At 46.2% G+C, this 130,988-nt stretch overlaps 1 protein-coding gene across 1 annotated transcript; it reads left to right on the forward strand.

The window, feature by feature from the left end:
- The first annotated feature begins 12,576 nt into the window (after nt 1-12,576).
- Nucleotides 12,577-108,767, forward strand: CELSR3 (cadherin EGF LAG seven-pass G-type receptor 3). Its single transcript, XM_066612974.1, has 37 exons — nt 12,577-16,450; nt 44,694-45,326; nt 59,704-59,926; nt 60,407-60,522; nt 62,479-62,567; nt 64,757-64,914; nt 67,237-67,400; nt 68,214-68,339; nt 70,057-70,226; nt 70,691-70,876; nt 72,000-72,110; nt 72,590-72,758; nt 73,555-73,696; nt 74,862-74,982; nt 75,708-75,891; nt 77,761-77,862; nt 79,291-79,305; nt 84,045-84,139; nt 85,967-86,176; nt 86,497-86,680; nt 88,853-88,985; nt 89,556-89,741; nt 90,241-90,408; nt 92,140-92,266; nt 93,003-93,209; nt 94,550-94,724; nt 95,044-95,156; nt 95,904-95,983; nt 96,454-96,580; nt 98,362-98,475; nt 100,391-100,527; nt 101,850-101,956; nt 102,495-102,662; nt 105,878-106,078; nt 106,688-107,478; nt 107,518-107,810; nt 108,740-108,767. The coding sequence occupies exons 1-37, from the start codon at nt 12,577-12,579 to the stop codon at nt 108,765-108,767; spliced, it is 10,227 nt and encodes a 3,408-aa protein (XP_066469071.1).
- The last annotated feature ends 22,221 nt before the right edge of the window (nt 108,768-130,988 follow it).

A 130,988-nucleotide genomic window follows, 5' to 3' on the forward strand; every position in this document is an offset into this window, starting at 1 on the left:
TAAAAAATAGTCCTCTCAACTGCACAAACCTCCATGGGTTTTAACATTTTAAGCCCGTAATCTAAACAATCCTTTGTTCTAAGAAGGTATAAGGAAACCATTCACACCTGTTTCTAAACCATTCCTTTAAACTCCTGTCTATATTTGCCTGATAGAGACTTCGATCCACAAACCAGCGACATATGCTAACTCTATTAATTTTAAGATTCCTTCACATCTCTCCTTAACAATCAGCTAATTAAGGGCCCAATCCTATCCAACTTTCCAATGTCAATGCAGCCCTGAGGTAAAGGGAACAAATACTCCCTTACCTTGGGGAGGCCTCCATAACTGCCCCCTCATCACCAGATGCAGTGGGCACAACTATATCAGTGCTGAACAATTAGATAAAATTGGGCTTTAAGATGTCCACTTCATAAAGCTGGGGCCATAATCCAGTAGAATGCTATTTTAGGTGTGTCCAATTGCACACTTTTAACTGGAAATGTTTAGAAGTGAAACGGAAACCTTTATGTGTGCTATCACTGATATCTAGTCATTCCCTACTGCCTAGAATGGTGGTAGCTGTCTAAAGGATGATCCTGCATGTCTAATGGATGATCAAGAGACAAAGGTGCAGGCTGGAGGTCATCTTGGGCTGATATTTTCCCCCTTACCCTGAGTAACGCCCCAGCCACCCTACCAGGCTACTTGGATCTGTGTCAGTGATTTCAATGGTAAAATCAGAGCAGCCTGTGTAAGACTGCCCAAGCTGGGAGTGGGAGTTTGGATATGGCCTGCGGTGCCCCCACCTGGGCCTGATTGACCTCCTGTTCTGCCCCACCCCGTCAGAAGCACAACCTCCAAATTCCCTCCTGACACATTCCCCCACCCTGTGCCGCCCGACTCCGCACCTCTGATCCGCCTCTGCAGGACAGGATCTGGCGCCAGGAGGCCGGCGTACATCCTTGTGCTGATGTGCTCAGCTCTCAAGTAGCCACAATTATGCTTTACAGCACAGTTGCGACAGGGGGCCTGTGCTGTACAACGACTGGTGTGGATTACTTGGCCCAAGTCTGAAACTATATTCAAAAAGGAGACTGACCCCCTTTAGAAATGTTGCACAGATCTCACAAAACCTGGAATAAACATCACATATTGGGGCATTCAGATGCTGCCCTGTTTGCCATGAATCCTTTTGACTTCTTGGCTGTGAAAGAGTGGCCCATGGAATGCAGCCTCCTTGGGGAATTGATTTTCACTGGTCGTCTTTTCCAGAGAGCTGTATTTCTGCCATATAGAAAACCAGCTACCTGTTAGCACACACTTCAAAAGAGCAATGAAATCCTATATTAGCAATAAGAGTTAACGAATGCCTCGTGCTCAGACTGTAATTTGTCTGGCAGCCCCGTTTCCAGGAAATATCTGATGTAACTGAACCCTGAGCTCAGTGTAATACATGAATTAGCCATCTCATGCAGGAGTCATTGGATCCACTGATTAACTGAGATTGACTTTTGAGCAAGGGGAGAGAGTAGGTGAAAGCTAATGTGTTTGTCACTGTGACCTGTGCCATCCATTCATGTCAATGGAATTCTGGTGCTTTCCTTTTCTGGGAGAGTCTGCAACTCACTCTTTCTCCCCAATGCGTGTGCCTGATTTTCCAAGTTTAAATCAAATTTCTGCAGAGAGCATTTGATAATTAAAGGAAAGGAAGTATTTCAAAGTGCCATATGGCCATGGGAGAATTGGGGTGGGTGAGTGGTACTTTTTCTTTTTTTCTTTTTGCTAATTGGGTGCATAGACATGACTTGTTTGATTATAAAAGGCAGTAAGGATCCAGCATCTATTTCAGTTGCCAGGAACCCAGTATTTTGGGCAGGTATGACACCTCTGACTTCATAGCTGATCAGTCCTAGATCTGTGATAATAAAGAACAGTAGAGTATTCTGTATGTGGTCAACCTAGACAAATAAGGAAAATTGGGCGAACATTTGTCACAAGAGGCAGTTTCCAAGCTGACTGCTTTTTTATTTCAATACAGCACAATACTACACAGGTCTTCTCAGAGGCAAGTCCTATTGAGCTTAATGGGACTCACTCCCAAGTAAATGTGCATAGATAAGCAACCCAAATTACTTTTCCATGATGTGACTCCAGGTGGTGTAAATGAGATTTTCGGGCATTCTCCCATCTATGATCAGATCTAGACCTGCTTTGCTTCTGTTAGGTGACTGCATTGCATGCACTCTGAGACAATGCCCTGGCTCTGAAGGGCCAAAGTTTGCATCTGAACCACTAGTCCATGTTAGTGGCCCGCTATCTCAGTCCCAATTTAAAGAATGATAGCGAATTGCGCTGGGCCCCAGATCATATCTGTCAGGTCTATGTTCTGGATAAGGCAGAAACACAGCCAACAAGGTGGTTCAGGAACAGGTGCAGATTGCTGGAGTCAGCAGGATCAGCAAACACCTGTGACTGCCTCACCCTGGGTGTGGCTTAGCCTACACTGATTGGCCACTCCAATGTTTGGTCTGTTGAGCTTCCAGTGCAGCAGTAGGAGTGTAGTAGGAGACTACTGAACTGCTGCCAGTAACTTGGGAGGCTGGATGTGAGTATATGCATGTTGATACTGACCATGGAATGAACTTTGACTGTGTATCTTGGAAAGCTGATTTGGATTTGTTGTTTATGGACGGACTGACTGCTCATCGTGCTGACTAGGACTGTTTACTGATTACTCTACGTGTGATAACCCTTGCTCTGAAATATAACCACTGCATTCAAAGAACTCTGCTGGTGTATGCTGTTTTGTGTGCCTGCTCATCCAAGGTTCCATACAACTCTTTACCAGACAAAGGGTTGCAACTCTAACAATGGTTATAGGCCCAGCAACTGCTGAATTGGTGGGCTGGTGAACAACAAGAGCTACTGTTGCTGTTAAAGCTACAGGAGGCTACAACTCGAGAGAGCATGGAGATGAGTGCAGTCACAGCCTCTGGGTTCCTGATAACCCGGTTAAATGGACATAACTGTGCCACTTGGTCTCACAAGGTCACATTGCTACTGAAGTGTGAGGCCCTGTGGAATGTGGTAGTTGCTCCACCAGATTTGGGAGCCCTTGATGAGGAAGATGATGCAGAACTTATAGAGGCCTACCACAGGGACAATGAAAAGGCTCTGTGTATTATTGGCCTGACTTTGGAGGATCAGCAGCTGGTCCATATAGATGGACTAACCTCAGCAAAAGACTGCTGGGATGCCCTTGGAGCTATTTATGTAAGGGACAGTGTCGGTGTACAGATACACCTAATGCAAAAATTGCTCAGGGCTCGCCTCCAAACAGGAGGAAACATGCTTAATCATCTGGAGTCTATGAAATGAACTCTAAGGGAACTCCAAGAACACGAGCTAATATTTACTGACCTTCAGCAAGTGTACATCATTCTGTGCTCACTAGATGAAAGCTATGACCAATTTGTAGCAAACTTGGAAGTGATACCACGAGCGGAATTGACAATACCAAGCCTCACCAGTTGACTCCTTGATGAGGAAAGGAGGAGACAAGACAACAGAGTGCTTGGAGATAACAAGCAGCATTCCTCAGCTCAGCACAAAGTGAAAGCAGCTGTGGAATGTGACCTTGACCCTGTTGAGTCTGCAAAGGCTTATGCTGTGAAAAGATGTTTTCGATGCCAAAGCACTTCTCACTTAATTAAGGACTGTCTTTCCAAGAAAGGCAAGAAACCCCTGCATTCTGGAAAAGGAGGAGGGGCGAATTTGACAGTCACCAAAGAAACAAAGGACTGTGTTGATTACTTTGTAATTGGTAGTGGGGCCACGGCAAACATTTGCAACAGCAAGGGACTGTTTAAAACATTTGAGGCAGTGAACAACCAGTGTGTCACGCTTGCTGATGGAGTCACTGCCAATGTATGTGGGAAAGGAAAGGTCTTTCTACCTATACTGAACAGAACCCTTGAAATGGTTTATGTGCCTAACCTCACTTATAAACTCCTGTCTGTTGCTGCATTGACAAGGCAAGGATACACTCTGACATTCACTGAGAAGGAGTGTGTGATAAAGAAGGATGCTAGGCATGTGGCCACTGCTGAACTGCGTGGTGAGTTGTATCTGTTAAGCTCCACTTCAAAGGCAACTGTGGGGTCTGTGTTTACTCATGAGCCAGCGCATAAAGACTGTATTTATAAGTTACATCGCCAACTTGGTCATGTGTGTTTCCCAGCCCTCAGAAAGACCGTTGAACATTCTGAAGGGATAAAATTAAAACCCTGTGGCCTATACCTGGACTGTGAGGTGTGCAAAGCTGTGAAGTCCAAGGCTGCACCCACCAGGAAGCCTGGTAATTATGAAACTAAAGAGGTCCTGGACCTAATCTTCATGGACTTAATTGGGCCATTCTCTCCCAGCATGGGGGGAGCAAGATTTGTATTGTCCATTGAGGATCATTTTTCTCGTTATGCTTTCTGTTATCTGATGCAAACAAAGGCAGAGACAAGCCAGACTGTAGAGTACTGGCTTAAGTTTGTGAAAAGAAAGACAGGCAAGCTGCCAAAAACCATCATTACTGATCGGGGAGGAGAATTTGTTAATCTGAAGTTTGAAAGGTTACTAAAAGACAATGGCATTGAACATCGCTTGACATCCCCATACCGACCGCAGCACAATGCACATTGTGAAAGGTGGGGCCAGACGTTACAGAATATGGCTTTCTGTATGATAAAGGACAGTGGGTTACCCTTTAAGTATTGGGGCAAAGCAATGATGTGCACTTCGCATACTTTAAACGCAATCTGGCATTCTGGTACTGGACAGATACCTTACAAGCTCTGGCACGGGAGGACACCCTCTCTGGACTATTTACATGTGTTTGGTGTCCCCGCATATGTCCATATCCCTAAAGCACTGAGACACAAAGGGCAACAAAAGAGCAGGAAAATGTATTTCCTTGGTTACGATGCAAACCATAAGGCTTACAGGTTTGGGTATTTGCACTCTAAGGCCATTGTGATCAGTGCGAGTGCAAAGTTCTTGGAAGATACTATGGGGTGGGAACGTTTAGGCCCCTGTGTCTCCACTTCCTACCCGATGATAGACCACAATGGAAAACAACCACAGAAAACTGTCCCTGTTAAAGGGAAATCACCTAAAAGGCAACTTCCAACGCTGAAGGAGGAGCCTATGGAAAGCAAGACATCCCTTGATATGGATGTAAGTAGACCCCAACCTGAGCTTGAGCCTGAAACACCAGCTACACAACCTGAGGAGGAGGAAAACACTATACCTCATAGATCAACTAGGGAAAGGAAGGAACCTGACCGGTTTAAACCAGGGACTGTTTGTCAGGCATTCATTGAACCTTCCTCCTACGACTCCATAAAGGACATGCCCGTAGAGGAACAGGCAGCCTGGAAAGATGCCATGAACTCTGAATTAAAATCCATGTATGAATTGGATGTATATGAAGAGACTGATCTCCCACTTGGGGAAAAGGCAATCGGGTGTAAATGGGTTTTCAAAGTAAAAAGGGATGCAAACGGTCAAACCAAGTGCAAGGCTAGGTTAGTTGCGCAAGGGTTTGGGCAAGATGCAACTGACTATGACGAACTGTTTGCACCTACCCTTCGAAACAGTTCACTGTATAGTGCTCTGGTAATAGTGGCAAAAGAGGATTATGTGATCAGACATCTTGATATAAAAACCGCTTATTTGCATGCACCTCTAAGACATACCATTTACATGAGAAAACCTACAGGAACTCCTGAAAATGATAAGAAATACTGGTTACTTAAGAAGAGTCTATATGGGCTCAAGCAATCAGGGTTTGAATGGAACCAATGCCTTTCTAAGACACTGAAAGACGAAGGTTTCCACCAAGGTATAGCTGACCCATGTGTGTTTACCGGGGTAAAGGCCAGCGAAAATGGATAGTACTATGTTTCGTGGATGATTTAGCTATACTGTGCAAAACAACAGAACAAGCAGATGAACTAGCTGAGGTATTGAAAAAAAGGTTTACATTATGGGACGTGGGTAAGATACGCAAATATGTTGGGGTGGAAATTACAGAGGTGTCTAACGGCTATAAGATCTTGCAAAGAGAAAAAATAGCCCTATTGCTAAAGAAATTCAACATGGAGCAATGTAATGGGGTGAAGACTCCTATGGTGACTGGTTTTGATAAAGATAATACACCCAGTCCCATGTTCGATACCACAATGTACAAGTCATTACTGGGGAGTCTGATGTACCTTAGCCAATGGACGAGGCCAGACATCGCTATGGCATGCAATTTGTTAGCCAGAGCATCGAACCATCCCACGGAGAGACATTGGCTAGCGGCAAAGCATATATTAAGGTACCTGAAACAGACAATAGACATGTCCTTGTACCTTGAACCTAAGGGTGATCTAAGACTCACCGCATATGTAGATGCAAGCTTTGCCACAGACACTGAAACTAGGCAATCTACCTCAGGAATGGCACTGTTTCTAGCTGGAGCCTTAATCGGGTGGAAAACTGTGAAACAAAGACATGTGTCTTTGTCAACATGTGAATCGGAATTTGCTGCACTGAGTCTAATGTGCCCCGAACTTATTTGGCACAACCAACTGCTAATGGATCTTGGCATACAAGTGCCAAAACCCATTAACGTGATGGAAGACAATCAGGCGGCCATACAGATGGCTACGACACCTGGCGTAACCTCCCCTTGATCCCCATCTACCTGTGCGTAAAAATGAAATAGGGCAGACATATAATCTAGGCCCTATCAAAAGAGCTATACCTAAAGTTTGTTTTGACTGTGGATTTTCATAAGGAGCTTCGCAACAGTAGAAATGTGGAACAAAGCAAGCAGAGATGAATGCCATGCTTTTTCTCTTCACTCCCAGAGTCTGACCTTGTCATTTTAGCAGCAATTTCCTGCTTCTCCTTTTTTTTTAATTAAAAACTGCATTTCCTGAGGAGTGTGTGTGTTTTGTGTTTTTTAATCCTGATACATTAAAAATGTATGTTTAGGGAGATGCAGTGTGGGAGGCGCTGACTAAATCAGAACGGTCATTCTGACTGTTGCAAAGGACTATTAGGAGTTTGGGGGGTTCCAGGTTGGCTGGGATTTTTCTTACTTATCAGTGGATCAGAAAATGAGGACATGATTGGGAAAAGGAAAGGAAAAAGAGAAGAGAAATGGGGAGAGAATATGCCAGGCTGTACATAAGTTGGCTGTACATAAGAAGAACCCCACTGGATCAGACCAAAGGCCCGTTGGGTCCAGCTTTCTATATTTTCTGTATCCACCAGATGCCTCTGGGAGCACACAAGACAACAAGAGACCTGCATCCTGGTGCCCTCCCTTCCATCTGGCCTTCTGAGGCTGTCCTGAATGTAGCAGCATGGTTTTGGTATTCTGTATCACAGGAAGTCTTCATAAAATACAATTGCTATCTAGCTTCAATCAAAATGGTAGTGAGACTGTTGGACTAGCATGTGTGAAGGTGGAGGAAACCTGTACAGATTTGGGATACCTACTCCTTCAGACTCTGCGTAATGCCATTTAATAGTTCAAACAGAATCAGGTTTTGTGATCTACCAGATGCTCAAGATGGAGGAAGATAGCGATGGTTGTGGGGGATGAGCAGATCAGGCCCAGGAAAGGCAGGATTGCTGGTAGCAGTATGCACTGCATCCTACCCCCTTTTCTGGGCCCAATCTGTTGACATAGGTGCACACGGACTTGTGCCAGCTATATAGCTCATTTGGGTCTGAGTAGCTCTGAGTAGTGAAGGGAACACATACCCTTTAACTTGAGGAGATCTCCAGCCTGCAAAATTTCCCTGAAAGATGCAGCACAGCCCATATTGGCCCTGCTGTACTGCTGCAAGGGAATTTGCGCTGAATTGGGTTGTTGAACTGACGGGCAGGGCCTAGGAGAGGGGGGGAAGGGGGTAATTTGTACTCGGGCCCAGGGTCAGAAAGGGGGCCCAGAAGCCAAAGGAGGGGGCCCAGAAATTTCCTAGGATGTTACATTTTCCCATCTCACCCAGACTCACTGCCCATGCAGGATGCTGGGGGCATTACTACATAAGAACAGCCCCACTGGATCAGGCCATTATGTAACATTTTCCCAAATGCAGTCACATACCATGGTAGCCTCAAGTCTAATACATTAAAAATAAAATATTGAAATGAATGGGCAACAGCCTGAAATTGGCTCGCAACCCACCTAGTGGGTCCCGACCCACAGTTTGAGAAACACTGGGGTAGAAGAGCTCAGCAACACAGCTGCAGGACTGCGGCTGCTACAGAAGTCAGTTTTGGTGTACACTGGACACTTTCCATTATAGTGTGAGCCTAAATACAATGATAGTAATTTCCTGCAATGATTTTCTGTATTTGAAAGATTTTAGAGGGACTTAGGGGTGTGTTTGGTTTTCCATTTTATGTATCCAGCTGCCAAGAATGGGCAGTTGGGAAGACAGGTAGACCTAGGCTTCAAAGACTATTCCAGCTGTTGCCACTTTCCCCCTGACTGTTTTGCCCCCATTCTGCCTGCCCCCATTGCTACCCCCCCCTCTGTTTTTGGGCCCTCCTTCTTTGGGAAGGGGCCCAAAAAAAACTTTGTACCCCCTGATAAAATTCCTCTCTGAGGCCCTGCTGATAGGGCATGTTTTACTCTCTAATTGACCAAGGCTGAAATACTAACCACACTTTCCTGAGAGTAAGCCCCATGGAACAAAATAGGACTTGCTTCTGAGAAGACCTGGTTAGGATTGTGCCTTGTCTCTAATTTAACTAAGGCTGCAACCCTAGCCACACTTTCCTGAGAGTAAGTCCCATTGAACAAAATAGGACTTACTTCTGAGTAGACCTTGGGTAGGATTGTGCCCTAAGTCAATTAGGGCACAATCCTAACCAGGTCTACTGTTTATATTTTATACTATTTTTTCTTTCTCTAATGAAGGGAAAAATTTTAAAAAATGCATAGGGTTGCACCTCAGTTAGGCAGCAATGTGCTATAGCTAGAGGTGTTTGTTTCCAGTTAGTAAGATAGGATCACAGCCAGGTTTTACTGTACACTTCTGAGTAAAATAAACAACACTGTTTTTAAACACCTCTAGCTACAGCTTTTATAGACAAATAATGTGGCTATTTTTCCGCAACTTCTTTTAATGAGGTTTGTCAACTGTTGGACTATAAGCTTCCCAGAGAATAATATAGTAGGTATCCCTTGTTTCACTGCACACAGGCTACCTGCAGAGGACAAACAGCCCAATCCTATGCATGTCTACTCAGGAGTAAGTTCCATTATAGTCAATACAGCTTACCCCCAGGCAAATGTGGATAAGATTGCAGCCCAAATCTACCAAATTAATTTGGAGAAAGTAATCATTTATTCCCCATCACTAACTCAAGCCATATACTCACCTTAAGGAGATGGGAATCATAGTTCAATGCATTGCTTTTTTATGCAACAAACTGGTTGAAGTGTGTCAGAGACTGTCACTTGAATAGTGTTTTCAAAACTGCAGGGTGGGACACGCCAGTGGGTCACGACCTGATTTTTGGTGGGTTGCGAAACTGTCAAGCTGACAAGGAAAAAGTATTGAACTCCATGTAAACCAAAATGGAGCAGCATGTGTTCGTTTACAGTGGGTGTATGTGCTTCAGTCCGCTTTGAAGGGCAGGCTGAGGAGAATGCACCACCAACAGAATGGTTCTGATCCAATGAACACTGAACTCAACAAATGCTCCAGATGGTGTTCCTCCCCCCACCACCATAGTAGAAATGATAAAAATAGAGACTTGAGCAGTTGGAAAACTGAAACTGTATTTTTATTCTCATAAAGCTAGGTGGGTCCTGAAAGAGTGCCATTTTAAAAAGTGGGTCCCAGTGCTAAGAAGTTTGGGAACTACTGAGCTAGAAGATTATGGGCAAAATCCTATCCAACTTTCCAGTACCAGGAGTTGTTGGCAACCTTCAGTCCCGGAAGACTATGGTATCGCACTCTGGATGGTGGTTCTGGTCTGGAGTACAGAAGTGTACTCAGGACACAAGCTCTGTAGACTTGGATCTTGGTATGTTCCGTCAGCTTCTTGTTGGACCAGACTCTCTTTGTGAGTCTGGAAAACGTGGTAGCTGCTTTACCGATGCATTTGTTTAGCTTGGTATCGAGAGAAAGAGTGTCGGAGATTGTTGAGCCAAGGTACACAAAGTCATGGACAACCTCCAGTTCATGCTCAGAGATTGTAATGCAGGGAGGTGAGTCCACATCCTGAACCATGACCTGTGTTTTCTTCAGGCTGATTGTCAGTCCAAAATCTTGGCAGGCCTTGCTAAAACGATCCATGAGCTGCTGGAGATCTTTGGCAGAGTGGGTAATGACAGCTGCATCGTCGGCAAAGAGGAAGTCACGCAGACATTTCAGCTGGACTTTGGATTTTGCTCTCAGTCTGGAGAGGTTGAAGAGCTTTCCGTCTGATCTGGTCCGGAGATAGATGCCTTCTGTTGCAGTTCCAAAGGCCTGCTTCAGCAGGACAGCGAAGAAAATCCCAAACAAGGTTGGTGCAAGAACACAGCCCTGCTTCACTCCGCTTCGGATGTCAGAAGGGTCTGATGTGGAGCCATCGAAGACAACAGTGCCCTTCATGTCCTTGTGGAAAGATCTGATGATGCTGAGGAGCCTGGGTGGACATCCAATCTTGGGGAGAATCTTGAAGAGGCCGTCTCTGCTGACCAGGTCGAAAGCCTTTGTGAGATCTATGAAGGCTATAAAGAGTGGCTGTCGTTGTTCCCTGCATTTCTCCTGCAGTTGTCTAAGGGAGAATACCATATCAGTGGTGGGCCTGTTGGCTCGGAATCTGCATTGCGATTCTGGATAGACGCTCTCTACAAGTACCTGAAGCCTCTTTAGTGCAACTTGGGCAAACAGCTTTCCTACTACACTAAGAAGAGAGATGCCGCGGTAGTTGTTGCAGTCACTCCTGTTGCCTTTGTTCTTGTACAGTGTGATGATGTTTGCATTCCTCATGTCTTGAGGTACTCCACCTTCTCTCCAGCAAAGACAGAGGATTTCATGCAGCTCAGTGACAATGATCTCTTTGCAGCACTTTAGGACTTCAGCAGGGATGCTGTCTTTTCCTGGTGCCTTGCCAAAGGCAAGGGAGTCCAGGGCCACGTGAAGTTCTTCTAGGGTTGGTTCACTGTCAAGCTCCTCCAACACAGGCAGGCACTCAATGTTGTTCAGTGCTTCTTCAATGCAGCCACAATTCAGCCACCAAGTTAAGGGAACAAACATCCACTGATCTTGAGGAGGCCTCTATGATTGCTTCTCCATCACAGGATGTAGTGCATGCCCCATTGACACAACTGCATCAGCACTTGAAACTTGGAAAGGATTGGGCCCTCAAACAACTTTGGGTGTATGACTGGGCACACTTTCGTTCCACCCCAGCACCAGATGAGATCCCTTCTAGACCAGTGGTTCCCAAACTGTGGGTCTGGGCCCCATCAGTGGGTTGTGACTGGATTATTGTTGGATCACAAAAATGACAGGGTAGATGATGTGTATTAGGCTATGTACATCAAGGGTTAAACAAGCTCTTGGCATTTATAAATCACACAGTAGCCTCTAGGGTAGTGGTTCTCAAACTTTGAACACTAGAACCCACTTTTTAGAATGAGAATCTGTCAGGACCCTCTGGAAGTCATGACCAAAGGTGACATTATCAAGTGGGAAAATCTTTAACAATCTTAGGCTGCAATCCTTCCCACACTTACCCAGGGATAAGTCCCATTAATATCATTGTTAAAATAGCCTGTTAAAATAGCCTTTTAACGTATAGCCTGTTAAAAGTATAGAACTGTAACATTTCCCCAAATGCAGTCACATACCATGGTAGCATCAAGTCAACTATGTTAAAAATAGAATATTGAAATGAATGGGGACCCACCTGAAATTGACCCATGACCCACCTAGTGGGTCCCAAGACACAGTTTGAGAAACACGGCTCTGGGGCCTACAAAAACTCTGGGAACCACGGCCCTAGACCCTTTCCCTGCTGATGCCCCCCACTTGAGGAGGGGCACCCCCATACTTGGGACTCCAGCATTGCCTTTTCACTTCAGCACCCTGGCCAGCTCCCGGCGTGCAAGAAGCAGTTCAGCCACGCCTGCCGCTTGGGCGCGCCCACTTGCAGCTGGAAGAAGCCCTTCCCTGACGTCCCGTCCCCTCCCCCTGCTCCCCCTGCCCACAACGAAGATGGCGGAGGCGGTGGCCTCAGCCGCCTACGCCAAACGGGTGGGCGCTACCACGGCAGGGCGGCGGGGGGAGAGTCGGAGGGAGGGCGGAGCGGACCATCAGGGCAGCCAGGAGCCATGTTGGGGCTGCGGGAGGAGGCGAGGCTGCCGCCGCGGAGCAGCCGGGCCCGCAGGGGAGGCAGCAGCCGCCTTCTCCGCCGCCCATAGATAGATGGTGGTGGCGGCGGCGCGGGCGGAGAAGGGGGCAGAGCCAGAGGCGAGGCGGAGCCGGGGGAGCGCCAGGCCCGGGCAGGGGGGCGGGGAAGGGCCGGGGGACTATGGCTGGAGCGCTGCAGCCGCCGCGGCCAGCACCCAGCCCGGGCAGTCCGGCTGGCCGCCGCCGCTGGCCGGGGGGGCAGCTGCTGCTGCTGCTGCTGCTCCCTTTGTTCCCCCGCAGCCTAGGGGGGGCGGCGGACGGAGGGGGCTGGGGCTGCGCCCGCCGGCCTGAGCCGGGGGGACTGAGCTGCGGGCGGCGGTGCTGCGCTCTCCTAGGGGGGCTGCGGGGCGCCTCCCCCGCCCCGGAGGGTGGCTGCTGCTGCTGCGCTCCCCCGGCGGCGCCGGTGCCTGCGGGCTCTGCGCCCCCGCCGTGGACCAAGGCCAGGACTCGGTGCTCCGCGGGCGCCCCCGGGGAAGGGGGCGGCCGCCGCTCCCCCGGCTGGTGGCTCCTCCGCGCCCTCGCAATTCCTCCGGATCCCCCGAGCCCCGAGCAGGGATGCCTGGCTGAGCTCGCTTCCCGCGGAGCGGACCAGGAGCAGAGCCGTCGGAAGCCCCGCAGTGGAGAAACAGCGCCCGGGCCGGACAATGGGGCGCATAGCCAGCGCGGCCGGGCAGCCCCCTCCCGAAGCCTTCCCCGCGCACCCCCGGCTGCAACCCGGAGCCCCCCGGTGAACTGCACCCACCCCCGGCAGTGCCTGGGCGCCGGAGCTCGGAGCGGGACGGGCAGCTCAGAGCCGTCGGAGGGGCCCCCGAGAATGCAACTAGCCGCCCTCGCCCGCCTCGGCGCCCACTCGCCCCTGTGCGGGTGCTTCGCCCTCTTGACCTGCCTGCAGCTCTGCGCGGGGCGCTTCGGAGCTTCCCGCCGCTGCGCCGGAGAGTGCTGCGGGGCTGGTCTGGCGCCAGTCTGCTCTTGGGGAGAGGACGACTGTGGAGGCGCCGCTTCAGCACCACCGGTGGCGGGGACAGCTCCCGGGGCCGAGCAAAGGAAGCCGGACCACTGCCTTTTCCTGCCCCCCTCGGACTCCTCCAGAGGCTGCGTACAAACTTCGCATCTGCCCTCCAGACCTGCTCGTCCAACTATGCATCCCCCATGCGCCAAGAAAAGGAGGAGGAGAGGGGGGACACCCCCACCCTTGGTAAGGACCCGGAGGGCAGCTAATCGTCACCCCCTTTTCCCCCAGTACAACTACCAGGTTCAAGTGGCTGAAAACCAGCCTCCAGGGACCCCTGTGATAACCATGGCGGCCCAAGACCCCGATTTGGGAGAAGCCGGGCGGCTCTTCTACTCCATGGACGCCCTGATGAACAGCAGATCCCTGGAGTTGTTCAGCATTGACTCCCAGAACGGCCTCATCACCACTACTGAAATTTTGGACAGGGAGAACATGGACCTGCACTACTTTCGGGTGACTGCTGTGGATCACGGGGTGCCCCGTCTTTCTGCCACCACCATGGTTGCCATAACGGTGGCAGACAGGAATGACCATAACCCTGTTTTTGAGCAGAGTGAGTACAGAGAGACCATCAGAGAAAACGTAGAGGAAGGCTACCCGATCCTACAGCTGAGGGCTACGGACGTGGACTCCCCTCCCAATGCCAACATCAGATACCGTTTTGTGAATGAACAAGCAGCTCACTCTGTCTTTGAAATTGATTCGCGGTCGGGGCTGATCACCACAAGTGGGCAAGTGGACAGGGAGAAAATGGAGAAATACTCTTTGGTGGTGGAGGCCAATGATCAAGGTAAGGAACCTAGTCCCCGATCGGCCACCGTTAGAGTCTATATTACAGTCCTTGATGAGAATGACAATGTCCCGCAGTTCAGTGAGAAGCGCTATATTGTCCAGGTGAGAGAGGATATAAGGCCCCATTCAGAAATTTTGAGAGTTACAGCCACTGACTTGGACAAAGACAATAATGCTTTAGTTCATTATAACATCATTAGTGGGAACAGCAGGGGCCAGTTTTCCATTGACAGTGTGACGGGGGAGATACAGGTGGTCACCCCTTTGGATTTTGAAGTTGAGCGAGAATATGCCCTGAGGATACGTGCCCAGGATGCAGGGCGGCCTCCTCTTTCCAACAACACTGGCATGATTAGCGTCCAAGTTGTGGACATCAATGACCATGTGCCCATCTTTGTCAGCACTCCTTTTCAAATATCGGTCCTGGAGAATGCCCCTTTTGGCCATTCAGTGATCCATATTCAAGCTGTGGATGCAGATTATGGAGAGAATGCTCGCCTGGAGTACAAACTGACCGGCATCTCATCTGACACCCCCTTTGTGGTGAACAGTGCCACTGGCTGGATTACTGTGAGTGGTCCCTTGGATCGAGAAACAGTGGAGCACTATTTCTTTGGGGTAGAGGCCCGGGACCATGGCTCACCATCCTTGTCTGCCTCTGCTAGCGTCACCATCACTGTCATGGATGTTAATGACAATCGGCCTGAATTCACCCAGAAAGAGTATTTCATCCGTCTCAATGAAGACGCTGCTGTGGGGACCAGTGTTCTCAGTGTCACAGCAATTGACAAGGATGTGAATAGTGCCATTAGCTACCAAATAACAGGTGGGAACACACGGAACCGGTTTGCTATCAGTACTCAGGGTGGAGTGGGGCTTATCACCCTCTCATTGCCCCTGGATTACAAGCAGGAGAGGCGCTATGTACTAACTGTGACAGCCTCTGACCGAACTCTGCACGACAACTGTCATGTTCATATCAACATTACTGATGCCAACACCCATAGGCCAGTATTCCAGAGCGCCCATTACTCTGTGAATGTTAATGAGGACCGCCCTGCAGGCAGCACTGTGGTAGTGATCAGTGCCACTGATGATGATGTGGGGGAAAATGCCAGGATCACGTACTACTTGGAGGACAATATTCCTCAGTTCCGTATTGATGCGGACACTGGTGCCATTACATTGCAGGCAGAACTGGACTATGAGGACCAGGTCACTTACACACTGGCCATCACAGCCAAAGATAATGGGATCCCTCAGAAAGCAGACACAACCTATGTGGAAATCATGGTCAATGACGTGAATGATAATGCACCCCAGTTTGTGAGCTCCCACTACCAAGGCATCATCTCCGAGGACAGCCCTCCCTTCACCAGTGTGCTCCAGATCTCTGCCACTGACCGGGATGCCCACGCCAATGGACGGGTGCAGTACACCTTCCAGAATGGGGAGGATGGGGATGGAGATTTCACGATAGAACCCACCTCTGGGATTATTCGTACCGTTCGTAGGCTGGACCGGGAGAGCAACCCTGTCTATGAGCTCACGGCTTATGCTGTGGATCGAGGGGTCCCTCCTCAGAGAACTCCTGTTCACATTCAGGTCACTGTGCAGGATGTGAATGACAATGCCCCTGTCTTCCCAGCTGAGGACTTTGAGGTTTTAGTGAAGGAAAACAGCGTTGTGGGCTCGGTGGTGGCCCAGATTACAGCCATCGATCCAGATGAGGGGCCCAATGCCCAGATCATGTATCAGATTGTGGAAGGCAACATCCCTGAAATCTTCCAGATGGACATCTTCTCGGGTGAGCTCACTGCCCTAATTGACTTGGATTATGAGAGCAAGTCAGAGTATGTCATTGTAGTCCAGGCCACCTCTGCCCCCCTGGTCAGCAGGGCCACTGTCCACATCAAACTCATCGACCAGAATGACAACAGCCCCATTCTCAAAAATTTCCAGATTCTGTTTAACAACTATGTCTCTAACAAGTCAAACACTTTCCCCTCCGGGGTCATAGGGAAGATCCCTGCTTATGACCCAGACGTGTCCGACAGACTCTTCTACACTTTTGAACGAGGAAATGAGCTTCACTTGTTGATTGTCAATCAGACTAGTGGGGAACTCCGGCTGAGCCGTAAGCTGGACAACAACCGTCCCTTGGTGGCCTCCATGCTAGTGACTGTCACAGGTAAAAGCCATTTCAGCTCTTTCAATGATTGTGGCAATGTTCTGTGTCCTGCAGTCACTGCAATTGGGCCAGCCTGTTAGCTTGTGGTGAATGGTGCCACGCTCTCAGTATTGGGGTCATTATGTCATTGGAAGTCTGGAAAAACGGGGAGAGAATTGGATGGTAATTACGCTGGTGGATGTTTTATTTATTTTTTTCTCCCAGCTTCCTTTAGGGCGTAATAGCTCAGTGGGCTACCAAAAGGCAAGATTTGATTGCTCGCTATTATCTCATGGCAGACTCATTTCATAATTTATTAGAGAGAGCCAGGTTCCTGCCCTGAAGAGTTTACAATCTAAATTAGATAAAGTGCACACAAAGGAAGGGAGGAAGGGTTTAAATGGGTAAGATAAAGCTGCTTGTTGCACAGAGGATTCAAAAGGTTGCCTGATTCTTTCCCCAGCCTTCCTTTCATATGGTGGTATAATAGTGCCACAAACACAGAGGTCTGTGCAGTGAGGCCCTTGGAGGGGCTTGTCTTTTGCTAAAGAGGAAGTAGATTTGGCTCAGTTGCAACAAGTGATGGAAGACGGAGAGCTTGTCTGGATGGCTGTTTTCCCTGTGGCTGTAGAACTTTACTGGGCCTGTGGGATCAGGGAGGGGGGCGAGGAAGAGAGGCAACCTGGAACAGAGGTGCAAACTATTTCAGGAAATCCATGTTTAGTGTCTCTGAGCCAAATGTGCTTTTTTGGCCTGTGCCCCCAGGCTGACGTTGCAGCTGCCAGCCTGTCACAGGTCTAGCTGAGAGCAGCTTCTAGGCTGTCACAAGCCAGAAGCTACAAGCCACATGGCTTGTGGATATCAGGCATGCTGATTTAGTATGTCCAGCACACAAAAAATATTTAAAAAACATAAAATACACCTTTGTCTGGAAGCAAGCTCAACAGGAGACGGAAAAGAATAAAGATGGGTTTTCTTCTTCGAAGTGACAACTCCCCGTGGCTATGTATCATTCTGGTCTTCTCCACAATACATGAAAAAAACAAGGCAGGGAAAGATTTGCTGCTGTTGCCGTGTTGGAGGAACTTCTTTATACATTGTCTGAGAAATGCCCTAATGACTATTTATTATCTTCAATCAGACAACAACAAGTCCTTACTTCCCATCTCCCAAGCCTCAGCTTTCCATTTGTAAACTGGGGTAAGGATGAGTTACTTCTGTAAACTGCTTTAGAATGGAAACAAGAACAATTTTTGTATCAACAAAATATACAAGATAGATAGATAGATAGATAGATAGATAGATAGATAGATAGATAGATAGATAGATAGATAACATGTATATATGTCACACACACACACGGATATGGAGATATATATATGGATATGTGTGAGGCATCCTGCAGCTATGTTCTGATGAATCCTAGCTCCAATTAACTCTCAAACAGAGAGTTTGAGAGTTAATTGGAGCTAGGATTCATCAGAATATAGTCGCAGGATGCCAAAACTTAGCCCTGAAGCATGAAGTAATAATAAAAACAATGCCTCTGAGTTTATGCAGAATGTCTTTCCGTTATCATTCTATAGCCAGAACAAACTACATATTTGGCTTGGAAGTGAGGGCTTGTAGGGCAGAGGCCATGACTTCTGGGCATACTTTCAGCACTAGTTCCTTGCCTTTTAAGAGTAAATGCTGGACATATCCGTTAAATACATCCCTAAGCTTGTGGATCAGTTATATTTCCCAAGGCGTTCGTTCTCTCTCTCTCTCTCTCCCTCCCCCCCCCCACAGCTCATGACTCAAGTGTATGTAATCTAATACTTGCAAGTTTTTCCTAAAAGAACCAGACTTTTATTTTTCTGAGCTGATTTTGCTTGGGTTGACTCTTAGGCGCTATCCCTGACCCAAGTACTGAAAACATTTCTCCCTCTCACTGTGTGGTCCTCTGGAGCCTCAGCAGGCTGGGCTGAAGGCTTTCCTGCCTCATAAACACAGTTTGGCCTCATGCTCAAATTTCAACAAAATTGCCCCTTTTCATTTAATTAATTTAATCAGTCATATTAACTTGTCTATTGTCAGCACTTCTGTCTTGGCTACAATTGCTTCTTTGTCCTCTCTGCCCTCCTAGAACACCAGGTTTATATGAACTTAATTATATGGACTTACATGAGACTTAATTCCCACTCCTAGATCTACTCCTAATTCATTTCATTCTCATTTCCATTTTCAACCCATGTGTTGCCCCAGTAGAAACCAGGGCAAGAAAAATGGCCCACTCCATTATAAAACAGATTCTCCATACTGTTTGCCTGATGGTAATATCATTTCTAGCATCACAGTGGGTGAGCTCCGCATGTATATAAATGCATGTTTCTCTACAAAACTCCCCTATGATGTAAAAGTGGATGTTATTTTAATGTTATACGTGGGAGGCAGGCGTCGAGAGGGGTTACTCCAATAGCCAAAGGCTCTCAAGGAAATTCTAGGATAGAGCCAGGAACAGAACAGCAATTGCTTGAGATCCAGCCTTGAGCTCTTACTAAAAGCTTGCCCTCCTGCCATCCCATGCAATAGGTGTACTTGAAAATGGGGCCCCAATTATGCCAAATAAGCCAAGTGTTACTTGTAGAAATGGGTGCAGAAGGTTCCTGTCTGTGGGGGCAGAAAAGGAGGGGGTGGTATCAGTGGGACTCAGGCTTAGTTATCCAGCTGTGTCTAGGGAGACTTACATTATTCATGACATCGCTATCATCAAAACACCCTCCTCCCCCTTCCCAAGACTAATTCAGGGAGTGGGCTGGGAAACGGCAGTCCTTCTTTATATCGCAAGATATGGGGCATGTTGATGTGCACCCTGCTTGGGCTCATTGCGAGATTGGAGTTCTTCGGGGGTTAATTGTAACTGCAGGGCAGGGCGATATCATATTCAGGCACACAGACCGCACAAGAGAGGCACACAGGCTGATTACTGGAGAGCTTCACTGACCTTTTCATGCCTCTGCCAGAGTGTGCGGATGTTGGCTCTGCTGCCTCACGCACTTAACCCCACACAAAGGCAGGGGGGGAAAAATAACATTTTCAGGTCTTGCATTAAACTGTCTTAGAACAACAAGGCTCTTGAAATGACGACATTTCTCCAGTGTGGAAATGAGAAAAGAAAAGGCTAAGCTTACAGAGGCGAGGAGAAGCATGGAATTAGGCAAAGAAGCTCTCCCGCAGGGGTGTGGTGGGGTTCTAGGGGGGAGTAGAATGATGCCTTTTGTTGGCTGCCATGGTTGCTGGGGATGTTTAGGCCTTTCTGTTGAAGAAAAACCACTTCTTACGACCCCTGTATTATTTTTTTTTCTTTTTGTAGTTCTATTGTTTGTTGAAATACCTTCCATGCCAATTGGATACTTTATGCACAAGTGGCAGAGCTCATGGCTGAAATCAATGCACAATTAGTCATGTCTAGAGAGAGGGAGGGGGCAATTTGTGAAATGGATCTTAATGGATGGAAATCCTAGCCTTATTACATTACTCAATAAGGCACAGGCTCTGAACAGATATCAGCCTCTGGAACTGGTCTTGGTACATCAGGTGTTTTCATTCCTATGCAAGGATTTTGCATGAATCCATAGATGGAATACTGGACGTTGGCTTCCAAAACAGGATTCCTACCCATAGTTAGGAATTGATTCAGTGGTTCACTTTGGGCAAATCCCTGGCACTGATTCAGCTCTCGTCATGTGCAGCTGGCCTTGCTCAACAGCTAGTCAGCTCCGGAAAGAGGTAGAACAGCACGTCACTATCAAAGTGAGCCCCTGTTATTCATGGTTTCCAGCATCCACTGGGGTGGGGGGGACAGAACCCCCATGGATACTGGTTCATGCCTGTATATACACAAGTAGATGAGATCATGGCTGAAGATCACTGCTGGTAAGATTGCACAGGGGTCGGGAGGGCAGCCAGGTGGAATGGGGCAAAGTGTGGGTGGAAGGGAGAGGCAACAGGGATGGGGAGGAGAACAGAAAGGCCCAGAAAGGGTGTGGATTTGGCAGTAACGACACCCTCCCTAACCCCCTTCCTGGGCCCAGTCCACCTTCACTGGTCAATGTGGACTTGCACCATTGATATCACTGGCGCAGGTCTGAGTTGACTTATGGAGGCAGCAGGGGCTTACCCTGAGCCCCCTGAGGGGACTTCAACATGCCAAAACGCCCCATGGGATACAGTGGATGCCACATTAGCACCACTGCATCTCCATTTGGGGGGGGGGTTTAGGTAGGATTGGGCTGTCTGTGTATTAAAGCAATAGTGTGAGGAAGAAAAATGAGAGGTGTAAGCCAGAGTTATCCCATAGGTACAAAAATAATCAAACCATTGATAAATCAAATAATTTGCATTATACTGGTAGAAGGTTTGGCTTAAACTTTGTTCTGCTGTGATTGAAATGATTCTTCCCAAAGGCAAGTGAACTTGAATAAGCTAACAGAGTTTCCTTCAAGTGGGAGGGTAGGATTCCTCACCAATTCTTCAATTATCTCTGCAAAAGGTCTCATGTCAAAACAACTAGAACTGAGGAGGTGGCTGATTTCATAGAGACAGGAAGTAATAGAAGATGTCTATTGCCTGGGAAACTAATTTTTTTGGAAACAAACTCAAGTAACCAGGATAGAGGTAGAATGGACTTGTGATAGGCCAAAGGCAGAATGAAATAGAGAAGGGAATAAGGGGCTTCTGCAGATAAAATAGCCCTGTGTTGAAGTTTGCCATGGTAATGTCTCAGTCGACTTCTCCTGTGTCCTGATGTTGCCATGCTGTATAGTTCCCCCCATCCCACGCCACATATATATAGATACCAGCCAATGATCGGAGGGTGGGTAAGAAATCACATAGTAGAATGGTGTCAGGATGTGGGTAATGCTCTGGCAGCACAAGGTCTTTTACGGGGGTGTGAAGTCCAGGCAACTGTTGCATGCTGCTGGGCTGTTGCCACAAACAGCAGGAGACATGGCACAGGCAGCAGTGGCTCTGGGAGTTCTGCAGGCGCCTGTAAGTTGTTGGTGGTGGTGGGTCATGAGCAGGAAGGAGGAGCATTGGGGCATGTTGGGAAGGAACCAGTGAGTGTGTCATGGAGGAGGGGGTAAATCTAGTGGCAGATTACACCTCATCCCCCTTTTTTCTGCCTGCTCCATTCTCTGCTTTCCTCAGACCTGTGCCAGATATATAGCTGGCATAGGTCCAAGGAGACCCATAGGTGATTGGGCAGATAAGTGAGAAATACCTCCTGCAGGCTATCCAATTTCCCCTCCTTCTCACCATAGCATGCAGTGCTGCCTCCGTTGGTGGCATGCTATGGTGGCATACTACATGCTAAAAAGTGGCAGGGGGTAGGATTGGGCAGTAAGTTAGTGCAGGCTGAATGTATGGTAATGCTAGATCAGATGGGCTTGGGTCTTGATAGGGTATGCCTAACTATAACTGGTTCTCATAAGATCTAGCTAGATTACTTAAAGCTGCCAAATACAACTGCCACATAAAGTGTGAAGAAGCTCAGAGATGCTTTCTTATTATGTGCCTGGCCCAGCCTCAGGGACTGAGGTTCAGAAAGCAGGAGAAGCTGCCCGAGAACCTCACAGACCACATCTCAGCCTGTCATGCCAGGACCTCTCAAGAACCTTCAAGACCTTTGCTGATGAATACGCTATGCTTTGACTACAGTTGCAAAGTGGCTGTTGGCTGGGTTCAGTCCTTTACTCTGTAGGGCTCTTCATGCAAAGGTTGGTTGGAGCTTCAGAAAAGACTCTGGGATGGTTTCTCAGAAGTTGCTGTGGACCATCGATGTAGGATCACAAGGACTAGTAGAATGCTTTAATTCTTGGAAGTTCCTTGCAGTGATTAAAAAAAAAAGTCTTTGCCTATTTCTCCATTGAAGTCAATTAGCTCACCCCAGGCTTTCACCCTCTGTTTAGTGCCAAATGTTTCTCTTGAGGGGTCCCATCTTTGGGATTTGCTCCCTTGTAGGTCTGCCAGAGCTCCAGGCTAGTCATTTTGAGGGTGTCATGCAAGCTGCATTTATTTAGGTTAGCTGTTAATTAACAGTTTTGTAGTGTCCTTGGATTGTATGTTTTAATCTCTGTACTTAAAGTTTCCCAGGCAAGAGGCACTTTAATTAAATTAGTAATAATGCATGGTGAAAGCCAAAATTGACCTGATTTGCAAAATCACTTAATTCCCTCAAATGATCATCAGGAACTTTAAAGAGCTGTGAATGCCTTGCAGAAAGAATGAATGAAAGAAAAAACCAAGCAAAGAGGCATATGCTTCAGAAACAATTGGCTATTGTTTTGGACTTCCTCTTTCTTTCACGTCTGTAATGAAACCATCACAACTTTGAAGATCACCTGTTTTCCTGAAAATCATTGTCCACTAGTTTTCATTTGTGATGTGCTCACAAAACTGTGCTCATATTTCTTTTTCCTTTTTTTCATTCAATGCTGCATGTGGAACAGAAAAAGTTCTTAGTCCCGGAGGCCTTTCACATATCCTGCTAATATTATTCTGGAGTGAGGCTAGAACATTACACAGCTACTACCACCATACACAGTTAAGTGTTCCCTGGAGTGCTTCCATACCAGAAAGCCAATATAGATGGTCCCACATTAGGGACCAATTAGTTCCATCCACTTGGGCAGAAATTCATGGCTATTGCATCTCTTTGTCATGACCACAGAGTGTGCTTTTGTCTGAAGTCCAATAGCCCTGTACAAACCAATCCACAAAGAGGTACAGTTTTCCAGCCTTCAGGGTGTTGAAGGATAAAAATATCAAGCCAATGCCAATCTCCCCCTACAAATCACTGTAGCTTGTGAGTAGCAGTGAAGTGAGCTACATACTGCAAATGTTAATCCATGATTAGATTCAGCCACATATTTCAGTTGCAATCACTCCTGAAAGTGCTCGCGCATATGATGTGAAGCAGTGGTGCATAGACGCTACCTGTCTTTGGATACTACCTATGTGCTCTCATTTAATAGGCATCCCCTTGTAAACACAACAAGCTCACACAGACACCTCACACACTGTTTTTGATGCGGCAGTGCCACTCTCAAAACACTTGTTCTGCAGGTGCTACAACCATGGCAAAAATAGGTGCCACTCCTGACTTGGAAAATGCCTTTCCCAAAGCGGAAACATGTTTCTGTGCTAGGAAAGAAATGGTACATAAGTTCTGCTTTTTCCTAGCACTGCTGCTTCCTGAGCAAAGTTGCTCCCCAATCAATGCTACCAAATCAAAAATAGTGAGTAAAATGCAACATTTCTCGTGTGGGGAAAAATGATTGAATCCCCAGACTCTGCTGTGCGCATAAGCTCAAGTTTGCTTAGAAATAATGAAGTTGTCAAGTCACGTTCAATGGGTCCAGCCTTGTAGCGTCAAATGCAACTCTATTTTCCCCCTTCCCTATTTACCACCAGCAGACATTTCACTGAACGTGACTCAGATTTTAACTTTCTCGGGCCACTTATCGGGGGGCTAGCATATGCCATGACCTCCGTTTCCCTCCAGGACCATGCTGACAATGCAGCTATGAGCACCTTAGGGGTTGAGATGAGGCTGGGCTAGTAAACAGGAAGGATCTAATCATATTTGACATATCTTAAGGGAGAACAAGAAAGGACTATGTTGTGATGCGTGTGTGTTTTGTAAGAAGAGCCTTTGAGCTTCCTTCCTGGGGGAAAATGATTGGAGGAACTGACAACTCATCCCTTTACGTCTGAATGACTGGGAGTCTCAGGAGAGTAAGTCGTGGGGGCTTGGCATGTACTCACTCTGTGTCAATGTTGTATTCCAGGAGAAGGAAGCAGCCTGCTTTGCTCCTTTGTAGCCATCTCCCACGCTGGGTGCTGGTATGGTTGGCAAAATCCACAGCTACCTGTCCATGCTACCGCTTGCTGTTTCTGGGTTGTTGCTCATAAACTTACATGTCAAGGAAACTCCTGTCTGAGGAGAACATGAATATTCACCAGTCTCTGCCACTGTGTTGGTTGCCAGGGCCTGCATTCACTCAGAGTGGCTGAGGCCCTCTGATTAAAATTATTCAAACGGGGTGGGGGGTGGTTGATGCTTCCAGCCTGCTTTGGGCTTTCTTTGTGTGTAGATTGAAAGGTGGGGAGGGGGAAGGGTCATTCTCTTAACCATCTGCTTCCTTTTCATGTAGAACAGATTGTGAATCGAGGCAAGAGGCCTGAGTTAGGGTTGCTCAGCAAGTGTTATTCATGACATTGCACAGACATGAAATATGGACCCCATGATGAGTGTATATTGTATTGAATAGACCACCCTGTCTGAGAGCTGTGGTTCTTGATGATACTCACATTGCTGCTAAGGCACCTGAATGCAGGACTTTGGGGGGATATATACAATCAGACCATAATAGCCCATGTGGTCACTGGTTAGTCTGCCATGGATGTGTGAGGAGCTTATCTTGAATGTTCCAGGGCGGCAATCAGTGCTTGTCTTTGCAGACAAATGTTGAATGCACTGAGGGCAGAGGGGTGCGTGTGCATCATTGGAAGGAGCAGGACTATGAAATACATCTGGGAGAAGCACCTCACACATTCAGTGGACAAGTGAATAGGGCTTTGTGGAAGGCTAACTAGTAAGGAGAAGTCATCACACCCCATAGCCAAAGGTTTATGTGTGGATGCATAGCAAACCAATACCCAACTTTCCCTGGGGCATTTGGTGGGCTGCTGTGAGGTACAGGAAGCTGTTCTGCCAAATATCTCAACTGCCTTCTAATGCCTGCTTTTTGGCTAATTAACACCCCCCTTTTCCAAGAAGCACAGCTGTGGTGTGCAAAGGAATAAACACCAAACTTCTTATCTATAGCAATTAACAAGAATTTATTGCTACAAACACATACTCTCCCTGCAAGTCCTCTTGCCCAAAGGCTTTCCCTCCCCAGAACTCCACTTAACTTAGTGAGTAGAGGTCTGAAGCCTCCAGTTGAAGTCCAATCCAGTCTCCAAAGCACAGTCCAGTCTTCCCAGGCCAGTATTCCCAGTCTAATCTTCTGCAGTAGAGGTCCTCCTTTCCAGCAGTGTTCTCTCCAGCAGAGTGTCTCCTCCAGCAGGGTCCTGGCAGTCCCCTTTTCCCAGTGTGGGTCCCTCTGGCTTCCTCTCTCTGGGTCAGCATCCTGCTCTTGGTTCTGGGTCAGGGTGCTCCCTTTGGTCGGCATCCTGCTCCTCGCTCTGGGTCAGGGTAGCTCTGTCTCCTCCCAAAGCTACCTTTTATCCTTGGATGTCTCATGATCCAAATGCAGCTCAGCTGTGAGCTACCTCATTAGCTCCAAATTAGGCTCAGGTGAGCCATCCCTGCAGTCCATGTCCATTCAAAGTCCCATCAAGGTCCAATGAAGCTCAGGTGTCCATCCAGGTCTCCATTGGCCTTGATTGATTACAGCTGTGGAGCCAGCCCTGCCCTTCCCAGAGCTGTCAAACAGCTGTCAAAACAGGGAATCGCTGTCAACACCACATCATCCACCTGATGATCTTCTGATCTTCCATTACAGAAGCTGGATTAGATGGGCCTAAGGCCTGATCCAGTGGGGCTGTTCTTATGTTCTTAACACCTCACAAGGTATTACAAACACAACAATATAGATGGTGGCTTCCACTCCAGTTATGTTCCCCCCCCCCCAATGGACATCATTCATTCATTCACTCACTCAGTTATTATGGGAAGTCCAGATGGCATCACTGCTAAACTGCAATCCAGTTTTTCCCCCCTGTTGTCCTCCTGTCTTTTTAAAGACCTCATTTCCAGCTATTTTTATTCAACTACACCTGTATGGTCACCTAGTGCACTGCAAAGTGGTGAAGACTACTGAAGGGTCTCCCAGCCACTGGCATTTTTATTAGTGATTTTCACAGTAGATTCCAGGCACAATGGCCCTTTCCTAGCTGTTTCTATTTGCAGCCCAAGCAATTCCACTGTTTGCTTGTTCATTTATTTTATTTTATTTGTCATTACTAGAATAGTGCAATTGCAATCATAAAAATATAAATCCTGGAAATCAACAAACAGATGGTTGGATTGCTCAGCTGCAGACAGGAAACCAAAAACTAAAGGGCCAGTCATGGCTAGGAGCTACTGAGAAATGGCTAATTATGGGATAATGCATAGTGACAAGGAACCAGGAAATAGTCAATTAAAGGGGCCAGTTGGGGGAGAACCTTTGCTAAATAATATGCTTTTCCCCAAATTTTTAAATTAATTTTTCAACTTAAACTTTATTTTAAAAAAATGTGCTGAGTGGGACAATTAATTTAGGATCTTGCCCATGGAAATGAGCATTGTAGAACTGTTAGAGGAATGTGCTACTATATTAAGTGGAGTGTAGGGGTGTCTGGTGAGCTGGAGAAGGCAGCTTCTACTTGGGGATGGTCCCTATTTGGGGCCCTTCAGGAGGCCTCAGGGGGAGGGGGTTAAGTCACCCTGGTCCTCCTCCCTGGCATAGCCCTTTAGACAGAGTCCTAGGCAGGCACTGTTGGAGACACAGCCTCCTGTCTCTCCAGTTCTGGCTTTCTGCCCTCAGCATGGGCCTCCTGTAGTTAGATAGGCTGCTTCCTCCTCCAGCCCCACCCCTTCCTTACTGGGGAAGGCATAAAAGGAACACCCCCCCCTCTTCCTGGTGTTGCCTTCTTTGTCTCTCCCTCCTCCCTGACCTCTTACTGGGTCAGGTCCTTCTGGCCTCCCACCTTCTCCCTGACAGCAGGTGCTCCAGTCAGGGAGAGGTGCTCTGTCAGCAGGTCTCTCTCCATGAGCTGGGGATGTGGGAGGTTGTCGGGTAGACTTGCCTGCGCTGGGTGACTCTCCCTCTTGCTTGGCCAAGCTGCCTTCCCCTTGTGTCTCCTTAGTCCCCTAAGGTAAGACTGGGTCTGGTGGAGAGGAGGGCACCCTGACATGGAGACATGATTTTAGGTTCTCTTCCAACTGATTGTGGAACTTTTGTGCAATTCCTCAAAAGCGCTAAGGGACTCAAGTGTAGAAGCAACCATAGTTTATGAGACAGTTGAGTGAATACTGTGGCAAGTTAACACCTGATAAATGATCATAATCTCTAATGGACATCACCCTTTACATTTTTTTGTAGCTCTTGTTCTTTTCAATGAGGCTTTTATCACTTCCCAGTGGATTGTGTCTCGTGGGTCAGATGCTTCTCCTCTTTGGCTCTACTCTACTGATATTTGTTGCATCCAAAATTCACTGTATGAGAGGGGCTGTTTCACTTTGCCTTCTCCTAGTATGCCAGCCTCTGTTCTGTAGCTTACTGTCCAAAATGGTTAATAAAATGCCTTATAGAGGGAGGGCATCTTGCACTGCATCAGAAGTATTGGCATAAGGAGATTCTGTGTAAGACTAATAGTAGTCTAACTAGTACTTTCTGCTCACCACTTTGAGGGCAGCTATACAGGGTGCTGTGTAGGTGATTTTCCCAGCCCAGCTCTCCAAAGGCCTTCAGGGTCTGAAAATTGGAGTTCCCACATGCAAAGCGATGTGTATGCTGTTTCACTGAATGACAGACCTAGCCTTCCGGCTGTAGGCCTTCCTTATTCAGACACATCACCGGGAGCAGTTTCTGGGCAGCAGCTGCTACCGTCGTGGCTCTTGGCAGGTCTTGTGACCTCCTGGGGCAAATCAATGTTTGGTATCGATAAGGCACTGCTTGTCATAGTTGTGGGCAGGCAGCCCACCTCTCCACATCCCCAGCAAATGTCAGGAACAGCAACTAGAAGAAGGGGCAGGGCTGGAAGAGGAGAAAGGGGCCAGGCCCTTGGGACAGTCGCGCTACAGAAAGACCATAGATGGGGTCAGGGGTGAGAATGGAGGGGCAATGGGTGAGATGCAGAGTGAGACCAGGGAAGAGGGGGCCAATCCATTTCTTTGTTCTTCAGGACTGATAAATATAAAGGGCTTTGAATGTCATAGTGAAAGAGGGAAGTAGACTCGCACCTGCTTTGGGGGCTTCTTTTGGTTGAATATCTCTCTTGATGGCGTACATGAGCTGTTCATCCCCAGAGAATAGTTTGAAGGCGCATTATGCTGTTCATTGTTCAAGTTGAGTAGGTCTCAGCATGGTCACTGCCTGGTTTGGGAGGCCCATGTAAGCCCCTCTGTAATTCCTGAAGGCAGTATGGGCTACAAGGTCGAGCTAGGCACTGCTTCAAGTGTTTGGGGCTACATAGATACATAGAAAACTGTCTTCCTGTGTATCTGTAAGCTGGCCATTGTGGGGGAAGGGATCCTCATAATGCTTATATAAGGGGCAAATATCTACATTTTGACTGTCAAATGGCTCCAGAGATTTGTTAAATGTGGCAGACGGGGTCACTCCTGTGTATCGTTGCCAGGGCCGCTGGGAGCTAGCATTGGGCCTAGGGCAAGATGCCTGATTGCCACCACCTTCCTAAATTTGTTTCGCACTATATAGTTTGTTTTTTTTATGGCCCAAACCTCCTGGAAGCCCCCAGGGATTTTTCCCCCCTGCCCTCTCTCTCCTTGGTCCTGATTGTTACTGGTTTTGCTTTCAGTTACCATGTTTCCATATAAGACACTGTCTTATATTTTTTTTTGGCTCAAAGAAACATACTAGGTCTTATTTTTGGGATAGGCCTTATTTTTTTAATGTCCAACAATCCACAGTCATTCATGTAAAAAAATATACCATACAAAAATATCCCCTCAGCACCCAGGAGGATGCCTGCCTGTCTACTCAGAAGTCAGTCCCTTTATAGTTAATGGGACTTACTCCCTGGAAAGTGTGGAGAGCCTTGGAGCCCAGTAGGCAGGGTTGCTTTGCTTGCTGCTTCCTGCCTCAGCTCCTTAGTGTCCTCTGCCCAAGGCAGCATAGCAGGCGTTTTCTAGTTGTCATGCGGGAGTGCAGCGTTCAGGTCACGTTGTCCACCTGCCCCACCTGGGGACCCCCGTCCTCCCTCCTGGCCCTGATCATAACTAGGTCTTATTTTTGGGGTAGGTCTTATATATCAGCAATTCTCAAAAAACACACTAGGTCTTATTTTTAGGGTAGGTCTTATGTTTGGGGAAACAGGGTATTTGCTTGAGATGAAGCTGTAAGGGGACAAATCCAGCCTTAAAGTGTAGACCAAGTAATCTCTGGGAAGAAAGCTGACAAAAAGAGATAGACAGTCTGGGTGCAACAAAGTCTCCAGTGCACCTTGTCCTTCCCATTCAAGAGCAAAATGATGCTGGGATGTCCAGTATATCGGCTGTTGGAGTTATTCAACCAAATAACTAAATTAATTTTTTGCTCACTGAAATGTGTTTGTGTCATAGTATATGTATTTCTTGCTTTTCAGCTGGTATTTGCTCCCAAAGTGACTTACAGTTAAGATGCACACATAAGGACAATTATAATATGGAAATGTGCAAGTGTTCCTGGCAGAGTCTTCTGGTGCCTGGCAGCTGATACATAGTCCAGGTTCCAGGCTCTTCCCTGCAGAGGGATGGGACAGGAAGGGGCTGCAAATGCACTCAGGGGCTGGCTCATGGTAGCGATGATAACCTACAGATGGAGCCTCTGCACTGATTTGTGGAGTGTTCTGGTCCCCATCATTTGATATCAATAGTTCAAGTTCCTGGCTTTCCCATTCAGATGGGATTTTTATCTCCTAATAGATAATCATCTACTTCTTTGTCAGTCATCTTCATCATCCATTGATATCCTCAGATTGGCTAACTGCAATGAAAAATAAGCACATTACATGATCATTCAATATAAATTGATGCAATAATAAAATAATTGTGGCAATACAAATAACCACTGCTATAATTCATAAAAATCCAAGAGATTAAAACCCAGAGCTCAAAGGTCTGGTGAAATGGTTTGTGAGTTTTCACAGCACAGGCTAGCAAGTGTGTGTTTATTGCTGTCTTAAAGAGGCCAGTGGCACAGATCTAGCCACAAGAAGGAATGCCATAAATTGGAGGCCACCACCAAAGTGACTCTTTCCAGTAGATGTTACTTTGCTTCTGTGGGTGGTGGAAGCGTCTGTAGCTGTACTTGGTCTCAACTCATGGGGGAGGGTTATACAGGAGGAAATATCCCCAGGTCCATATAATAGACCCAGTCTATTCAGACTGCTAAAATACTAGCCTGGATTTAGCCTGAACCAGACTTGAACTGGTGGAGTTCTCACAGAATTGGTGTAGCAGCTTCTGAATAGCCCCAGGTGAAGGCTGTGCTGCCACATTCCATGTGATGAATTTGCATTTACTTCAAGTACAGCCCCATTCAGATAGCATTACAGTAATGAACCAGCTCTCGGGGCCTGTGATACAGTAGTAAGGTCCTTGTTATCCAGACAGGGGTGCAGCTGTTGTAATAACTGAATTTTGCTAGTCATCCTTAGTGATGCATTTGTGTGCTCATACACATGTATCTGAACATGTGTGCCTACCAGGTTTTTGAGCTGTTGGCCACTAAAGAAATGAGAGAATAAAAGACTTGGGTATAATCTCACATGCAGTACTATTTATTAAGGGAATAATTGTGCGATGAGAGGGAATCATAGGCAAAATGGGGTAAAATAATGAAATGTGAAGCTGTTGTAACTTATATGCACACATACAAACATGCTTAATGTAAGTAGGAAAGGGGAGGGGAAAATCCAGGTGTTGGAGGGGCAGGAACATGGAGATAAAAAATGGAGGAGTGGAAGGAATGCGCACAGAAGGACAAGACAGGAGGGGGATTATCCAGGGGCAAGATGATTTGGGAGAGAGAAAAAGGAGTTTGGGATGAGCAGCAGGGAAAAGGGAGGGACTAAACCAGAGTTAGCTGGTTTAACTAACTGCACGCTGTAGCCTGGCCCTCTATAATTTGGAGAAAGGTTGAGAAGATTGACCATCTTAAACCTGGTAATTCAATCAAAAATTATTCACAGCAGGGAGCTTATTCCCTGCTGCACAACACTGTTAACGAAGGCTGCATCCCCTTTGTAAAAGAAGGGGGTTCAGGCAAAGGTTGATTTATCCAATGGTATTGTTGGTTTGCTTAAGAGGCATTGTACCACAGAGAGCCTAAAGACTCTGAACTCTTGCCCATCCTTCAGATAGATAGATAGATTAGATAGGTAGGTAGGTAGATAGATAGATAGATAAAAGAAAGACGTGGGCCTGGGCCTTTTGCTGGTGGAATCTGGCAGCACAAGGTCATTTATGGCTGTCACAAAAGGTGACACCATTTTGTGTGGCTGGGCCGCCACTGCAAGGATACAGCACATGTTCTGGTGGCCTGGCTACATTGGTGGGGGGGGGTGGGTAGATAGGATTGGGCTGCCTATCAAATCCAAACATGCCACATGCACTCAGGGGAAGAAGAGGAAAACGAACCACGAGGCATGCTGCACCATTAATGGAACAAAGGACTCAGCACATAGAAAAGCAGAATCCAATGACCAAGGTTGACCTATCAAGTCTGCTGAGACAGATACTGGAATGTTACTAGGGGAGGAGGTTGAGATTGAAAAATATCCCCAAAACAATATAGATAGAAAAATGAGAGTTGGAAGGAGGGTTGCAGGTTTGAGAGGAAAGCTCCGTGGGCATTGGGCTTCACCTTTTTGGGTCCTAGGAGGGGGATGGTGGGAAGTAGAACAGAAAGAATTAGCAGAGTTAATATATAGATGCTGCCACTGAAGCATTGGCACAAATGGAGACCTGTAAAAAACAAACAAACCCAGAAGACTAGTACTTTCGCCACCCTTTTCTCATACTCTGTAGTCTCCTGATCATGAACTCCCTTCCTCAGCAGAGTGAGCTTCTATCTCCAAGGCATTAGGATGCAGACAGGAATTTCTTAGTTCCATATGGTATTTAAAGGGGACGGTATCTGAGAGAAAGCACTTCCCTTGCCTCCCTCCCTCACCCCTTGCACCCCCTCACTCCACCTTCCAGGAGATTAGCTTCTGCCACGTGCCTCTGTTTGCTTCTTTATTCTCTCTCTCAGCCATGTTTTGTCTTATCTCCAAAGCTCCAGGGTGGCTGGTGCAAGCACCTGAGGCTTCCTCTGGAATTTTTCAGGGTTGCCAAGGAAAATATTACCCTTTAAAGGACAACAGCAACAAAAAGAGGGAGAGCTATTTTAGTCATTAAATCCTTGTGAGCTACACACATCAAACAAAGCTGGGGGAAATAAATTGGCTCCTGTCTGGGCACAGTGGCTGCAAACAGAGAAGGAGACAGTCAGACCTGGGTTGGACACTGGCAGCATGCTCTGTGGACAGACCTTGATGCTCTGGGTTCAAGAGCAGGGGACACCTTTGTTTACAGCCATGTTTCTTGATAGACAGTTCCCAGTTTAGCAGGAAGTGTGCTATGCTTTGGAGGTCTGGCCAAGACCCAGAAGTAGGCCGGTCTATCAAGCCTGCTTTGCCCCGCAGTATCTGTCATAGGTTCTTTCTGCTTCCCTCTTTCACAGGCCCTGTGATCATGACAGATTATGCTGGTTTACACAAGCACTGGTGCTGAATCCCCTACAGTGATAATCCTGGGACATGCCCAGAGCCTTGTGAAGGGCAAGCACACACTGGAAACCCCACGGGGGGGGGGGAGGGAGGATTGATCTGTAGGGCAGAAATACCTGGCAAGAAATAGGTTTAAGTCATTTCTACCCAAGGTTGCATATATGCAACAGAGACCAAATGTGTACACCTGTGGGTGGGGCAGAAATGAGTTAAGCACTCTCTTGTTGTTTCCTCCCAAAGCAACTTTTCAGGTTGTTGTTTTTTTTAATTATAAAAAAGCATGTTCGGCTGTAGTTCAATTAGTTTGCTTGCTTCAGGATTGTATTTCACCTTTCTATTAAACATAATTCAGACAGCTAACAGGACAGATTTTGTTAAAAAATAATACAAAAAATGACTAAACAGTCATTATAAGCAATTATAGTTTAAAGAGTGGGGTGATGCTGTAGTGGTGTGGCATTTCAGTGATGGGTGCTGGCTTAGAAGACCTCTATCCCCATCAGCCTTCATGTCTCTGATTCTAAGGTGTGATGGCAGAATGTGGGCAATCACTTACAGCATCTGCCAGAATTGATGGAAGGAAAAGTTGGACAGTGTGATGCACTGGTGAACACCATCATCTGCAAACATTCCCCTGCTCAAATCTCCTCTCACCCATGTACTCCCTATGTGCCCCTAGGCCAGGGGTCCGCAACCTTAGACAGGCAAAGAGCCATTTGGACCCGTTTTCCGGAAAAAAGCAAACCTCGGGAGCCACAAAACCCTTTTGACATCTAAAATGAAGATAACACTGCATATATAGTTTGCGCTCCCCTCTTATAGGTCCCAGTTATATAATACGCTCCCCTCTTAGAGGTCCCACTAAAAATCAGGTCCAGACCCACAGTTGGAGAACAACAGTTTTAGATTGTGCACAGGTGAACTGCTTGTGAAGGATACTGTCATTCTTTACTGTCATTTACTTCTGTACTTCTGTAAATGCCTTTCCACACAATACTACCTCTGAACAAGACCACTTAGTACTACTTAACACTGTTCACAAAAGTGCTCCTGAACAAACAAGCTAAGAGTTCAAAACTGCATAAAATAAAAGGCATACTAACAGTGATTACTTCACAACCATGAAATATGCTTTGGTGCTACATATACAGTATGTTACACATACAGTATACAAACATATACAGAATACCATCTGGTGCAGGGGTCTCCAAACCCCTTTCAAGTTTCCAAGTGAAGGAAATGGAGCAGTGAGAGTGTGAGTGAGTGAGGGGGGTGCTGAATGGGGAGTTTGAAGGCTGTAATCCTGTGCACACTTTCCTGGGAGCAAGCACAATGGGACTTACTTCTGAGGAGACATGCACAGGATTGTGCTCTGAGCTTGGGAGGAGGAGAGAGCAGCTGCATTCAATTGCTTGCTTTTGCCTTGGATCCCTGGGGTGAGGGCTGCTTGTGGGAAGGGGGGATCATCAGGGTGTTCAATGGGACTTACTTCTGAGGAGACACGCACAGGCTCGGGCTGCGGCTCCGGCAGGAGGGAACGTGCGGCGGCGGGGGCGGGGGCTCGCTCCGCCAGTCGTTTGCGCCCTCTCCAATGGGGCGCAGCTGCAGCCCGTGTGCTCAGGCTGTGGCTCGGGAACGTGCGGCGGTGGGGGCTTGCTCTCAGCGGAGGAGCTGCTCCGCCAGCCGTTCGCACCCTTTCCTATGGGGTGCAACCGCAGCCCGTATGCTCGGGCTGGTGAGCAGCGGCTGCGTCGCGGGAGGGGCGAGCCCCTCCCCCGGGACGGGTTGGCCCCGCACAGAGCCGCAGCCGAAGGCTCAAAGAGCCGCTTGCGGCTCCAGAATGGCAGGTTGCCGACCCCAGCCCTAGGCAAACCACCCGTCCTCAGCATCAATCTCTCATCTGTACGTTGCCTGAGGGTATGCTATGCAGCAGCCACTGCTTTGCTGAAGATGAACCCGTCTAGTTCTGGTGGGAGGTTGCTGGGATCCTCATGTGTGTCACTGTGAGTTCTGTGATGGAAGAAAGGTGGGGTGTCATTGTAATAAATCAAGGGAATAACAAGGGAATAATCAAGGGAAATCAAGGGAATTACTGACCAGTTTTTAGGTTTTCATTATGAGTGGCAGCCTGGACAAATACATTCTCGAGTTACAACTTCTAATCAATTCAGAACATTTGGAATTAGCTAAAATTGCATCCCCAATTAAATGTCCGTCCATCCGTCCAGCCAACCATCCAGCCATTAAAGCTGCAGGGGGTAGTCATACCCTTCTACTGCCTGCTGCTGTGACATGGAGCTTGTCGAGAGTGGGAGGAAAAAGAAAGTGGAGAATTGAACCTGGCTCTGTTCCAAGCAGCTGAAATGAAGTCAAATGGTTTTAGGTTTGCGGGTAGAGAAGTGGAAAGGTATCCTGCACCACCCCACCCTGCACTGAACACTGCTGAGTCAGGTATATACACAACCATAGACACATAGACATAGTACATAGACATGTATATACACAATTGTGCATGGGAAGGATAAAGTGGATGGAGAGATGCTCTTTACACTCTCACATAACACCAGAACCAGGGGACATCCACTAAAATTGAGTGTTGGGAGAGTTAGGACAGAAAAAAGAAAATATTTCTTTACCCAGCATGTGGTTGGTCTGTGGAACTCCTTGCCACAGGATGTGGTGATGGCATCTGGCCTGGACGCCTTTAAAAGGGGATTGGACAAGTTTCTGGGGGAAAAATCCATTACGGGTTACAAGCCATGATGTGTATGTGCCACCTCCTGATTTTAGAAATGGGCTATGTCAGATGCAAGGGAGGGCACCAGGATGAGGTCTCTTGTTATCTGGTGTGCTCCCTGGGGCATTTGGTGGGCCGCTGTGAGATACAGGAAGCTGGACTGGATGGGCCGATGGCCTGATCCAGTGGGGCTATTCTTATGTTCTTAACCACTTAAAAACAGCATACGTTGTTTTCCTTCAAAATGATCATTGTAACTTCATGCAGATTTCTGCAAAATTGATGAATCAAGTGACACTCATGTGATAAATGGATGAAGGTTTGTTTAATCAGGTGACAGTCCTAATCAACTCTCCATCCAAGACTAACCTGCCATACTAGGAGGATTACTGGGATGATGCCTGTGAACTGCTTTGAGCACTGAATTCTAAAGTGCTGCTTATGTGCAAAATGATCAGTCCTTCACAGCTAATATGAAATGCAGGTTGCTCTTGTGTTGAGTTTTGTTGCCCTTTCCAAGCTGGAGCATTCTCCATTCGAGCAATAACCTGAAATTTCCCAAGATTAACCTCCCTGGCAACTGCAGTGAGACCATCATCATCAGAATGCTGCTGTCCAGCATGACAAGCGAAGTGTTAACCTGCATGTGCCCATTTGTTGTGTGCTCTGTCTTGAAGTCTAAGGTTGTGTCCGCACTGCAGGAGACCCAGAATGCAATTATCTGGCATTCTGGAGAGTTGGCAGCTCATCCACAGAGAAGAGAGCCGAAAAGAGCAGCCTGCTGTACCGTCCCTGGAATATGATGCCTCCCTCTGCACAGTGTTAACAGCTCATGACCCCCGGCTGTTGCTGTCACAAGTCTACTGAGAATCAGACACAGGTGACAGAGCCCTGGGTTTCATTGTGAGCCACCTCATTGCCGAGCTTCACCCCCAGTATGCCTTAGTATTGCTTGCTCAAGAATCTCTCAGGTCCTCTATTAGCACTTTTCCAGACACCAGGTCTGTCACGCATCATCATGGATTCTTTTTAAAAGTGTCTAAAATAACTAAGCTCAGCATGATAATAAAATGAACAGGGCCCTGTCTGCGGCTTACAACCTCCTGGGGGTTCTATAGAGATATAAATACTCAAGAAGAATCTATGGAAGTGCACCATGTAAGGAAGGAAGGAAGACAGTGTCCCCAGCTGTTTGTTACTCCCCTATCTGATTATTCTTCAGGAGCACCTATATCTGCAGTCAGCTCACTAGTCCTACTCACTGATTATTGTTATATGAATTAAATGGGCAGACTCAATGTATCTTCATGATTTCCAATTGTGTGTTTGAGAGAGAGAAAGAGAGAGAGAGAGAGATGGCTTACTTACAGAGAAAGAGAGATGGGATATTACACACATACTTACAGAGAAAGAGAGATGGCATATTACAAAGTGCAAGAGGATATGACCTGTCCCAAGAAGCTGACAATCTAAAATTCAACAACAGGGAGAGAAATGGAGGCAGTGAAAACTGGGAAGCACACATTTATTTCGATCACAAGAGCTGAGCCAAGTTCTACCATAGTGGTCTATAATGTTCTTACATTGGAGCAGCTGTGAGTTTAGATTATCTAAGACTGTTCTGCCTAGAAGACCTGCTCTTTCTATTAATTCCAATCACTGGCTTGTAATACTGTGGCGTCTACAAGACTCTAATATTCATTTTAGGCTTAATTTAGACGAAGATATTACAGAGCACTTATTGGACTCCACTGTGCCTGTTTGCTAGCGAAATGATAAGCTGACTGTTGTTGGCGTGGCAAGCCTTCTAAAGCATCTGTTCTTCATATGCTGCGGGAGTGGAGCATCAAAAAATGATTTTGGCAAGATGTAGTGAGGGATGTTAATTTCATCTTAGGAACTGTTCACCTTGTGAAACCTTTGAATCTTATCCTTGGATATTTTCCAGCTTCAGGAAGCCTGAGTGAAGAACTTGGAGTGCCAAGAACTTTTTGGTTGCTTAAAAAAGAGCCCATGAACTAGATTAAAAAGGCACAACCCCTTGCTTTTTACAGGTGAATAGATAACGCACACAATTATTTTGGAAATTGTGAGGATGAATTGAGTCTGCCCATTTAATTTCTGGTTGCCTTTTTAATGGTGCCTGGCCTGTGTTAAGGCTGTTGCTGTAGGTGTAAGTAGGTAACCATCCAGAATGCTGATAGGATTCCTGTACTCATTTTCCATTTGCTTCTATCCCAAGGCCATCTAGAGAGATCCCTAGCTGAGTGGGAATTTGAACCCAGATTTCCTACCCTGCCCACCAGACTTACACATGGTCCACACCATCACCCTGGCTCTCATTCTAATTGCCTTTTGAGCTTTTATACCCAAGAATGGGAAGGCGTTCAGCAGAACCTCTTTCCTTGCACCCTCCCCCTCTGGATACCACACAACTTTACCTTCTTTCTCTTTTTTTTCTTCTTCATTCACCTTCCCCACAGCCTTCCCAATCTGAAATGGGCAGAAAGACCAGCATCTTCCTCTCAATCTATACATTTTCCAGAGAAGTAGGGGAGATAGGAAAGTAGAAGGAAATGCCCACCCCCTGCCAATCTCCACTTTCCCCAGCCTGCCATTCTGAACAAGTGCTTCAGCCAGTCTTGTAACTGGACTGCATTTCCACCGACTGTACTTCGGTTGATGGTGGGGCACCAAATGGGGCCTCCTATGACAAATGCAGGGTGCAGCATGCTGAAATGAAAGGAGACGATCCTTCAGGGATTCAGATCCCAAGGCATGGAGGACTTTGTGGGTAATAACCAGCACTTTGAACTGTGCCCAGAAACACAATGCCAATGCGATTCATGGAACATGCTGTGACTGCTGGGCTCCTGAAAGCATGGTGGCCATCTCCTTTTGAAGTAGCTACAGTTTCCAGAGAGTCACAGCTCCAAGTAGACTATTGTGCAATTGCCAAAAGTGATGTGGCCAAGCCATAAGCCTACCTTACCACAGTGGTGTAGCTGTGGCATTTTTTCCTCCCAGCAACCTGTGAAGTGGGGGGGGGGGGGAAGAGAGAGATTCTTGATATCCAATGTGCTAAATGGCACATATCCCCAGTCCAAAAACTTTAATCACCTCACCATACAGTGTTCCATTAAGGAAGAATGACTTTGAGCATGAGTCTTTCATTCCATGCTGCAAAACTTCAGGCAGCCCCCATGCGTCTAGGTTCTCCATACTTGAGCAACTCCAAGCCACACAGTCACCCAATAAGCATTCCCATGGGCCCTCTCTCCTTCTGGGTGGTGTTAGGGGCAGTGGCAGCAGTGGCCCCTCACTGCCCTGGGGCTGGCCAAGGGGTGGCTCCTTCCACCAGGCCCCACTTGTGGAGCCACCCCTGCTTTGCTAGGTGGCAGGAAGGCCGTTGCTGGAGGGGGGGGGGATTTGGAAGTTCTCTTACACAACCATTTCAGTCAGGGTCTCTGAGCTACAGTCTACATCTGCTGTACTGCATTTCAGTGCAGAATTCTGGGGGGGGAATGTATGTATGGATGTGTACACTCACACACCAATTAACCTGTGCTAATTCAACAAGCCCTCTGTGATACTTAGCACTGGCAATCAAAACAGGTCCCTACCTGTTGGCAATGGTGGAAGCCATTAGAACTGTGGACACAGTAGTGTATTTCCACTGGTTCAGAGTTCTGTTGATGCAGGGCCTGGGCTCACTGATATCCTGAGGTGCTCTGTTATAGCTGAGAGGAGCGCATGCTCCTATTATAAATAGCCCTAGCCACTTCTTTCAATTTTTCAGCTGCAGGGAAAAAAGGTATGAAATGTGTATAAATAAAAGCGCAAAGAGAGGCAAGACATATGGTCTGGAGCGTAATGGCTTGACTTCTTATTCTTCAAAAACTCTTTTCCAGGAGGGGACCATTCCATCACAGTCATGCCATCTGGGGCTGTTTTGTTTTGGTTTCTTTTTCTTCTTCTTTTTGCAGCCTCTGCTGTCATGGATGGTTAGGGACACAGAGGAGGACACTGCAGGCTGACCCAGGAAAAGACTTTGCAGAGGTCACATATTGCTAGAGTTGATATTCAGGACTGGCCTTCCCTTTGGCCTTTCACATATTAAACTGTCCCCAGGTTCATCTGTATACTCAGGTACAATAATTATTAGTTTGCATCTGGGTACTATTCAATGCAGGTACAGTCAGTGTATAGTGTGCATGGATTGGTGATCAGTAAGATGAACAGATGTAGTCTTTCACATCAAAAGGTGACCCCAGGTACCAACATTCTTAATTTCTATGTGTGATATTTAAAAACCCCTAAAGAAAAGGGGACCATTTTGACTTGATTTGCAGTAGTAAGTGTCTGGCAGCCCAGTCCTAACTAAATTCCCATGTAGCAGTGCTGGTGCAGACTATGCAGCATCCCATCCCACTGGGGAATCTTGGCTGCTAGAGGTTAAGCCCCAGCAGCCACAACAGGTCAAACTGGACCACGTTGATCTGAGATGGGGATCAGGCCTGAGAGGAGGATTAGGATATGGCATGCACCGGTGCCATCGATCCTGCCCCTTCCCAGGCCCAATCCACCCACCCCTGCCCCATCGCCACCCACCCTTACCCTGTACCAGCGCTCCCTTCCCTTCCCTCACCCCTGCACTGGACTTAAGAGGTCTAGTGGGCTTCCCTATGCCAGCTGGTGCCACCTGGAAGGCTCCAGCCTTCAGCTAGCACACCTGCTGGAAGTGCTGTCACAAAGAGCTTTCCAGCACTTCTGCAACAGTACGTGTAGTGGAACATGTCTTCCACCAGCACAGAAGAAGAATCAGATTGGGCCATAAGACTGAGAATATTATGCTATCCATAAGCACTTTATAACTAAAAACTTTTTAAAAAAAGAATTTTAAATAGAGTAAAAGTGCCTTTTGCCAGTCAAGTGTTTATTAGAGTTCCTGTTTACAAAATTGCTTCTTGAAATGCAGCTGAAACATGGCAAAGCATTTGTTAAAACGACTCATTGCATTTTATTGAATCAACTCAATATTAGAAAGTAATTCTAAACCATATTATTAAGGAACAGAGGTGTGATGTGGATGCTACATGACTTTGCAGTGGATGCTAATTCAGATATGGCTCAATGTAGGTCATCGGGCTATTTGCTTTGTTGATTGCTCTGAGACTTAAGCAGTATCTGACTTTTAGATTGGTACTGTTCAAATTCATTCACAAATCCAGGTGAGCAATGGTCTGTGCTTTTTGTTCTGAGAGTTCTGGGGGGGGGGGGGGATGAAAGGCTGGCCTTTGTATAACTATCTTGCCTTGCAACTAGAGCGGGATTCTGAGAATAGCAAATCCCCATGTTTTCCATGCTCGTCCTCAAACATGTGCTTGCGTATACTGTATAGCTCCAGTGCAGCTTGAACTTTGTCCCAAGAAGAGAGGTCTAGCTGGCAATCTTCCCAAGGAAACCAACACGATTAGCTTGAGTGCCATGTGTGTACAAGACCAAATGACAAATGTCCTGTGAGCTAATAAATCCGTAGTGTTCTGTTGGATGGTGGATGACTGTGGTTCTTTATGGTTATTATAAAACATTTCTATAGTGTTGTAAATTTCCCCAGTTGCCTGCAGAGAATAGGAAAAATGCATCCCTCCCTGAAGAGCTTACAGTTGAAAGATGTCTTACAAGGTGAATTGTTCTTGGAATTGTTCTGCTCTTGCCTCTGGTCTGAGTCTCTGGAGACTAGCTTAGGATGTCTAAGCAATTAATAGCAACAGCTTGCTAATCATTGCCTTCTTCTCTCTCCAATGCTAGTTTCATATCATGGCAAGTTTGCTTACATGGGTACAAACAAACATCCCCTCCCTTTCCACATCTATGTTTATTTGAGCTTGTCCCATTCAGCTATCGACCCCTAGCTACTGTCTGAGGCCACCGCTTCAGTTGGCCTCATGGATGGGCCAACCCTGCCCTCAGTCTCTGCTTGGTTTTCATAGTGTGAGTCTTGCTTGGGCCAAAGATGCACAAGCTGCTTCAAGAGAGATGATACGGCCTTTGTGAATCCTTCTCAACCATTCAAACCATTATTTTTGTGATATAGTCTGAAGTGAAACAAATCCAAGCTAACCATGCCAAAGAAACTCCTTCAAAATTAGGATTTTCTCCACTATGATAACTTCAAAGTTTTTCATGTGGATGTTCTTTCAAACGTACCATCACCTGAAAATAGAGCCATAAAGTTGTCATCATATATGACATACATGATAAGTTGTTTAATCATGTTGGCTGATTCCACTGAATCAAAGGCATCCTAAAGCCTAATTAAGCTTGCTTGCTCACTTGTTCTCTCTCTCTCTCTCTCTCTCTCTCTCTCTCTGTATATATTATATTCTCAGAGGAAGCAAACTGAGAACACACACACACACACAGAGGGAGGGTTAATAACTCTTTATAATGCATTTGATTCAGGGGCATGGCTGCCCATCTTCACCCAATCAGGCCAACTTGACCAGTTATGAAGCTTGAGCCCACTCACTTGTTACATGATGTATGTTTGCTGCCCGCAAATGTTGTATGATCTGTCCTACAGTTAAGAATTGTGGGAAATGGCCACTTTTTTTTTTTTTTTAAAGTTCATTACGTTGCAAGGTTTCATGTCAGATGTGGCAACTTCCATAGGCATTTGTTCCTTGGGGACTTTCTCTTGGGAGAATTTCAAGCAAACCAAAGCTTGACTCCATCCTGATCTCTCCCCTTTAATTTGGACTTCTCTTTTTCCCCCTGCACATGCCTGATCTTGTCTAATTTCGGAAGCTAAGCAGGGTCAGGCCTGGTTAGTACTTGGATACTGCCTGGGAATACCAGGTGCTGTAGGCTTGTACCATAGTCTTTCGAGACTGAAGGTTGCCAACCATTTTTTCCCTAGTCAGCACTAGCAGCTAGCAGCTTATTTGACTTAGAATCAAGCCACATATAGTGTATGTAGTAAATTCCATCTGACTGGATTTTACTTCCTAGTGAGTCAGCAGGGGTGTGATTGAGAGGGAGCTGAGGAGAGCAGAGCTCTGCGATTTCTCCTGCAGCAGAAGCAGTGACAGCAGGTGCACTCCAGGGCTGCCTTTGAAACTTTTTTCAAAGAACCTTTGCTGAGACAAAACAGGCTCAGCAGGAGGCAAACTGAGAAATTTGCCTGTGACATCTATCAAATCAGGGGTGCCCAAACCCCGGCCTGGGGGCCACTTGCAGCCCTTGGGGACTCCCAATCCGGCCCACAGGGAGCCCCCAGTCTCTGATGAGCCTGTGGCCCTCTGGAGACTTTCTGGAACCCGCACTGGCCTGACACCACTGCTCTCAGCATCAGGACTTCTCAGCATTGTTTGACTTCTCACCTGAGCTGTGGGACAAGGACTCCCCCCACTGCTTGCTTTCACGTCTGTGATGCAGCAACAGCGGCGAAGGAAAGGCCAGCCTTGCTTTGTGCAAGGTCTTGTATAGGCCTTGAGCTACTGCAAGACCTTCATTTATTCATATAAGTTCCATCTCTAATATATTCATTTATGTAAATTTATTCAAATTTGAAATATAAATTAATTCTTTTTTTTATCTCACAGTGTCAGAGAGATGATGTGGCCCTCCTGCCAAAAAGTTTGGACACCCCTGATCTAAAGCCATCATATTTTCAGAGGGCTACCTGAGAGACAGACAGTGTGTAGCTCATGTAACATTAAAGCTACAATCCTATGTAGATTTATCTGGGTGTAACTCTAGTGGCCATCTTCAGGAATCTGAAGGATTGTCACATGGAAGGAGGGGAGGATTTACAGTACTTTCTTTGGTTCCTGAGGGTGTGGCTAGAACAAATGGGTTGAAACTACAGGGTAGTGTGTTTAGGCTAGACATGAGGAAGAATTTCCTAACTGTAACTACTGTCCTACCGTGGAACAGTCTGCTTCGTACAGTTGTGGGTTCTCCCTCAATGGAGGTTTTCAAGCAGAGGCTACAACCTGCATGGTCACCTGTCAGGAATGCTGTAGTTATCTGTGCTGAGCCATCCAGGTGGACTGGATGACCAGTAAAATTCAATACTTCTATGATTCCTCTTGAACACAGGGGGACTCACTTTTGAGTAAACAAACATTAAGCTCTGATATATCTTTTATATTTATTTTGAATGTTTTTTAATTCCATTTTTCAATGCCTATACACGTGTTTCAAAGCAAGTTTGCACCAGTCAAAGAGTTTGTAGAGAAATTAGTTGGATCTTTCAATGAAGTATAATAAATTTCAAGGCTGAAAAAATGGCCGAAGAAAACATTCTGATGGACTTTTCAAGGGTATTTTTGTTTGTCACTGAATAAGCCATTTTTCTGCAGGTATCACTGTGCTTTGGGAGGTGTGATGGTGAGCTCCTCCTCTTTAAAACTTTCCACTACACCACTAGGAGGCAGTCTCCAAACCATTACTGACCACATCCTTAAAAAGAGTCCCTAAACAGTGGGAAGTATACTGGGAGGAGTATCAGGTGACTTGGGAACCTGGAGTCACACTGAAGCTATCAAAGGATTAGTTCACCACACCAAAAATAGCCTTGAACTGTCCCTTAGTTGTGTTGTAGAAGACAAGTAAGCCCTCTGCAGGAGAAACAGTGCATGGAGACTGTCTGTGAGACGCTGGCAGGGCCAAGAGACATCGCTAAGCCCCAGCCAGAGTGCCCACTAACCACCGCTCATACATACAGTATTTTTTTACACTGGACAATTTGAGATCCAGATCATGGAAGAGAAACTCCCCAGGCACAATTTGTCCATGCAGACAAATGCTGGATGTGTGGGCAGATGTAAGAGGTCTTATTGGGCATGCTCCCTCCCCCAGCATCACATGAACAGCATCCGCATGACAATTGAGTAAGGCTGCAATTTCGTTCTCTTGCTTTGTAGAGGTTCGCTAAAATGGCATTTGGGAGCCCCTGTTCTAACATCTCCCCTGTCCATTCTGCAGATGGGATTCACAGCGTGACCGCTCAGTGTGTCCTGCGGGTCATTGTCATCACCGAGGATATGTTGGCAAACAGCATCACAGTGCGCCTGGAGAACATGTGGCAGGAGCGCTTCCTCTCTCCGCTTCTCGTCAGCTTTCTGGAGGGGGTGGCTACTGTGCTGGCCACGCCCAAGGAGGATGTTTTCATCTTCAACATCCAGAATGACACTGATGTTGGGGGCCAAGTGCTTAATGTCAGTTTTTCGGCCATGGCACCCCGCAGTGGTCACTTTTTCAGCTCAGAGGAGCTTCAGGAGCAGCTGTACATGAAGCGCATGACCCTGACCTCCGTCTCCATGTTGGAGGTGCTGCCCTTTGATGACAACGTTTGCCTTCGGGAGCCATGCCAGAACTACATGAAGTGCATCTCAGTGCTCAAGTTTGACAGCTCGGCTCCTTTCATTGCCTCCCCCTCCACCCTCTTCCGGCCCATCCACCCCATCACAGGCCTGCGCTGCCGCTGCCCTCAAGGCTTCACGGGAGACTACTGCGAGATGGAGATTAATCTTTGCTACTCCAACCCCTGCCGTAACGGAGGGGTCTGCACCCGCAAGGAGGGGGGCTACACCTGCATCTGCCACCAGCACTTCACAGGTAAGGGCTTGGTCCTCAATGGAGGGGGAAGTCTGCTGGGGTTGGAGGTGTCATTATTTTCCAAATGCAAAAGAAGTTCTGGTTTCAGATTTTCCTGCATGCACACCTAAGACCAGGGAGAGTCTATGCTGAGAAAACCAGCTTCTACAACAGGAAAATTCAACACGTTTTATTTGTGTGATTTTTGATTCCGATTGCCGTGATTGATTTAAGCTTTTGCATATTTCAGATGGACTACCAGATCCTATCTAAATCTCTGCCTGGTGATGCAGAGGTGCTGGTGCACTGTATCCCTTGGGAGATTTTCATCTGCTGGGGACATTTGCCTCTTGCCTGGGGGTAAATCCCAGCAGCTGTTATGAGTCAATTTGTACCTGTGCCAGTTCAGTTGCTGGCACCAGTCTGTGTTGACCCAAGAAGGTGGGTCAGGCTGGGGAAGAGGGTCAGAATTTGGCATATGCCACCACAGCTGATCCCACCCATTCCATTCCTGCCTGATTTATCCTCCTCCCCACCCCTGTCACCGCCCCATTCCACCCACTCCCCACCTCCCTCCAACCCCCCGCACAGGCTCATCTTCATGGATCTGCCGGCACAGAGGAGGCAGCTCCGGCCTCCCAGCCAGTTGACTCACTGCACTCGGTGGAAGCTGCTCTGCGACCGCTGTAAAGCACCCTCCACCAGCACAATGTTAGTTATGCTGACAGTGGAGGGGATTAGGATTGGGGCATGGGGGTTGGAAGAGTGGAGTCACTGGCAGAGACATAGGAAGGAGCAAAGAAAATATAGAAACAAGAAATCTATCTGAAACGGATGGTTCAACCATCAAGATAAATGGATGGCAGATCCAGCATTTTATGCTTGCTGCTGGTGGTCAGATTAGATCAGAAGACCTATGACTGGTTCTCCCATCATTTCTATTGTCCCTTAAGAACTGCCTCTCATTGGACTATGGCCATGATGCTGGGGGATAGGCTCTGTGCTGTTTTCACCATCCAGATTGCACCCCCTTGAAGCTGCTGATTGCCCACCCTGGGGGAAGCAAACAGTCTGAGCCCATCTCTCCTAACACCGTGGCACCAATTCAACTTGGAGACCCCCAAAGCAGCTTTGTAGAATTAATGGAGATGCCAGGAACGGGGTGGTGTCTATTGTATGAATTTTCATTTGGCTATACTGTGTATACAGGTGGCCCTTGTTGTCCGCGGGTTCAGTACCTGTGGATTTGAATATCGGCGGGTTCTGAACCCACGGGGTGAGCCACCTGTAGCCCTCCAAACCCAGCTGGAGCTATGTTCTGGTTGGATCTGAAGGGCCTTCTGAGGGTCATGCGCAGCCTCCCCCCACCCTCAGAAGGTCTCCTGGACCTGACTGGAGCACAGTTCCAGTAGGATTTGGAGGGCTTGGGCAACCCAAAATCTGTGATTTGAAGAATTTCAGTATCTGTGGGGGTTCCAGGAGTGGGGAAGTTATAAGGGTTTGTTCAGTCCTCCCTCTTTATCCATGCCTGCCTACTTCCACCACTGGTCTAACACTAAGGATCACTTGTTTGTCCGGTTCTCTTTCCAGGGAACCCCAGCCAGCAGCTAATTTTATTATGTATTTCTCTATACACCATTCTGCAGAACCATCCGTATACAAGGCACTGATCTGACACATGCATTGCGGAGATCAATAAGCAACACGAGGCCTTAACTCGCACTGCACCAGCCCCGGCAGAGCAGCTCAGTGATTTACAGCTTGCTGTAACTCAAGCATCTCTCTTTGGGCCAGGTTTATTGTAATAAGCAGGGAGCCAGTGGAGAAAAAATTGCAGCGGTGGGCAGCATGTTCTGTAGTCAAGCAACATTGCCAGGAGCAGTGCAAAAGTTTTGCAGACAAACCATTGCTCTAAAACTCCCAGCATGCCTTTTGCTTCAGGCTGAGTAGGCAGAATAGGTTGCAGTTCAAGGAGGGCCTGTGATGACTAACTGCAGAGATAACCAGGCTGAGAAATATGCCAGCCAAATGTTTCCCAAGGGACACCCGGAAGAGTTCTACTCCTTGCCAATCTGTTCAGGATTTTGATATATAGGTATAACGGGGGGGGGGGGGGAGATAGGAGTGTGTGTGCGTGTGTGTGTGTGTTGTATGGCAATGGAAGAGATTTGGCGTCTAGCCTAGACGCCTTTAAAAGGGGATTGGACGAGTTTCTGGAGGAAAAATCCATTATGGGGTACAAGCCATGATGTGTATGCGCAACCTCCTGATTTTAGGAATGGGTTAAGTCAGAATGCCAGATGTAGGGGAGAGCACCAGGATGAGGTCTCTTGTTATCTGGTGTGCTCCCTGGGGCATTTGGTGGGCCGCTGTGAGATACAGGAAGCTGGACTAGATGGGCCTATGGCCTGATCCAGTGGGGCTGTTCTTATGTTCTTATGTTCTTATGCTGTGAGTCACAGCAAGAGCGTAGCACACCAAATTAGATATCTGGGGATCTGAATTGTGTTTCAAGGGATAAGAGGTAGAGCTACACATTATGACATCTGCAGAAAACAGGTGGAGTTTTCTGCAGCAAACACATGAAGAATTGAGGGAAACCTGATTGGTATTCCCATGTATTTGTTCCATGTATGAATTCTGACTTTGTGCTGTCATAAATCAGAGGCTATTCTAAAGGAAGGCAACCTAGGACCCAAAGCGATTTGGGGCAAGCAATTTTTCTGCCTCAATTATCCAGCTTTGGTCTTCTTACATTTTGTCAGGTAGTTTTAGTACAACAAGCACCGCTGTTAGCAATATGTTATGAGATGTGTTTAGAGCACCTACGCTTTTGTAATTAGGTCACTCTGTGGCCCCCAAGAGACAAGTGATTTAAGGCAAAGCCCTGATCGCCAATGGAACTTGCTTCATGTGACTAGACTTGGGCATTAATATCAGCATTAGTAAAAACACATTTATGGGTCACCCAGCCGTGGATCAGCCTTATATCAACCTTGTGTGTTGATGATACACAGCTGAGAGATGCAGTCTCCATGGTGCCACTGCTTGGCTGCACATTGGCTACATACTGAAGTGCAACTGAGAATCTGAATTACAGACTGGCAATTATTATTCTGTCAACATCTGCATGGGGTCAGCACAGAACATTCCTTCCTTTTTCATTCTCTCGGATGAAGAATTCCATACTGTGCAAATGCTTGTATATAACATATGCTAGTTGGATAAAAACCACGGAATTATAGTGCTGGAAAGGAACTGAAGAGGCCAATCCCCTGATTCTCCATGTATTAGTATTGGCAACCTTCAGTCTCGAAAGACTATGGTATCGCGCTCTGAAAGGTGGTTCTGGCACAGCGTCTCCATGTATTGACCCCTTATATGCAACGTACAAACCCACCCAGTAGATTAACTCAGATCCTAAGCAAGAAGCAAAGAAAAAGCTTCTATCCCAGATGTGCCTGCCCTTCAAAATAATAGACTAGTAAAGCAAGTGTAGCAAGGTTTATGCTACAGGGGAAGGAAATATCTTCCATCTGTTCTTCCAGTTACTAACTAACCTAGTGGACAATTCCTTCTCAATGATGTAACATCTGCATGTATGAGGATGGGTAGACTGGAAGTGATTGGAGGAGGGAAGGCTCCAAGGGCAACCTGGTTATTAAAAGACCGAGAATGAGCAACTGCCTTCGTAGCCCTATTTCTGCACCCCTCCCCCTGCCAAGAGAACTGTGAGGTTGTGGTTGACAGGAGTGAAAGAGGCACCACTGTGCTAGCTGGTGACAGAGATAAGCAAAGTCAATGGTAATTAACCCCAGCATGTTTGAAGTGTGAGCGAACATTAGGAGAGGGGTTAATGTGCTTGCTGCCCTGTCACTTCCTGGTATCTCCCCATTTTCTTATGCAAGTGGACAGGAACCAAGGGGGAGAGCTGTGGACCAACGACAGGAGGAACTAATGGAGAGAAAGAGCTGAATTCAGTCCACCCTCTGCCTTGGAATCATTGCCAAATATCTCCCAAAGAGTTAAGGCTGTCCCGCAGAAGAATGGGAACTGGCCGAGGGATGGTAAAGAAAGTACTTCCCATTTATTTGTCTAGCAATTTCTATAGCCAAAGGAAGACCAGATGCAATGAAAAACAGACAGGCCAGCAGCTGGGCCTATTTATCTATGTGCCCGAGTCCTAACAGTTAATGGGACATGACAACAGTTCCGATGAAGATGACAGCCACATTGATTGTGATGTGAAAATTCATGAGACAGGTTTGTTGACCTGAATGTGCCGGCTGACGATAGTAACCAAGGAGGCCCATAAATGATTACAATGTGCTCTGCACCTTCCTCCTCATGTCAGTGTAAGCCTTTGATACTTATTACAAGGTTTCTAGTATTGCAGTACAGAGTTATAAAGTAAGATTTACTGATGAAATTAAATAGATGCAATCTTTCCCTGTAGTTCTCACTGTCTCCAGAAAAGCACATTTCACAAAGACATTGCTGTAGCTCTGTTTTATCCCAAAATCTGATAGGTACAGGTTTGTGGAAATAATGGCCGAACCCTACCCCCCCTCCACACCATCTTCTACCATGCAGTCATGCTGTCAGAGCGTGTGCTGCATGCAGTGGTGGGGGTAGGGGAATCAGATGGCCAGCAAGAAGTAAAAAATTTTTTTACTTACCTCCTGGGTCTCCTCAGACTTACACCAGCTATTTTGCTAGTGTAAGTCCAAGGAGAAGAAGGAGACCAGTCCAGGTTGGGAAAGGAGAATAGGTTCCAGTGTACATGACTGCTGCCAAGATCCATCCCTCCTACCCCTGAACTTCCTCCTGGTTCAGCTTACTCCCCACCCCAATCCTCCCCCAAAACCACCCATAAAGTGTCTCCTCTGCCAACTTACCTGCTCTGGCAGAGCATCCAGGCAGTTCTGGTGCATTCATGGAGTCTCTTTGCTGTTTCCACCAGCAGCCCTGTAGCACATAACAGAGGTGCAAAGTTTGTGCCATTGCAAGGTGACTTGTGGCAGTGGATCAGTAGATCTGCTGCCATTAAGTGGCCCATAGGATTGGGCCTTAAGAGTTATAAATCTGGTATTCTACCATTTTTAAACATAAGAAATAATTGCCAGCCTTTTTGCTGAAACGCATACATAAAGGGACAGCTCCTGGACTAGAGGCTCTGATACTTTTGATAGTTGCCATCAGGGGGAGTTTAAGCAGTTACAGCTATTCTCTGTCCTGCATGACAAGGTGCACTTGCTAAAGTACGTACCTTCCGCTGTGCAGCTTCCTGAGTCCTCCTTTGCATCTGGTCACCCCGTAGCAAAACCCATTCACTGTGCGATCTTCTTTTGGGTCTTTCACTTTTTTGAGTTTCATCTTCCATTGCAAATGGACAGAAACGTGAACATCTCCTTGAATGCCAGGGCACATTCCGAAGATGCTGTGTACACCTCTGAAGTGCAGAGGCAGTGGGAGGCCTTCAGCTAAGAGATCTCCTATTCCATAACTTCCCCATTCCTGCCTGCCAGCCTTCTTCTGTTGCCTGCTCTGGAGTAAAACTGGAGTCCTGGGTGCAGCGCTAAGAGAGAGAGCAAGTTGGGCCATTGAACCAGAAGAACATGGCAAGGGAATCTGCAGGCAGGCAAACCCCCCCCCCTCAACTTTTAAGCTACACACTGGAGCTCCCACATGGGCCAGCCCTGACTCAGGCTACTGCTAACTACTGATTTGGAAGTAGTCTTGACTGAATCTCATGGATGCTGGAGCTGAGGTGAATCAAGGAGATGGAGCATTTTGGAACTAGCTGACTCTGTGAGTGTTGAGGGGAGGGTTTGGCAACTTTGGCCTTTGGCCAAGACAAAGACTCATTTATCTGATATAACAAAAACAGGGAGCAAGAGGTGGAGGGACAGCCCCAGCTGGTGCTATGAATGTTTGAAGCCTATGAATATTTTGCAAAGAAGGGAGTTTCTGTCCTTCCACTTGGAACAGATTAAATTGTGACTTCTGCTCCCATCTCCCTCCCCCCCCTCCTGCCACCATGGCATCTGGCTGGGGGGATCATTACTGATTTCATCAACAGGAAGGCCCTTTAATTTCAGAGACAATGGAATATGCCTCAGGTTCCCCTGGGGAAAAGCTACACAGAGCAACACCATCGCCTCTTCCTCCTGGCAGCTCCTTTTTTTTTGATAGCTATGCTTATCATTTTGATCTGTTCCAGCCAGGGAATGAAAAGGAAGAAAGGGATGATGAAGGAAGGCAGTCTGCAAACAAGGTGACCAGTTGTGATGGGGCACAGAGCTCATGTGCCTTTCATAATTCTGTGGAAGTGTGGCAGGTGCAAGCTTTCCCAGCCCTGTGCAGGTTTGTCAGCTGATCAGAAATAAATGGCAGTGATTGCTCCTTTAATAGCCACTTGATCTGCAGAAATGCTTTTTCATGGCATGGGGATATTTTCACCTGGTTTGTCTTCAGATTAATCTGCTGTTAAAGGCACCAGAGCAGCAACCAATAAACACATTGGCAATCGTACCCCAAAGCATCACAACACAAAAAATGGCACCTGTCCGATACAGCTCTTGAAGTTGCAAGATCCTTGCCTATAAAGAAGCTTTCTGGACACCGTTTTTGCAACACCCTTACACTGGGTCTCTACAAAGTGGCCAGGGCTCTTGTGTATTTTAATAGCAACATGGCATGCAGAAAAACCTCAGTATGGGGATACAGGTTGAGGAAAAATTTCTCTGACTTAATTTCTGCATTTCATGCAGTGGTCATAGTTATATATGTTCTACCAGGAAAAAAGTTAGCAACACTATCCCCGCTTAGCAATTTGCAAAGAAAGTAATGCACCACATTTTTTTTCTCAGCCTACAGTAATGGTACGAATGCGAAACTTTAGATATACATTATTTGAATTTTCAGGAGTGCACACACAAATTTTTGGTTTCTTCAGACAGAAAGCGTAACTGCAGCAGTGTTTCGAAATGGCTTCTGTAAGTGATGTACGTTACAAACAGCGTGTCGTCATTGAATTTCTCACTGCGGAGAAAGAAACTGTTGGGAACATTCACAAATGTTTGTGTACAGTTTATGGAGAATCTGCAGTCGACAGAAGTATGGTTAGTCGCTGGCCACAGAGGGTGAGGCCATTAGAAGGCGGTTCAGCAGAGCTCCAAGATTTGCAGCGTTCGGGGCGGCCATCCACGGCTGTCACACCTGACAAGACGCAGCTTGCTGATGTGCTCATTCGCGAGGACCGATGCATAACGACTAGGCAGTTGGCGCTGAAGCTGTCAATCAGCAAAGGAAGTGTGGATGCAATAATCCATGCTCTTGATTACTCAAAAGTGTGTGCACGATGGGTTCCGCGCTGTCTTACAGTGGACCACAAATCTCTCAGAAGAAACATTTCTTCTGAGTTGCTGAAACGTTTTGAAGATGAGGGGGAAGCGTTCTTGTCCAGGATTGTGACAGGTGATGAAACCTTGGTTCACCATTTTGAGCCCGAAACAAAACGACAGTCGATGGAATGGCGTCATCCTCAATCTCCACAGAAGAAAAAATTCAAAGCAACTGCTTCTGCCAGTAAGGTCATGATCACTGTGTTTTGGGACTGTGAGGGCGTCACACTCATTGATGTGATGCCAAGAGGCAGCACCATTAATTCTGAAGCTTATGTGAAGACATTAACCAAACTCAAGAAGCGCTTCCAGCGACTTCGACGCCATAACAACCCAGGTGAATGTTTGATTCAACATGATAACACAAGTTTGAGGACTTCGGAACACATAACTAAACAGGGTCGGACTGTGTTACTCCATCGACCCTACAGCCCTGACTTAGCTCCCTCCGACTTCCACTTGTTTGGGCCATTAAAAGATGCCATTCGCGGAAGACATTTTGAGGATGACGAAAAGGTGATTCGCACAGTGCAGAAATGGCTTTGTGACCAGAACAAGGAGTGGTACCGACAGGGCATACATGCCCTTGTGTCTCGCTGGAGGAAGGCCATAGAACTGGACGGAGATTACGTGGAAAAATAGGGAGTGTAGAAGAAACTTCATTCTTTCTTGTGTGTAAGTTTCATTGTGTTCAATAAATAATTGTTGAAGAAAAAAAATGTGGTGCATTACTTTCTGGGCGACTCTCGTAGAATGGAGGAGGACGGTTAGGAGTAGAAGGCAGTGTTAGATCTTGCATCAAAGTATATGGAATAGAGGTGGAACATGTTTTCAAAGGTCTTTAGAAAGGCAACCCTGCAGGATTAAGGATGGTGACCAATCCAGGCATATTAGGCAGGGGCTATCATCTCTAGGGTGGTTCAGGGAAATCAGGCAAACATGTTGGTGTGATCCATGGCTTTAGTTGCTGGCAAAGGTCAGCAGGAGTATTCCTGGGACTGAGGAAGTGAGTGAGGAGCCTGTGAGCTTGTTGTCCATCAACACTTGGCTCACTGTCTCCGTGGGCTATATCTCCTTCCAGGTGAATGACTTTAGGATGGATCTTTTCTAGGCTCTCATTCTGGCACTCATCACCTCCCCCTCCCAGATCATCACAAATAGTATGGATGGGGCCTTCTCGGAATAATTTTGGGTAGAATAATGAAATAACTGATTTTATTTAAAACCTCCCAGTGATAAAAAGACAACAATTTCTTGATCCCAAGGCTGTTTGGCAAAGCATTGCTGCTGCTGCTGTTAATTTCATGTTAGCCAATTTTCTGGATGGGTATTGTTATGTTACTCTGCAGCCTGCTCCAGCAACTCTGTTCAGCATATCTTAGAGATGACAATGACCCAGTGGGCAAGAGCAGCAATTTTACTTGCCATCAAGGGATTAGTCTCTCCAGAGCCAGTTTTAAGCAAGTTGGATCAATTGTTCCGAATTGGGCTCCGTGCTCACATAATCTACTCTAGTCTTGTATGCAGCTTTATATTAAAAGATACATTTGATTCATTTAGGGCGCAATTCAAACCCACGCTGGAGCAGGCAAGCCAGGAGGCTTGTGCTGCATCCAACGTGGGTTACTGGCCAGCAGCGATTCAACCAGAGGCAAGGGGAAGCTCTTCCCCTTACCCCTGGGTGAGGGCTACTGATCCCAATGGGTCTCCTGAGACCTGCGCCACCTCTGAAGGTGGTGCAAGTCTGAGGAGAGCAGAGTGGCTTGAAGCCGCTCTGTTCTCCCTGGGGATGGGGGTTGGGATCCAGCATAACCGTCAGGTCCCAGCCCCGCCCCTGGCTCTCTGTGCACCTGCCCCTGGGGCCGCCCATTGCCCACCATCCCCCTGTCCAGAAATGCCTCCTCCCGCCTCCTTCCCACCCCCCCACGCCTACCTTCACCGCTTGTGTTGGTGCGAGTGCGCCGGCGCAAGCGGCAGGGAGGAAGCTGCCACAGAGGCTTCTGCCAGCCTCCATGCATCGGCACATCTGGATGTGCCGACACAGCTTCCCTGCACGGAGGCGCAAATGGTACGTTTGTGACCCTCCCGGGGCTCCTATGCCAGCATAATTGCCGGTCAGGACTGTGCCTTTACTCACATGCACTTTTTAAGGGCACATTTTGATTGCTTTCCATTCTACCATAGAGATAGAAAGTTTATAATAAATTTTATTTTTGTCTCTAAGATTCTACAGACTTTGGCTGTGAAGCTGAGGCCCCCACTAAAAAGGTTTCCAGTTGGGCCCCGCAGCTCCAGAGGCCAGCCCTGAGTCTGTCTGTGCCTCTAAAGGTGCAGGCCTCCCAGAATTCTCTCTGGCTTCAGGGACAGCCTCTTCACAAATAGCTATTCCCCTTGGGAGAACCTCAGTGGGTGCATGAAGCATGCCTTTGGAAAGTGGTTTGTGAACAGTAGCAGCAAAGGAGTGGGTGAACCTTGAAGGCTAGTAGCTGTGGAGTATTTAGATGCTAGAACAGTATTTCTCAAAGTGTGCTCCTAGGAGCCCTGCAACTCCCTGAGACCCCTTCAGGGGCTCTATGAGAACACCATAAATGGCTGCCACCTGCTACCTGCTCAGTTTGCTCATCCACCCCCGTTTGCTGCCTCCCCTGTTCATGGCTCTCCCTCCTCATTCCCCTCCTCTTCTGGTGCTTCGCTGCTGTTCAGTGTTGTGCTTGACGCTGTGCCACTCTGCATCTGTGCCAGTGCTGAGGCTTCTTGAGATCCCATGCATGTGCTAGTGGGGATCTCCAAGACTCCTTTTAGGAGTGTAAAGGGCTCCAGAGACTGAAAGGTTTGAGAACCACTGAGCTGAAATATAGCAGGAGGTCATTAACTTGTCACACTTCCATTATTTTGTTTTTCCACGTATAGGAATGTTAGTGTCCTGATTTGTAGGGCCTCATGGCCAGCATCCATTCCAACAGGGACCTCTTTTCAAAGTCTTGGGCCTATCAGATTTGGGAGCCACAATCCAGTCTCATATCCATTTGATTAAAGAGGGTTAGAGAACCAGAAAAGTAGCTGAATTCAGGCTTGCTGTGTTTGTGCTTTACAGAGAAAGTGTTTGAGTGAATTGATTCTCAGCTGTGTGAAAAAAACACACCCATAGTCTCCTCTATGCACTACTAAGAGGGAGAGAGAATCCTTCATTCCGCAACTCTGCATTTCTAGGCAGCAAAGGAGAAGTGACAGTTCCTGTCTTGGTGAGAACAGTGAAGGTTTCAGCTTGTCAGAAGGCGAGTGCAAGTGAACCTTGATGGCTCTACAGTAATTATAATATTATAATATTAGCAGCTAATATTATAATGCCATTGTACAAATCAATGGTAAGGCCACACCTGAAGTATTGCGTCCAGTTCTGGTTGCTGCATCTCAAAAAGGATATAGTGGCAATGGAAAAGGTGCAGAAGAGAGCAACCAAAATGATTGCTGGGTTGGGGCACCTCTCTTATGAGGAAAGGCTATAGCTTTTGGGGCTCTTCAGTCTAGAAAAAAAGCACCCAAAGTGGGGACATGATTGAGACATACAAAAATATGCGGGGGATGGATAGAGTGGATAGATGGATGTTCTTTTCCCTCCCACTCAACACCAGAACCAGGGGACATCCACTAAAATTGAGTGTTGGGAGAGTTAGAACAGACAAAGGAAAATATTTATTTACCAGCATGTAATTAGTCTGTGGAACTCCTTGCCACAGGAAGTGGTGATAGTATCTAGCCTAGATACCTTTAAGAGAGTATTGGACAAATTTCTGTAGGAAACATCCATCACAGGTTACAGGTCATGATAGGTATGTGCAAGCTCCTGATTTTAGAAGTAGGCTACCTCAAAATGCCAGATGCAGGGGAGGGCACCAGGATGCAGGTTGTGTCTTGTTGTCTTGTGTGCTCCCTGAAGCATTTGGTGGGCCACCGTGAGAAGCTGAACTAGATGGGCCCTTGGCGTGATCCAGCAGGGCACTTCTTATGTTCTTAATTCTCATTTTAAAGGCACTGATTGGTAGGTAGTGACACCAGGTGGTCATTTGAGCAAACAACAATGTGACATTAGGCAGATCCCCACCTAGAAGCAGCTTTTAGAGCTAGTCCAGGGGTCGGCAACCTTAAACACTCAAAGAGCCATTTGGACCCATTTTCCAGAGGAAAAAAAACCTCAGGAACCACAAAACCCTTTTGACATCTAAAATGAAGATAATACTGCATATATAGTTTTTTTTCCACCTTTATGCTCTTATAGGTCCCATTTTTATAATGTAGCCCCCTCTTGTAGCTTTTAGTTAGTTTTGTCATACATTCTTGTCCTGTGTTTTCAGAGGCCTGGTCCTCTATGGTGTTTTGCCTGATTCCAAGGCCATTCTCTGCCTGGAGAATTAGGCCCACTTTAAGCAATTTAAGCAAATCAGCTCCCCTTCTTTCCCCCAACAAATGACCCTGGTTCTGCCCTGCACTCCTGCTGGACCCCACCTCCAGGGTAGCTCGCCTATTCAACCTGCAGAGGTCCTCTCTCCTGCCAGCAGCCTCCCACCACTACAGCAGACCCTGGGTCCTCAGCAGGTCTTGGGCACAGCAGCCACACACCAAACTCCAGTGTCTCCAGTAGTCCATTAGTCACAAAGTCAGTCAGAGCATCCAGGGCAGAGTCCAAAGTCAATAAGCCAAGTCACAGTCCAAGGTCAGATTCCAAAGTAAGTCAGTCAAATCAGTCAGAGTATCCAAGTCAAAGTCAATCAGCCAAGCCAGTCAGTCTCCTCTCCAACCTGCACTCCTTCTACAACCCACACCCCCTTCCTCAGGTGCTCCTTATATCCCTGAGGGCCCTATTGCCTTCAAGTGGCTGCAGCTGTGCAGCACACTCTGCTGGATGCCCAGGCCTTACCCTTAAAGGGGCCACTGCTGACACCACATCTACCTCCTCACCAGATCTTCCAGGATTCCAATACATATGGCGATTATGACATCTGCTTATCTTACATGGATACTAAAGAACTCCCCCCACCTTCCAGAGGCACCCTGCTGGAAGGAAAAATGACACAGACTCCAGAGGTGGGGAAGAGAAGAAGCCAGAGGTGGGGGGGCAACCACAGGCCAGCTTCTGCCCCCCCCTGCCTGCCTGCCCTCCTTCACTCAGGCTGCAACCCTCTCCACACTATCCTGGGAGTAAGCCCCATTGGCTACAATGGGACTTCTGAGCAGACAAGTTGGTTGGAGCTCTCAGGCTGCAGTCCTCTCCACACTTTCCTGGGAGAAAGCCTCACTGACTACTTGTGAGTAGACCTGCATAGGAGGGGGCTGAGGCTGCAGCCCTCCACACCTTCCTGGGAGGAAGCCCCACTGACTACAGTGGGGCTTAGTTGTGAGTAGACCTGCACAGGAGGAGGCTGAGGCTACAGCCCTCCACACCTTCCTGGGAGTAGCCCAGGGACTACATCGGGGCTTACTCTGGAACAGACCTGCGCGGGCTCCCACTCACCCATCCTTGCGCTTGGCCTTGAGCAGGCTTCAAGGCTGCCATCCCAGGCACCCTTTCCTGGGAGTAAGCTTCATCCACTGTAATGGGGCTTACAACTGAGTAGACACACATAGGAGCAGGCTCCACGGCTGCAATCCCAGGCACCCTTTCCTGGGAGCAAGCTTCATCCGCTGTAATGGGGCTTACAACTGAGTAGACACACAGGATGTTTCCTCTGCTGTGGAGGAAAAGCCTCTCCTTGCACTGAGTGGGGACCTGCTCAGGGAAAGGCGGGCTGCAAGGGCTCGCAATGGCTGAGGAGGAGGGCGGCTCAGGATTGGCTGGTGGTCAGCCAGTGAAGGGCCCTGAGCCATTCCAACAGAAAAAGCCAGGAGCCTGCTGGATGCTGATTGGCTGAGCCTGCTGGAGAGTTGAAGAAGGGAAAAACAGGGACCTTAAGCCTGCAGAGCGGGCAAAATTAAAAAGGGGAACCAATGCGGGGCAGGTGGGGGTGAAGGGAGAGGAGGGCAGTGAGCTCAGGGGGTGGAGGGAAGCAGCCTGCCCTCCCAGCACAGGTGCCTCCTGTCACACTCTTTGCCACTTTCACCTGGAGGAGCCGCAGCAGACAGCTGAAAGAGCCACATGCGGCTCTAGAACAGCAGGTTGCCGACCCCTGAGCTAGTCCATACCATTGGAGTCAGCACAAGGGAGCTGTTTGAGGGAGCCTCTGCCTGGCGTCTGCTTCATCTGACACTTGTGATGCACAGAGAGGCTCACCACTGCTAGGAATGTCTGCTGTTGGCAACCTATGCAGCTAGCAACTATGACTGTGTACCACAGGGCACAGCTGCCCTGAAAAGTCTTTTATTACAGCCTCCATGTAGCAGTCACTCCTAACCTGTTAACTGGTCCTGTCCCTCTTTCACATTTGATGCTGGAGTTATGATGGTGATGGAAACAAATCAACCTGTGATATTTGACGTGGCATCACTCATTTATGTATTGTTGACACAGGGGTCATCCAGGTTGGGTCCTGTCCAATAACCCATACCTATCGGAGGGCCTAACCAGCTGGGCCAATCCCTGAACCCTCAATACCAGTGGCAGAAATAGCTCCAAATAAGCCATCACAGGATGGGAGGGGGGTGCCATAGGGGGGCAATGTATAGCTTTGCCCCAGCAAGCTGGCACCAACACTGATTGTAGATGTTCAATATAGCACTGTGATCTTGTCCAAGTTGTGATGAACCGAGTGCCAAAGATGTTCTGTTCATTTTATTTAAGTGATTCTGATCTTCTGAAAAAATAATCCAAATTGCCTTTCTAGAAAATAAAAATAGATATTAAAAGCATCAGCATTAAAAAGCAGTCAACAACACAACCTATCAGTCATAACAAAGCAATCAACAGAACTAAAACTGGATATGTGAATACCCAGAGTTGCAGTCTTTGCCTCTTCCGCTCTCAGAATTCCTCATTCTTTTCTTTGTTCTCTCCCCGATAGGTGACAACTGTGAGGTGGACAGTCGGGCAGGACGCTGTGTCCCTGGTGTATGTAGGAATGGAGGCACCTGCACCAATTCTGCTGACGGGGGCTTCCAGTGTCATTGCCCACCTGGGAGCTTTGAAAAACCTTACTGCGAAGTCTCAACACGCTCCTTCCCCCCCAAATCTTTTGTCATGTTCCGGGGACTGCGCCAGAGGTTTCACCTCACCCTCTCCCTCTCGTAAGTTTCTGGACCAGCAGCCAGCAAGCCCTAGCAAAGTCACCATCTTTAGGTACCATTGGTGACATCAGTCCTGTCACTGCCCTGCCTTTCCTCTGTCATCCTGGTTGGGCTACCTGAGAAATGAAGTCTGTTCAGATATCATCTCCTTCTTAGATATGACCTTTTAATTCAACTGGGAGAAACAGGCACTTCCTTTTTTTTTTGTTAATGCTGCCAGGCACTGTTTTTCCTGACAGGCTTTGACTTAAAAAAACAAACAAACAAACAAACAAACAAAAACTCCTATGCATAACAAATAGAAATTCAGTAAGTGCAGCTTTATCCAGCATGAGGATGCAGTAATGGGTTTAAGATTTGCCAGTCCTATAATCTGTCATTCATACAACTAACTGTACAAAAATGTGGCGCTCTACCTTTTCTACTTAAACCTGTGTGGAAATGTGCATTCTACCTTTAACTGCTTCTACCTTGTCTTAGATTTGCCACCTTAGAGCGCAGTGGCCTTCTACTCTACAATGGGCGCCTGAATGAGAAGCATGACTTCCTAGCTGTAGAGATTGTCGATGGGCAGGTCCAACTGAAGTACTCCACAGGTGAGCGCGTCAGGTGGGAGTATGGTACTTTCATAACGGTTTCTCCAGAGGAACAACTTTAATACATGGAGGATGAAATTGCATGGGAAAAGAACTCATCATTCCAGATTACCTGTTACGATCACTAAGGTGCAGAATATGCCCCTAGTCAAACTGGTTGGCTTTTATCTGAGCAATCTTCTAGTGTAGAGAGTGAGTATGCTTGAGATCTTTAAAGTCCTAGGTCAATCAGAATGTGGTGTCTATTCCTTTCTCGAAAATGGTGGCCAGATTTCCAATCACAGGGAGTATATTGGTAGCCTGGCCAGCATGAGAAGCCATGCAGAACAGGAAGGGAGGGGGGTATGTGTCTTGTTCTGTTTTGTGTGTACATTATTGGCATGTTGGCAGAGGAGTAAGAAAAGCCACAGATGCAGGGTTGTGGACAAGGGTGGTACAAGTATACCTATGAGTGGGTAATAATGTTCTGAGGGACTGCACATGGACAGAGAGTGCACCTCTAGGAGGGCATGGGGTGAACACAAGTAGAGTACCAGGCCCAGAAGATCCTTTGCACCTGACAGGAGGTGAGTGGCTTGGGTTTGTAGTTTGTGACATCTGGCTTGGGTTTCCACACTATGTGTGTAATTGGCGATGCTGCATTTGCAGCCATGAATATCGCGAGGATGATGTATGTGAAAAGCATTGGGGTGGGCTTGGCATTGTAGAATATCATGTTTGAGGGTGACAGCATAAATCACACATAAATGACAGTGTGACGGCACTTTGAACTGCATGTTGATATGCATGGGCATCCTGTATGTCAGTGGGTGAGCTTGAGAAATCACGAAACATTCAGGCTCACAAGGGAACACATTTCCTTGCACAGCAATGTTCAGGTCTGGGTGCCTTTGTATGCACAGGTGCATGCTGAATCTAAAGGTCACTGTCAAATGAGATAACATCTCCAAGGACTATTTTAGTACCCTTTTAATGTCAAGATGAATGATAGGCCTAAGTAAATGGAGAACCACATTCTGTTTTAAGCTGTGGTTTAAAAGCCATCATGTCTTGTGATATAGCAAGACCCCAAACCACATCCTTTATTCATTTAATTCCATTCAACACTGTTAAAGCCTTTTACTGGCTATTTAGCCTCAAAGGCAATGATCAGGTATGAAATAAATATGGTTATGGAAGGAAATGGCCATTGCCTTCAGGGTTCTAAAAGTATCTGACTCAGTAACTTGAATGTGAAAGCAAGCAGCCACCTCAACAGGAACCTGGGAGCATTAAGTCTCTTGTTTGCCTCTAGCTGCCAAAAAAGATTCTGGTGGCTTACTTTATTTTTAGAGTTAATTGATGGTCCTCTCTGCCTCTCTTTACAGTTTAAATAAAGGCAAAACACAGAATTAAAATGGATCACTATTTACCAAATAGTCGTCCTAAAACCCACCAATCACCTCCCAGTCCTCAGATGTCATCCTCCAAAAGAGGCTAACAAGCTGGTACTTGTGCCAATGTTCCTTTTGTACCAGCTGCTCCATGTGGCAATGTCTGGGAAGTCTATGCAAAGATGAATAACAAGGCAGGATTCTTTGCTAGTGTTCCTGCCAGAGAGATATTCTCTAGCTGGTCTATTTGGGCTTATCCCATGAATTCCAATATATGCCCATGAACAGTGAAAGAAAGAGCCTTCTTTCTTTGACATTTTTGTTCTGTATCTTTTCCTCTGAAAGTGTTGATGAAAATACTAACCGAGAACCACAATATGTATCAAAGTTACCTCTTTCTTTCCCCCCTGTGCACTTTGACCCACATGTCTGTATGTGGTGAAGTGTGGGTGATGGTGTCCCGCCAAGCAAGGAGCTCTTGATGTGTTGGAAACAGTGATGTTGCTGCACATATTGTATGTGTTCCCTTGAGGTCGCCACAGTCTGCCTGGCTGACAGGACATGATGTGACTCTGCCTTGCAGGTGAATCCAGCACCGTGGTTACACCCTATGTGCCAGGAGGTGTCTGTGATGGGCAGTGGCATACCATGCAGCTTCATTATTACAACAAGGTACGCATTTGCATCTTTTCCTTTACGTTGGCATTGGTTGAGTTTGAATCCCAGCAAGCTTCCAGTTCTAGGTGTCACTAGTTGCTGGGTTCTTCCCCTATCTTGATGGCTATTATATTCAGGAGACAGTCAGTCCAGGGCATGGTCTCAAAGTCCATGATAGAGCAAACTTGCTGAAGCTAAGCAGGTCTGAGTCTGGTCCATGCCTGCATGGGAGACTGTGTAGGGCCTCATGTTCATTACCTTGAGTTGTACAAAACTAAGACAAAATATGCACTAGTATGGCCAGTGCAAGACTTCCTGATGCAGCAGGCCAAATGCTGCTCCCCTTACCCAATGATGTGCCAGTCTCTGCTCCTCTTACTCTCTCATGCTCTAGCTCAGCACTCTCCTCATTTCCTCTTCCTTTCTGTGCCCCTTTTCAATCCAGGAAGTTGAAGGAGATGGAGGAGCAGTGGTGGCAAGTAGGCAGACAGAAATGGGTGCCCCCCCACCAATCTGCTTCCTGAAGCAACTGCTTTAGTTGGCCTCATGGATGGGCCTTTCTTGTGGAAGGCAAGTGCACACATTACAACAGACACAGACAGTGCGGCTCAAAACTGCTGTCCTTTTAAAGTTTCCCCCATAACATCTAATGCAACCTGCCCAGTGCCTTGATGTCATTATATGTTTCCATATTCCTGCACCACAGAATTGGCTGCCATTGTTGTGAGTGAAAATGTACAGCATAATGACATCAGGGTACATAAGCGAAGATGGGAAAACTCAAGAGAGGACTGTCTTTTTTGGTTTGAGCCCCATGTTCTTTGGAATGTGTAGTTCTGCCATTAGTTGACCAGAGCAGATGCCGATCACAGTTTTGATCTTTGTAGCTGTGATATCTAGCCTCCATCTTTGTCCAATTGAAAGGCTGTCATGATATCAGGGTGCAAGGGACATGTTTCCTACTCTTTGACAAGAGTCAGGCTAGAAGAGGTGGCTAGAATTCGGGCAGGCACGACCTTTATGTTAAGGTGAACATTCAACTTTTAGTGATCGTCCATATTCATGTTTGAATGTTAACAATTCTGGATGAATGTTGTGAAGGTCTAAAAATTCAGAGATGTACCAATGACTGTCAGCAGTTGCTGTTGCATATTTGAAAAGAAGGGAGATATATAAATAAATTTGTTAGCGTTCTTAACATTCCTCTAGACATGTTGCATTTACATAATGCTATCTACATTTACCATATTTTGATTATATAATGAAAATGGCAACTACTTTAAGTGGCAATCCTATACATACTTTCCGGGGAGTACATCTCATTAAACATAGTGGAACTTACTTCTGAGTAAATGTGTATAGGATTGCAGTGTAAATATATCTATAACACTGTTTAAAAGTCCTTGATGAACATCAAAAACGCTTCACCACTTTGTTATAGTGAGGAATTGAATGAATAAATACTTTCCCACATCAAAACTCCTTGCTTGGAGAAAGCTAGTATATTAGGCAGAAAGGTTTCTAGGTTAGCATTTCAGTCTGTTTCTCATAAGTTTGTCTCTAGAAGAGTCAGGGTAGAAGAGAGCAAAGGAGAAATAGCAATGGAGAGGCAGCAATGGAGAGGGGAGAAGGATGCAAATATATAACATTGTCTTGTAAATAAAGACTTTGTTGGGCTTCAAGTGTTGCCTGCTGAATCCTTCTTGCCAGGAACAAAATATTAAAGTCAACTTTTCCCCTCACATGCTACCTTTCTATATGCAAGGATTTATTTTTTTTTAATATGACACATGATCTCTTGTCTGAACTCTGGTACTGTATCAGGAAAGTTGGATTACACCTTTTCCTGAATGTGTGGGATTTGTTTGTTTAAAAGATTTGTATCCTGCCATTCCTATGCTGAAGTAAATGCCCAAGGTGGCTTATAAATACCACATTAAAATGTACTATATGTAAAACCATACATAAAGTCATTAATTAGAACAATAAAACCAGGGGGGGGGAAACTATTTGGGCCAAAGTATTATTATGGAGACACAGGCATCAGAGTTCCGAAAACAAAGCACCACTCAAATGCCAGGCAAAAGAAATGTTTTGAGCTCTTGCTGAAAAGCCATGAGGGAGGGCGTAGCTTTGCTCTTGAGGGAGGCAGTGGTGGCTTTGGTGTTAGTGATGCCTGTTAAGTTCTTGCTTTGTCATTTCAGCCCAAGATCAGCTCAGTGGGATCAGTGCAGGGGCCTTCCAAAGACAAGGTGGCCATCCTCATGGTGGACAAATGCGATGCAGCTATGGCACTGCAGTTCGGCAGTGAGATTGGGAACTATTCCTGTGCAGCAGAGGGGGTGCAGTCCAGTTCCAAAAAGTGAGTGTTTTGCAGGTGTGGCTGGGCCAGAAAGATGCTGCCCACCCTCAAAGATGCATTTTTAAAAGACATCCCTTTATCTCCCCCCCCCCAATCCCCGGGTTTGATCTCCAATTTATACTCCAGTGGGACTGGAAAGAGAAGGGGGAAGCTTGGAGCACAGCCTTGTCATCAATTATGAGCTGCACCCATTCACAGCAAGAGCAGGATTCTTAAGGTTACTGAAATAAAACCCAGCTTGCACGTGCAGCAGAGCGAAGTGATATAATCCTGAGTGGACTGTACCACTTCTGCCTGCACTTGGTTCTTAGGAAATCCTAGTTCCAAAACATGTAAGGCCTGAAAGTTTAAGAGCACCACACTGAATTGAACCCCCTATTATGCAGGGGATTTATAGCATGGATAGAGGAATGCTCTTTTCCCTCTCACACCAGAATCAGGGGACAGCCACTAAAATTGAGTGTCAGGAGAGCTAGAAGAGACAAAAGAAAATATTTTTTTACCCAGTGTGTAATTAGTCTGTGGAACTCCTTGCCACAGGATGTGGTGATGACATACAGCCTAGATGCCTTTAAAACAGAATTGGGGAGATTTCTGGAGGAAAACTCCATCACAGGTTACAAGCCATGATGGGTATGTACAGTCTGAGATTTGCTGGTCGCTCATTATGGGGTAGGGTAGGAATTTTCTTCTGTCATCCGAATTGTCCATGGATGGCAGTTTTTTCGACTACCCCATACTGGTGAGGGAGGGAAGGTATTTTCAGTAGGTTTCATGCATTAAAAATTGGTCACTGTGTTTAATAATGTGGCACAAGTTAAACCCAATTGCAGTCTGGTATCTTTGCTGGGTTGTGTGAGCTTAAATAGAATGCTAGATGCAGGGAGGTGGCATCGAGGTGCAAGTATCTTGTGGTCTTGTGTGTGCTCCCTGAGGCATCTGGTGGGATACTGTGAGATACAGGAAGCTGGTCTAGATGGGTCCTGAGCCTGATCCAGCAGGGCTCTTCTTATGTTCTTATGTAAATGGGTAGCTAGTATGACCAAGACAGCACTGAAGTGATGACACAAGTCTGGCAGCTGCATTTTGAACTCATCAGAGCTTCCAAACAGGTTTCAAAGGCAACTCCAGACAGAGAGTGTTACAGTAATCTAATCTGGATTACTGTATTATCTCAGTAATCCTTACAGCAAATAACAGAGCTGTAAAGTGAACTAGCATTACATGCAAGTTGTGGGAATTGAAACTGTTGGATTGTAGAAGACTCTGGAGGTCAGAGTAAAATGCCTAACAGCATGAATTTGAGATGGAGTTGTCAATGTATATGATCGTTAATGTACAAGATTAACGACCCAATCTTGTTGGCTGTTCACACTGGTGGATTGTGTATTCCGCTGATGTAAATTAGGATTAGGCTGCCCATTTGCTGCCCACATGGAAGTGTGTGTGTGACATCTCCAGGAATAACTTCAGTCTGATTTAGCACATGCAGGAACATATGGATGGAGGGCCTTTGGAAAAAAAGTCAGCTCTGCTATCCCAAATGTGTTACATCCTCCAGTGCAGCCTTTGTCCCCTATTGCCACCATGAATGCCCCCCAAAAACCTGGGCAGAAGAACCCAGCCCCATAACCTGCTCCTTCCTCTGAGATCCTTTCTAAAACAGGAGAGGTGTGGGGTTGCACAAGGAAGGAACAAGGTGAGCGGGTATGGAAGTAGATAACTCATTTCCCGCTTGCTAAGTGGATCTATGTGGCTCCATCCATGGTAGGTTGGAGAGAAGCAGCAGCACACTCAAGGTGAAGGGGTGCCCTAAATTTGCTACCCTCCCACCATTCGCTATGAGCCAGGTGTCATGGATGGGCCAGCCTTACCAAAAATCACCTGCCACTCTGGGTGCTTTGAAAGATTCCTGCTAACTCCGAAGTGGGGAGAATCATAAGACCGAAGATGGCCCCACTGAAAGAGTCATCTGAGATTCAAAATAGAAGGATCCTGTCCTGGTAATGAGAGCAAAAACCAAGAAATGTTTAGAAGATCTGGCATCCCGCCATGGTCCTGCCTGTTGCTGGCTTGCCCCACATCCTGCATGCTTGGCCAATGAGATGATTCAAATCATATGGCTGCATTAATTCCAAAGAGTCTGGGCATGGAGCTTCTGCATTTCTCAGACACCCTTCCCTTTAGACTTCCATTCCTCGCTTAGAACCACCCATTGCTGCACCCATTGCAAAAAACTGACCCATGTGGTGTGTCCAAGGCTGAAACACCAGCAGACAGAAACTGAAGCAAATATCACTCATGGGCCTTTTCTTCCTCCAGATCGCTTGACCTCACTGGGCCCTTACTCCTTGGAGGAGTCCCCAATCTGCCTGAGAACTTTCCTGTGGAGCACAGGGAGTTTGTGGGGTGCATGAGAGATCTGTACATTGACAGTAAACGAATTGACCTGGCTTCCTACATTGCAAATAATGGGACCTCCACAGGTAATGTTGGCTGCTTAACCAGGACTCTTGCAAAATCATTTCTTTCCCAAACTTTTCCTGATGTCCACTGCAAAATTGCAAGCAGCTTGCTTTGGCTGGCTTGAGGGTATCAGGGTATCATAGGGTATCATAGGGTATCATAGAAATTTATATCTACAGAGAGCTATAGAATGGCTTCCCAAACCATCACTGTAGTTATTCCTTAGCCTGCAATAGTACTAGCTGGCCTTTTTCTAGCTGCCCAACTAGCTCTGGCAAGATGTCTGGAATAAGAGAGGAAGTCGGTTCCCTGTGCCCTATGTGTTATCTAGAGAAAGTACATGCCCATTTGGCTGAAGGTTATGCTTGTACTAATATAGATGCCAGTGTTTTTTCACCACCCAAGCAAGATATGTGCCAAACTCTAACCACTGATGTAGATGCAAAAGGCTCTAAATTCCACCTGTACCATTAGAGATGCCACGCCCAATAGGTCTTCCTATTACTACTTGGGGCCTGTATGTTTGCTGTGCTAAGCCAGAAATGCATTGCCATTCTGGGATCTCTGACATTGCCTGGCAATGTTCTGGGATATCAGACTGAGCAGACCCTTGGGAACCATTCTCACTATGTGCTGTAGATTGCAGACATGGGGAGGAAAGGCAAGGAAATAATGACATCAGGAGGTGCTCCTGCTTGTTGTTGGTCTGAAGAACTGCTACAGTTGGAGGCTTTGAATTGTCATAGGAAAATTGGAAGTTGAGGCTGAAATAAATACTATTCTGAGTCACAGTTTGGTCCTGCATCTCCAACGGTGCCATTCCCTGTCTGCAGGTTGCCATGCCAAGCACTCCTTCTGTGAATCAAACCCTTGTAAGAATGGTGGCACCTGCACTGCGGGCTGGTCAACCTTCACCTGTGAGTGCCCTGTAGGCTTTGGAGGCAAGGATTGCACACACGGTGAGTGTAATCTTCAGTGGCTGAAATCTTAAGTGTGTAAGAGGGAGCAGTGGTCTGGGACTGGGCTGTCATGGAAGTCTACTACGGAAAACGTGGATGACTTGCATTTCTGCAGCGTCTGGGCCCAACTCTTACTGAGAGACTTGGATAGGGAAGGAGACTGAGGGCCAGAATTCTTGTGACTCTACTAGTTTCTGTTGTGCTTTTGTCTTTTTAAAATTAAAAAGGCAGACGTAGAGATCTGAATTGAGATTGAAACAGCAACAGGGGCGGGGAGGACATTTATTAAACTCCCCCCTCCCACATCATAACCCTGACAAAAATCTCCCTACCCTACTGCTGTTTCCCACAAGAGGGAAGCTGTCATTGTCAAGGAGAGGAAGGGTTAACTCTCCTGTCCCCTCATACAACAGTCCCTACCCACATCCTCCTAATTAGTATTAAAAAATTTAAACTGGTATTAAAAGGATAGCAGCATAATTATGCTTTTTGGCCTTATGTGATGGACCTTTACTTTGTTATATAACTCTTCAGATATGTCTTGTACTCAGGAACAAATATTCAAGTAAAAACGCACTAAAAATGTCTTTTGTAGGATGCACGTATTCATGAAGCAAAATTTTTCCCTTTCAATTGCCTGTGAATGGTGGCTGAAAATGTCCTCATTTTGGGGCATTTAAAGGGAAAAGCACTTTTAAACATGTGTCCATCCTTCTAAATTGACACAATTTTCCATCAGGCATCTGCACCCAGGTACAAAAGATATAGTAAAAAACAGCCCTCAGTGGTTTTCCACTCAGTGGAATTTGTTAACCGTACTGTTCTCAAGGTATGCCAGCATTTCTCTGGTTATCTCTGCCTCCTACTAGTGAGCTCCTACTTCAGGTTCCTCTGCATTTTCAGCAAGGTCTAAAGTCAAACCCTTAGCCCAGTGGTTCTCAAACTGGGGCGTCGCAACACCCCAGCCTGAAAGCCCAGGGCCCTGCACCTTTAAGGATCGTAGTACTGTGGGCACAGAGGGGGCTTTCCCTAGCAAGCCTTACCTGCTACCAGAGTCCAGGGGGTCCAGGGAACCCCAGAGGGGGGCTCTGCAGGGCTCCTCGCAGCTTGTAAACATTGAACAATGCGATCGCAACCCACTTCTGGGTTGCAAACGCGAAACTGGGTCACGATCGTGTTTTTTCACTATTTCCAAGCTGCAGGGAGCCCTGCAGAGCCCCCCGCGGGGCTCCCCAACCCCCCCCCAGTTCCTGCCAGTAGGTAAGCTTGCTAGGGAAATCCCCCTCTGTGCCGCAGCAGTGCGATCCTGGGGACCACATCGCTGCCTTTCCCCTGCCCCCACCAAGACTTACAGCAACTCAAAATCTCCTTGAGAGTTTGAGAACTGCTGCCTTAGCCCCTTTCCCCTGTCCTAAACCAGTGGTTTATTAGGGTCATTCCTAATGAACATCTCCAACATGATTAGAAAGTGGCCATAAAGAATGGCCATAGTCTCAGTTTCAGTGCCTGGCAGGCCTAGGAAGGACCTTGTCTGAAACCCTGGAGAGTGAGCCCCTGCCAGCCACTGTAAATGAATGAGCTAGGACCATGGTTAAAGTCATGCACCCATAAGTGAAGGCTGAAGAGATTCCAGGCATAGGAAATGAGCTGTCAGACTTCTCACCATCACAACCTTATGCACACTCATCTGACCTCTTGTGTTCTCATCCTTTCCCAGCCATGCATCATCCTCACCATTTCCATGGCAACAGTATCCTTTCCTGGGAGTTCAAGAATGAGCTCAAAATCTCCACTCCATGGTATATGGGCCTGTCATTCCGGACGCGCCAGCAGAACGGAGTGTTACTTCAGGCTCATGCTGGACAGTACGCCACCATACTCTGCCAGGTATTCTCCCGGTACCCAGCTGTATCGCATCTACTGCTCTGGGTGGCTATCATAGCTTGTATCAAATGCCCTGAGAGCTTGATTACAAGTTCACTCCAGTGAGAGAGATCCTTAAAGCTGTTTCAGCCATACTTCCTATGGCATAACCTTGCAACACGGGGTTCCCTTGTCATTTACGGTTTAGGACACTGAGAGCCCAATCCTATGCATGTCTACTCAGAAGTAAGTCCCATTATAGTCAATGGAGCTTACTCTCAGGTAAGTGTGGGTAGGATTGCAGCCTGAATGCTATGGGAATGTTCTATTAAGTGTAGACACCCCCCCCCTTCACCTTAAAGGTATTTGGGGCTTTCTGAGCTCAGCTCCCTTCATTATGTGTAGAACACCCACGGGAATGAGTAGTAGGCTGAGTTGGCTTGGCCTTACTCACTGGGCAGAATATTCTCATTTTGCCATATCTTTAGCTGGACTCCGGCCTGCTCTTCTTCGTGGTGAACAGGGGCTCTGGACGCACTACCAAGCTCCTTATGGATCAAATGCAGCTGAATGATGGGAAGTGGCATGACCTCCAGCTGCAGCTGCAAGATGTTCGCAGTGGCCGAGAGACACGATATATCATTACCCTCAGTTTGGACTTTGGATTTTATCAGGTGAGTCCTGAGGTACGTTATCTACATGCGAAGAAATGCAGTGGGTTGGGATCCTTTCTGTGAATACAGCTTTCCTCCCAAGTCAGGTGTTTAATGTGGCTCTCACTTTGAGACCTCTTTGGCCCCGATTCTTTCCCCTGCCATCAGCACTGATGCAGCCACATAAAAAAGAAATCCTGTGGTGGGGAGGAGTGAGCCAAAGGAAAACAGGAGATAAGTAAAAGTATTTTTTTACTTTCCTCTGCATAAGCCTTGGGACCACCTAAGTTTCCTTGGACATACCCCACTTATTTTGGTGGTATTTGTCAAAGGAAGGAAAAAGATGGGTGAGATTTCTCAAAAAGGGAATAAGATCCAGCGCACACCATTGCCACCAGTCCCATCCCCCTGCCCCCTCCAGCTCCAGTTCCTCCCCCAGAGTGTACAGTTCTACCCTCTCCCACAATCTGTTCCCTGTGCTGGCTTACCTTCTCCAGGGCAGGTATCTGCCTGCAGCAGTGGGTCATCGCCACCGCCGGTTGTGGAGTCCACCAGTGGCATGTTGCGTGCAGTGCCATGTGGCCTGTTACAACAGCAGAACTTTGTTCCGCTGTCATAACTCAGCAGATAGGATTGGGCCATTTGTCTGTGTCTTTATTTCAGTGGCACCCAAAGTCACAACTACTGTGTTCAGAAAACGTGGTCCCCGTCTGGACTGCAGCTTTTTGTTCTGCCTCCATGCGGCTCCTCTCCTGGGTAGGTCTGGGCTCTAGGACACTCTGGGCAGTCGCATCTGTTGCCCAGAGTCCCAGAAGCGTGCACAACAGGATGTCTGGGCAGACATGACTGACCAGGGCATCCCAGAGCCCAGATCTACCCAGGAGAGGAGCCACACAGAGGCAGAATGAACAGGTCTGCTCACTGTGTGAACTGATCCGCCCAAATGCCAGATCCAGCCCCTGGGCCTGAGTTTGAATGGTCCTGCTCTATCTAGTCACTGCTAATACCTGAGAATTCCTTTATGGCACTCAGACAGAATCTGTTACCAGCCTCTCACAGAGCACGACTCTCAGGGAAGTGAAACATTAAGACACAGGTAAGGGTGTGCATGTGAAATTCTTATTCACCCAGTTTCTTTTCTCAGGACACTGTAGTTGTTGGAAATGAACTGCATGGCCTGAAGGTGAAGCATCTGCATGTTGGGGGCATCCTAGAGTCTGGTAAAGTGCATCATGGTTTGGAGGGCTGCATCCAGGTGAGTTCCAGCAAGCTTCCAAATTACAAGCTCTCTGTTCTCAGCCATGTTCCAATTCAGATGTTTGGACAGTGGGTGATGTTCACAAATGGGAAATGAAAACCTCCAAAGCCAGATGTAAGGGCAGAAATTGATTCACAGCTTCTCTTTTCAGGGTCTGTCTGCCACTCTGTATGTGTAGTTCTGTGGGTTACTACAGGAATGCTAGGGCCTCTGAGCCAAGGCTTCTGAGAGGAGAACACAATAAAAAAAAATATCAGCAAAGATTGCTAGCTAATGTTTCATCACTGGCCAAAAGAGCCTTACCCATTTGTCTAAACAGCATAAAAGATAGAGTCAAGGACATTCTTAAAAGCCTGATTTTTTCGATCCAAAATGGAATTTTCAGCTGAATTGTTTCACTGAAAATGCATCTCATTAAAGTCCAGCCCGTCTCTGCTGGAAACCTAACCTGACCGTACTGTTTTCATGGTTTCCAGGGAGTCCGTCTTGGTGACACACTAGTTGGGACTGTGTTACCCAAACCCAGCAGCTCTTTGAATGTGGATGCCGGGTGTAGCGTGCCCAACCCTTGTGACTCCAGCCCTTGTCCAGCCAATAGCATATGCCAGAACAAGTGGCAAAACTACTCCTGTATGTGCCAGCCAGGTAGGAGATGGACAAGCAGCCCAGGCTCTTATTCTCTTTCTTATTCTCTGATCCTCAGGTTGAATCTTTGTGTCAGGTTAGGCTTTTCCTGTTCTCTTTCCATTTTGTTTCTTTTCATTTCATTTCATTGCTCCTTTTAGCATCCTTTCCCTGTGGCCTCTTCTGGGAAAGTGGTGTTCTTTCTGTTGCTGGACCTGAAGGGTATTTTTGTGCAGCACCCTCCATTTTTTCTTCCAGACATAATGGCTCTTGAGTTGTTTTGTGCCTTTAGCCACAGAAATACTTCACCTCTGCTCCCAAACTGAAATTTTTTTCAAAGCAGCAGCTAGATGTCGTAGAGCTTCTTTCAAAAGTACCTATATTTGCTTTTGAATTTGGTCACAGTGTCAAAATTGGGTTTTATACAGAAAGCTCTCAGAAATGACATCAATCAATCACCAAGAGGTGGCGTTCAATACTTGTGGGGATGGTGCCCCTTGTCTTGTCACTTGCTTATGCCACCACACAAGGCTTCCACAAGTAGCCAAGTCCTTTTGAAATGAAAGTGAATCCCCCGATTGGTGTAACTCCAATATTTTGCACAATACTCTATAATCTAGCCATCATTTTTTACTTTCTTTTCTGCAGAACTATAATGGGAGTAGGGGAAAGGAAAATGGGGAGAAAAGTTACTAGGACGTGAATGTGCACCAAAATCCACTTTAGTGAAACCTGGGCTTGGTTAGTGCACTGAACACTGAATGGTCCTGAACATTTGCATTGCTTTTTGCAAGACAATCGCTGTCTGTTGTTCCAGGATATTATGGTGGGAGCTGCCTTGATGCCTGTCACCTGAACCCCTGCAAGAACAAGTCAGTGTGTCGGCGGAAGTCAGGTGCTCCCCACGGTTATGTCTGTGAGTGTGGAGAAAACCACTTTGGGCAGTATTGTGAGCACAGGTGAGGTCAAGGACTGTTCAGGGTATGTGTTTCAGTATCCTGTGGGCTTAGTCAAGAAACATCTGTCCATTTTGACAAACAAGAAGTGTTTGTTTATAGCTCCGGAAGGTGTTATCCTATTTCCTGATTTATATGGGCCGTCCTAGGGATCCCCAGTCATTTATGGGTAGAGCAGACCATGAAATCAGGCTTCCGTTTCAGTTATTGAATTTTGTCCTTTGTCTGTTATCTTGCTCCTTGTCTAATGGCGAATTAAAAGTGTAACGTTGATGTGGCAAATTCACCATGAAGTCTGTTTTTATCATGTCTGTTGCAGATGGGCAGACCTGAACAAATAGCAATCTATCAAATGGAGGGCAGTCCATTGGCCAGTTGTTTGGCAACTGGATTACTGAGTGCCACCACTCAGTACTTGGCGGCAGTCAGGGTTGCCTTTTATGGCACTTTCTCTTGCTGATCAGACTGTCTGTTTAGCTTCTTCTAGCCTGGAGACATGGAGCAAGCATTACATGTGTTAGCAAGGCTATGCCAAATGTTTGCCCATTTTGTTTTTCAGTGTGAAAGTTGTGCTTTGAGGGAAGGGGAGCCCCCCCTCCAAGAAACCTTGTTTGCTGCCATTGTTTCCACAGTCTGCCACTGCTTCTGCACCATTTTTTGAAAATTGGGTCTCCTTTCTGGGGCATAGTTATTCTAGTCAGTTGGGGACTGTACAGTGGATGTGATGACATGACCCTATGTAGCAATCAGATCTGGCAATGTGATGATGCTACAAAGGCCGTTTGGGAGTGAGGCCAATGGTTCCTGGATCAGCACTGGCTTTACTCCGAAAGAGCAAATGTTTTACCTCCTTTTGGAGCAACCCCTGAAAAATCACCAGCAGTGGGAGGACACTTTTTTACCACTGCTGAAAGTGTTTGTGACTATGTACTCATTGCTTTTCTATAGAACATTGTACTCCAGATGATTTAACAAAAATGCAAACCAAACAAACAGTATAATAGTATGAGTAAACCACCACTATCTAAATCCTGAAATTATTATTATTTTTTTAAATTAACATCAGCCAAATATTAGCTTTTGTATTCTCACTCATTAATCAGACCAATGGCGAAGTGGTGCCCTCAGTGCAGAGATCAGGTATCCACCCTGACTTTCTTTCCTGCAGGATGGATCAACAGTGTCCCAAGGGCTGGTGGGGGAATCCAACATGCGGGCCTTGCAACTGCGATGCGGCCAAGGGATTTGACCCGGACTGTAATAAAACCAACGGGCAATGCCATTGTAAGGTGAGGGCACATATATGCCAGTGGCTTGGCAGAAATGTCTTGGAACTCTGCCACCCTTAGGATCTGGAGCAACATTGGACTCTCCTTGCCCGCCATCTACAAAATGCCTTTCATCCTCATTGCTGGTGCTGCAATCTCATTGCTCTCATACCTGCCTCTAGTGACATTTTATTCTGCTGTTCACTTTCACACATTCTCAGGCTTCTTTAATCTGGAGATCATTTCTCTCTCTCACCACCGCCTCCTGGCCTGCCCCCAGCCCCTGATATGACACCACTCCTCCATTTAGAAGGATGCGCTTAGGAGAATATTTTTGAAATGCTCCGAATTTGTGAGGGCCCAGTGAGGATGTTGCTTGTCACTCTAGTGCCTCAGAGCTGTGATGGGCAGGGGAGACCCAAAGCAGAAAATGGCTGAAAACCTCGTGGGAGCTCAGAAGTGGGCAGATCTTTCTGTAATGACAGAAGAAACTGCTTGTGTGGCTTGATACTCTTCCTCTTCTTGTTGGCTGGCTGGGCTGCCTCTGCTTGCTGCTGTCCTAACTGTGCCCCTCTCTTTGTCCCACCAGGCCTCCCTTCTTTTTCCTGCTGTTTCCTTAGGCTCCTTTTTTGGACCCTGTCTTTCCCTTTGCCTGCAATGTTGTTAGCTTTTCACTCCCTTTGCTCCTCGTCCTGCGTCCCAAGTCTCTAACCACCTGCCCTGCCCCTTTCCCTTTTTCCCCACAGGAATTCCATTACCGTCCAAAAGGGAGTGACACTTGCCTTCCCTGTGACTGCTACCCCATTGGCTCCTCCTCCCGTTCCTGTGAACAGGAAATGGGCCAGTGTCATTGCCGGCCAGGGGTGATTGGCCGACAGTGCAACGGTTGTGACAGTCCTTTCGCGGAGGTGACTCCCAGTGGCTGCCAGGGTAAGTTTGTGCCAGGGAGGTAAGAACAGCAGATGTTTTAAAATAACGCTGAAGGCTCCTTCCCTGACATCAAAATGGGACGATAACCAAATAGCTACCAGCAGCCCCAAAACTGCTGGTAGCTATTTCTCTTTCCTCCTCAGAGCTGATACAAAAACGGAGAGTTTTAAATTAAGCAGCAGTGGGTGGAACTACACATTGGAGGAAAGGTGTGCAGCTGCTAGCATATTTGAGGGAAACAGTCTGTACTCTCCCTAGAAGTATGTCCCCTCTCCTCTCAGTAGCCCATGGCTTTAACACATATACCAGGGGCAATGGAACAGGATAGCTTAGACTGATTCTTCTTCATGATAAAAGTTTCAGCAGTAGAACTTCAGGAAAGATGGCAGCTTATAAATAAGTCTCCAGAGTATGATTGTGGTGTCCTTGGTTCTCTCTCTCTCGCTCGCTCTCAAAAGTAATATACAATATTCACAATAAACAGTGGAAAAGGTTGTACTCAATCATTACATTTGTTATTTCAGGATTGAATAAATATTACCTGTTTTTCAATAAATCAGTCTTCCTATTCTTTGTTAGTTATTTCAGCATAATTAATTTACTTTATTTTAGGGTGGTGGTTCCCAAACTGTGGGTCAGGACCCACTGGTGGGTCGCAACCTGATTTTTGGTGGGTCGCCAAAAGGGTGATGGAAAGATCAGATAACTAATTGCCCTGAGGCTGTTCAGAAATCAGATACTGTAGTTGCTAATTACCCTGCAAAGTGTTCAGCTCCTACAGTTTGCAAGCATGTGTAAATATAGGGAGATAAATGTTTGAGGGTCTTTTTTCCAATTATTACAAATAAAATAAAATATTATTTCTTTCTACATCTCTTTTTTAAAGTCAGGTAAACCTAGGCGGGTCCCATTGGAGTGTCATTTTAAAAACTGGGTCGCACTGCTAAAAAAGTTTGGGAACCACTGCTTTAGGGTGTCCTTCCCTTCAACTATTATCCACAAACTGAACTTCAGGCAACAAATTTGCATAAATTCCACCAGTTTAACTCCACGTTTCAGATTATTCAAAAGTAGAATCATTAGATCTCTTGGCAACTCACATTCTAATTCTTCTTCATTCGTTCTGTATATTTCCGAAAATAATTTTGGATTTTGTCACAATGCTAGCCTATGTGCAGAAAATCTTCTACCCCATTATATCTCTAACAGTGCAATCCTAAGCTGCCATAAAGCACGTTTGCACCTCCTCACGAAGAAGCTGTGCCTGAATCCAGCCTCCGTGGCAGCTTGCGCAGTGAGCCTTGCGTTGACCCAGTTGGGCTGACGCAAGGCTCTGGGATGGGTAGGGAGGAGGCGGGAAGAAGGTGGGATGGAGGCGTTCCTGGGTGGGGGAGGGCAGGCAGTGGGCAGGCCTGGAGGCAGGCGAGCAGGGAGTGGAAAACAAGGCTGGCAAAGGAGGCAATTCCCCATTCCTGGGGAGTTCGGAGCGGCTTGAAGCTGCTCCACTCTCATCAGACTTGCACCATCTTCAGTGGCGGCGTGGGTCCAAGAAGACCTATAGGGGCCAGGGCACCTTATCCATGAGAAAGTTTTCCCTTAGTGGCTGAGCCGCTTATAGCCCCTATCCTGCGCTGGATACAGCGCAAGCCTCTTGGCTTGTCTGTTCCAGCGCAGGGTAGGATTGCACCCTAAATGTTTTGAATGGGTATAGTTTTTTGTTGTGTATATGATTTTAATTAAATGTCATTGAAACATAGTTTTATACAGATTCTCCTTCAACGTTAGACCAAATTTGAGGGATTATTGGCCATCTCTTTGAACCCCTTTCCTAGACTCCACGTGACTTGGTTTCTGTGTTTGCATTCACAGTGCTGTATGATGCTTGTCCTAAATCTCTGAAAGCAGGAGTATGGTGGCCCCAGACCAAGTTTGGCTTGCCAACTTCCATGCCTTGCCCCAAAGGTTCATTGGGTAAGTGTTTCAATTTGCAGGCAGATGTGTGTATGACGTTCAGGGTGGATTTGTCTTATCAGCAGACTCAGAATGATACAAGTCCCTCTTGTCCTGAAACACTACATGTCTTTTTTTCCCCTTGGCTTATTTCGGCATTAGATGTTTGCTGAAAACTGTTATTACCCATGAGCTTTTGTAGAAATGGAGACTGATGAAATAAACTCAAGGACATTTGTTTTCTTGGCAAGCAAACCACAACAGAATAGTTATACGAACAAATAGGAACTTTACTTGTGCTGCAACTAAATTTCAGGACTGAGGAATTCAGAGTATGAACCTCTTCACCACAGAACCTCTGAGCTAGTTATGAACCAAGCACAAGAGCCTGCCTCCCAATTTTACTGTTGGCAACCTTCAGTCTCGAAAGACTATGGTATCGTGCTCTGAAAGGTGGTTCTGGAACAGCGTCTAGTGTGGCTGAAAAGGCCGATTCGGGAGTGACAGTCCCTTCCACACCAGGAGCAAGTGCAGTCTGTCCCTGGTCTGTCTCCCTGGCTATGGGCCTTCCTTCTTTGCCTCTTTGCCTCAGACTGTTGGCCAAGTGTCTCTTCAAACTGGGAAAGGCCATGCTGCACAGCCTGCCTTATTAGCTCAGGCCCTCTCAACACTAGCTTTCCCGTGCACTGCAGCTGTTCCCTTTCTTTATCTGGTGGTGGTGGTGATGGCAGTGAGAGAGGCTGCCTCTGTGACCATTATATTCACACTGTGGCTGCATTGTAGATACCGAGATCTGCAGGCAGCTGTCATTCCAGGGAGCTCAACCGCTGGGATACTGTAGCATTCAAGGGCCTAATCAAAGTCACAGCAGCAGCCTTTCTTGTCACTGCCAGAGAAGAACCTATGTGTGGGGGGGAGAGGGGGGCCATGAACTTACCAGGGGGAGCTACTAGGTCTCATTGTGTTCCTGAGGATATAATTGGGAACACAATGAGACCTGGACCACATAAGGAACCTGAGTTGAAAAATATACCCAGATTGCTTCATTTGAGACTTGAGCCAACTCTGAATTGAGCCCAAAGGAGCTTACTTGTCACTGGTCTGTAGTACTTCAGTTCCTAGCTGCAACATACAGGTGTGGGCTGCAGCTTTTTGAGTCATCACCTACATTCCCATATATGGATAATTAATCTCTGGCAAAACTATTTGGAAAGCTTTGTGCATTAGGGTCAAAAAGGAGGTACCTCCTCCTACCTCAGAATGGAAGAAGTCATACTATTAGTTTGTTCAACCCATTATTTGCTCAAATCTGGATCTTGTAGTAACCCTACAAAAGGCTCATCACACAGATGTGAGACTCCATCCCAGGAAACACACACCACATGTACATTCCTTGAAAGCTTTTAATGCTGTCCCTTTTCTCTGCATTTTTCTTTTCCTCCTGTGCAGGTTTGCGGGGTACAGGTAAGGCATGTTGCTGTCCCATTTTTCCTCCTGCTTTATCAAGACTGCTGTGTGTGGCTTTTCCATTCCCTGCTTCCTGCCTGAGACACCAACAAACCTCCACACTTTCCCCAGGCGTTGCAAGGGCTGCTGGCTCTATTCCCAATTCCTTGTCTGACTCCAATCTCCTTGTAATCCTGTCTGACCCTCTGCTTCCTTCCCTTGTCACCAAACACTAACCTGTGGAAAACTGCTTGCAGTCATGCTCAGTGCCTTACTTTTTTCATAGATTTGGGGTAGCCTAATATGCTTCTGGGTTCTGGAGCACCACCCAATGAATATTTCAATGGCACATTGGTGTGGGAGATGCTTGGTTTCCACCCCCTGCCCCAACATGGTCAAACTGTGATATTAGAGCTTGTGTACTGAGATTTTTCTCAAAGTACATTCATTAGAGTGGCCTGCTGTATTGGCTATCAGTGAATCCAAAGGGAAGATAAAATCATTATTGGCTGCATCCTGACGGTCCACTTCTCACATGGTGGCAAACTCAGTTTTTCTGCCAAAGTCTATGCTCAGCAAGGAACTGCAGCCAGCTCTTGTTCTTTGGATACATATACTGTATTTGCAACAGCTCAATTGTTGCAATTGCACATGAAGCTGTGTGCTTAGAATGTCTTAAATGTGCCTCTGAAACAGTAATCTTGAGTGCCACTTTCTGGTGAGAAAGAAAAGAGGAAAAAAAGTGTTGAATATCAAGAGGAGAGCTCTAGACCACATACAGACAGGATTCAACAAAAGCTGGTGCTGGTTTTCCTGCTGTGGGGCAGACCCTGCTTCCTCCCCTTCATCCTGTAATGAGACACAGGCAGCTTCTGTACTCTATAGCACTGTTCCTCTCCTGAAATAGAGGTCACTTGCTTTATTTATTTAGTGATTTTTTTTTAAGTATCTTGCATGTTTTTCTGCTCAAATGTTTGACTCTTTGCGTTTTTGAGCTTTTTAAATACATTTTTAAAAGTACTTTAAAAACTGCTCTTATAGGTGGGTGAAAGGTGACTTCATGACCAAAAAAGACCAACCAATCAGTGCTGTGCATAGCCTTACTGCAAAGGGGGGAGGGAATATGGCTTCGTGATTGACACTGGCCAATTAGCGCTGTGCAAATCTGGCTTTTGCTGAAAGCCAAAAGGACAATTTTTCTCTAGCTGAGCATCATACAGGGAAGGGGTTTCTGCACCTCTTCAAAATATGGACTTCCACAGCAGGATTGTCACATAAGTTATGCGTGCCTGTGCTCACCCTTAAAACTTTATATTTGATACATGGAAGAACCTGCTTGTCATAGGCCGTGTATGATAGTACCAGTATCATGACCACCTCCCCCCACAGAAACCTGGGGTACACACCAGATTTATAGCAGTTACCAGGCCACACCTTCTTTCCATCTGGGGCTTCTTTCTGGCCAGATAGCAATATGATTCACTAGGGAGAACAGACCAGTCAGAATTAACTGTGCTGCAGCTAAGTCCCAGAATCTGCTTATCCCAGGGCTACATCCTGAAGCATGTGAAGCACCAATCAAGGGAAGTGAAGATTACCTTGTGTCCAGCTGGCTAGAGTAGTGGTCTCTGCAGACCAGGATCATCTACTCTCCCAGCTCTCCCAGTTCTCCAGACCAAATATTATTTAAAAATGATCTCCCAAATGGTGAAGTTCCAAAGACTGGGCACCCCCACAGAGAAAGTCCTTTTGCTTGTTATTGCCGCCACCTGTACCACTGTTGATGGTGGAACGTTCAAAGGGTTCTTCTCAGAGATCCCAGAGGACAGGCAGGTTCACTAGCTGCTCATTTCACCTTGCTCATTTGTTTGTTTTTAAGGAAAAGAGTAGCCATGGAGGAAGGGAGGAATCAGGACCACAGCATGTAAGGAGAGTGTATTTAACTTTCCCCTCAGCCACCATCAGTCCTTTCATGCTTGTCCCCCAAGGCTGCTCTTGCCCTCAGGAGAGACGCTCCAAGTGGCATCAGTGGAAACTTCCCTTCTGGACCTGATAGCAGCATCATGACCTGGAGTTTCACTGGAGTTTTGCTGAGATTTTGACAAGGGGAAAAGGTTAAATTCTCCTCTCCCTGCATTCCGATCTACCCTACCCCACAAATACCATTTACCTTAAAAAAAATAAAAAATAAAAACAGTACAAGGTCAACCAAACTACATATTCAATGTACTGTGCAGGGGCCTTACAGCCTGAAATTCTTAGGCATGACATGCCAAAGACTGAATGTGAGATACAGTGCATGTCAAATTTGCGCTCTCCAGTTGTGGAGGCCTCAGGATCTGCTGGATCTCCAGGAACTGGTTTTCTTTCTTCTAGACAGTTTGCTGAACATGAAGGTTCCGAGTGCAGAAGGTAGTAGAATCTAAAGAGCTCTCATGACTCCAGCACTGACTTGTGTAATCCTGACCCCTGGCAGAACTTCATAATTTTCCATTTGTAAAGCAGCAAAGTAACAGATTGTCCTGCCACTCATAGAATGATAAGGGATCACAACTGTTGTTACCCTACTGATGTTTTTCCTATTCAGGTCATTGCTGAAACCACATCTAGTGCCACTGGTGAGGATGGCAGATGGTGCGGGTCATGCAGAAAATGTGCCAGTGCTGTTTGTGCTACTGATTCTAGCATTAAGGATGCCTTAATGCTCCCACTAGATATCTCTATGGCTTCTGTATAGATATCTGTAGTGCGGGCCTGCTGGTTTTGGTGATCCTGATGATATTCAAGTGTTTTAGATAGTTGCATGGCTGTGATTGTGCCACAAACGGTGGGATCTTGTGCCCTAATGCAGTATCCAGTACCCTTTCAAGACCACCACATTTCCTTGGCAATTATGGTCCCCCCCCAAAAAAATCTTTGGTCCCCCCTCCAAAAAAACCCAAAACACAACAAACCCACAAACCCTGAAAAACATATGGTCTCAGGACCAACTACAGTGTTGCACACATATAAATGTGTAGCTCACCCCAACCTGCCTCTTTTTCTGAAGGAAAAAAAGCTTCACAAAGGCAATGTGAAGCTGAATATTTGGGGGGGGGGGGACTGCTTCTCTGCTCCAGACTTTTGCCTGCCTTTCAGCATTCCAAATCTGCATTTGCAACTTTAAACTAGAGATTGAATATAATATTTGGTTCAGTAATCAGTGAAAAGTTCAGAATTTCAATTTGGCTAGGGATTCCCACTGATCAGGGGTTGGGCTTTCTGCACATCCCACAGATGCTTGCCCCTATCTTGTCCCTTTTCTTTGTATATTCCCTATTATCACCCACTGTTTTCCATCGTTGTTCCTCCTGAATGTGTTTTCACCTAAAAATTCAAAATTACACAGGAAACAACCTTATACTGAGTCAGACCATTGGTCCACCCAGATCAATATTGTCTACACCAGTACTATTCGCTATCACAGACTGGCAATTTTCCCCCCAATCTGCTGCTCTGCAGCACATAGGCTTACCTGCTCTTTCCTACTTTCAGCTTCTCAGAGCCTCTCGCGAGGCTTGGTGCACATCCAAGTTGTGCAGCAAACCTTGGAAGACTCTGAGAAGCCAGAAGAAGGAAGTATCTGGAAACTTGCAACAGTCCATCAGCTGATGGCTCACAGACCAGCAACTGGTCTGCAAGCCATACTTTGAGAAGCACTGGTTCACATTAACTGGCAGCACTTCTCCAGGGCATCATACCTAACCCTACCCAGAGATGCCAGGCTTTGAACATGTAGGAACCTTTTCATGCAAGGCATGTGCTCTACTGCTGATTTATGACCCCATCCCTTGCAAACAAAATTAACCAAGAAATAAATTTAGCCCAAAAACCTGAAAGTCACCCTTACATCCCCTACAAGTCAGTTCAAGTACCTAATGAATGCAAAGCTTACCCAATGTTCATAAAATACTCTGAACACATCACATTTGGGGGCGGCCATCCTACCACCTCTAGATACCATACACATATATACAGTATATATATTTTTTGAATTTCAGTAGCACCTGACAAATCATTATCAGGGTTCAAGACCACCTCCCCTCATTTGATGGGTTCTGTGGGCGTACGGTGAGAGACAGTTCATTCTCAGGAGTGCATGAGCTAGGAAAGAAAATGTAGTGTTCAATTATGCTGATATAATGTGAGATACATGAACCATTACAATTTAAATTCCAGATTGATTCTGATTTGCAGTGGTGTATATGTATCCATGATCTTCATGATCTTCGAGTGATTGCTGTGGTATTCCAGAAACACCAGTCTGGAAGAGTTCATGGATTTGAGCACAAGTGATGTGGGATCACGTAATGCAGTATTCCCTCTTGTCATTTAAAATCTTTTATCCAATTCTGGAGTAACAGCTATATACTAGACACGTTATGGAGAATCTTTGGTGGATAAGTTCATTTCTTGATAATTTATCCAACTTGAAAATAAGTAATCCCAATACCTGGGAGAACCCTCACAAAATTTAAATTAGTGCAAATGAAATCAGGATTATTAGCAGATGATTTGTGAATGAAATGTAGGGTCTGTACAGCCTCCTCTGAATCTGCTCCCTCACTGACACTTGTCTTCAATGTTAGTATTATTGCTGATGCTTCATTCAATGCGTCTGACCTGGCATTGTGCTATTGTCCTCATAACCTTTTCCTGGGCAGCAGCATGGAAACAGCTTTCTCTGATTTTAATACATGCATCTTTTCCCCTCTCAGGTGCAGCCATTCGGCACTGTGATGAAGAGAAAGGCTGGCTGGAACCAGATCTCTTCAACTGCACATCACCCGCTTTCAAGGAGCTTTCGGCATTGGTAAACCTCTTTCTTTTGGTATAGTCTTGGGGGAGGGTGTCACTGTGAGATGCAGTCTACACTGTGAATGATGTGAACACATGGAATCACTGCATCAAAAGTTCTTTTCTGAGATGTGATCATTTGCCTTTCTGCTAAAGCAGTGGTGTTAAAATGTTTCAACAACAAACAATAATTTCCACGTTGATTTGTCTGCTAAGGAATGCTCAGTTTATGCAGACCACAGACTAACCATACCTCTCTGTTGCTCCACCTGAATAAAGAGAACACTTTTAAGTAGATTTGATGCTCTCTTGTATTTGCACATTGCAAGAGAAGATTAGTGGTGATGGGAAAGTTGCCTTTCAAAGAAGCTTATCTACCATGATTAATCTTTTCGTGGAGGAGTTCCCCAGTAAGATTCCAAGGAATCCAGATTCCACAGAGCACAGTTTGTAAACCACAACATATAAGGAATCTGTGAATATCCCATGCTGACACAAGTACGCTCACCTTCCTTGTGTGTTCCACACATACACTTTCAGTTGCTAATACAAAAGAATTGTGACCAGCTCCATTCATATGCTCCAGAGTTCCAACAGTTGATCCTGTCTTTGAAAAAACGCTGGCCTCCTAGCTGATTTACTGATTTGTTTCTAGCTGATTCCATACTGTTGTAGGTGGATTTTCCAGAGGAGTGCTGCTCTGCTCCATTCACTTGCTTCCCTAAGCACTGAACTCTTTTGGAAATTTGGTCCTAACATGAGGCCATCTAAGCATCTGAAAAAGTGATGTAAGGAGTGACCAAATGTATGTAAGAACCATCAATTTGCTCTTGTAGGAGCTCATAACAAATCGGGTGGCTCAATTCTATTAACTTTCAACAATAGCAGTGAGAGAGAGAGAGAGAGAGAGAGAGAGAGAGAGAGAGAGAGAGAGAGAGAGAGAGAGAGAGTGCTAGGTTTTGCTTTAGAAAAACTAGGTCAAGGTGAAACTGACTAGGTCATAGATGTTGTACAAGTCAGTGAAATAAAATTCACAATTCAGTTTAGTTACATGGGATCAGAAAACGCAGCAACTGAGATCAGAAAAGCAGAAGAAACAGCCTCTTCTATCTCTGCAGTGAGATTTCTGCAATGTTCCCTCTTCTATTACTTTTTTTTAAACAATTAGACATTGGTACTAAATCAGGGCTAGTGTCACTCTAATGGCAAGGAGAGCATTGCTTTTCAGAAATTATTGTCTGAACAGTATACACATCCCTTGATCGTTTGGAGCGTTCCCTTATATTTTAACAATACTCACTGAAGGGGTTTTTATGAAGATTGTGCTCAAAGTAAGAATATATGGGCATGACTGCAGAAAAATGTCAGGGAAGCACATAGACAAGTCAGGATCTTGAAACTGTCTCAAAATTTGCTCATTTAAATTGGGCAGATTTCAAGATGAGATAATTGCCTCACTCTACAGTTCTTTTTGCAGGGGGTTAAATAGCAGAACCATCTGTTAACCACATGTTCTTTTCCTCCTGGGAAAGCACATTGCTGGAATATCATTTCCTGATTAAGAGAGTAAATGCTAGATCCTGGCCATTGACTCCATGATTTCCCCCCACAGATAACAGTTTACTCTGAATGGCTTGTTCTTTTCTGTCAACAATGTATATCAAAATACAAGTTTCCAGTAGTCCCCAAATCTTAACTACTGCATCACCAACCCAAGAAGGCCCTTTTCTCTATTTTGAACAAGTTTAAAGTGAACAAGTGTCACTTTAAAAAAGGTCATAGGAACTGAATTTTAGCTCTGGATGGTAACATATAATCCCCTCCTCCTTTACTGTGTTGGTAGCTGGAGGGTCTGGAAAGGAATGAGACAGAACTGAACACCATAGAAGCCAAGAAGCTGGCCCACCAGCTGCGGGCAGTGACAGACCAGATGGAGCGCTACTTTGGCAACGATGTTCATATCACATATCGCTTGCTGTCCCACTTGATGGCCTTCGAGAGCAAACAGCATGGCTTTGGTCTCACAGCCACCCAGGATGCCCACTTCAATGAGGTGAGGGCATTTCTAGTGATGGAGCATGAGATGGAATTAGATGAAGGAGGATTGAGACTGCCTGAAAACCTGCCTTCTGCCTTACTGACAAATAGGATTGTCTGTTGAAAGAGTGGGGGAGAGAAGTGCTTGGATTTGTACGTGTAATCACAACACTAGGCAATGGATTACAGAGGATGGAGCAGATGAAAGAAGGGATCAATGTAATAAATGAGCTCTTGTACCCAAAGCTTTCTAAAAGACATGGCAGATTTTATTTTTAAAGGAGGGTTTTGTAGCTTCAGGTGTTTGGAATTTTCACCTCTCATCTCTTTCTGTAGAATCTTCTGAGGGCTGGCAGCTCGGTGCTAGCACTAGAGAACCGGGAACACTGGGACACACTGCTGCAGAACGACCGTGGCAGCACAGGTCTGATGGAACAGCTAAGAGAGTACACAGGCATATTGGCCAGCAACATGAAACTCACCTACCTTAACCCTGTTGGTGTGGTGACCCCCAATATAGGTAAGCAACAACACTGATGGAACCACTTGGAAATGGTGGGCCTGAACCAATAGCTTTGAAATGGTAGCTCATTGTCCTCAATGAAGAGCTGCATAGTTTGGTCCACCTTCCCTAGCAGCCTAAGGCTGCATTAACTGGGAATGGATGTTCCCACTTCTTGACTGGGCAGCAGCCAGCGGTTTAATGAACAAGGTTTGGAGATTTTATGGGCTAGATAGCCATTTTCAACCACTGTGCCATGGCACACTGGTGTGCCATGAATGGTCTGCAGGTGTGCTGAGGGAGTTTGGGGGAGGGTCATTTATTAGTAGGGCCACCGGGGGATTTGAAGCCCCCACCAACAGCATAGTGCACTTGTCAATTGTCAAAAAACTGTTAGTGTGCCTTGTCAATTTTAGTACCTTGTCAGTGTGTCGGGAGACAAAAAAAGTTGAAAATCACTGGGCTACAGCCTCAAGCAGAACATGCTTTTCCAAATCTCTGGAGGAGTCTTCTCTCTTCTTGCTCCATCAATAGTGACTTTATGAAGGTCCAAACACAACTACACATTGGACAGCATTCAGCTGTTGATGGGACTATTGAAGCAAGGCATTTCTGAAACTTAGGGCAGACCTGTCCAGCCAGGTCTGTGCTCTGGCAGGCTGAGAGCTACTCAAGATCAGCAATGGCTGCTACCTTTCCTGTGTCAGTGCAACGTCCTCTTCAGAAGGGGTGGTGTCTGGCTAAGAAACAAAGAATGCAATTTAGGACCCAATCCTATCCAACTTTCCAGCGCCAATGCAGCCCAAAGGTAAGGGAACAAATGTTCCCTTACCTGGAGGTGGCCTCTCTGACTTCCTCAGCACTGCAGGATGCAATGTATGCCATGTTGGATCAGCTCTGGAAAGTGTGATAGGACTAGGCCCTCAGTCTGTGATGACGCTGCCTCAAATTGAGCCATGTTTATATGAGACCAGAGCACAGCTCTGAGTCTGGATTACACATCAACTAATAATTGGATTCAGGGTTCCACTACAGTGCATCACTCTTGCTGTATTTTAGGAATTTTTTTCCAGCACTTTCAGTTTAGTGCATAAATGCCAAAACAAATGCCCAGGAAGATCCAGGGCAGAAGCACTTGTCACACAGAGCACCAGTACAATATGCCATAGCAGAAATTGTGCTGATGTCTCTCCACCTCGGTGCATAAGTATAAAGGGCAATTACTGGAGATTTTGAATACATTCCTTGTGCCACATCACTCTGTTCCTTCTCAGTTTTGGTGACTACAAGTTGAAGGCCACATCTCATGTTACTTTTTGAAGACATGGTTGGGACAAGACAACACCCACAATGAATGCACGCACAGGTAGCATAGTCCTATTTCTAGGGGAAAATAGAGAGTTTTCTAGGGATGCTTCCAGAAACAAAGAATGCATATCTTCTCTTAGAAAAGATGTATGCATTACCTAGACTGAAACAGAGACGCCTGCGTTGGCTCGGTCATGTCGTGAGAATGGATGATGGCCATATCCCAAAGGATCTCTATGGAGAATTCGTACAAGGAAAGCGCCCTACAGGTAGACCGCAGCCGCGATACAAGGACGTCTGCAAGAGGGATCTGAAGGCCTTAGGAGTGGACCTCAACAAGTGGGAAACCCTGGCCTCTGAGCGGCCCGCTTGGAGGCAGGCTGTGCAGCATGGCCTTTCCCAGTCTGAAGAGACACTTGGCCAACAGACTGAGGCAAAGAGGCAAAGAAGGAAGGCCCATAGCCAGGGAGACAGACCAGGGACAGACTGCACTTGCTCCCAGTGTGGAAGGGATTGTCACTCCCGAATTGGCCTTTTCTGCCACACTAGACGCTGTTCCAGAACCACCTTTCAGAGCGCGATACCATAGTCTTTTGAGACTGAAGGTTGCCAACATTATTATTATTATAACATTACCTTTGTATGCCTATGTTGTTAGAAACTAATTTTCAGCCAAGAGTATATCAAACATGCCTCACTGGTGAACAAAAATCAGCACATTTTTTGCTTGTGACTCCAAATCAAGCCTTTCCCTATGTATGTTTCTTTTCAGTCCTAACCTTTTTCTGGCACATGATGTTGTGGCTTTGAACTCACGGAGAAATGCCAACTCTGAGACCTCATATCAACTTTCTCCTTCTTTGCTTTCACCCCTCTGCACAGTGCTCAACATTGACCTCATGGAGAACCACACCCATCTCAGGAGACGTTACCCGCGCTATCACAGCAGCCTCTTCCGTGGCCAGGCCATGTGGGACCCACACACACACATAGTGCTTCCTCAATCAGTGCTTACATTCCGCAAAGTAGAAAGTAAGTGACTGTTCTCTTCTTGAGCTTCCCCAGGCCAAAGGGAATATGCAGCCATTGCCTCTTTCCCAGCATGCTTGGTTCAGATTGCATTGGCTACTTTGCAGCGTATTGTTCTTTGCACAGTGTCATAGCTGAGGTGGAGATGTCAATGCAGAAATCCTGTCCTGGAGCTCCTGTTTCTCTTTTTAGTCCCTCAGAGAGCTGCTGTTTAATTTTCTCCAAAGGCTGTTATTAACAAGAGGCTTTGGGAGAGAAAAAACTCCTTCCCATGAGCGAATGATCTGGGAGGACTTTCAATCCCTGGCTGAGAGGCAGCACCTTCTTATCCAAGCCACAAAAAGACAACTGTCCTCTTGAACTTTAAGGAAAAAAGACACTTCTTTTGTTTCAGAGGAGGACTGAGGTTTGGGGCTCACAGAGCACATTGTGATCATAATAGAAGGTTCTTGTGCTACTGTGCTACTGACATCTCTCTCCACATCATCCTTTGACCTGCCTGGGAAGGAGGCAAAGCAAAGACACAACTGGCTCTTTCCTATTTTGCTTTCCTAACTCCAGCTCCAACCATGGCAGCACCTACACCAGTAAGCAGAGAAACCAATGACACTGTGGAAAGCTCCCCTCCAAAGCATAGCCTGCCAGAACCTGAGCCTACCATGACCATCCTCATTCTCATCATTTACCGCACCCTCGGAGGGCTTCTGCCTGCCCGCTATCAGGTGGATCGCCGCAATCTCAGGTAGTTCACTGCTCAATTCTCTCGCCATTCTGCCAAGCACTGCCAGCTTTAGAGGGTCTCTTGTGGATGCCTTAGAACCCTGAATGGATAGAAAAGAACACGCTTGCAAACATTAGTTATTGTTTCCAGGGAACAGTCTGTGAGCTGTGGGCTCATGGTACGGCATGTTTGCGACAGTGCGCTCTGGTGGTGAGCCAGTAAGCGCTGTGTAGGACTGGGCCCTTAGATGTTGCAGGTTTTCTACAATGAAGTATGGGTGAATTAGAGCTCTTTTAAAGTGAGTACATTTTTGGAGACACTCTGTGTGTGTGTGTGTGTGTGTGTGTGTGTGTGTGTGTGTGTGTGTGTGTGTGTGTGTGCGCGCGCGCGCGCGTGCACATACACATGTACAGACACATGCATGCGCACAGGGTATGTACAGTTTATATGGTCTTTGTCATTTGCAGCAGTCCAGGACCAATTGGTGCAAGGTGGCATCAGGCTTCTTTGTTCTTTACAGGCTCCCCAAAAACCCTGTTATGAATTCCCCCATCATGAGCGTATCTGTGTTCAGCAACCACACCTTTCTCCAGAGTACTTTGGAGACCCCATTAGTGCTTGAATTCCGCCTGCTCGAGACTGCCAATCGCAGCAAGCCCCTCTGTGTTCAGTGGAATCACTCCAGCCAGTAAGTTGTTTTGCTGTTAGCACCACAGCTTACTCTTTCTTTCCTGATCACCATGTGTCACTGTTACTAATCTTGAAGCTATTGACAGAAGCCTGGGAAAGTCAGCAGGACTGAGAGGACAGATTATACAGGCCTACAAAACTGATGGTCAGAATAGTTTTTCCCAAACTTTATGGTGGTTTGATATGAATTTGGGGTGCCGATTCCAAAAATGGCATCATCTAGTTTTAGAGATATAGTATAGCGAATGGTTCAACCAGCTTCCTCATGTGGAAGCCATGGTGTAGTCTTCCTTGTGAGGAAGCTGCTTGAACCATTCACTAAAGAGGCTATACGATATCTCCAAAACTAGATGTGATAGGGCAAAATGGATGCCATTTTTGGAATCAGCACCCCAAATATACCCAGGAATTGGTGTAATGTTTAAGGAAGCAAAATGTGTGTTGGCCTGTGTTATTGGCCTTAAACATGGTACCTCTAGGTTCTAGGCCTGTGTCTGCCCCTGCTTTTCATCCAGCACTGAAAAAAGCCACTTACCCTTTCTGTATCCTGGGGAAAGTTCACATATGACTGTTCATAATCTGATGGCTGTGTCATCAAATGACATGACTTTCACATATGAAATAATCATAACAGATCAAACACAGGCAAAGGTTTTGTGTTCCAAGTGAAGTGAGGCTAGAACTATTCAGGAAAAGCTTTCTTAAAGAAGTGTACCTTGAAATACTTGGAGAAGAGGGACACCGTTTGAGGCACAGAAAAGGAGAGCAATTCCAGCCACAGAAAACAGCTTGGTAGAAGACACCAGTGTGGAAGTGTAAGGAAGAAACCAAGGGAGAGAATAGTCAATTTGCTTATGGAAAATGTACAAAACAGTTTAAGGAGAGACATGGAAAGAAATATAACCAGTGATAGAGAGTTAAGCATGAGGACAGGGACCTTATGCTTGATGCAGCTTACCTAGGGGGAAATCCCCTAGCAGTGATTTTCAACCAGTGTGCCATGGTACAGTGGTGTGCTGCAAAAGGTCTGCAGGTGTGCTGTGGGAGTTTGGAGCACAGCAGTTTAAAAATCACTGAAAAACTCTTCCAGGTTCTGTGCCTCTGTTTCTAAGGGAACTGTCTGTAGTCACAAATTTTCTGTCCCTCTTTCTCCGCTGGTGGAGGAAGAGGGACAGACAAGTCATTACTGCAGAGTTGCCCTAGAAACAGAGCCACAGAACCCGGAAGAGTCTCCTGGAAGTGACATCACAGAGAAGACCATAGAAGTCAGTGTGCCATGAGAAGAAAAACATTGAAAATCGCTGCCCTAGGGGGAATTAAGGAGAGAATGATCTGGTCATAGCAAGAGGAGGAAAAGCTGAGTTACTAAATGATGAATTAATGCACTTTCCATTCTGTACCTCTCACAGTGTTGGTGGTGAAAGAACAATTAGTACAATACAGTACTCTCAACCATACTGTTTCAAGCACCCCCTGTTGTTGAGGGCTCTGCTTATCTGCTTTGATCATCACACAGTGGAGCCTTCACTATTTATTTTACTCTCTTCTGATCCCTTTGAAGAAATAGGTATCCTGCACAGGTAGAAAATGACTTCCTGCATAAATAGGGCAGATGTCTGGCATACTTCTTAAATTGTCTATGATTACCTTCTTGCCTGCCTTTAAAAACAAATTCACTTTGGGGACTCTTTCCTGTGAAGCTACTTGTTGAATTTCTTTGTGACTGCAGGATTGAGCCCACTGGCTTCTGGACGGCACGGGATTGTGAACTTGTATACCGAAATACCACGCATGTTCGCTGCCACTGCTCCCAGTTTGGCACTTTTGGTGTCCTGATGGACAGCTCTCACCGAGAGGTAACTGAATCTTTAGCGAGGAGGGGGAAAGGAGTAGTAAGCAACAGGGGCTCTTATGTGGAAAGTAAGCCAAAGCCAAAAATCAAAACAGTAGACTGTGATATCACAGAAGGCCAAACTAAACATGACAAGGTAGCCATGTTTGTTTGTTTATCTGTTCCATTCACATAAAAAGTAAGTGGTGGTGAGGGTTTAGGTTTTACCACAGAAAGTATAATTGTATGAGGGAAACTGAGCCTGTTCCTTCCCCAACTTCCTTCACCACACATCATCATTTCAAGCACTTTTCTTTCCCTTCTGGCTCCCTTCTTGAGCTGGGTTGGACAAGAATGCATCAGCAATGCAGCTCAACAAGGCAAGGAAAGGGAGGGGGTTTCATTGCCCTTATCCATTTGCTCCTTTTGCTGTAAAATTTAGTCCTGCTCACCACTTTATGTGCCAATGAGGCAAACATGAGCAATAAACAGGATTGCTCCATTGAGTTTAGCTAGTCCTAATATACAGAAGAAGCAACACAGGCCTGGATTATCAAGACACAGACAACTTAAACCCACAGAAGATTTGGTTAAATCATGGGCTTGGCAATTCTGTACAAACAGGCCCATTCCAAAAGCCTGAAGAGAAATCTAGGCAGCTTCTCAATCAGAATTTTGTGCTGGAACAACAAAATTTCTGAATGCCTTCTGTGTGCTTCCTCCTGACTTCTCCTTTTGCCTTTGGTTTCTTTCACCTGCAGCAGCTGGAGGGAGATCTGGAGATCTTGGCCATTGTGACCTACTCCTTGGTGTCCCTCTCTCTTCTGTGCTTGCTGCTAGCCTTCTCCTTCCTGATATGCCTGAAGGGCCTCAAGTCTAACACCCGGGGCATCCACTGCAATATCTCTGTCACCCTCTTCTTCTCAGAGCTGATCTTCCTCTTGGGCATTAACCGTACTGAAACTCAGGTGAGAGAAGGGCCAGGTCCAGGGCACAGCGAGTTTAGAGGCCAGTAAGGGAAGTCAGCAAAGGGGTGCAGGAGCAGTGCACCTGCTCCAGTATGGAGAGAAGAAATGCAGATTTATAAATTACAGATTTATAAAATAAGAATCTGTGTCACCTGAAATTCTTACACACACTTGCCAAGACATTTTCAGATGTATCCTACAACCATGACAGAAATTTATAGCCCAGTCCTATGAACCTACTGTGCCACTAGAATTCATATTCCAGTATTGCAAAATGCAATGTGTCATAGAGTGCAGCCTGGGCACTGCTGCAAACAGTGATCAGTGTTGGCCAGGCAACAGTAGCCTCTCTGGAGACCCCAGTGTTGGTAAGGCAAGGGTGGGAAAAGGCCAGGGTGGGGAGTGGGAGGGAGTAGGAGAGCCAGGGCTGTTTCTGGGCAGGGAGGGGGGAGGAACCAGTGGCAGGGAAGAGGCTGAAGGGGTGGATCTGGTGGCAGTGGCACACACTGGATCTTATCTTCTCTTTTTAAAACCTCTGTACCCCTTTCTTCTCCTTGGACATACACCAGCAAAATAGGTAGCATATGTCCAAGAAGGAGGCTGAGCGGTTAAAGACACTGGACTATTGGCTGGAAGGTCGGCAGCCCAGGAGTTCAGGACTCCGGTGCTGCAGAACAGGGTGAGGTCTTGTTACTTGCCTCAGCTCCTGCCAACCTAGCAGTCCGAAAGCATGTAAATGCGAGTAGATAAGTAGGTACCACTTCACTGGGAAGGTAACAGTGTTCCGTGTCTTTCAGCATTTAGTCTTGCTGGCCACATGACCACAGAAGGTGTCTTCGGACAACGCTGGCTTCCTCAGCTTGGAAACAGAGATGAGCACCGGCCTCTAGAGTCGAACACGACTATGCAGGGGAAACCTTTACCTATCTATCTTTTTTATGTCCAAGGAGACCCACTGGCAATCAGGCAGCCTATCAAGAAGTAAGTGAAAAATGTTTCCACTTACCTCCTGCAGGCTGCCTGATCTCCCCACCACCTTTTTGACACAGCTGCACTGGTGCTAGTTGCAGGTAATTGGCTTGGGCTGTTCGTTTCTCAGCAAACTTCTAGAATTCTCATCAAATGCCATCCACCGTGCTCTATCGTATAATGGCAAACATGGAAAGTTTAATATAGGAGCTTAGGTCACAGAAAATGCAGTGTTGCACACACACCCATTGTCCTTGAGTTGATAGGGACATTAAAGAAAATAAAACAGCTCCAGGAAAGGGGGGAAACTAGCAATCTGATCTGCTGTTTTAAAGGACCTCTTTGAATGGTTGCAATTTTGCTTCTTCCAGTTCTTCTGCACTGTGATTGCTATCCTCCTGCACTACTTCTTCCTCTCCACTTTTGCTTGGCTCTTTGTGCAAGGCCTCCATATCTACCGCATGCAGACTGAAGCCCGTAACATCAACTATGGAGCTATGAGGTTCTACTACGCCATTGGCTGGGGGGTCCCTGCAATCATCACTGGTAAGTGCAGAAAGTCAGGATTCTCTCTTCTATGAGAAGAAATGTTTGCTGTGCAACATTGACATACGCAACAATGAAGATGGACGAGTCCTCCATGAGCATACAAGTCAGGCAACTGCAAAACCACCAGAGAGTTCAGCTTGTAGCATTCACTCTTGTCCTTGCATTAGATGCAAGGAGATCAAAAGAGAAACAAGATAGCATATTTACAGTGACCCACAGTATGCTTGAAGCTGTCAGGACAAAAAGCCTTGCGGAAGAGACCAAGGTTGCGAAAAATGTATATTGTACTACTGACCTTCTTCCTCCTTCCTGTCAGGATTAGCAGTTGGCTTGGATCCAGAGGGCTATGGGAACCCAGATTTCTGCTGGATTTCAATCCATGATAAACTGATCTGGACCTTTGCAGGGCCCATTGCTGTTGTCATTGTGGTAAGCACTCCTCCCATCTATTTGGTCTCTTTGCCAGGATGTTATAGCCTTGCCTTTTCCTTACTCAGCATATTTGCTGCATGCTGTTCTCCTGTTCCTGTGCTTTCCTTTTCCTGTTGTGAATGAATGGATTTTGATGCTGTGCCCATTTTTTTCCTTGCCCTTCTCCTTTTTTCTTGTCTTTTCTCTCCCTATCCCTGTGGAGATTTCTGCACCTCAATGCAAATCCCTGCTCTAGGGAATTTGTGAGCCTTTGAGATCTGTGACCTTGTGAGCCTTTGAGATCTGTGACCTCATCCTTTTGACTGTCCCCTGCTCTCAGACTCTGCTATGAATCTCTCTGAGCAGAAGTTAGCTATACAGAAAAGGAGGCCTTCGTGTAGAACAGTGATTTTCAACCACTATGCCATGGCAGAATGGTCTGCAGGTGTGCTGTGGGAGTTTGGGGGAGATTCGTTTATTAGTCGGGCCATTGGAGGATGGGAGCCCCCCACTGTGTTGTGTACCAATGCAGTGTACCAATTGTCAAAAAGAACCGATGGTGTGCCATGACAATTTTAGTCCCTTTTCAGTGTGCTATGAGATGAAAAAAGTTGAAAATTGCTGGTGTAGAACCTGATAACGCTGGATGTACAGTCTGCACCAAACAGATCATCCTTGAAGATAGTGCAGAGAGGACAGAGCTGCCAAAAGAGCTGTCCTCAATGCAAGAGCTTTATGTTCCTAAACCAGCCACTCTGCTTCCAGATGAATGGAGTGATGTTCCTTCTGGTGGCAAAGATGCTGTGTTCGCCAGGCCAGAAAGAGGCCAAGAAGAAATCAGTTCTGTGAGTATTAACCTGCCACAGTGATCTGCTCAGGCAGAAGGCTTGGCTGCTCTGTTTGCAGATTTCTGAACATCACCTCCCACCTCTCCCCATAAGTAATGTTCTACTTTCATCTCAATTAAAAAAAAATTCCACCAAACTTTTTTTTTTTTGCCTGTCAAATGTCATCTGAATCCCTTGCCTCCTCCATCACAGCTGAAGTTCCTTCAAGCAGGAACAACGACTTTTATCAGGACTCTGCTAAAATTGATTTGGGTTCCTTGAACCATGACCTTTTCACACATCGGCAGTGAAGAGTCACTCATTTGGGGCTTGCTCCTGAAGAACTGTGTGGGTGTATCTGGGTTGTGGAAAGATGGTCCCTGCTTCTCCTCTGTCTGCATCAGTGTATCTTGAGTTGCAGCCTAACCTTAGATTCTAATCTCTGTGCCTGTCCTTCTGGGTGGTTCTTTCTCTCTGTCTTTTTCCAGCATGACGCTGCGAAGCTCCTTCGTTCTGCTTCTAATTATTAGCACTACTTGGCTCTTTGGCCTCTTGGCTGTCAACAACAGTGTCCTGGCTTTCCACTACCTCTACACTATCCTCTGCAGCCTTCAGGTAACTCTCAGCACTAGCACAAAAGCAGTAAAGCAGAATATCATGGAACAGGCAGAGGTGGAGATGGCTGGCTTCTGGTGGGAGCGATCCTACCAAATGAGCAAATCCTCAGCAGTTGCCATCTTCCCTCCTGCATGTGTATGCTCACACACAAACATGCATGGTTTGGCGAAGGTTGTCTCCCTCTCTCATAATACTAGAAGTGGGGATCATCTAATGAAACCGATTTGACAGGAGATGTAGAATGGGCAGAAATAGGTCTTTCTTCACATACTGCATAGTTAAAATTCACTGCCACAGGATATAATGATTGTCACTAGCTCAGATGGCTTCTAAGAAGTTTGGACAAATCTATGGAGGGCAAGTCTGCCAATGGCTACTTGTTCTGATGGCTGTGTGCCAGGTTCAGTGGCAGCCAGCACCTGAATATCCTTATAGGGGAGCAAGGGTGGGAGAGAAGTATGCCTTTTTTCCTCCTGCTTTTGGGCTCCCCAGAGATAGCTGGTGGACCCCTGTAGGAAATAGGATGCTGAATTAGATGCAACTTCAGCCTGATCCAGCATAGTATTTCTTATGTTCTCCCTTCAGTTTCAAAAGAGGTTTGCTATGTGGCATAGGAGTGCTCTGGTTTGCTTCATCTAAGTCCATATCACTTCACTTATACAGAGCTTAGTTACACAATCCTTTGGATCCAAGTAATTATTTCTGCAGTCTCCTCCTGCTTGGTCACTTGAGCACAGTTTTGCATGCCTGCACAGTTTGATTGCTCTTTATTCAGGGTATGCAAATCTAGCCTTTTTGCAAACACAATTAGCATATTTGCATATGCCTAACAGCCTAATCCTATCTAGCTTTCCAGGGCAGCTGTAGCTGTGCCAATGAGGCATGCACTGCATTCTGCAGTGGGTGGGGCAGTCAGAGGCCTTCTCAAGGCAAGGGAACATTTCCTCTCTTACCTAGAGGCTGCATTGCAGCTGCATCAGCACGGGAAAGTTGGTTAGGATTGGGCTGTAAGATGACTATAAGTGCACCAGCTGACAAGCACATAGTGAAGTAGCTTACAGCCCAATCCTATCCACATTTACCTGGGAGTAAGCCCCACTGACTGTAATGGGGCTTACTTCTGAGTAGACACTCATAGAGCAGTGCATGACCAAAGCCTAGCAGTCAAAAGAAACTGTGTCAGAGAGATTTTAAAAACACTAGAAATTTGATTGCGGGCATTTGAAAAACAAGCCAAAGGAAGCCAAATAGGAAGGCCAGGAATGAATAAGTATGTACTGTAACGACAAAAGAGCAATGATGACTCTTTCACCCATCCAAACCACTTGCTAGGACTTGCAAAAAAAAGCTGGTAAATGTCATTTTACCAGCATTTCTGAATATCTACTTGGTGTTGAATATTTATTTTCTGTGAGTGCTGCTAATCTGCTAGTTTTGTTCTGTCTCCGTATGGATGGGCTACCTTTAGCTGATATTTTGAGTGCTAATATGGTTTGGAAAGCATTTATAGAGGCTTCCTAGTAGTGAGATAGACCAATTACTCCCTCTAGTGGGAAGTGGAAGCAGTCATTCCACTTATGTACATTCTTATGACTGTGACAATGATTAATTAACAATGTTTACACAGGGCTTTTTCTATGTGTTCTGGAACAAAGAGGAAGAATTGGGATCATCATGTCTCATATCACATGGACATCCAGTTTTCTCCCTCCTTCTCCGGTGATTCATAAATGGCCTTGGCTGGACAGATTCACAGCATCCCTTCCTCTCCTTCACAGGGTTTAGTAGTGCTGGTGCTGTTCTGTGCTTTGAACAAAGAGGTGCAAGAAGCCTGGAAACTGGCCTGCCTTGGCAAGAAAGGTCAGGGTGAGGAAGCCACCAGGAGTGGACAGGTATGAGTTATATTTGATCTTACTCACTGGTGGAGGGAAGAATAATTTGCACCAGGCTTCAGTCTTTTCTCTGAAACTGCCCAAGAGGCCCAATTTCCCATTCAGGCATGTGAAACTGAAAATTAGGTGTTTTGCTGCTGGTGGTTGAGAACTCTGCAGCAGGCCCTGTATAAGTAGCTCCCAAGAAAATGATGACCAGGAAGGAGGACCAACTTTAAGCCAATTGGACCAATTGCTCCCAATTTGGCCCAACACCTAAGGCAGCCCTATACTAGGGTAATCTACTCTTGTCAAATATACACAACACATTGCAATGGATGCCTAACACAGAATTGCAGGTTTTATAGAGGACACCACAGCAACCATTTTAATTTTTTTCTGAGTTCTTAAGAAGTCACTAGTGTTTGTTTATGTTTATATTTTGATATTTTTTTAACATACTTGAATTACATAGTATGTTTGATTATACTATTTACTTTTCAAATGTAATCTACACATTGTGTTTGTTTACTTGTAGGCTTACAGGTACGCAATTTTATATTAAAATGTGCTTCGATCCATTTAGTCCATTAATTCACATGTGTTTAAGTGCACATTTTGATTGCTTTCCAATCTACATAGAGATATAAAGGCTATAATACATTTTATTTATATCTCTAAGATTCTACAGACCTTGGCTGTGAACCCTGGGCCCTGCAATAAAATGTCAACAATTGGGCCCTGCAGCAACTAAGGCCAACCTTGTCAGGAAGGAGCCAAAAATAGATGACTGTTGTAGTAGTGGGGCTTCTCCCCCTTTGGGCTGCAAGTATAAGAGAAGCCTGTGGATGCCAGCTCTTCCTCAAAGAGATGGCAATAGTCCTCACTCCAGGTCTGGTGTTCTTTAACCTGCAGCAGGCCAGATGAAAATGCATGACAAACCATTTCCCTAAAACTCTCCAGGAGTTTGAAACCCGCAGTAAGTTCTTGCAAGGGAGGGGAGGGAGGCAGCGAGGGCGGGGGGAAGGCAGCAACAGGATCCCCAGAATTGCATCACTCAGGGGGGCTGCAGGGACTGGGGTGCACCCACCAGTCTCTGCAGCAGCCTTGCCAGGGTGTGGGGAGCCCTGTGCGAGCGCCTGCAGGGCTCCCCGGGTCAGGGAAAGTGAAAGTGGAGTGATCATGCTTACATCCACGAAGAATGTAAAAATAGCAATCACGACCCACTTTTGATATTGAATCACAAAGTGGGTTGCAATTATTATTTTTCCATTCTTGTGGCTTGGGGAGCCCTGTGGAGTCTTCAGCAGAGCTCCCCACACCCCCAGGAGGCTGCTGCAGAGTATTGTAAGTAAAAGAAAGCCCCTGTCCCCTCGAAAATGGTACAATCTTAGGGATCGTATCACTGCATTCCCCCCTCCCCACCCCTTAAAGTGGCAAAGGCAGAGGTCCTTGGGCTGGGGCATCGCAGTGCCCCATTTTGAGAACCTCTGGGCTAAAGGAATGTTTGCCCAGAAATGCCCCCGTCCCAGGAAACTGGCTCTCCTTCACTTCAGTCCCATTTATCATGTTACATTCCTCCTAACATGTTTATCATGTTAATTCCTCCTATATTGTTATTATCATTATCATCATCATAATTAACAATAAGAATAACAACAATAAGAATAACTGTATTTATATACCGCTGTTCAACTAAAAGTTCACAAAGCGGTTTACAGAGAAAAATCAAACAACTAACGGCTCCCTGTCCCAAAAGGGCTCCCAGTCTAAAAGATGCAAAACACCAGCAGACAGCCACTAGAAAAGACACTGCTGGGGTGAGGAGGGCCAGTTACTCTTCCCTGCTCAAAAGAGGAGCACCCACATGAAAAAGTGCCTCTTACCTAGTTAGCAGGGGTCAAATTTCACTCCATGTTTCCCTTCTTCCACACAGGGCCCCAATGCCTACAACAATACAGCCCTCTTTGAGGAGAGTGGTCTCATCCGTATCACCCTGGGAGCTTCCACCATCTCCTCAGTCAGCAGCGTGCGCTCAGGCCGCACTCATTCCAGCCAGCGGGGCTATCTCAGGTGAGTCTTTTCCTCTTCCTCAGCATCCTGATAACCTAAAGCTGAGAAGTCCTGGTGTGCTTGGAAAGGTATCCTTTTTCTCCTGGCCACCCAAGCAGTCCCTTGACTCTGGTACCTTTGCTTATGAGCCTGGATCTGGGAGCTCATTGAATGGTCAGGCTGAGATTTCCACCACAGTCACCTGCAGCAGTTCTGTCTGTTTTAACATTCTTCTTCTGTAGGGTTACCATATACAAAGGGGGACAGAGTGCCTCTACTTTTAACCATTGTATGGAAGAGAGAATTCTTGCATTTGCAGCTTTTTGAACTCTTTCATGTTGAGCTGCATCTGCCAAAATTCCCTCTTCCGTACAATGGCACTCTGTCCCTCATTGTACCTGGTAACCCTATTCCTGTGAGTTCATCCACAGTTTCACTGAGGTCCTATAGTCCTGGTTGCAGCCCCTGGGAAGTAGCCCAAAGCGTAGGCTACCTGGCTGCTTACAGTGGGAATTTAACTTGGCAAGTAATGGGAAACAAAACTCTGTTAGTATCACCTTGTAGATGCATAGGAATTGGTTTTTTAATACAGGGTTCCCTCTCTCCTGCTCTTCATAAGTAGCTCTGTGATAAGATATGCAGGAAATCTTATCACAGCTCTAAACTTAGCTCTGCGATAAGATGTACAGGACAGAACGTGACAAAGCAACAGAATTGGGTTTATGGCACCTTCCTTCAAGCAGGCCAGCCCTTGCCTGGTGATGTGCCAACCTCTGCTTCTCCCACTCCAATATTCGGCCTTAGTGCTGCCCTCCCCTTCACATTTTGTCTTCCTCTCTGTCCATCACTTCTTCTCCAATTTGTGGAACGAAGTGGAAGGAAGAGGAAGAGCAGTGGAGGCATGTAGACAGACAGAGATGGGTGCTCCCCACCCAATCTGGTGCCTGAGGCGGCTGCTGAAGTTGGCCTCACGGGTGGGCTGATCCTGCCTGCAGCCATAATAGTGGTCACTGAAACAGGCCTAGCTACAAATTTCTTTTGCTATTCTCTTCTAAGTCTGCTAAGTTGCTATTGCCACTAAGTCTGTGGACGGTTTGTGTCACTGATGTTGTGTACATGTGAGCCAAAAACCATGTGCATCATACAGGTTACCGAAAAGGTTACACAGAGTGAAACTGACAGCCCATCCATCTGAGTGTGGTCACCCTAGCTGCATCCTGCAGCTCCTGGTTTTGATATCTTTACCAAAGAGATCTTGGACCATGTGGTTCACCATTGGGCCAAGGCCTCGCTCTTGATGTCAGGGACACAAGTTTTGAGTGTTTTTCTGTTACGAGTTTCAGAGAGAATATGATGGTGCATCAAGGCTCAGCTCTGGACCACAACTTGCTCAATCATGCTGGCCCAACAGACCTAGATGTGGCTATGTTCCATCGTGATGCAGGGCCAGGTAAGGCCAAAATCTAGCAAGGCAGTCGGTGGATATGAAAATCAACATTATGCCTCCAGATCTGAAGAAGCAGGTCCCATAAGCAAGATATTTTGTGATACTGCTTTATATCTGGCCGCATGTTTTTACCTACTGAGTACTTACCAGTCCTGCTGTAAGGGCAATTTGACAATGTCAGCATGCTCAGGCTTTCCCAGAGAGGGAGTCAATAGTTGTGTTGCTCAGCAATAGCTTTTTGTACTAAACAATGAGGCCAATCTTTCTGCTGAGACTTTTGACTTGGCAGGAGTTTCATTACTGTGATTGATGAAAAGAAACAATTTCAGGTTTTGTGTTTTAGAGATTTTGAACAGGTGAACTAATGCATGATACTGGACCAATCCATTGTTAAATGCTTACAAAATGGAAGCCTGTTTCAGGTTGTTCCTGAGAGAAGAATTATGTACTTGGGAGCTATTCGCTACCAAGTCACTGAATATAAGTGCTTTGCCCTCATCCCTCCCCTCCTTCAAACGTTTTCTGTCTTTCTCAGACCAAGTCTCTGACACAGACAGTGACCTCTCTCTCGATGAAGAACGCAGCCTCTCAATTCCATCATCAGAGAGTGAGGAGAATTTGCATCTCCGGGGCAGATTTCAGCGCCAATTCAAAAGAGCAGCACACAGTGAGAGGCTCCTCACCAACCTTTCTAACACCGCACCCAAAGGCAAGTACTTGAAAGGGGTGCACAGGCTGAGAAGACTGGACCAAGCCAAGAGGGGCAGGCTGGGGCAAGCACTGAGCCATGCATCTGTACAAGACATGTTACAAAAAATAATAATATTAATAATAATAATAATAAACTTTATTTGTATCCCGCCCTTCTCCCCAAAAGGGACCCAGGGCGGCTAACAACATGTAAAAACAGATTTAAAAAACATAAATTTGCAATAAATAGCAGATAAAAAACATTAAAAACACATTAACAGAGACCATAAAAACAGTAGTCAGATTAAAAGACAGAATAAAAAGAGCATAAAAGAGCAAATCACAGAGGAATCAGGCCTGTAAAAAACTAAAAGATGTATAAAAAAATGTTAAGAAGGCCAAGAAATCAGAAGGCTTGTTGAAACAGCAGTGTCTTCAGGCCTCGCCGAAAACTCTCAAGAGAGGGAGCCATTCTCAAGTCAAGGGGAAGGGAGTGCCATAATGTTGGTGCCACTACTGAGAAGGCCCTATTTCTTGCCGCCGCCCCACAGACCTCCTTGGGTGGCGGCACTTGTAAAAACGCCTTCTCTGATGACCTAAGAGGGCGAGCCGGATTGTACGGGAGTAGGCGGTCTCTAAGATACCCTGGCCCAGAGCAGTATAGGGCTTTAAAGGTCAAAACCAGCACCTTGAATTGGGCCCGGAAATGAATGGGCAGCCAGTGTAGCCCCCGGAGAAGCGGACTGACAGAGTCAAACCGCCTAGCTCCAGTGACCACACGGGCTGCTGCATTCTGCACTAATTGCAGTTTCCGAACCGTCTTCAGGGGCAACCCCACATAGAGCGTGTTACAGTAATCTAACCTCGATGTCACCGTGGCATGGATCACCGTGGCCTGGTCTGCACGATCCAAGTATGGCCGCAGCTGGCGCACCAGCCGAAGCTGAGCGAAGGCCCCCCTAGCCACCTGGGAATCCAGGAGCAGCTGCGAGTCCAGGAGGACCCCCAAGCTGCGGACCTGCTCCTTCAGAGGGAGTGCAACCCCATTCAGAGCAAGCCGATAATCCAGCACCCACATTGAGGATTTCCGAACCAGGAGAGCCTCTGTCTTATCCGGATTTAATTTCAGCTTGTTAGCCCCCATCCAGATCCTCACTGATTCCAGACAGCGCTCCAGGCCCTCAACTGCCACCCTGGAGTCTGGAGGAAAGGAGAGATAGAGCTGGGTGTCATCAGCATATTGATGACACCTCACTCCAAACCCCCGGATGACCTCTCCCAGCGGTTTCATGTAGATGTTAAATAGCATGGGAGACAGAATTGAACCCTGCGGCACCCTGCACCTCAAAGGCCAGGGTGTCGAGCAGGCATCCCCCAGCACCACCATCTGGGACCGACCCTCCAAGTAGGAGCGGAACCACCGCAAAACAGTGCCTCCAACTCCCAACTCGGCCAATCGGCCCAGAAGGATACCATGGTCGATGGTATTGAAAGCTGCTGAGTGGTCCAGCAGGACCAACAGGGACGCACTCCCCCTGTCCAGTCCCTGGCGTAGGTCATCCACCAAGGCGACCAAGGCAGTTTCCATCCCGAAGCCCGGCCTGAAACCAGATTGAAAAGGATCCAGATAATCCGCTTCATCCAAGACCCTCTGGAGTTGGGCTGCCACCACCCGCTCAGTTACCTTGCCCAGAAACGGGAAACAAAGCGTGAAATGAACATCTTAAGGCTAAGACCAGGGGTGCACTCATGGGGGGAGGGCAGAGGGGAGGGGAGGGGAGCTTGGGGATTTCTCCTATAGCTGGAGCTGTGATGTTGTCAACAGGCACACTTTGAAAGACAAAGCATCAGACTCAGCAATAGGCAAACTGAGAAATGTATTGAGAGGGCATCTGTTAATACCTATGTTGTGCTCTTAGAAGCCGTAGGGCTCCCTGAGATCCCTTCAGGGGCTCCACAAGCGCCCCATAAGTGACCACTATCTGCTCCCTGCCCAATTTGCTAGTCCATCCCTCCTTTCCTCTCCTGGCTCTCCTTCATTCTCTTTCTGTTCCAGCTCTTTGCCAGTATTCGGCAATGAGTTCAGTGCTGCACTATCCCATGCATGAGCTCACTGAGATTCTTACATGTGCCAGAGGGGCTCCCTCTTATACTCCTAAAAGGAGTATAAAGGGCTCAGGAAACCAAAATGTTTGAAAACCACTGGTCTAGGCCATCGCCTGTCCCAAGGGTTACCAGAAAGACAATGTGTAGGTCACGTTCTATTAAGGCTACAGTCCTACACAAATTTATTTGGGAATAAATCCAACTGAATATAATGGGACATTTCTGAGCAAACATGCATGGGCTATCACTTTATATACCTTTTATATTTAGGTGTGACATGTTTGGATATCATTTTCAGTTTTTATACATTTGTTTTAAACGATTGCAACCCATGCCAAAAGTCTGGGATGAAATGAGCTATTTAAATGAACTATACAGGTTTCAAAGTGGAAATAACTGTCAGGGGAAGAAAACGTTGTAACAAAGAAACTTAAAGTTAATTTTGTGGTGGTGGTATAGTCTTGGGCTGCAATCCTATATGCACTTTCCTGGGAGCAAGCTCCACAGAAAGCAGTGGAACCTACTTCTGAGTAGATGCACTTGGGATTCTGGTGTTAATGGGACATGGCTATTTGGGGAGGAGTCATGCACTTCAGAATTTGTCACTACACCGTTGAATAAGAAGGCTTGCAAAAATAGTTTGCAAAGCTAAGAAGAGAGATTTTGAAAATACCTTGCTGAGCATCCAGTTTCCCTGGCTGCTTTTGAGATCAGTCAGCCTCTCTGTTATCACAAAGAAGAAAAATTATTATGCAGGCACGTGTAATTAATTAATTAATTACTCTTAAGCTTTTGTTAATGCAGATTATCTTTTTCTGCTCATGCAGGAGCAGCAAAAGCTCTGTAAGTATCTCTGAGAGATCAACCGATGGCTGTAATATTTCTGTCAGTGCCAGCAATGTTCATTTTACATTGTCTGGCAGAGCATAGTGTGCACTGTGGTAGCAATCAGTGAAACTCAGCAGTGGATACAGTACCAGTAGTTTTATGACCATCTATTAAGAATGATGAACTTCTGATTTAAAAAAGTCCCTATACTGTGGTTTGAAGTCTTGACAAAACTTACACTCTTTGCTGAGATGCACCTTATTGACCTTATAAGCGGCATTCTGCAATGTCCTTTTCCAGATGTTGATGGCAATGATCTGATGTCCTATTGGCCAGCGCTGGGTGAATGTGAAGTACATCCCTGCTCCCTTCAGAAATGGGGCTCAGAGCGGAAACTTGGATTCGATGTTAGTAAAGACGCAGCCAACAATAACCAACCAGACCTGGCCTTGACCAGTGGGGATGAGAACTCCCTCACCCAGACCCAGCGACAGAGGAAGGGTAAGGAGACTCAGAGTAGTGTTATGGTGGTGGCTAGTGTGTTGGACTGGAACAGGAAACTGGACTAGGCAGGTCCTTGTCCTCATCCAGCAGGGCTCTTCTTCTGTTCTTATGTTGCCCAGGCTGCCAGTGTTGTCTAAATTTTCAGGTTATGAAAACCAATTCTCTTATTTTTCCAAAGGAAATTGCCTTACTCTGAAACACACAATGGGTCATCTAGTCTAATCAAGTAGGTGCAATAATAGAGATTGCTTCTGAACATGTGCAGTGTATGTTCCCTTTCCTGGGGAGAATCCACAACTCACCCCAACTCCTCTGAGATAGGTGGAATATGGTCAAAGAGCGTGGTCACTGGGCCATCTGGAGCTCAGACATATCTTCTTTTAGAAACGCAATCACTGCTCCTTTGTCAAAATGAGATGCACGGCCATCAAGGAGGTGACACGTCAGTGGACAGCAGGTTTTGTGTGGTTATCCCTAGTCACTTGGCAGCTGAAGATTTCCCCCAATGCTGCATCCTCTTGTATGTGTGACAAATTATTAAATGCAAGTAATCTAACTGATGAGTGGCCTGTTGTTCTCACTACTACCTTTATCTCTATTGTGTAGGCATCCTGAAGAATCGCCTCCAGTATCCTCCAACTCTGCAAGGCTTGTCATCTGTGGGCAGGATGACCAATGAGCTTTCCTGGTATAAAACTTCCACCTTGGGTCACCGGGCTGTTCCTGCTGCTTCTTATGGTAGGATCTATTCTGGAGCAGGAAGCCTGTCTCAGCCCGCCAGCCGCTACTCTTCTCGGGAGCAACTTGACATGCTAATGAGAAGGCAGATGTCCAGAGAACAGTTAAGCCGAAATAACTCTGGTGACTGTCTGGAAGTTGTCGCCAGCAGGCATGGGTCTCGGGAGCATTTGGACACCCTTCTGAACAGGCCTGGTTCTCGGGAGCCTCTGGACACGATCCTCAGTCAGCATGGATCTAGAGAGCATCTTGCAAGCATACCCAGCAGGCATGGGTCTAGAGAAAATTTAGGTGAAGTAGCTACTGGATATGATCCAAGAGGACATGGGAACACTCTGCCTAGAAGGCAAGGATCTAGAGACCATCTAGACACTTTACCCTGTAGATTTGGGTCACGAGAACAGGTAGACTGTGGTGGGGCAGTAAGAGAGTTCTCCAGAGAATGGCTAAACACTATGCCTATTCGACAGGCTTCTAGAGATTGCATGGACACTCTGCCCAGTCGAGACACTTCTCGAGAACAGTTGGATCTGCTTTCTAGAAGGCAGCCATCAAGGGACCAACTAGCATCCGCTAGACAAACATCAAGAGAGCAGCTGGACTTTTTATCCAGAAGATCTAATTCCAGAGAACATCTGGACACAGTGCCTAGCAGGCAGGTTTCTCGGGAAAATCTAGAGCCTCTTTCTAGACAGCAGCCTTCTAGAGAAAATCTCGAACTCCTCTCCCAAAGGCTTCCTTCTAGAGAAAATCTAGAGGCAATCCCCAGCCGTCACCCCTCCACAGAGCAATTAGATATCCTTTCTTCCATCCTGGCTTCCTTTAACTCCTCTGTCTTGTCCTCTGTGCAATCATCCAGTACTCCCTCAGGCCCACAGACCACACCCACGCCTTCTGTGGCACAGACTTCCTCTACGCCCTCCATGCTGTGCCCTTCACCACCTCGCTCTGCTACGTCACACAGTATTTCTGAGCTGTCGCCAGACTCTGAGTAAGTGGCTCCCCTCCTGCCAGAGCATTTTATCTCCTCCTCTGAATTGTGCTGTGACCTGTCATGTGAGAAGGATGTGTCTTAGTAATGTTAATTTCTTTGGTGAAGAGAAACAAGCTGAACTAGAATGCAGGGTGACTCTGGAGGGAGGGGATTCGAAAAGGAATGGAGTTAGTTTTAGAGAGGTCCTGGTTTTTTTCTCACAGATCATGTTTCTGAACTGGGTATCCTCGCACCATTATCACTTACACAGAAATGTAGATTTTGTTATTGCTCCTTTACCTGTCATGGGTTGTGTCACGGTCAAGAGAGGGGCTGCTAGCAACTGCCTGCAGACCCAGGGCAGTAATGCCTAGTGGCTAGCATGCTCTCTCCCTTCCCATTCCCCTCTCTTCCCTGTTTTAAACACAGCTTACTAGGGAAAAGCTTTGGCAGATTGAGGGCCCAATCCTATCCAATTTTTCAGTGCCAGTGTAGCTGTGCAGGGCATGCACTGCATCCTGTGGTAGGGAGGCAGTCACAGAGGCCTCCTTAAAGTATGGGCGCACTTGTTCCTTTACCTTGGGGATACATTGTGGCTACACCTACCGGTGCTGGAAAATTGGATAGGATTGGGCTCTCAATCTGCTGCCACCAGCCCAGGAGAATAGTCTAGCCAAGAGGGGCTTCCTGGGCAGAACTCCCCCCCCCCCGAACAATACTGAACCATACGGGTCACTATTAAAATCATTCTCACAGTAGCGCCTGCAGAATGAGATTTGACAATCCACTGAGTTCTCCAGAACTAGGCAGACTCAAGATTAAATGTAAAAGATTTATTATTGAAAGCCTAATCAAAGAAAAAGAAGGCAAAATCAGTGAACTTGAAAAAAAAAGTATTGAATTTGGCAGGAAAGGTGTTAATTTTGTCTTTCTTTCCTTCCGAGAAGAGTAACAAGAAGCGAAGGTCATTCTTGAAGGGTGCAGCTGCAAAGGAAGAAGCAGGAATAACTGCCGGGCCAGACTTTTCCAGCTGAGGTTTGGGATCCCTCAGGTGCCTACGAGGAAAGAATTGAGCCTGACTGGAGGCCCGAATCCACCGTGCCCTCCCCCAGCACTCAGTGGTGGAGAACTCGCAGGGTGGGAGTCAGGCAAGATGCACAGCCCTGGCTGTCTCGGGTCCCTCTGTGCTATACTGGTCAAAGGGACAGCCCAACCAAGGAAGGTAGTCATTGCACCAAGAGCAGGACCCACTGATTACATATCAACTGCAATCTTCCTTTCAGAAATGTTTCTACCCTCTGTGCAGGTGTGAGAGGGGTGGCTGCAGTGGGAGGGGCAGGGAAGGGTTTTTATACATTTTTGTATCTTTGTAATCAGAGAAAAGAGAAATTTCTATGGTTATTTTTACGGTTCTTCTGTTCTCGTTGCCGTGATGCTGATCTCATTTGTCTTGACAGTGATATGTCTGAACTGTGGCATGATGCTATGCAGACTTCTCCCCAGTAGGGCTAAGCACGGAGGGCTGGAGGATGGGGTGACAGATACTTTGCAGACCCTCATCAAGCTGCCCTGAAGGCAGTAGCCTGTTGTGTGCCTGACTAATGTTCTCACAATGGCAGTGATAAGTGGCAGCCACCTGGGTAGCAAGGTGCAAACCCAACACCCTCTCCATGAATTCAAGTCACTAGACTCGTCACTGGGCCCCATGTTGGCCAGCTTCTTTAATTCAGCTCTGTGGATGCTTCCTCAGGCTAACACACCTTATTATTTCAAGGGGGGGAGAATCATACTTACATCATACTTTCATACTTACATTCCTACTCTTCTCATGTTCTGCAGCCAAAGTGGTTGGTTGGAGCTGCCCATTATGGTATGCTCAGCTGCCTTGAAGATTTCTGCTATTAAGCCCCTCCAAACCCACATTGATAAATATGCTGTTATTTGAACACCTACTGTAGTACTGGAAGCTGCTCTAGAGCGAGAAACTTGGTTTCTTTTCCTCTCCATAGCGGAGCTTATTTTCTTCCTTCCTAACCAAGAAGCTGACATTTTGTGTTCCTTACAACCTTCCTGATTTACTTGTTTGGGCCCTGGATAGGGACGTATGCAGCATATGTAACATATACTGCACACTGAAAGTAGTTGGTCTCTTTTCCTGGCAAGGTGTGTCATGCTGAAAGTTTGTATGTCACACCACTTGAAAAGGCTCAGGATACCTATCAGAAAAAAAAAATGTTGGTAGTCCTATCTAAAGCCAAAGGAGCAACTGGCAATTTCTCTTTTGTTTGCCATTGTTTTAGAAGAAATTCCACTTTAGAAATTTAGAAGAAATTCTTCCTTAGAAGAAAGGTTTGAGAAAACCTTCCATTGATTGTCTTTAAAAAGGTTCTCAAACTGCTCCTTTCTCAAAACAGTATAGCACCATGGGACATGTTTATTATTTATTTATTATTATTAACAGTATTATGGTACCATTGTATCACCAACATAGTCCTCATGTTGGTGACATTTTTGATCACTCAGGAAGTGCTTCTGTCAGTCTGGTGCTTCTCTGTGAATGACATTCCACGCTGATACAGGAGAAGTGCCTGCTCTGCTGCCATCATCCCTACCTTCCCATCCTTTTTAAGCCACTGCCCAGGACTTCCACCGGGTCATGACACTAATGGCTTAGTAAAGTGGATTGTTAAAGAATAATGAATCTATCAGAAGTACCTTCCTAAGCAACAGGGGCCTGCAAATATTGCTTAAAAAGCCTTAAGAATATTTGTTCCAGGGGAAAACCCAGATTTCTTAATTTCATTTGTTTAAAATACCTACCCCACCTTTCAGTATCAGTATCTCCATGGCAGTTTTATGGTTCTTCACATTTAAGCAATGGGGCAGATTCTCCATTCATACTTTTCCATTTCAAGTCCTGGTGTATATAGACCCACAGCACACACACACACACTCTTTGGGTGTTTTTTAGTGAAAGTTAGCCATGACAAACAGTGCAATCTAAACAAGTTTAATTACTCAGAAATAAGTCCCACGATATTCTGCGGAGCTTGATCCCAGGAGAATGTGCATTGGATTGCACTGTCAGTCACATTCAAATCAACGGTATCTGTTTTTTTACTGCACATCTGCATATCATTGATTTGAAAGCAAGCTACCTGTGACTAACTTTTACTCAATATTTTGTAGCATTTTCCTCCTGTCAGATACAGATAAATGGCCCAATTCAGTCCTCAGCCAGCCTGCAGGGTGCAGTGCTGCTGACATAGCCTCTGCAGTCTTGCTGGGGACAAGGCTGGTGGGGAGAAGTACATAACAAAAACTTTTACTTACCTCCTCCACAACTGCCTAGGCCCCATGGACCTATTCAGATCTGTGCCTGCCGTTTTGCTGGCATAGATTTGTTCCATCATAGGACGGCTTGTAAGGCCTGGGATGGGGGTTTCAGTTCTGGTGGACATCGCTGCCACTAAGTTCCACCCTCCCCTCCTTGCCTGATTCCCCCCCTCCTAATTTGCACCAATCCACCCCTGCTGCCAACATACCTCTGTCAACAGGCAGTCTCCACTGCGCCATTGCTGGGCTACGGCCTCTCAGCCTTTGCGCTGGCCACCAAACTCCACAAACCATTGGAGAGGTGGCTGCAATGGCAGTCTGCCAGTGTATCCTGTGGGTAGGATTGGATCCATATATTTAGATCACCAGGTACATCCATCCAATGCAGCCATACAAACACAAACCCATCCAATTCTAAATCAAATGCATTTTCAGGTGCTTTTTTAAAAAAGCAAATTGCAGCTTTCAATAGCTTGAGTTTTTGTTTTTTTTTAAGTAGGTAGAGTCTATGTTTTGCAATTAAAACCACCCTTACTAGTTAATGCTCTCAGTTTGTCTTCTTCAGGAAGGGAAAAAATGATTGGCAACCCTGCCATCCCAACTCTTGTGTTTATTAAAACTGACATGCAAATTAAGGATATAGGAAAAACAGCAACTACCAATAATTTAACATTTTTGCACTTCTTTGTCTCCATCTCTGTGCTCATAAATTAAGTTCTTCTTCATTAAAGGGTGCTACTGTTTAGTCAACTCTCAAGGGACCAATGTTAACTCTTGGCTGCCATTGCATAATTCTCTTTCTGTGTGTGTGTCTTCAACTAGGCTTTCAAATTGGCCACATACACTCCAATGGGGGTGTACACAGATCCAAGCACATCCTGTAAGAGCAATAATGGAGCATGAGAGAGAGGTAGTAAGAGAATAACACCCTATACCAGCAATTTGCAGCCTTTTTCATCTCATGGCACACTGACAAGGCACTAAAATTGTCATGACACACCATCAGGTTTTTTCAATTGACAAGGCACAGCATGCTGCCAGTGGGGGGGGGGAGGGCTCATATCCCCCATTGATCCTACTAACAAATGACCTTCCCCAAATTCCTGTGGCACACTTGTGGGCCACCCGCTGCACACCAATGTGCCATGGCACAGTGGTTGAAAATGGCTGCCCTATACATTGCAAATATGTTGTAAAAATACAGTAAATAAATGCCAAATGTGTTATTGCCATCTCTAGCACTGACTATTGTCATGACAAGTGTCTGCAACCGCTGCCTCAAATTGTCACTGGTGTCATGCCACTGTAGTTAATTTTAATGTGAGGAACTCAGTGAATGTAGGTTCTCTGATTTACATCCGTGGAAGCATAAACACAATGAGGATGTAACATTACTGCTGTTTCATCTCATTAAGGACTGCTAACTTGTTTTTGAAACCATCTCCTCCTCTAACCCCACCCCACTCCAGAACAGTCGGAGTAGGTTCAAACATTAGTATAACACAGTTCTTTCATCACATGGTATAACCTCAGAACTGCCTATTTGAAAGTACTGCCCCTAACTGGAAAACTAGTGGGTCAGGGTGGTGTCTTAATGTTTCACATACAAGAGGATTTTGATCAGATTGATTTCAAAGTGATTCCTCATACGCATTCAGAGATGGCACAATCCTTTGGAGGACTGGACCACATGCCTGCCTGAATGATTTGCATTGGTTGCCAGAAAGAGTTATGCTGGGTTTGGCAGCAATCAGCCTGCCGTGCTATCTGTAAGCTGACTATCTCTCTGGTGTTTGTTGCTCTTGCTCACTTAAATCAGTGATAATGCTCCATTTACTGCCTTATTACCACAGACAGCTGTAGCTTCATTGTTAAACAAAACTGACTTAATGTTTACACTGGGAAGTTTTCTCCTAATAGATGGCAGCTGATTTGCAGCCTCTCTTTTACTGCTCAGGCCAGAGGCCTGTCAGTTGGATCTGGGAAAAGACAAGCTTTTAATTATTCTCCAAGTCACTGTACAGTGTATAACTCTGAAGGGGAAAGAGGCCTTGCATGCTGGAGGCCTGAGCAAAGGTGGGGTCACTTCAACCTGTGATCAGAGCTGTATTTGGCCCACGTTCTCTCATGTGAGGTAGAAGTAGAGGAAGCCTTTATGTGTCAAGTCCAGAAAGGGTGGCCACTTATGCTATCAGCCAAGGGCAAAATATTACAGACCTTTACAGTGGCAGAAGATGGGAAACTGGATCAAGAAGTATTAAGCTGTCATTGTTTACCAGAATCAAGCTCAGAGATAATAAGGTTGAGAAGGAAGTGCAGACCCAGAACTGGTTTTGTGCAGAAACCAATGAACCCCTTTCTCTTGTGAAAATGAAAATTATTCCAAATGTGTTGAATGCAAAAGTCCTTTGTGTGCTCATCATTCCTGAATGTGACTTACTGGGCTCCAAGAGAGCGCTTGTTTACACTATTTTTTTCAGTCTGCATATGTATATATAATATATATCTCTATATAGCCAAACCAGGATCCAGATCTTCTATTTGTTACATCAATTTCTAGAAACACTGTCTCCTACTTTTTTGGAATACTATTTGTACATGCCATCCTTTTTGTGATTCGATGGATTTCTGTGGTATTTATTAATCACCAAAAAGCTGGTTGGTCAGTTGATTGCTAAGTGAGGGTTGTTTTTTTTTAAAAGAAAAAAAGTTCATTTCTATTGGAGCCACACATTTATTTCCCCTCCCCTTCCCCTGGAAGGGCTTGATTGGGTGAGGGGCTTTTTGGGTGTATTTGGTTTAATACAGACATCCCCCCGTATCTGTGAATCTAGTATCCACAGTTTCACTTATCTGTGGTTCTTGGCAGCCCCCCCCCCCCCACGACCAAAACCTTCTCTTTTTTTTTTACTAGCTGTGGAATCATGACATGCAGTCAGGCAGCCTGCACACTAGAGGGGCACAGCCAGAACATTAACAGGAAACGGCATCTGCCCTGCTTCCTGTTAATGTTTGGTTAGTCTCCTCCCTCTAGCATGCAGGCATGTTGCATGCCTCAGTTAAGCAAGAAACTTTCCAGTGTGAGGAAGCTTTCACAGCTAGTAAAAAATATAGGGTTCCTCATATCTGTGGTTTCTGTATCTGTGGGGGAGGGGAAGAATGGAACCCCTGTGGATTCGGGAGGATGCCTATATAAAAGAGGGTATGCTATTGAAATAAAACCCCTATCCCACACACATACACCCACACAGTATTGCTGAAAACTGATTATTACTCCTCCGGAGGCTTCTACTTAGAATAACTTACAGTTTACTGATGGATGTCAACTGGTCAAACACTGATGCTCGCCTCCCGCACCCCCAAAATTGTCTGCACAGTTCCCTGATAATACAGACAGGCCTACTTAACCAGTTCATTAGCCTGGGAAAGGAGGCTTCTGAATGACAGGTTTGAATTCCTTGTGGATAAGAGAAGAACCCACAGAACTCCCAAATACACAGCTAGGGATGTGTGCCAAAAAAGAGAAAGGCACTGAGCAACAGGCCTTTCTCATGCCTTCCTGGTGTTTGCTGTGTTGCTGCTACCAGCTGGCACTCTTATCGCTGCCTTGAAGCTCAGAATGTTCCTGGAAAGGGAGATGTAGTTAGCTTGCAAATCTACAGTGCAGTTCTTTGATTGTACATGTGGTTGCCTACGCTCTGGAGAGCGTTTCCTTTTTGGGTTTGTTAATGATATTTTTCTGTCCCCCTGGTTTCTTGGCAAGGGTGGAGAGGTCTTCCTCCTTAGCCATGTACAATTGTACCATGAAACACAACAGATTTGGAAATAAAATATAAAACACTTTGTGGCTCCCTCCTCTCTTGCTTGGTGTACAGTACTTGCATATCTGCTTGCCTCTTCATCTCTCTCGAGCTGTGGACCATGGTTTTCTGACAGGGCTGCCTGGCAATACAGTAGGAAAGATATCCAAGCAAGATCTCATCTTGTAGATCTGTGCCATGGTAAGTACATTGCATGAGACTCATCTCCTTAAAGAGCCAATGAGCCTTCTCACCAGCACCATGGATTCAGTCTTTCTAGCAGGACATACTCACTATCAACCTTGTGCGGAGAAAGACTTGGATTCTGTTCATGTAGGTTTGGGCAGTGTGGCCATGGAACTTGGGATGCACATGTACAGTTATGTGAGATTGCAGAATAATAGATGGATATAAGTTCCTCTGTCCCCTGCCTTCAGGCAGGGTTGCCACAACAGGGATGCACTTCAACAGTGCCTGGGTCAGTGGCGTAGCTAATGATCGTGTAGCCCAGTGCCAAGCTCAAAATGTTGCCCCAGAAGTGATGTCACAACAGGAAGGGACATCACGCCCGGGCTTTTAAAAAAGTGAAAATTGGGAGAAATCCATCTCCTCCCCCCAGCAGCTCGCCACCTTATTGGTTTCATGCTGTATCATGATAATATATCATTGTAGCATGTCAATAACATAATATCATGTCATTGCCTCTCAGAAAAATCAATTTCATAGGTCAGTTTTGAGTTAAGCAAATCCACTTTTTGTTCCATAAAGTAGTTGTGTTTTCATTTTATGGTTAATTGGCCATAACTTTTGATAGAATACAGATATTCCAGTGTGGTTTGATTCATTGCATTCAGCATGAAATTACCTTTCCAATGATTTATAACATAATGGTATTATTCATACATACCAAGATTTTCACAATTTTGGTCACTAGTGTCAAGTTCAGCTTGTTGCCCCCCTAAAGCTTGATGCCCAGCGCAACCGCTACCCCCTGCACCCCCTGAACTACACCACTGGCCTGGGTCATTCTTGACCCCAGGGTAAAGAGTGATAAGAAAAGGGGATTCCTGGCCAAACAACCAGGCCTCACCCAGGCCTCAATGGTTCAGCAATGGGGAGGGAGTTGCTTCATCCTCCATCTGTCTCCAGGCTCCCTTCCTGGGCTTGGCCCAGCCTCAACTCTGGGGAGCAGATACTGTGATCACAACAAGATACTCTCAGGTACCCTGTCCAGAAACTCATTGCTCCTGGACTCTCTTCATCCTTGGCTATCTCTCCCCCATCCCCATCCCCACCCCCAGCTTTTCCAGACCTGGTGCTGTGGCTAAAGGTAGCATTGTCCCAGGGTAGAGAGGTCTTCAATCTGTGAGGAGCAGCTGACCTTGTGTCCTGGCAGCTTGGGGCAGCTGTGGGAGGACTGGGTGTGCATCCATGCTTTGGCAGCACAGCAGCAAAACAACTGATGTAGGTCCAAGGAGACCTAGCTATTAAAGATCAGGCAGCCTAGTGAGAGGTAAGTAAAAAGGATTTTTTTTACCTCTCCTGGGAGGTCTTATACCCCCACACCCACCCCATAGCATGCAATGCATGCTCCATTGGTGCCACTGCATGGTCTGGGCTGGTGGGGGATATGATTGGTCTCTAATTCCCCAAAACATGTTGCTTGGCAAAGGAAAGTTCCAACAGGAACATTTTCAAGATCTTTCATCTTCTTGCTACTTCTGAAGATTCAGGGTAATTTAATTCATTCCTTCAGCTCCAAACCGAAGACCTAAGGCTTGCTACAAGTCTTTAAGCAGCCAAGTTGCTGGTGACAAATTGCTTATTTTTTTTTATCCTTCAACTAAATTTTTTGGATCCTGCCTTCCACAAGGGAGGCACTCAAGGTGGTTCAAAATGCATTAAAGGAACACACACAAAAAATGCTATAGAACTAAAATTTTATAATTAACTCCCTCCCCCAGAAACAAATCCACATTAAAAAGTATATAGCACCAGAAATAATATGAAAACAGTGTAACTAAGAGTCCAATCCTATTCCTGTCTACTCAAAAGCAAGTCCCATTAGAGTCAATGGAGCTTACTCCCAGGAAAGTGTGGATAGGATTGCAGCCTAAGAGAAGACAGCATAAACTCAGGGCCCCTCTCCCCCTGGCTAAATGGAAAGGTAGGATGTTGGGTAGAGGTAGAAAGAGTCTCAGGTGTCTTTCATAGCCCAAACTCACATACATTTAGATTACTACTATTGCCTTGCCTCTAGGGCACACCAACTGCATGGGCTTGATCCCACATGCTAATGCTTTCCCATGTATAAAAGGATTTTCCCCACTTCTGACTTTAGGCTGCAGTTCTTCCATGGGGACACATGGAATCAAGAAGTGTAGCCACAGCTATTCCTCACCATGGCTGCAAGCTTCTGGGGGGGTCTTGCCTTAGGTTTCTAATTTTCAGTGTTGGTTGCACTTTGTCCTTTTTGAACTCCTGTCAATTATTTTCCAGGAATATTTGCCATTCCAGCCCCTTCGGTTTTTACACTCTTCATTAAATGCAAGTCTGTAGAAAGATGAGTTCTCAATTACTAACTGCAAAAACTCCAGCCAAAACCTATCAACTGCTCATCTGCTTCATTGACCTTTTCAACCATCCCTCCAACTTGGTTTTGACATCAGGTGTGACTCCTTGTGGTTGATACCAAATGAGCTCTCACATTATCATATGCAGCCTCTGGAGTATTTTTCTCTAGGACTTTATTAAACTAATCCAGTCTTTCTTTCAAGCTTCCCTCAGAACTAGATCCTATTTGGATGCTGCACAGACAGCACATGGATGCCAGCACAACATCTGAGGTATCCTAAGCACATCTAAACTGCTCTGGCCACCAGTGTTGGGGCTGACTGGATGTAGTGCTTGGCTCCTTGTATATCATCCCAGTGACACATGAATTCATACTGATGATGACACTGGGCTAGCATGTGACACAAGGTGCCTATTGCAGCAACCTGTCCAGTAGTCACACCAACACAATCAACTCCCCCTCCCCCATTCTCTCCCATGAAGAGGGCAGAACAAGGCAGCAGCAGGAGCTGGGGATAGATGGCTCAGGTCCAGGAAGGGGGCAGGTTTAGTGGCAGTGGCAGCTATTGAATCTTAACCTTCTTCCTCCCAGGATGCATTGCAGCTGCACCAGTGCAAAGTTGGATAGGATTGGGCCCGTAGAAACTAAATGGTACATACAAATGAGCTCTGAGTCAATAGAATTCATGTGCGGTTAAGATATGTAGTGGACTACTAAGAGAGAGCAGTAGAAAAAAGTAGGAAAAGCACAGAGCGAAAGGAGAAAGTGGAGAGACAAAGGATGAAAGTGGTTTAAAGGGCACTGGGTTCCTCCCTGCAAAAATAACTTCTTTTATAGCTTAATTGAGGGGTTGTGTTACTCATGCTCAAGCAGAGATTAATTCTTGAACAAGCAGATAAGGAACAAAAAAATGGCTTAATGGGAAACTAATAGCCATTCCAGGGTAGCCTAGATGAGAGGGGTAGAAGAACAAAGCATAAAGTCTATTTTAGCCTGGCCCTACCATTAGATTGCCTCATACAGCAATGTGCTTTGTACCCGTTGTGGTTGGAGATGAGCTGCCTTCACCAGGCTACTGCAATGCCATGCGCAGTGTTCTGTCATGAAACAGGAAGAAAGTGATGCAAAATAAGACAAAATATGCACCAACTTGCTCACTATATATAAACCATGCAGGTCATTGAACTCTGCTTGTCCCAAAACATCATTTTTAATCACTTTAATTTATAGGCCAACATATATCCAGCTCAGCCCTAATCCTTGTTCAAATTTTGCTGGACAGTGATCAATTGATATTATTATCATAAGAACATAAGAAGAGCCCCGTTGGATCAGGCCAAAGGCCCATCTAGTCCAGCTTCCTGTATCTCACAGTGGCAAACCAAGTGCTTCAGGGAGCGCATAAGACACGACATGCATCCTGGTGCCCTCCCCTGCAACTGGCAATCTTGAGGTTCATCAACTGTGATGAACGCTGTTATAAAAGTAGCTTGGGAAGTGAATCAATTGTTGAGTCGTGTAGCTACATTTCACAATATTGCACTCACACATGACCTCTTAGGGAAGATGTGCCAAAGCCTATGAAGATGCGCTAGCATGAATCAAGAAAAGGAGGTTAGAAACTCTTTCAGAATAAAGGAGGTTTTCATACATTGAAAATGTGAAAGACCATTCACCGCATTGATTGCCTAAAGAGAATCTCTTTGCCACTATGGTGTCAGTTATTTTGCCCTCTTTACACAGACCACCTAAAAACATGCCAGGGAACACCAGTGCTCTGTGGACCACCCAGTCTGTACTTCCCAGTTCAAGACATTGTTTCCATGTCTTGGTCATTCAAATAATGCTAGATGGCTAACTCAAAGCAGAGAAGATGTGTTGTTGCTTCAATCAGATTAACTGAATGACAAATATATAGATCAGTGCATTGATTAAAAAACTTATTGGCATCCAGCATTTAGAAATACTCAAAAAAAGAAAGCGGTAGTCCTGAGGAATGAGACTCAATCAAGAGGTGCACACGAAAGCTTTCTTTGCAGCAGTGGCATAGCTAAGAGGTTAGCAGTTGCACCGGGCATCAAGCTTTAGGGGGGGCAAAAAGTTGAGCTTGACACTAGTGACCAAAATTGTGAAAATCTTGGTATGTATGAATATATACCATCATGTTATATATCATTAGAAAGATAATTTAATGCAGAATGCAATGAAACAAACTGCACTGGAATATCTGTTTTCTATCAAATGTTATGGCCAATTAACCAGAAAATGAAAACACAATTGCCTTGTGGAACAAAGTGGATTTGCTTAACTCCAAACTGACCTATGAGACTGTTTGTTCTGAGTGCAAATGAGATATTATTATGATACAGCATGGAACCAATAACATTTTATTTATTTACTTAATTAAATTTGATTTTATAATGCAGGGGGAGCTACAAAATCTTCTTTGACCCCAGGTAGCAGATAGATGCCTTAGCTATGCCACTGACTGGGGGGGAGGCAGCAGAGCAAGTGGGTGGTGAGCTGTTGGGGAGAGGAGGTGGGTTCCTCCCAATTTTCACTTTTTAAAAAGCCTGGGTGTGATGTCACTTCCGGCTGTGACATCACTTCTGGGGCAACATTTTGAGCTTGGCACCAGGCTACACGATCATTAGCTACACCACTGCTTTGCAGTCTGTTGGTGGCGTTTCAACTGGCAGAGTCCTCTAGGAAGCTTGCTTTCCAATACACCCATGGGCATGGCCACAACATCTTTTGCAACAGTTCTTGAGCAGAACCAAGCACTGTCATTAAGGGCTGAGGAATCAGCATGGCTATGATCATTCTGGATCTTGGATCTTGGTATCCAGACCAAGATCCAGGTCTACAGAGCTTGCGTCCTGAGTACACTTCTGTACTGCAGCGAGTCATGGACTCTTCGCTCACAACAGGAGAGGAAACTGAGCGCTTTCCACATGCGCTGCCTCCGACGCATCCTCGGCATCACCTGGCAGGACAAAGTTCCAAACAACACAGTCCTGGAACGTGCTGGAATCCCTAGCATGTATGCACTGCTGAAACAGAGACGCCTGCGTTGGCTCGGTCATGTCGTGAGAATGGATGATGGCCGGATCCCAAAGGATCTCCTCTATGGAGAACTCGTGCAAGGAAAGCGCCCTACAGGTAGACCACAGCTGCGATACAAGGACATCTGCAAGAGGGATCTGAAGGCCTTAGGGATGGACCTCAACAAGTGGGAAACCCTGGCCTCTGAGCGGCCCGCTTGGAGGCAGGCTGTGCAGCATGGCCTTTCCCAGTTTGAAGAGACACTTTGCCAACAGTCTGAGGCTAAGAGGCAAAGAAGGAAGGCCCATAGCCAGGGAGACAGACCAGGGACAGACTGCACTTGCTCCCGGTGTGGAAGGGATTGTCACTCCCGGATTGGCCTTTTCAGCCACACTAGACGCTGTGCCAGAACCACCTTTCAGAGCGCGATACCATAGTCTTTCGAGACTGAAGGTTGCCAATACAATGATCATTCTGTGGAATGCAAAGTGCTGTTACTGGGTATGCTTTTAAGTCAAATGTGCACATAGAGGAACTCTAGTGTGTGTTCCTCTATGCAGGGGCTTGTGCCACAACTCAGTGGAATGGCATGGGAAATGGATGGGAGGCAGGTTAAAGGGGCAACAATAAGAAGCTTCTTTGGTAAATCTATTGAGCATAGGAGTAGAATAACTGGGAAGAGGAATCAAAAACAAAATGCAGTGAAAGTGTATAACACTCAGCGCGCAATCCTAACCCTTTATGTCAGTGTTTTCCAGCACTGGCATAGCGGTGCCAATGGGACATGCGCTGCATCCTGCAGTTGAGTGTCACTCATGGAGGCCTCCTCAAAGTAAGGGAATGTTTGTTCCCTTACCTCAGAGCTGCATTGCCCTTATGTCAGTGCTGGAAAGTGCACTTAAGAGTGCAAGCAGACAAGGAGAGAAAGGAGGCGAAGTCGGAGAAGGGAGCCTTTGAAGCCTCTGAAGTCAGTTTAACTTTTATGCCATTGCTTGTGGTAGTCACTCTCATGGTGGTAGTCTGGAGGGGGTATAGGATTCAGCATAAATCAGCTTCTCCCCATCCTGTCCATGACACACTACCCATTTTTGACCTTTGCACTCAAGTATAACCCAATCCTATGTGCCCATTGTCCTGGGGTACCTGGCGATATGCCAGCACAATGAGAGCCCTATAGCAGCTCCTCCATCTGTGTGTGCAGTGCTGCCACTGGTGCAGCAAATGGAAAGCCATGCACCACCCACAGCATGGCACAGATCAGTCACTGGTGGGGTTCTGCTTGCAGAGGGGTGAGGATTGGGGCAGATCAGGGCAGGACAGGGGCAGATCACAGTGGCAGCAGTGCCGGTCATATCCCAAACTCCATCCTGGGCTGGTGTACCTCCAGCAGTCTCCTGATATCAACACCAGCAAAAGAGTTGGCACAGACCTGTGGAATCTCATTGGGGACCATACAGTTGCCAGATAGGTAAGGTATTTCACTTCTTACCTCTCCCAACCTTCCTGGTCCCCAGGCAGCACACTGGATACAGCAGACACTGCATCAGTGGCCCTGCATCCAGCTCACTGTTGCTGGAAAACATTGGGCCCATAGTTTACCTATTGGTGGAGTTACTCCAGTGTTACTTTGCTCCAGTGTAACTCTGGAAGTACACTAGTGTATCTCAAAATACACTAGTACAGGGGTCTTCCACCAAATCCTGTACTGCATCAAATTTTTTTTTTTTTTAGTTTTAGGCTTACAAACTATTATAGGATTGGAAAAGGAAGCATACAGAGAAGACAGCTGCAGCAAATGGGGAGGACTTAGAGCACAGTCCCCCATTTAATCCCTGGCATCTCCAGCTAACGAATCAGAACTGGAAAATAACTTTGCCTGGGACTTCTGTAAGCCAAACAAGACAGTATTAGAGTAGATGGACCAATGCTTTGACTCAATATAAGGTAACTTCTTATTGACCAAGTCAGGCTGATCTCCATTCATTGGAGCTTGGTAGTTGGGATGGAAATTCCGCAGGCAAGGAAAGGAAGGGCTCAGCAAGGCAGCTGATAATGCATTCGTTTTGCTGGTAAACAAAGAGTTAAAGCAGGCACTGAAGAACCAAGGTGCCTCTTCTTTCTTCTTCCCTCCTGCCATTGGCCCTGTAATGGTCTTAAAAGGTTCCTGAGATGCCCAATGCTGACCCATCTGGTCGTTCTTTCACTGCCACTAGTCCCTGGTTTGCTAGAGCCTCATTTCAGCAAGGCCTTGAGGGTTTATGGGCACTCCCTTCCAGTAGCCTGGCACCCTGCTAGAACGTAGGGCAGGATTGAATTAGAGACAACGCAGCTCCTCAAACAAAGCTGGGTTTATTTACATAGGTCACTTTGGTAGCTCATAGATTTAGCTCCAACTTCCCCCACTGAATGGCTAGGAGCTTGCCAATATACTGCACAAGATGATAATGGAAAGGGGGGAGCCAATTTGGGGGCCCAACATGGTTGAGACTGTGCTTATTGTTAACCTGAGAAAGAAAGTATAAGGAAGTCATTGTAAACAGAATAAACGTTGCCATCAATGTAGCTTCTCTATATTTGAATATTTCAGATTTGTCCTCAAAGATACACCAATTTAGAAGAAATTGTGTATACTGATGCTCACACCTCCCCTTCTCTAATCCTGTTCTCTCTCTGTGTAAGTGAATTTCTGGATAAAATTAATGTTGTGTTCTATGCTAGAAACAGCTTAGATCCTCCATTTGCAGTCTGAAAGACTGCAGTGGCAACAACCAAACTTTTCTCTTCGGGCCTAACTCTTCTAACTTCTCATATGGCAGAAGGCACCCTCTGAATGTTAAAAAGCTCCACTTGCTGCGCTTTAATGTCCTTATGGTGTTCCTATGACCGACTGATGGAGCACCCTGTGAATTTATCTATGGGAGGGATGTCAAACATAAGGCCCCCAGAAGCTATTTGTCTGGCCCCCATGGTGATTGATAATCCTCTGCCTCATCTATGCAACATGCCTATTTGTGTGTGTTCTCCTGTGCTTGTCTGTTGCTGGCAGCTTCTTCTTCCCTTTCTCTCCCCCACTTCCTCTCTGGCTCACCTTGTTGGCCACCCGGCTCCTGGGAATCAGCCAGCTTCAGCTAAGCTCTTTCCCAGGCCAGGCAACTGCTCAAAGCAAAAAGTTGGGGTTTTTTGATGCTGCACCTGCACTGCCAATGAGGCAGTGGGGCAATTGCTGGCACTTCAGTCCTCAGGACAAACCACTTTGTTCTCCAGTAGGAGCTCATTGGCTGCACATGACGGAAGAGAAGATGTCTAAGGGGCTGCCTAAGGAGAAAAGAAGCTTAACTGTTCAGGCAGCTGTGCTGGCTTTTTGTTCTCATTTCTTCCCGCCCTCAACAAAGTTCTGGGAATTTGACAAGCCAACCAATTTAGAATGAAAATACACATTGAATGATATATAACATGATGGTATTATTCAAAAATACAAAGATTTAAAAAAATTTGGTCAGTAATGATGTCATCCCCTCCCATGCGCATCACCTGGTGCGACCCACACCCCTGTACCCCCCCTAGTGATGCCATTGGTCCAAACTTTCACAGCCTGAGGAATTAAAGCTGTTAAGCAGAGTTTAAAAAGCCTGTGCTGAATTGACTCAGGGTCAATCTGGACATACTGCTTCCAGCAAATGCGTCCAGTAAGTCCACAAGCAGGACAGGAAAGCAACAGTTCTTCCTCATTGTTTGTTTTTCCCCACCCACTGGTATTCCAAGCTACTATTTGCTACCCTCGTAGGCAGAACTACTGTACTAGTTAGCTATCTCTGCCTCTGAAGTGTCAATCTTGAGTGCCAATCAGGTTGCAGCCCAAATGAGACCATTACAAAGAAGTTAGAGCTCACTGAGCACTTACTGAACTCCAGAGACATTCAAAACAAAATTAGAAACCAAAAACCCCAAAGGAGGCAAAAAAGTTCAAAAACGCCTTGCTTCCTGAGAAGCCTAAGTGAGAGGGCCTATACTCCCAGAGCAGCCATTTTCCACCACTGTGCCATGGCACACTAGTGTGCCGTGAATGAACACCAGGTGTGCTGTGGGAATCTGGGAGAGGGTCAGTAGGGCCATTGGGGGATGTGAATCCCCCATTGGCAGCACAGTGTGCCATGAGATGTAAAAGGTTGAAAATCACTGTCATAGAGAGTCTTCACCATTCTCAGAAAGAGGAGAGGGCAGGCAGAAGTAATTTTTGTTTTCATCATGAGTAGCACTGGAAAGCTGTGTGAAAGTGTTGGGGGAGAACACTGGAAAAATTAGAAAAGAGCGCCCAGAAGATTGGAGAAATACTGCTACATCCTAGCGGTGTGATCTAGAACTCTGAAGAAACTCCATGGAGTTTAGTGAAATATTCACGGGAAGATGTGGAAAAGAAGCTAAGAGGAGAGATAAACTATCAAAATTTTGCAGCCTAATGATTGGAGCCAGGGTATGTTTACTCTCAAGTAAGCTTCATGAAGTCCAATGTAACTTACTCCAAGGAAGGTGTGCAGACTGAAACATTTTGTTGACCCCTCTTAACATGGCTACTTGCTTTTCTTTCTAAATAAATCTCCATTTGTGAGAAGTTCTCTGTTTTGAAGTCAGGTGTGGGTATGCAGGATTATCCGGACGACTGTCCATTGTGATGAATTTGAGAGCACTTTTGTCACAATTCCCAGGTCATTAGACAACATCTGTGTGTTTTATGCCTAATAAAGGTTTTGTTGATTGTTGAACATCTGTGTGTCACAGCAGCCCATGGGCACCACCCAGAATTAAGTCAAGGGTTCCCATTTGCTCCATTACTAACTGCCACACTATAGCTAGATTTTTTCCCCAGTCATTGGTTAGGTTGAAGTCATCCATTAACACATCATTGCCTGCTTTGGCTCCCCCCTTCTCAATTTCTTTCTCTACCAGAGGTCTGGGGGGAAGGTAGTAGTATAATCTCAGTACATTTGCATGTTGGGTCTGTTGTTTCCAGATTCTGTGGAGTAGTTTACTCCTCTGAATTTTCTAGTTTATTATTAAACTTTCTTTGGCAGAGTGGGTAGTGACTGCTGGATCGTCAGCAAAGAGGAAGTCATGCAGACATTTCAGCTGGACTTTGGACTTTGCTCTCAGTCTGGAGAGGTTGAAGAGCTTTCCATCTGATCTGGTCCGGAGATAGATGCCTTCTGTTGCAGTTCCAAAGGCATGCTTCAGCAGAACAGCGAAGAAAATCCCAAACAAGGTTGGTGCAAGAACACAGCCCTGCTTCACGCCGCTTCGGATGTCAAAGGGGTCTGATGTGGAGCCATCGAAGACAACAGTGCCCTTCATGTCCTTGTGGAAGGATCTGATGATGCTGAGGAGCCTGGGTGGACATCTAATCTTGGGGAGAATCTTGAAGAGGCCTTCCCTGCTAACCAGATCTATGAAGGCTATAAAGAGTGGCTGTCGTCGTTCCCTGCATTTCTCCTACAGTTGTCTAAGGGAGAATACCATATCACTGGTGGACCTGTTGGCTCGGAATCCGCACTGTGATTCTGGATAAACGCTCTCTGCAAGTACCTGGAGCAAGACAGACCAGGGACAGACTGCACTTGCTCCCAGTGTGGAAGGGATTGTCACTCCCGAATTGGCCTTTTCAGCCACACTAGACGCTGTGCCAGAACCACCTTTCAGAGTGCGATACCATAGTCTTTCAAGACTGAAGGTTGCCAACAAAAAAAAAAAATTAAACTTTATGATTAGCAGAGGAGCACACTTCATGATGCACTCCTTCCTGTCCTTTCTATAGATTTTATATGTAGGGATCATCATATCTCATTCTCATTTTTTCTAGCAGATTTTTGGGAACCAAAACAGATGTGATGTAGAGAGCTATGGCTCCAGTTACCTTTTTCCATTAAAATCCCAACCAGGGGCTTCAGCTTTCATCAGAGTATTATCACTGAGGGAAAGGGCTTTATTCCTGAACCATTCTCCTGATCATTTGCATCCCACTCTTATGGTGGAGAGGGAAGCCAGGGATCTGTCCTGTGTCTGCAGAGGGGGAGGAGGGAGTTCTTTAAATCAGGAAAATCGTGCAAGGAGGAAAGGTTAAATGACCCCATCCACCAGCATTGCAGCTGATTTCAAGAGAAAAAAACTGGGCATCAAGTTTGATTTTTTGGCCCTGAAAATAACCCATGTTATTTTTATATTCTCTGTTCAAATGATGCAGAAACTACTTGCTGAGCCTAGCTCTAAACCCTGGAAGCCCAGCAGTCACCCTCATGATCACCTCTCACAAACCCAGTGAACCAAGAAGTAGAAGAGCAATCTTGGAGGCAAAGCAAGGAAGGAGTGGTGTCTCAAAGATCACAGTCCAATATTAATAGTGAGCACAGAGGAGTATGCTGTTATAAAGCTGTCCAATTGCACACGCTGACAATCGCACAACGGTTCAGCCACCCTCTGTCATATGCCAGGTAAGAGGTGATCATTCCTGTGGTTCTCCTTTCTAGCTTTCCCTTAGCAAGGAAAAAAAATTTAAAACAAGAGCTACAATTTAGAGATGGGTACATAGAGAGTATGTGTGCTGTCTGGGAGCACAATCCTATGCTTGTCTACTCAGAAGTAAGTCCCACTGTGTTCAGTGGGGCTTGCTCCCAGGAAAGTGTGTATTGGGTTGCAGGCTAGGTGAGCAGAGGAAGAGCACAGATTGGCTACCACCTGGGAGCCTCTAGCACCCATTGAAGGGTTTAGGTGTACATCTGAAATGTAAAGCATTACTCAAAAAAATGGGGATAAGTATGACATAGGTGCATTGAGAGATCTGGGATTGGCTGCAGCCTCTCTTTGTGGAATGTACATGTGAAGGCAAATCCAACTTTGTCGTATTGTATTGTGTGTTATGGTGCTAAGCTGCCCTTGGGACCAGGGGATAACTTCTGCCACTTCTGTTTAGCAGCCAAGTTACCAAGGGCTGAACCAGAATTCATTTCTTCCTGACAACAGTGTGATCTATGTAGGGGGTGAAGTTGGGGGGGGGGTACCTCCTTAGCCATTATCATATGAATCATTCAGATGGAAGAAGTCAGAGATTCCCAATAAAACACAGAGAACATTTTGGGTATGCATGTGGGAAGCCCAGGTTCAGACTTACCCTCAGTCTTCTTCCTCATAGGGTTGATGGGATGCTAAAGCGTAGCTTTGAGTTCCCTGAAGGAAGAACTCAGAAGCACTAATGTAGTATATACATTATACATTATATACATTATATAGACACTAATGTAGCATATCACTAAATGCTGCCATGCATTGCCTAGGTAACAAACTTTAGCTGCAGGTAAGGTAAGGCAAGGCAGTGCAACATAGTGGTTAGAGTGCTACATTAGGATTGAGGAAATTGGGTTGAAATCTCCACTCAATTATGAAGCTCTCTGGGTATCTTTGGATTGCTCTCTCTCTGTCTCTCTGTCTCTCTCATTGCATATACGCAATAGGGACCAAATGTGTACGCCTGTGGCTTAACCTAACTTACAGGGCTGTTGTGAGAGAAGGATAAGAGAAAGAAAGAAACTTGCATGCAGCTGTGACCTTCATGAAGGACAGAGGTAAAATACATGGTTTGCCCTCCAGCTACTTTATTCTTACAACAGCCCTGTGAAGTGGATTGGGCTACTAAGGGCACAGTCCTAACCCCTTATGTCAGTGCTTTCCAGCACTGGCATAGCGGCGCCAATGGGACATGTGCTGCATCCTGCAGTTGGGTGTCACTCACGGAGCCCTCCTCAAAGTAAGGGAATGTTTGTTCCCTTACCTCAGAGCTGCATTGCCCTTATGTCAGTGCTGGAAAGCGCTGACATAAGGGGTTAGGATTGCACCCTAAGTTAGCTTGAACCATTGAGCTTCCTAAGGATTTGAACATAGGCTTCATATTACTCTAACCAGAGCATCACAGTGACTTTCCAATATTAGCATGGCATGTTCTTTCCTTTCAAAGTATATATATATGTCCAACTACTGATGCAAACACCTGTGCTACTATTAGGTTAGTATTCACTAACTAGTATTCTCTGTGCTATTATCAGGTTAGTCTTTGCTCTATTTAGTCATTACCAGCAGTCATTACCAGCAGTTGATTTTACACCTTTGTTACCTTGGGATGATGTGCATTCATGAAAGTGATTCAAGTTCATGAGGATTACATGTTCTATGCTTGTTCAGGAGTTAATATAAGAACAGAAGAAGAGCCCTGCTGGATCAGCCCAAAGCCCCATCTAGTCCAGCTTCCTGTATCTCATGTGTGGTCCACCAGGTACCTCCAGGAGCATACAAGACAACAAGATAGCTGTATTCTTGTTCCACTCCCTAGCATCCGGCCTTCTGAGGTATCCTATTTCTAAAGCCAGGAGGTTGCACATGTGCATCATGGCTTGTAATGTGTGATGAACTTTTCCTCCATAAATCTGTCTAATCACCATTTAAAGGCATCTAGGCCAGGTGCCATCACAGTTAACCTGGGTTTGCTGGTATATACTGTGTAAACTGGCTCTGTTAGACCACTTCATAATCACCAGTTAAGTTTTTCATGCACGTCAGTAACACATGCTTCAAAGAGGAAAACTGGAATAGAAATATTTTAAATGAATAAAAGGAACCATAGCATGTAAGAGAGCCAGGCAAGCATTTTGAAGAGATGCAGTCTGTCATGTACTTGCTCCTGGGATCTACCGATTGCTCAAAGCCGTTTGTTGCATGTTCACACCTTTTCCAAGGATATGTTTATCTCCCATAATGTGCAGTAGCTCTTAACTCATTGGTGAATGTGGCTTGAGATAGTTATTCTTTCCAGAACTGCATTGAGGTCTGTCAAGCAAGCATCTCCATTCCTGCTTGCTTTCACCCCAAGCAGAACTCCAGAAGCCTGTTGGGGACACAAACATTTTAACTCTCTCTTGGGAAATAGAAAAAAGCACAACTCTTCTCAAGTAACTCCCAGCTGCATCTTAAAACATGACTATTCACACTCTACCTCCAGAACAAAACACTGGAAGTTGCCCTTAATAGTTGTGAAGGTTGCAGGGTTCACCATACACTCTCTGAACTTTATGAAACTGAATTGAAACTTGAAGTATATGGGGCTGGGTGATAGCGAGGACTCATAAACATCTGATGCTTCCTGCCCCATTTGGGCTATCCTTTACTTGCTGAAGGTTGCTTGCCCAACAATGAGGCCTCAGAGTTCAGAAGTGGGGAGGGGGTTGCTTCACCTTTTCTCCTCCCTCTGACCTGTCTCTTGGATTCTTCCCTGGGCTTGCCCCATCCTCAGATCAGTCCTCAAGTAGCCTTCCAGAGACCTCTCATCATTGGCCTGTCATCATTGCCAGGGTTGTGATGGTTCAGCTGGAGTACTTGAGATGGTGCACAAGACCCCAGACTGATGAGGGAGGGACAGTGTGTTTAGTAGGTTTCGTGTTTTAAAAATTAGTCGCTTGTGTTTTAAAAAGTGGCCAAAGTTAAACCCAAGATGCAGTCTGGTGTCTTCACTGGGGGATGCAAGGATAAATAGAATGCCAGATGCAGGAGAGTGGCAACAAGATGCAAGTATCTTGTTGCCTTGTGTGCTCCCTGAGACATCTGGTGGGCCACTGTGAGATACAGGAAGCTGGACTAGATGGGCCCTGGGCCTGATCCAGCAGGGCACTTCTTATATTCTTATGGTGGAGCAAGTCTGGAAGCAGACACAACTGTGTCTGACGACTCTCCACAGGCCAATACCAATACCCATTTGATGAAGAAAATTGACCCTATTCAGCCATGTTTCTAAAAAATGAGAAGAATAATTGTTTAGATGCAATTATCACAACCCCTCCCCTATTGGCTGTATATGGTATAGGTCCTCTCCCCCCTGCACAGTGCAGACACTGCCTTCTGCTCACGACGAGACCAATGTCTCTCTTCCTCCTCCTCCTGTAACTTCTCTCTCCCCTGCCTGTCTGCTCATAACTGAGCCCCCTCGCACAGTGCACTGGCACAGTATTTTCGGATAACGAGAACAGAGTTGCAGTCCGTGGAGGCTCTGTCTCTAGCAGTTAAGTGAATTAGTGATACCAAATTTGCATATAAAGAGAACTGGATGTCTATGCAGACTGCAAATCTTGAATGTGATTTTGCCTGCCCATGTCTTCAGGTGCCCATGAAACTTTCAGAAGCTGTTCAGAGCCTGCAGTTCAGAGTCTAACATGTGGCCATATCCTGAAATGCACCTTCGTTTTCCCCCTTTCTTATGCTAGGATCTCCCCACAGATGGCATCCAGTTGTGAAGGAAACATGCCTTCAATCACACGCAATAATTTTTTTTATACAATCCTTTTCCAAAGCACTGAGAAAGTTGCAAGACATCCATTCATATATGCTTTCAAAGCATGGAGCTTGGGGTTTGGG

This window comes from Tiliqua scincoides, chromosome 2 (genome assembly GCF_035046505.1).
Source record: "Tiliqua scincoides isolate rTilSci1 chromosome 2, rTilSci1.hap2, whole genome shotgun sequence".
Lineage (NCBI taxonomy): Eukaryota > Metazoa > Chordata > Lepidosauria > Squamata > Scincidae > Tiliqua > Tiliqua scincoides.

Coding starts and splice junctions, on each gene's coding strand:
- CELSR3 (XM_066612974.1), top strand. CDS start 12,577: ATGGCTGGAGCGCTGCAGCCGCCGCGGCCAGCACCCAGCCCGGGCAGT. Junction 67,401..68,213: donor AAATAATGGGACCTCCACAG/GTAATGTTGGCT, acceptor CCCTGTCTGCAG/GTTGCCATGCCAAGCACTCC. Junction 68,340..70,056: donor AGGCAAGGATTGCACACACG/GTGAGTGTAATC, acceptor ATCCTTTCCCAG/CCATGCATCATCCTCACCAT.